At 42.8% G+C, this 144,179-nt stretch overlaps 2 long non-coding RNA genes across 2 annotated transcripts; both read left to right on the top strand.

Moving 5' to 3' along the window:
- The first annotated feature begins 50,745 nt into the window (after nucleotides 1-50,745).
- LOC134158280 (uncharacterized) lies at nucleotides 50,746-68,838 on the top strand. Its single transcript, XR_009962695.1, has 2 exons — nucleotides 50,746-50,799; nucleotides 68,331-68,838. It is a non-coding gene; the product is annotated as an uncharacterized LOC134158280 (long non-coding RNA).
- A 16,762-nt stretch (nucleotides 68,839-85,600) lies between these two features.
- Nucleotides 85,601-87,886, top strand: LOC134158271 (uncharacterized). The gene is made up of 2 exons (XR_009962691.1): nucleotides 85,601-85,896; nucleotides 86,521-87,886. It is a non-coding gene; the product is annotated as an uncharacterized LOC134158271 (long non-coding RNA).
- The last annotated feature ends 56,293 nt before the right edge of the window (nucleotides 87,887-144,179 follow it).

Genomic DNA, 144,179 nt, shown 5'->3' with positions numbered 1-144,179 from the left:
AATTCAGACTGAGCCAGCCTGTCTGATTGTGCCTGAAGCGGATTAGGCAGCACTTAGATAAGGTGATCCCACCTACAGAGCCAGGAAGGTGGTAACCCTCTAGCAGGCAGGAGCTGACAAGTAAGCGGGAGGTGGACACATCTTCCAGCAGAGCAGCTGTTTGCATCCCAGCCAGGTTGTTTAGTCCTAACTTGTAACTGCCTTCCAGGAGTCAACTGAACAGGAGTGGAGGCTGCTGAGCCTTGGAAGAGGCACATTTTAGGATCAGTTTGTTATATTTAGTAATTTTTGGAGGGATGCTTGGTCCCGATAGGGGGATTTAGTAAAGATGGTAGCTTTACCTTACCACCACGTCACCATAAATGCTCCTAGCAACAGGGAATAGCAGGCATCCTTTTAGACCGATGGATTTGTTTTGTTTTATTCTGAAGGCACAGTGAAAAATAAGTTTGGCTAAAGGACAGTGGTGTCACAGGAGCACAGCAGAATGAACTGGCCATGGAAAGGAGGTCTTGTAAAGCACAGAAGTGAGGCCCATGAACAGCCTTCCAGAACTGGAGCCTCCCGTGCCCTGGGTGCAAAGAGGGTACCTGGTTTGAAGCCAGCACTCTGTGGCTTTGCAGGACACATCGCTGCGGTCCTCCTAGGGACCAAAAGGCTTAAGCCTTCCCTTCTTCAGCGAGTAGGACTGAGCTTAGTGGATGAGGGAAAGACTGTGGATGTTGTCTACATAGACTTTAGTAAAGGGTTTGACACCGTTTCCCACAGCATTCTCCTGGAGAAACTGTCTGCTCCCAGCTTGGATGGTTTACTGTTCACTGGGTAAAACACTGGCTGGGTGGCTGAGCCCAAAGAGTGGTGGTGAATGGAGTTTGGTCCAGTTGGTGGGTGGTCACAAGTGGCATTCGCCAGCACTCAGTACGAGGGCCAGTTCTGTTTAATATCCATCAATGATGTGGATGAGAGGATTGAGTGCACCCTCAGTAGATTTGTGGATGACACCAAGTTGGCTGGGGGTGTTGATGTGCTGGAGGATAGCCAGGCTCTGCAGAGGGAACTGGACAGGTTGATTGATGGGCTATGGACAATGGTATGAGGTTGAACGAGGCAAAGTGCCGGGTCCTGCACTTGGGCCACAACAGCCCCATGCAATGCTCTAGGCTTGGGGCAGAGTGGCTGGAAAGCTGCTCATGGAAAAGGACCTGGGGGTGCTGAGTGACAGAGCTGAACATGAGCCAGCTTGTGCCCAGGCAGCCAACAAGGCCAACGACGTCCTGGCCTGTATCAGCAATAGTGTGGCAGCAGGGCCAGGACAACGATCATCCGCCTGTACTGGGCACTGGTGAGGCTGCGCCTCAAATTCTGTGTTCAGTTCTGGGCCCCTTGCTACCACAGAGACATTGAGGTGCTGGAGCGGGGCCAGAAAAGGGCAACAAAGCTGGTGAAGGGTCTGGAGCACAAATGTGATGGGGAACAGCTGAGGGACCTGGGGGTGTTTAGTCTTGAGAAGAGAAGGCTCAGGGGGGACATTATCACTCTCACGGCTGCCTGACAGGAGGATGGAGTGAGGTGGGGTCACTCTCTTCTCCTAAGTAACAGGTGACAGGACAAGAGGTAATGTCCTCAACCTGCACCAGGGGACGTTTAGACTGGATATTAGGCAAACTTTCTTCACAGGGTTGTCAGGCACTGGAACAGGCTGCCCAGGGCAGTGGTGGAGTCACCATCCCTGGAGGTATTTAAAGGCTTGTAGATGTGGTGCTTAGGGACATGGTTTATGGGCGGGCTTGGCAGTGGTAGATGAATGGTTGCACTTGGATTATCTTAAAAGTCTTTTCAAACCCAAACGCTTCTATGCAGTCTCGGCTCTGCGCAGGGGCCGCCAGGCAAGCGGCAGCAGCCCCGCGGGCAGAGGGCGGGCCCCGAAACCCGTCTCCCCTTCGGCCTTGTGAGGCCGCGGCCGCGCGGCCCCTGATCCGCTCCGCGATATGGCGGCAGGTTTCCGCGCCAGGCCGGCGGCGGCCCGCAGGTCTCGGGCGGCCCCGGTGAGCCCCCGCCCAGCCGGAGCGGAGCCGGCCCCGCGGGGCCCGCGGCCACCGCCCCCCTGCCTGAGGGGACGGCGACATCTTGTGGCGAAGCGCGCCGGGCCGAGCAGTGCCAACATCGATGGGGCCTATGGCACCCGGCCCTGCCTCTGCCAGAGGGGCTTTGGGGGCTCCCTGCTCTGCTCGGCTGGAAGAGGTAATTTGTGGTGGAAAGGATTCCCGCAGCCGGGTCATCCTCACCTGGAGGGCGGCTGCGCTTCGGCTGAGGCCCTTTGCTCCGGCCTGCCGGAGAGGCCTCGTCAGCTGCCGTGTGGCAGTGTGGCTGCAGCGTTAAACCTGCCACGTTGTTTAATGTTTCTGAAGGTGGAGGTACCTGTGAAGGGGATCAAGTGGGAGTCTGGAAGAGGTTGGCACAGCAGCATGGGTGTGCAGAACTGTACCCTCAAGAGTAAGAGCTTTGACATGCTCTCATTCCACTTCTGAGGTAGGAGACAACAAAGTGGTGGCACATTAATGCCTGACTTCCCCTAAGGGAGAGAGAAGCAATGCCTTCAAGTGACTCGATTTGGGGCAAGTTGTTCAAAGCCTTTGCCCAGCATTTCCCACACAAGGTTGTTTCACTCTAGCCTAGTGTGAAGTTGCAGTAGCTTTTCTTCATGCAGAAGCGGGTCCCTGCTGCATGTCTTTAGTTGCCTGATGAAGAATGATTTGTGGCAGAGTGTCCACCAGTAACATTGTATCCCACCAAGTTTCCACATGGATTCTGGCAAAGCCACAGTTGCAGGCCCGAGAGTCAAGATTCCTCATCAACTGCTGTTCGAGTCCTGCTAGTGATAGAGGTAAGCTTAAAGGAAGCTGGTGGTGGACTGGGGATTAAGAAACTTAGTTTGTATTCCTCTTTCCACTACTGAGTGGTATGACCTTGGATAAGTCGTATCACCTTGCAAGGCCTTGGCTTTCCCATCTGTAAATTAATAGCAGTCCCTTACAAAGTGCTTTAAGACCTTTCAAAGAGAATAACAGGATTTTGTATTACTGTTTCACAGCCTAAGAAGCCTTATTTTTTATCATTTCCAGTTGATTCTTTAAGAATTTCAATAAATTAATTAATTTGCAGAGACACTTGCTTTTCTTTTTGTCCCACAGTTGAGATAGGAACATGTATTTTCTTTCAGGGGAGAGATGGTTTGTACAGTTTTGCTATTCTATGTATTTTCAGTTTACTAAGATGGATAAATAAGCGGATGGCTCATTCTGATGTAAGATTGCGGTCAGAGTTTTATGGGCTATGCATTAATTCTGCACATAAATATTTTAATCATTTCTGCTTTTTTTTGTGTGTGTGTATATGTAGAAATAGCTGTTTTACAGTCTTTTGTATCAGAGTCCATCTCCATTCCAAATAGCATTACTTCCTGTGAAATATTATCACATGCTTTCCTCATCTGTATATTATTGTAAGTAAAACATGCCTAAGGTGAGAGATATGCCTTGCACAGGTGCTGTAAGCACCAATACTTTCCACTGAAAACAACAAGGATAAAGCTTATCAGGGACTGTAGCGATAAGACAAGGGGTAATGCATTAAAACTTAAACAAGGGATATTCAGGTTGAATATAAGGAAGAAGTTCTTTACTGTGAGGGTGGTGAGGCACTGGAACAGGTTGCCCAAAGAATTGATGAATGCCCCAGCCCTGGCCAGGCTGGATGGGGCTTTCAGCAACCTGGTCTAGTGAGATGTGTCCCTTTCCATAGCAGGGGGATAGGAACTAGATGATATCAAGGTCCTTCCCAACCCAAACCATTCTATGATGGTCCTAGGCAGCCTGCTCCAAGTGACCCTACTTGAGCAGTCGGGGTTGGACAATATGACTGTCATAGATCTCTTCCAATCTCAACTATTAGACAATTCTCTGAAAGTCAGGCCATGGGTTTGCCTCTTTTTCCCACACCAGGGCTGAGCATATTAATCTGGAAAAACAGGACCATCTTTTTGCTCCACCCAGGCACGTTATGATCAGGGGAATTTGAGAATACATGTTGACTGACAGGATGCAAGTCACCAGCTTTGCTCCTGTCTTCATCCCCGAAAAGGCACTGAGGCACAAAAGTACTTGACACAAGCACTGAGGTCATGTAGTGCATTCAGCTTGTCTAGTCCCCACGTACCAGAAGGAGGTCACTGCCACAGAACAGATTCATTTGCCTTACAAGGATCAAGGAGATGGGATGTGATAAAGCTCCCCAAATAAGGAATAGGGTAGGAATGATGGCAGGAATTTTCTCCTTGTTCTGTCATCTGTGGAACATAACTTACTGGCACATCTTCTGCACTAGCAATGGGACTCACTGAGTCCCTGCTTATCATGCTCTCCTTTCATATGCCTCTGTCTCACACTTCCATGACTCTGTCTCCCCATTCGGTCCTGTTTTGTGGAGAGAGTGCCAATTCTCTTAGCTTAAACTGCCCTCACTCCAGGTTGAAACATGGGTCCAGTTGAGTCTCTGATCTTTAAGGAGACCTGCTCCTTGCAGAATTAGTCTGCCAAACTCACTGCTGCTGGATTACACTGAGACCAAAACTGAGCAACAGACAGACAGAAGGAATTCTCTTTGCCTAATTAAGGTAACCAGTTTCATAATTGTTTATGCTAAGCGTGTTTTTTGAAGAAGGTACAAAACCTGATGGAATCAAGGTGAAGTACACGGATGGGGAACAGATGATTGTTGATCTCTAACATCCTTGTCTTTCTCTAAGGTGACTACTTCTGCCTGCTTCCCAAGCTGGAATTGGATAAGATTCACTAAGAATGTTTTTAGGTGGGACTGGGGGTTGTTCAAGTGTCTGCATAAAGCGAGCTGGTAATGTCAGTCAGTCAACCAGTTCAATCTCTCAATAGACATTGCTAATCATTAGCACTGTCAATAGAGTAATTAAAAAACTAATGGGCTTGGGAATGGGCTTTTATATAGCTTTCTCTAGCAGCATAGTACGGCTTCTGGTCAGATAGGGGTTGAATGGAGACTCTGGTCACTGGCATTGGAGCAGTTTGCTATGCTATTTGAAATTTTGCGTAGCGAGGCAGTAATGACAGATGACTACTGTGAATGACCCCTCAAACAAACAGCCAGCAGTTGTGTGGTTTGCACAGTAGTAAAACATGCTGTAGAAGCACTATTGGCATCATTAATACATTTGATAGGGACTAATACCGGGGAAGACTTTCCCTTCTTCTTGTGAGGGGTTTTGCTGTTATCCTCCAAGACATTATCCAATCTGTTGGTCTTTTAGTCCCTTCAGTATCCTATGTTATTGGCGATTTCCAGGGACCTCACAGTATCAGAAAGATGCTGTGTTCTCCCCTGTATAGAGACTGGAATGATTTTCCTTAATTGTTCCCAGTCAGTCCGTCTCATTCTTCTTGGGGGTTCTGGATCTATTCCCTTGACAGCTTCTTGCCAGACTGCTGTTTCTGAGAATGCTCCGCCTTCCTTGGGCTGTAGTCTTTTATTCCAACCACTGCTAATCAGTACATACATAGCTGCAGAACATGAAGTAGCTGCTCAACACATTAACTCCTTGCTGGCTGGGTAAGTATTGGGCTGGAACTCAGCATTCTGCTCCTCAAAGAATATGAAACTATGGAGTGTCCTATTTTCTTCTGGGTGGTCTCTCTGGAAAGGAAGCACTTTGCTAAAGACTAAAGTAAAACCTGATTTTAAGGAATTGCCTGAGGAATATGAACTCTCATAGGAGAGAATACAACAAAATTTCTGTCTCTAGTCTCAGCTAGTGAGTTATTTTTGGGAAGAATTAGATGAACTACGTGAATAATCATGTATAGCATAATAGAGCAAAACCAGCAATCTGGCACATGGGCATCCTTCATTCTGCTTTGTGTCTTTTTCTTCTTTGTGCTTAACAGGAAAAGTGAGCAAATTTAACCAGAGTGGCAGAGGTTAGCTTCATCAACTAGCGTATTTTGATGGAAAAGGTTTTAAGAAATGTGATTCCCTTATTTCCCATGCTGTGTGCTCTCCTCTGTATTCCACTGGAACTATCCCATCCCAAACCCTAGAGCATCACCACAGTGGAAGATCTTCAGCTGTTTCACACTAGCATAGCTGCACCAAGGTTGGTTCATAGCCATGGTGCTTGGTAATCTTAATCTGACTTGGTTTATGCATTTAATTATTATGAAGATTTTTGGAAGCCATCCTTAGGGTATTTCAGTGTGATTATGATATTCTCCCCAGTGCAATTGTATATCCTCATGTTCATTTCTTTTCCTTTTGTGAGGATCTAAAGGTTCCACTGCCAAGAAGAAGAGGCCTATTTTCCCTATTCTTTGATCTCTAATAAATTGGAGCCAGTAAATTATATCTGGTAGCAATTCTTGTGCGTATCGTATCTCTCAGGAAACCACACCGAGACTTCTATAACAGTTTAAAGAGAAAAGTAAGCTGAAATTAGCCTTTCATTGTCTGTATTTGATCAGGGAATATATGGTTGAAAATTCATTTACATTTTAGTAAAAACAAATCAGTGGCTTCTTAGATCCCCCCCCCCCCCAAAAAAAAAAGATAATACATAGAATAATAAGAGGAAAACATATGAGCTGGTTTTGTTATTCTGTGTGTATGTTTATAGATAGAACCAATGAGACGATACTGATCCGGATTGGTGCGTGACTCTGTTAAGGCAGAAACAGAGTCCTTCTTTCCATAAAGGGAAAAACAAAGATATTCCACAAAACCTGATACTGTGGGGAGAAGTAATTTTCAGGGTGCAGAGACTTTGGGGTGGTAACGGCTGGTGTTTAGGCAGGGTGGAAAACTTGCAGAGATACTGCAGAGAGTCACATGTAAGTGCATTCTTGTATCTTTGGCCAGTTGTCTACAACTGACTTTGTAGCAATGTGTATATAGGGGAAAAAAGATTGGACCCTGGAGAAGATGCTCTGTTTGTGTAGATGTCTTTATAGGCATGCACACACACACACAATATTTACACTTATTTACATACATATGGACTGAGCACATACATGTTTATGAAAGGAAGTCTGTCTTCTCAAATTGCCAAAAAAGAAATGTGGCACTGTAACTGTACGCTCAAAAAACACTCAAACAACTTTCATGGAGGTTGTGTCTTGGGCCAGGATTGGTAAAGGATGATTAAAAGATCAGGGAGAGTTGGATTTTAGAAGTGCCTGTGTGTGGAATCCCCATATTTTATTTGCCTACATGTCTTGGTCATATAAAAGAAGGTGCTGGCTACCTACATCTTTCGGGCTGTAGGCAATAATTGCATTTTCCCCTCTGTCCCAGAAAATCTGCCACTGAATCTAGGTGCAAAGAGCAGTAGAGGAGGCCTTGCACTGCCCAGTACCTTTCTGGGATATTTTGTTCTTTGTGCATAACAGGAAAAGTTGAGCAAATCTCACAGGAGTGGCAGAGGCCTGCTGGCCATGACTGCCTGTTGTAGTTGGTCTGGCTAACTCCCTGTGTGAATTCAGGAAAGGGAACCACTGTGTTGGCCCTAGGGCTGAAGGGTGGCACCAAAATAATACCGCAAGAGCTACAACCTCTATGATCCTTATCACCCTACTCAAGGAACTTGCTGTTTCTGCTTAAGTGAGACTTGTAACATTAAGAGAAATAATCCTGTATATCTTGGCAACAGCTTGGACTTCCCCTGAGGTCTTGGTTATACAAGACCCTGTTGCTTCATGCACGGCATTGTCGGTGCTTGTGGAGGAGCGTTAGGACTTGAGTAGTCTCTAGGTTGCGGTCACTAGATGGCAACATGATCACACACAGAAGCAGGTTTCCTGTTCCCTTCCTTGGAAGACAAGCAGTCTGTGGAAGGGCCGAGAGGACCGGAAGATTACATTCAGCTTCCTTGAAGCCTCGAAGCTTTCTAAGATGGCAGTCAGTAAATGCAGCCTTATAGGAAATGTGCTGTGTCGGACACCCCATCCGCAAGTTATTTCGTACTGCCAAATTCTCACCGTGTTCAAAGGGTCCCATCATCTGCCTTGTAGTGAAGAGAAACTCAAGTCAAATAATATTTTTCATGGTGGTTCAGCACAATATTGTTAAAACATTGTTAAACTCTTTGTTTAAATTTATGCATGTCTGTGTGCACACCAGTGTGCCTCTACAGTGTGTTTTGTGCCCAGCTATTGAGAAGAGCAGTCCCTCTGGGCACCAAGACAAATTGAGTTCAAATCTTCCTGTAGGCTACTGATACTGCATTGATGAGTTCTGGCTTAGCTCAGTGGGAAGATGGGCGGCAACTCTGGCACATCTCCTTTTCACTTGCAGGTCAGCATTTCTCCCAGAGTCTGGGCATCCTGTTTGCTGGAAGAGCTGTACAGCCTCAGAATCTGCTAAGTGGGCATTTTGGGTTAGCAATGGCCATTGCTGATGGTGGAAATATGTAATTTGCAGGCTGGCACAAAACTGCCATCACAGTTGTGCAAAGGTTTTCTTAACAGCTAACAATTTTCATCTGCATTATCTTGTTCCCTTCCTTCCCCAAGCCATGGGGTCAGAATATTTAACAACTGCAGTGTTCAGTGATAATGAAATTAATACATCAAGGCTCCTGAGATAACTCATGTCTTTATACAAGATTAGCATTATTCATTTGGCTGAAGGCATTGGTGCCTCTCTTTTAAGATGTGTCAAAATATTCATCAATTTTTTGGAGTACGACATATCTCCTAAACACTCTTAGACATGTCTTCACTTTCCAAAAAACTCATCAAGGGAATGAACATTCATTAGCTATGTGTTTACAGTAAGTGGATCACAAAATATTGGCAGGGTCTGGACATTTGTGTGCCAGCTGACTTGGGAACCTTTGGTGGCTGAGCCTTTTAGAGTGATTGAGATTGATGGGAAATGATTTCAGGGGCAGGACTCCTGTTTAAGTCTGTTATCTGCTGTAGGAGCAATATCTTCCAAAGTTGAATTAGTCACCAAATACAGAGAACTTCTCTGTGCTAATACCCTGCCATCCCCCTGCAGTGTTTTGTAAAGAAAAATGTCATCCATATTGTGCAATGGCACACAGTGCTTTCTCTCTGCAAAGCTGTTTGCCTGGACTTTTCTGCAACTTCAGTGCAGACAAAAGACATACTTTGTTGCTTGGCCTTTAGTGGGTAGTGTAGGTACAAAATAGTTCTCTCCAACTTAAGCAGGTATATTATTCCAGGTATGTGAGAAATCTTATACTTAACAAGCCAACCTTTCTCTTTCACAGCTGCACATTAGCTTCTCATTCAGCAAACCACTTCTGTCTGTATCTGATTAAAAGCATCTGCATACATTCTCTTGAAATCATGTCCTTAAAGGCCTGTGGAATTGCATCAGTTTGGTTGGAAGTAATTTTATATTGCAGATCATTTGTTTCATAGTTTACTGTGATGAGGTCACAAGAACCTACTTAGGAGCTGAGGCGATCTGATGGAGGCAATACATTTGTTTTAGTATGCTCCACCAATGGGCCACAACTGGGAAAGGTCAGGAAAAAAAAACAGACGCCTGGATGTGATTCTGCTGCCTGAGCTAGTGGCAGGGAGTAAATTTCTATTATCACTAGTCACACCATTGGAACTACTGATGTGCACGAACACTTCCTTGTGTACTGGGTTCAACCAAAGGCATCATCTTCATGTGCAGTCTGACAGAAAGACCCTTTGCAGGGGATAGATCCCCAGCCATGTAACTTGCTTACCTTCTGGTGACAGATTCATCAACAGCTGACACTTCTTCCACAGTGACTGAGAAACCTAAGGGAGTTTAAGGAAACATAAGGGCATGCGGAAATATAAGGTCTATCTTCCTCCTCCTAGGATGATATCTTACTTCAGGTTGCAGCAATGGAGAATTCATTCAGAGAGTGTATCTTCCCTTGCTCTGCTGAGCAGTGTCTTGTGATTCACCCTGAAAATTGTTTCCTATGGCAGCCATTCTATGGGAGCAAGAGCTACCACCTGTAATCCAGCTGCTGCAGCTAGTCAATGTGCTGTTGTTGCCCGTTCAAGTTATTTGATCGTTTTTTCTGATATCTTCACTCTGAATCACCTTATTCTTGACTCCAGATAACAGTAATAGGAATTAGTAATGGAGAAATGAGCTCTTTACTCCTCATACTTCCCTGTGCCTTCCAGGCACAATACTAACTTGGTAAATCAGTTGGAACCTTGTGCAGGAGGGCAGAGTTAAAACCTGAGCCAGAAGTCTCTATTTTTATTTTACCTTATTTATTTAACATTGCATTATAGCCCCTGAGGGGTATGTGCCTGATAGAAAGTGTAAATGCATGGATCCAAATTCTCTCCTTGGAGGACTCTGTTCTGCACGAGGTGTTAAACAGCTGCGTGACCACAATAGCTGCCTGGAGTAATCCCAATGCAATAAATGGAATTACCTGGTTGGTGTAAATAAGAGCAGATTCTAGCCCCAAGGCTACTTGTAGTTATTTTGATTTCTCATTGCTGGCTAACAGATGAATCCTCTGGTTTCCCAATAAAATGGCAGTGTTCTTATGATCCTGGTATTTTCCTACCTTCATTATTTGAAGTTGCTATTAAAATTCAGTGGTCATCCAGACAATAGCAAGCTATTGGGGAAGCCTTTTTGCCCCATTTTTGTGGTTGTCAGCGCTGTCCAAGGTATAGATGGGAAAAAGTCTGATTTCTTTCCTTTCCATGTCAAACTAAAAAAGTTTGCCTAATGCTCCATTTAATAATAAGGAAACATCATGTCTGTTTATTTATATCATGTAAAGGTTTCAGAATTCATCATGTGTGTTGGTCATATCTCCTTTAAAAGGAAACAGGAGTGCATTGTCTCCATTTGCTAATGCGTCTCTTTTTAGCTGGATTCAAAGCCTGAAAATGGTTCTCAGCTGTAAAGATGTGTCGCTGTGACACGAACTCAATCTTTCTGGGTGTTGCATTTGTTAGAGGAATTGCTCAGTAGACTGCGAGAATGACTGCAGGAGCTTTGCCAAAGTAACTTAGGGGGAAATTGTGAGTATTTTCTGTATTTAATCAGAAGAACACAAGCGATCACACAAAACCATTGTATTTTGTCATTCTCTTGTGCCGTCAGGTACATAGTGTTAGGCAGGAATACATGTATTTTAAAGCTGAATGTTCCAGAAGTTTTTTACCAGGAATAGTTTGGATTTTGCTCATGATTTTGGTGAAAGGAAAGCATAAAAACATCCTGGCCCCAATGGGCTTATTTCAGAGATGTGAACAGGAAGAAATCTGGGCCCTAGGTTTCAGCTGACTGTTCTTAACCTGTGCCTCAGTGTTTGCATGCTTATGTGTCTGTCCATTAAACTAGCAGGGATGCTGCAAGGTAAGCTAAATTCAAAATGCTGAGGGGTTTTGTATTTTTCTGATAAGTTTACATTTCATAGATAATAAGCTTTCCTCAGGCTTTCATTTTTGGCTGTGCAGGTGCTTCATCCAAAAGAAAGCCCTGCTAGTACTGTGTGGAAATCAGCTTCAGAGCTCTTTGGTGCTGGACACTTCAGACAGGCTTTTTGTGTGTGAGGAGCTGATCTGCTTAGAGGCTACACAGCTTACTCCTGACTTAGTGTGCTAAGGTAAGAAAGGGACAGGTTTGGTACTGACAGTCAGCAGGGATGGTGCTCAAGCTGCTTGCCTTTCCCCACTGGGGACAAGACAATTTCTCTGTCCTGCAGAGGCAATGTGAAGTTGTTCAGTATTTGTAAAGCAGTGTGAGGGGGCACATTCCCACCATCACTATGCAGAGGAGCATTAAAAGGTGTTGGAGTGGAGTGAGAGAGCTGTGCCTTCGTGGGAAGGATGGTTCTGGAGATGGGGCCCTGTGTCTGAGGTGCAGCAGGATCCTGAGGTTACCAGGCAGCAGAAACTGCTCTCTGAAGGGTGGGTGATCTGTTCTTAGCTCCATTGGCAGTGTTGGGAGCTGAGGAGGATGTTCTTGGGGATGGGCTGGGGGGTGTGAGGAGGAAGCAGTGGGTGTTATCCCTGCAGGTGCTCCAAGTAAAACCGTGGAGCTCCTTGGGCAGAGGAAACTATTTGCAAGATGTTGTCAGGGTACTTTGGGTTATACCACGGCTATGAATATGGGGCTACCTGAGCTTGCTCTGCATAGAGACATAGGGTGTGTTGGCTTAGATGCAGGAGAGAGTATAGCTGTATGTCTTTCAAGAGTAGCTTGATGCCAGAAGTGATGGCACTGCTGTTAAGCAGCCCGTGAGCAGGTAGCTGATAGATGTGGTGCCTCTAGAAGTGTGAGCACAGGTAGAGACAGCCCCTGTGTCAGTGGGGCTGAATGCTCTGATTCAGCACTGACCACACTGGACCTGATCTGTGTCTCTATATGTTGCTTTACTTGAGCTATTGAAGCCCCACCTGCACAGTGCATTGTCACTGATTCCAATAGCTGGCTTGAGACTAGTGTCCTTGTGGGGGTTAGGAGGCCTGCTGGATCTGAGCTGAATCTGTGTGGTCAGTTTTTCTGCTATGTGCTCCCTGATGTACCCCTTATTTCTCATGTTATCTGGACTTTGCCGTTGCTGGCTGTTAGGAGAGATAACCTTGTCCTTTATTACTCTAGCTATGTAAATTAGACTGTATATTGCAATATGTAGCTGTAAAGATATATAATTACACAACCTCTCTTCCTACTTTTAAATGGAAACCCTCTACCATTAAGATGCTTAGAAAACCCGTAACTTTTCATGGCAGATCTTTTCCTAAAGAAACCTCAGTTATTTGTAAGACGCCTGTTCTTTTATAGTTGTCAAGAGCTAGGGCAATATTAAATAAATACAAACAAATGTATACTCTATGTAATACTTGGGTGTCTGCTTGTATACTTAAGTAACGTTATGAAATATACATGTGGAAAGGCAAATTGACTTTGACATGTTAAACATGTTGGATAAAAGCTTATCGGGGGCTGTAAAGAGTTCTGGTAATAGCAGTGGGTAGTATTATGAATAATCAGTCTTGTTTCCAGATAGCAGCTTCATTGTTAGGCAGAATAAATGATTTTGCTCTGAAATTTAATACTGTTGCTGCACTTTCTTCATATATCTCTCTCTGTATCTATATATATCTCACATTGATTGAAAGCTCTGATGAATTTTACTTGATTCCCCCACATGGTAAAAATTTACAATGGTATGAAAGTTATGAGAGAACACTTTTACTTAAAGGAAAGGTCTGAATGATAAATGAATGAATTGACAGGCAGATGAAAATAAGTCTTCTGGTCATCTGAAAAATGATATGCTATAAATGCAACCGTAGTGGCTTTTAGCAAATGCCAAACTAATGTAGAAAAATGCCTTTGGGCTAATTTCTTGCAGCTCTACAAATACAGGATGCAGGCTCCAGCATTCTGCTTCCTCTTAACTGAAGGGTAGAGCATATTCCATCCAGAAAGAGGATATCAGCTTGCATTCCTTCTATTAGTTTCCAATGCAAGTTTAGGCTCTTGTCCTGCAGTCTCCTAGGAGCTTCCATGCTCTTGTGAACACATGCAAAATCCTACATGCCTGTAGGCGACTAAACCACAGGAGTGCTTCTGTGTCATCAACTTCTTCCACTGCCTGTTGGTGGCAGTCACATCCTGGTCCCAGGCTCTGATTGCTTGAGCAAGGAAGGAATTTCCTGGATAAGATGTCATGGCAAAGCTAGGAAAAGTAGTTTATTTTGCTTCTGTCACAAGTCCCAGCCTGTAACAGGAGTTGGGATGACTAAAGTCCATAGTCTGTAGACCTGGAAATGGCAAAGATGAAACAGCCTCAGGGAGGAAGGTTGGCAGGTATTAGGGAGACAGGAAGGGGATTTATACTGGTGCCATTCCTGCTGCTAGGATTTTTTAAGAAGACGTGGTAGTTTTATAGAAACCTTCTACCTCTGCCTTTCTTCCTGGAGACAGTATTCCACTCTTACTGCTCTGTATGATACTGTGATACTGTCTCTACTATTGCTCTGTGCATATTTTGGATCATCCATGGAGGTTTTTGTTAACTCTTTGGACAGAAGCTGTCAAGAATATTGTCCCTGTTCCAGCTGAGAGGAAGAAGACAGAAATTTCTTTCTTCCCTTCCATTGTAACACTTCCTTTCTTTCCACCAAATTTCAAACATTTCTAGGTATGTTTTTCTAGCTCCTCTCATGTCTGTTTTCTACCATCTACAAACTCTGGCTTGTTTTTAATTCTATTTTCCTTATCGTTTGAGGACAAGACTGGACACAGTCAAAATTCCCCGGGGCATCCCCTGAGATCCATCCTTCCCGCTCTCTGCTTGTAATCCTTTGTTTATGGTATTTCAGCCAATTCTCGATTAAGGATCATGTGACAGTGTTTATATTCAAACTGAATGCAATTAATAAGTGTCAAGACATCATGAAATGCTGTGTGAGTTGTATGCTAAAAGACAAATGTTCTATATCTAGGCCTTTCCCTTCAGGCACTAATTAGATAATACATGTTTGAAAGGGCTGAGTCTGTCAGTCAAGCCAGAGATCTGAAAATCCATGTTGAAATTCATATGGCAACACTCATCAAAACACTTAAACATGTGCTTAAGTCCTTTCTGTGTTCAGTCAAGTACATAAGCATGTGCTTAAGATTTGGGTCTCCAGGCAGACCCATTGAAATTAATGAGAGAAATGTTTTTCATCTCTATGCACCAGATCTCCATCTTGCTACCAGGAAAACTCAAGCCTTCATTTACCATGAGCAGAGTCATTCTGAATCTGACACTTCAAGAGATATTTAGTGCACTTATTTAAAGCACTGGAGTTATTTAAAATAACATTTAGGAATGTGCTTTCTTTTCTGTCTTTTAGAAGTAGTTAAGCTCTTTCAGTGTGAGTAATAGGATGCATCTACAAACACTTATCAGTGGCTCTGTTTCAATCCATGAATATCTGTGGGAGTCTTTTCTACTGGCCCCAAGTAGTTCACAGTGGGGTCAGCGTGTTGTCTACTCAATTTTAGTATGTGGCCTTTTGGATCCCAGGAGCTGGAAAACGGGAAGCCCTGTGCAATACCATGTCCTTTGTCACTTACACTTCTGACGTTACAAATTTACAGAGGACTCCTCAGTTCCCAGAAGTGCTTGGGCACTTACCTGGGAGTATTAAGGGACTTTGGATATTGCCTGTATTGCAAGGAAGGCTTGCCTTGAAGCACTCAAGACCAAACTGATCTCCTCCAGAGGTAGTTTTAGGCCTTGCAGAGCACCTGGCCAAGACCTCTGTGCTTGCTTAGATAGTGTGCCTCTGACAGCTGTGTAGTGGTGGGCAGTTCAGTGGCAGTGTCCAGAACATCCTGCACTTTTGCAGAGACTGCCCTTTCATTGTTCACAGAAGAACAAGCACTTCCTGGCTGTAACAGCTACAAGCTGACTGAAATGCTTTTTTTGGCCTGAAACTTCTTTGCCTCCCCAAAACTGCAGCCTAGAAACAGCCAACATTTTTTTCTGGGAGAAAAGAATAAGAAGTACAGTAGATTAAAATAGGTAGAAGTATATTTATCTGGTTTAGAGGGAAGAAATGGAAAATGGACCTTGACTGGGAGCTCAGGTTTCTGGTGAAGTCAACTAATCACAACTCTTGGAATGACAGAGCTACAAGTCCTGAGCAGTTCTGGGAGTTGGTATTAGGAATGCCAATTTGAACGTGGTGGCCCACATGTGAAACACCTGTAACTCTTTAAGCTAAGCTACTATTATAGGACAGCCACTCGGAAATCTTAACTCCTATTCTGCCAAGACTCACTTGCATGCTTCTCCAAACAGCAGAATTAATCCATTTAAAGGCAATAGGCACTATTTGGCCTGCCAACACAGCCTTGGCTACTCTTAGTTTGAAACTATAAGAACTTGGTTCTGCTTTCTGGTAGTTAAGTATTTCTGCCAAAGGGTAGAAGGTACCAGAAACGTGTAATGGATAGAAATGAAAGCAAGTTCCAGATCCTCTTGCTAGTCCTTCCCAGGGACTGTCTGTGTTGCCCTCAGGATGCTGGCATTATGGTGCTGGAAGAATGCATGGTCTAAAGCCTGAGGGAGTGCAGGTTTGCATCCTGCAGAAGCCCTTTACTAAAGCTCTGAGAGGAAAATGCATTCATGTAGTACAGTGAATGCTGTGCTGTGACCAGACAGGAGTGAAAGTGCTCCACCAGAGTTCAAGAACCCATCACTAGAGACCAAAATGTGATTGTGAAACAAGAAGACAAAATCCACAGCCAGCGTTTCAGAATGAGATGACAGGGCTCAGTTAGATTGAGGTGACCTCTATCTCAAATTAAGGGTAAACCAACTGTGATTGGTGGTGTAAAATCTAGTGGGTGAGTCCACATCTTGGTTCCTCACCCTGCTGCTGGACTTGATATGAGGGACTGGGGTTTGACCCAAGGCCTGTGTTAGCCAAGGTAAATCCTTCTAAGAGCTCTGAGCAAGCCCTCAGGTGCATATTTGGCTTTATAGTGTCTGCTGGTGCCGCAGCATGCTCAGCAGAAATGTTATGTTCAGTCGAGTGATGTTAGCAACAAGGCTGGAAGGCAAGCTACCAAAAACCTTACGGCTGGGAAATAGGCAGTCAATTGGCAAAGGGTTATGAATACATGCAATTTTCAGCACTGGTTGAATCTGCAGTGCTTGGAGGCAGGCCTGGCTCATGTGACGGTGAGTAACCCAGTACGATTTTCCTGGCAAGTGGCAACTTGGTGCCAGCATTGTGCATTATCCAGGGCAGAGCAAGGTCAAGTGTTCAGGTAACACAGGCGTTCTGAAATCATCCATGGACTGTGAGTAGTTTTGTGACATCTCAGCTTCTTCCCCTGCCCCCTTATTTTTTCTCTTGTTTTCATACTTCACACAAGATTGGCCAGGTTGAACAGGGCTTTGAGCTACCTGCTGTAAGGGAAGGTGTCTCTGCCTGTGGCAGGGGGTTGGAACTTGATGATGTTTAATGATCTTCAAAGTACCTTCCAACCCAAACCATTCTGTGATTTTATGAATATCTCCCAGCTTCCAGGCCTAGCTCTTGGAAAATTCCTTGTCTCACAAATGGACTCGTCAATGGACTGACAAAATGGTTCAGCAAGTTGTGTAATCATAAGGACCTAATGTATTTCACGGCCTTTCATTCTTGATCGTTTGTAGCCATTCTAACAAAAGTTACTGTAATTAGCAAGCATCACATGGGTGGCTTTCTTTGGTGGAGCAATGAACATCAAATGCAACCAGTACAACCTCCACCAAGGACAGGACTCATGCAAGGAAACCCAGCCACGTGGCATCATTCCTGAAGCAACCATGTTACAACAAGTTGTGTCTTACTTAATCTATCCCATTGGGCCAACTCTTTTGTTCCAAGGAGATGGCATGTTCTTGCCTTCAGTTGTTGACCTGGCTGACTTCTATCAAACAGTTTATCTCCAGCCTCTATAATGAACACTGGTCAACTCACTTGAAATCAATTTAATGGCAAGATAAATGAAAAATAGCTATGCTAATAAACCCATAGGGGTTTATGGGCCTTACGTTTTCCTTACTACAAAGTCTCCTGAGCCCTCCCATGTCTTAACATGTGTTTGGGTTAATTCCATCATTAAGCAAAAATCAGGATTTGGGCAGAGTGAAAGAATGTAGAATCAACTGTGGGAATATGGGATGAAATGACAGCCAGAGAGATGCTTTCGCTGCTTGAATAATGTGGTGTTCAGCCTTTATAGAGTTTATCAAACCCAAAAGCAGTTACTGAGTTCTGAGAAGGAAATGTTTTGGTTGAATTGTAATGGGAAACGGAGCTGGGGCAGGTGAAGAGGGGTAACATCTTGATTTGAATAAATTCTTGTAATTCAAAATTTGCAGAAGCTCTCTATTCCATAGGGAAGAGGGGAAAGTGTGAAACCTTCCTCTCTTCCTTAGATGAGTTAAAGACTTACTGTGCTTACCCTTCCTGTTTCTCTTCATCTTCTTCCCCTTCCTCCCTCCCTTTCCTTCTGTGCTATTGCATGAGTCAGAGTGGGTGTATCACATGTAATTAGTCTAGATTGCTGTTCATGTTGGAACAGCTACCTTGCAGAACTATCTTTCATCAAGAAGAATCTGCCAAGTGAATGACCTGCAGCAGATAGCTAGGTGACCTATTCCGCTTGAGAGACTACTGTGCAGTTTGATGCTTGTTGGATTAGGAAGTGTGACCACAGTAATTAGCAGGAAGTTTCTGGGTCTGGATACAGCACGTTAAATGCAGGCTGGCCCTTAGAAAAGTCTGACCTTGGTAAATGAGAGTGGGCAGGCTGGGTTGGAGTGCAAAGAAGAGAGGGGCAGGAGGGGATGGGAGAGAGATGGGTTTGATGTTGCAGAGCTTGTCACAGGCTAAGGCTGGGCATGCTTTTCTCAGAGGCTGCAGAAAGAATTGCTTGCAGCTCTGTGAGAGAAGGGTATGAGTTAAACCAGATTGACTTTCCTCCTCCAGTGCACACGTGCTCCTTAAATACCAAGGGAGTACAAAGGGAGCAAGTCTTTAAAACAAGATTTGTTCTATGGACTGCAAAGATGTGCCATTACTAGCAGTCGTACAATTTATGGGCGGCAAATGTGCATGTGGGGCTTTTATGAAGTGCAAGTAAAGCAAAAAGATAGAGGGAAGGAAAAGGCATGCTTTCCAAATGCCCATCTTTTCTATCAACAAACGTTGCCTTAGAGGCAAAAGCTTGGGTGTTTCTTTTCCCCTCGGTGTTCTGTGTGCTTGTATTAGTCACACCCATTTTTTTTGGCATAATTCATGCACTATTTGAAACTTGGCAAGAGTAGGGATGTTATGGCAAACAGTCAGTCTTGCTTCAGGAGTTTCTATGAATATGAATGCCTGAAGTTCACATAAGCTTACTCTGTTGCTATAGCAACAGATTTGTTGTGAAATCCTTGTATTTTAAAGGCTAGATTCTGTAAATTAACTTCATCTTCAGTAGGATGTGTGATGCTAGTGATTTCTACATGCATTGTTTTCGGTGAAGTTGCAAGTGTTAGGGGAACGCATAAATTCAAGGTTTTGAGTAGATTAGATTTAATCACAAACAATTCCGGCACTTAAGATCAAAGTAAACTAGTTTTGAGTCCCATCCGGAGAGGGGCTGAGTGCCCTCAGCTCTTGCAGGGTTCAGAAAGAATTAAAGGTGATGAATAACACAGCTCAAGATGCTGCAGGATGGTGCTGTACACACAAATAGCGCAGACCTGCGGAGCATCCAGCACCTGCAGGGATGTGTTCAGTTATAAAACCACAGGATAGGAAGTGTCTCATAGAACCAGACTATTCAAACTCTGCTAGACTTATTCATTTCTTTTTTAAAGGGAAATATTCAAAGATGGTTTTGTTTTCCTGCTTGCTCAGGGATGTTGGAGCTCAGCTGACAAGGAGCCCTCTCCAGGCAAACCGCTGCACTGAAGCGCATATGTTCTGCGTGGAAACAGGGGTCATTGCAGGTTCAGGGTCTTACTGCCTCTTCGTGAAGGGCCATCAAATACACATAATAAACTAACTTGGGAGTGGAGAGGAAGTAGGAGCTATTTTTTTTCTTCCTGCTGTTTTCTTTCAGTTGGACTAATAGTGGTGTAATGTAACTGTAATGCATTAATACCCCCCCCCCCCCCCCCCCAATGCAAATGGGCTTTCCAGATAGATGGGGTCCTTTTTAAAGAGATAGCAGAATCTGAGTTCCAGTATGTCTGTAAGTCCCCGGGCCTCCCAGCGTCTGCAATTGTTGAAGTAAATAGAACCCATGCAGTGTGTAAAGCTAAACCTGTGTTTGAGCCTTTGCAGGATCCAGGTCCAAAACCAGCTCACACCAAGCACCTAAAAAGGGAAATGAATGCCAAATTGATAGCTTTTCTTACTCTTTGACTTGGGTGCCTCTGGTATTTCAAGGGCTTAGAGGTTTATGGGATGCTGGGTCATTCCCATTCTGCTAACAGGAGCATACAAGAGGAGGGGGCAAGTCCCTGCAGGCCAAATGACCTTTCAGCAATAGCTTAAGGGGATAGTTCTCTTTATGGAAGTGGGCTGATTTGCAAAACTGTACTTTTATACAAAGCTGGTTTTGGTTAGACCAGTACATAAAAGTACCCGAAACACAAAACTTTGATTTTGTGGTTGCAGTCTTTAAATATTTTAAAATGTCTGAAATCCTTTTAAGGTTTGTTTTGCCTTTAATTAAAAACTGTTCCCCCAGTTCCTGTCAGGTTTCACTTTCTATGCTGATTTTGCAGTCAGGGATAAAGTAAAGCTGTGAGATTCTGGGGTGGGAAAAAGAGGATGTGGGGGCAAGAGGGTAGGCAAGAGTCTCTGAAAACTTTTTGGTTTTAAATATATCTTTGCTGGAGGTTTTGCACTAACCATGTACAATAAGCAGTGGGCAGTTTTGCCAAAGCAATGATCTGATTTGCCTTTCGGAGTACAAACCAAACCCTTTGGCATATTCAGCAATAGCCCAAATTGCCAATGACCTTTTTTTCATTGCTATAGTCTAAAACAGGATGGTGGGTTGGAATAATTTGTCTTTTGTAAGACTTGCTGCTTTTTCTGTAGTAAAAGGTGGATATGAGCTGTACTTTAAGGGCAATCAGAAGCTTTCTAACTGCAAGATGGGCATCTAGTAATGAGAGAAATACATGAATGAAGCAAAGTGTGTGCATTTCCTGATTTGTACAAAGAAAGACTCTTGAACAGTTTCACAGGGCACTTTTGGAGCTAGAAAGGGAAATTACAGATGAATCAGAGTCACTGCTGATGGGTTTGCTTGCCATCTCTGAGATCAATGAATATGTATGTCTCTACTGCAGAGCTACAGTGCAGTGCAGAGCTCTAAACTGGGATTAGGTACGCACAGCTTGCTGGAGCTACCCTGGACTCTCCTCCTTTCATTCTGTCCACCTGTCCTCAGGTTCTGACCTGGCAAGATCCACCTGGCCACTGACTGTGAGGATAGTTCTACTGTAGTATGTCCATACTGCTTTGTTGCATCTTTCCCATGGAAAGATGTTTCCCTCCTTTTCCATTCACGTGCAATGAATCTGTTCAGGAGACTGATCTGTCTGAAACTTATTCATTTCTTTTTTTCTCTGGTGTTGGTTATTTTCAGCTGTGCTGGCTCCTAAACTGGTCCACATGTATGACCACCAATAACAGTGCAAGAAAAGAGGCTGGATTATGTGACTTCTGTTACAGGGATGAAGATGGGATCAAAACAGCTTGATGGAGCTACTGTGGAACCTTACCCTCAGGCTTGGATGCTTAAAAAGGGAAAAACTTAGAAAAAGAAGGACAGGTTTGCAAACAGAGTTGAACTCTGTGTGTAAAGGCAAGAAGAATTTAAGTCTTAGGGTAGGGAGACAACCCAGGCGTTGCTGGGGGCCTGGCTTAAGATAGGTATGTTATGTTTTAGAAGCGGGAAGGGGGAGTGGGGTTTAGAAGTGCAAACTTGTTTTAGGCCAGCTCTGGCTGAAATACTGAGCTGACTTCTCCTTAAGGTTGGATTAACTTGAGGAGGGACCTGAGAGTATGCCTTGACACCCAACCTGCTAAGTCACAATTCCCAGCCAGAAATATTCCCCAGAGAGCCAGAGAGATGGATAAAATGAGAGGATTTCAGCATTGTTCTTTTTTAAGTGGTGTCCAGTTGCTGTGTTCCTGGTGCACAAACAAAACTGGAGGTCAGGATGAGTCCAATATAGAAGGTCTTACACAAGTCTGTCTTTAGCCTGCCTGGTGTGTGGCTACCTGCCTCTGGGTGCAGGTAGAGGGCAGATACTAAAACTTGGAGAGGCATCCCAAGGCATCCTTTGCAGTGCTGACTGCTTGTGTGCGTTGGCTGAGAGCTGTACCTCACTGTGCTTCCAGAGCAGGAGCGTTTGCTGCTTTTAGCCAGTACCAGAGATTAGTAGTTCAGCCCTTTGCTGGGACAGACTGTTCCACATTATGTTGTGTCCATTAGGTTTCCGCACAGACAGAGAAACTGTTGGCTTTCCAAGGCACGGATCTTGGCCTTCCCTTGAAATGACTTGATAGGCAGCCTGACCACATTCACTCAAAGATGGGGGGTGGATTATGAGACTTCTGGCTCCCTTAAAGGAAACAAACACAATGAGGCTTCAGTAGAATGACAAATTACTATCAGGATCAGGAGGCAGGCAATGCTCTGCATATTATAATGTGGTGTAAGTAGCTCTAGTGGCTCCTATCTCTGGCTTATTTTGACATTTTCTGGCAAAGCAACACTGCAATCCCCCCCCCCCTTCTTCCCATTCCCCATTATTTGTTTTGTATGTTTAATTGGCAAATTGAGCAAGTGTGGAAGCTTGGAAGGTTGTTTTGCCCGAAGCTTGGCTTTCTAACAAACAGCTGGCCCTGGCTCCAGAGTTTGTTCTGGACACTTGAAGGAAATGCATACTTTGCAAGTGGTCCGTTGCATGTCACTATGATGCTCTGCAGAAGTTCAGCTATAATGAGGTTTGTCTGGTTGCAAACAAGATGAACAGAAAACAGTTTGGAATTGTCTTTTTTTTCTTCCTTTCCAGTTGGGGATGCTGAGCTCATCTCTTATTCTAACTTCATTTCTTAAGCACACAGTTATCTTGTCCTCACTCACTCCTTTGGATGACCAAGGAAATAGTATCACTTTCAGTGCTTTGCTGTGTTTAGATTATTGGTTTCTTTCTTTTTTTCCTTTGAGACAGGGAAAAATCCATGGAAAAATACTGCTGGCCCACCTGTTTTAGGATATGCTCTGTCTGTAAAGAGTAGTATTAGACAGGACTTGCTGTCACTGGACTTCTACTGTTATCCCTCACTATACTTAATTATCCTCTGGGAGAGAGGTGGAAAGGTCTCACTAAGGTTATGCAAAAATAGAAGTAGGTGAGCAGTACGATGTACTGGATCCCCCTGTGCTGCTGTCCTACTCACTGAGCAGGATGAAGCAGCAGTACAAGGAGTACCTGCAAAGAAGTGATCAAAAGCAAATGGACTGCGAACACAATGCCCATAATTAGTGAGAAAAGGTTTTCTTTTTTACATGACTGTTATTGCTAATCAAAGTTCTTTTTCTCCCCTTCTTGAATTGTAAGTTTTAAGGGGGAGTAGAAACAGCTGAAAAGTACTAATCAATGAGCAAAGGGAGAGAGAGGTTGTCTCCTCTAGGTGGTACAGGCTTGTTTTGTTTCTGGGTTCAGACTTCCTGATTCAAATTCTGGGCTGATACTGCCAGGGTGGAAGAGGCACACTGGCAAAACCAGCGCCAGCAGCCAAAGCAGCACAGGGCAGTTATCTGCGCTTGGCCTCTAAACACTGCAGGGAGGAGGCTGCAGGACTTGTGGAGTGTGACCTGTGGAGATTCCCGGTAGAGCCACTGCTGTGCTCAGTTAAGAAAGGTGCTATCCCAGATGTCCCTTTCTAAGGTAGGTAGTTATGCTGGCTGAAGGTGTCTCTCCTCTTTGCTTCTCACTAATTTAATACCTGTGGGCCTAATGACAGGGGTCTAATTCCTTTTCTTCCCTTCACATCCGCTGTCTGAACTGTATGTGTGGTCACTGCCTCAACTGATAGAAGTCCAAACAAACCCACTTAATTTAACTAGTCTTCACTAGTTAAAGTGATTGCTAACAAGCCTTGCCCTTTGAACTTGGGTCATTTTTACTAGGACTCGCTGCTGGTTTATTTAGTTAGCCCCATTTGTTTAGACCAACACTTAACTGTTGTATGACCTGCCCACTCTTAACGTTTTCTAGCAGAGGTGGAAGGCTGGGCAGTGACTGAGGTACGTCCTCTGTGGCCAGAATCATGGAATCAGCTAGGTTGGAAAAGACCTTTATCATCATGAAGTCCAACTGTTCCTCCAGGACTGCTAAGTCCACCGCTAAACCGTGTCACTAAAGGCCTCATCTACACTGGTTTTTGGGCACCTCCAGGGATGGTGAATCCACCACTTCCTTGGGCAGCCTGTTCCAATGCCTGATCACCCTCTTTGTGAAGAAAGTTTTCCTAATATCCAGTCTAAACCTCCCCTTGTGTGTCTTGAGGCTGTTACCTCTTGTCCTATCACTTGTTACTTGGGAGAAGAGACCAACCCTACCTCACTCCATCCTCCTTTCAGGTATTTGTAGAGAGTGATAAGGTCCCCCCGAGCCTTCTCTTCTCCAGATTAAACACCCCAAGTTCTGTCGTCCATTCCCCATCACACGTGTGCTCCATGACCCCTCACCAGCTTCGTTGCCCTTCTCTGGACCTGCTCCAGCAACTCAGTATCTCTTGTAATGAGGGGCCCAGAGCTAAAGAATATGTGAAAGTAGTAGAAGTTATACCATTGCTCTTCTGTAAAACTGTCAGCATGAAGGGTGTGTATGGATTTACTTTTGTTAGTTTACGAAATAAATACCATGTCTAAAATAATTAAATCAGGACAAAGACTGTCAGACAGTTTTGGCAATAATATTTTCAAACATGCTGTCTGACCTGTGGTGAATATGCATGCACAATCACTTAGTCCCCAGGCATGGAATGCACTTCGAATGTAGCTGATTTCTGTTGTTGAAAGTTAAGCTAATTCAGATGAGTCAAAGTCCTCCCTTAAATTCGGTGTCCATGCATGGGCAATTACCGCAGCTCAGCTGTCTTGAATGTGTGTCTGATGCCTGAGACTCTCTCTTCATGTAAAAATTGGGAAAAATATGTGGCAGGCAAGCCGTCTTTTTGCTGTGCTTAATAACAGGGCTCAGTCCTAATGGATACTGGTTGGTATTACTGGTGTGGAGACAGTACACTACATTGCTTTGAAGTTCCATTTACTGTCCTCCTGAGAGGATGGGGAACTGTGGCCATGAACAGCAACTGCTCCATGGTGCATTTTGCAGAGCAGGGCTATGTTTCTTCTTGTCCTTGTTGAACACTTCACTGAGGTGTGGGGAGACCACCATGCCTCAGCCTATCCTATAGTGCAGAACCCTGTTTCTAAGCTGGAAGGACTGCTGGAAGACTTTCTGTCAAGGGATTTCAATTTTCCCATTTGCCCAAGAGCAGGATCCCTCCGAGTTCTTCACTGGTGAAATCTAAGCCACAATTTGAGCAGGGAAATGCATCATTTGGAAACCTGATGCTGGAGAAATCCATCTTGACCAACAGACCTGGTATGGAGTGGCCTGTGTTGTCATGCTCTGCACACAACTTCTCAAAAGAGCACTTAAAATTCTTTACAACTTCAAGAGCACTTTGCAAGCATCAACCATCAATGCTGGTAGTGCCTCCCCTCTTGTGAGATACTAAAATAGGTGGTGTTATTCTCGACTTGAAACTAAGCAGATGACTGTATAATGTAGTTAAGTGGGTTAACCCCAGGCTGCCCAGTGCAGATAAAGACCTCGACTCCTGCCTCTGTATTTGACCACACCCTTAAACCTGGTATTTAGCCTGCAGCTTGGAGCATGTAAGTACTGCAGGTGAGGGACCATGGCTGGAGGGAAAACAAAGCTTTCCCAGGGGCCATTTTTCAATACAAAAAGAGTAAGAGTTCCATTCAATACCACTGTGTCCTGGCTAGGTCACAGAATGCAAGAGTCTCCAGCCAAGCCTTGTGGATGACTGCTTTGAAGAAGTAAAAGCTTACTGTATCCTCCTATGCAGTAAGCCTCCAGATGGACTTTAATTTAAAGGGCAAATGCTATTCCATATCAGCCCAGAAATTTGGGGCTCAGTGAGGATTCAGTTCTTTTCTCATAGAAGCCAGATGAAGTGAAATCTCTGGCTTCGGGCTGGCTCAAGGCCCATGTCTTCTGCAGCTGAATCACACAGCTTCAATCACTAGCAAGCCTCTTTTTGACCAGAGTGTTTTGGAGACACCATCTCTTTCTGGAATCAGTGGAAAAAATATAAGAGTAACCAAAACAACTTCCGCTCCTGGTTCTGGTTGCATTTTTTCCCCCCAGAGAATGGAGGAATCTGGGCACATCAGCTATCTTGGCATGGAAGCAGCTGGCAACATTTCAGATCCATGGACATTTTTCCAGTTTTCGAAGAAGCTGTGTGTGGGTTGGAAAGAGAGCTGACTGCCTCCTACTAATAGATGAGCTTTGGAAATTCTCCCCTTGTTTTTAGATATTTTCAAATATTTGGAGAACAGTATTAAAATAAATGGCAAAATGATGATTACACTTTTCAGTATTTCCATGCTTGCACAATAAGGACAGCACATGAAGAAGGAGCTGAAAGCTACATTATCGTTGTAGAAGCAGCAAAAGTGTCAACATTGATTTAAGAACAAAGTCACACAGACGAGTTTATTTGTTCCTGATCCTCCTCTGTGATACTTCAGCCTGTTTACACAGTGTTACCCGGACTGACATTTCCTATGTGTGTCCAAATTAGTTTAATTTAAAATTGCAATGTGTATTGAAGACAGAGGATTACAGCTCATGTGCAGTAATCTCCCAGAAATTCACCATTGCTACTGATTAGCTTTTATTAATACCACTAACAACTGAATTCAAACAGAATGTTATTTCAGATCACATTAAACTGATGATGAGTGCAACGTTTCTATTGTTTGGAGCTGACACAGATCCACTGGAAAAATGATTCCCTGTGAGGTACAGATGGATTTTTCAGCAGATCAGAACACAAAATGCATTTGTTTTAGGCTCAATATTCTAGACCAAGAAAATGCCCTGAACTGTGTCACATTGTCTTTTAAAAAGGTATGTTTCCAAAATCAGGGGCGAAAAGTATTCTGGATAATAAATAAATCCTTTCAGCTTCAAAGAGTCCACTGTGGTAAGGATGAATGAAAACATAGAGTTTAGGAATAGGAGGAAAGTGGTTTAAGTAACAAGACTGAATAGCAAAGCCCATCAAAGCCATTAAGGCATAAACCAACAGATTTTAAAAAGTGAGAGTTGAAGATTATTTAGCATGGTGTGGAGGCTTTGCAGAACCCATTTCAAATGAGGCTGGAACAAAAGAATGAGCAATTGCAGCTTTAGGGGAGATTTATTTCAGTGGAAGGGAAAACACTTGCTCTCTGATACCAATTAACCAACAAGAGGACGGCGTCACAAGCCCCTGATATTAAAAATGTAAATCCCAAGCCCAAGGGTGCCTGAAATGCAGGTCATACAATTTGAGGAGAGAATGCATAAAGAGATAACGAGACTTGTATTCAGACCACATCGGCTGCCTGATTATCTCCTTGCCTTCTGCCTATTCTGCTAGCTTACAATAGGAGTGTCAGGAGAGAGGAGCAAGAGGCTCCACGGGTGAACAGGATCACTTTGGGAAGTGGGCTGAAGTTGATCAACTGTTTGCCACAAAGGTTAGGAAAACAGAAGATTAAAACCTGACATGGTATTAAGAGGCAAACAGGTGAGGGAGAAGCAACATAAAGGAATCGTGGCACAGTTTTTGTACCCTACGACCCTAGGGCTTTGTGTGGGGCTTTAAATCAGGATTCCCAACAGAGGGCATGACAGGAGTCTTTTGGAGCCACTTGGAGAGTTAGGATGCATTTGCTTACTCTCGCAAGGGGTCATGACCTCAGCTGAGACCACGACATCCAGAAGGAGGGTTTCAGGGTGTCACAAGCAGCATGGGAATCCCATTGCAGATGTGTGGTTTGCAACTCAAAAGACAGCAGGAGCCAGATGGAGCACAAGGATTCTGGCTGGGCAACTTTGGACCAGCTGCTCGCCATGTTCAAGGGGGTTGTGGATTTGAGTGGGACAGCTAAAGCTAAGCATCTTTATTAGTACTGATGCAATTAGAGCCCACGTTGTCCCCCTGAGGATCTGCCTGAACTGAAAAGCTGGATCTGGAATCTCTCAGGCCTTGGGCTTGAGTCCAATTGAGGCAACGTGGGCTATTTTGATAATACCAGCTCATTTCCATCCTGTCAGGGCAAGAGGTGACCGGTGATGGGTAGATGAGCTGAGGTTCTAGCACTAAGAGAATCACATCCTTATTCACCACAGGTTACCTGGGTTTAGTGTTAAAGGCTTTCAGTGTAGTTTCCCTGTAACTGCTGTGGTTGATAGTAATAATCTGAGGGTAGGAAAGAAGGGACAATATTGTAAACTCCAGAATATAGCCTCAAACACAAGACTCAAAGAACCTTGGATCACAGAAATGCTGTTTTTAATGACTGTAGGTGTTTCTTCATTCTATTAAGTATACATGTTGCCACAAGACAGAGCTGCCTTTGATTTATGGTAAAGAGATTGTGATTGGAATTAAATGAAAATTCAGAGGAAAATGAATCTAAATAAGAATAATTGAAAAGATTCATGGTTCATTTGTGCTTATATTCATCATGCCTATTGTCTGAAGAAATACACTTATTTAAAGCCAAATGACAGATTATAATTTGCTAACTTTACATTTGTGACATCACTGTATTGTCTGTTCCATAACCAGAAATGTTAAGCCTAAGCAATAATTTTTGAAAAATACTATTATAGAGTTATAAATGTCATTAAACAATAGACTGAGGTAGTGCCTTGGAACTTCAATCTCTGGATTTAAAACATTTCATGGAATGAAAGTATTCTATTTAAAACCAAAGCCTTGGCACTGTCTTTTCCATTGCTGTTACGCAGTAAGTCGTTGTTTAATTTACATCTATTTTCCACTTGTTTTAGACTCTCATCTATAACTTTTATTTCTTCTTTAAATTCTGAAAGTCTTCTTCTCCAGTTCTAGTAGAACATAACTCAAAGGTCCACAGCTCTTTGCTGGAAAATGTTAGAAGTGGATTTACAGTGCTGCTGGGCAATCTGAGGGTTGTAAGAGCAGAAGCTATAGTGGAAGAGGAAGCAGATACTTTGGTTCAGAAAGCGTGGCTGATATGACTGTGTTGGGTTATAATAATTGCATTTCCCTTTCAAAAAAACCCTGAATGTTTTGCAGAGCCCATGGCAATTTAATTTCTAGGAGCATCATTTTTTTCTGCACTTGGACTTTGAGCAGGTTCTACTCTGTATGGTACCATGTAAAAGCTAAACAGAAGTGGGATCTTCACTGTTTGAATCGTCCCTCTCCCCCATCTGAAGTCATGCTGTACATCAGCAGTGTGCCTCAAGGACACTTTGACCGTGTTGAGAGCTGAAGCAGGGAGTTCAGTTAGCAGCTGAAGGAGGTTTGTTAGAGGAAAATCCCATCCTTCAGTCCTGTTTCCTACGTCCTCCCTAGCCTGATGGTGAGAGGACAAAGCTTTGAGTGGCAGATGAAATGTTAAATGATCTCCGTTTAAAGCCTGTAGTTTTGTCTTTTCTGAAAGTGTGTCTCCTTTGAAACGTACGAGCTACTGAAGGCTTAGGTTATTCGCCATAGGGCCACTAGAGGGAGCAAGTGGCCAAGGTAATGCTTTCCTTAAGTACCGTGAAACGCTTCCGAGTTGAACAGAATACAACCACCTCCGCGGACCAATCTAGCAAATGCCTTTAGATGCCCTGTCCATTTTTACCTCTTTTCTCTTTCTTAATACAGAGGAGTGGCTTCGAGGCTTCATCCCCTAAAATTAAATCTTCCTGTTTTCACTGGCTAAAGCTGAGCAATTGATACCAGCACATACTTTTCCCTCTGATGGAGCAGTAAATGTCAGAATGCTCTTAGTGCAGCCATTGTTCCTGTGGGCAGAGCTCACATCAGATCTTAGCAGCCTTGCTGGAGATATGGGAGGATTTTGTTAGTGGTCTGAAGTATTTCCCGAGATGTGGTAGAAGTAATGTCCACATTTCTGCCAGTGTTGTGGCAACACACAGAGGTTTTTAAAGATTTCTGTAGTAGTTGCACTTGCTCATGTTATTACATACGTGCTAAGCTTCTGTTGCTCATACTGAATACTGGGCAAGGGTTAAAGAGGACTCCTTTCAGTGGGGCTGACGTGCTTCGGAGGTGGTTGTTCTTGTTCTTACTGATAGGTCCCTAATAGAGAAGCTGAAGAAATGGGATGAGAAGTTTAAGGAAAACCCTCACTCACTGGAATCTTAACCTACACTTTAACATCCATCTGGGACCTCTTCTTATCACAGAAACTGCATTTTACCAGTTATTTACCCTAGCAAATAACCAGGCAGGGCATTAAGAATGGCTGTAGTGCCACACAGGAGTGGGCTGTGAAACAAAGGAACTTGCCAGGGCCTGAGATCCTGTCTCAAAATTGTAATTGCTTAGGGAAAGTGATTCTCTACTTCATAAAATGTTATGTACTGCAAAGTGAGTGACTCATCAATATGGGGATATTACCACTAACTCATAATGCAGCTCTCCCCTCTAAGGGCAGAAAAGCTGGGGCCTGATTCTTTTCCCATCAGAAATTATGGGAGTTTTGTAGATGATTTCAATGGAGACTGGATCAGACCTTGGTTATTTTTATGGGGTAAATGTCCTATGCATTCAGGGCTTATGCCATTACAAAGACTTATGTTTGTAATAAGAGACATATTGCTTTGGATATAAATACAGCCATGAGTATCAAATACAAAACAATATTTAAGCACATTGAGCCAAATTTGTCCCTGTTGTAATTCCAAAAACTAACAGAATGACACTAGGGACAGCATGGAGGTAGCATAGCAATTCAAGTAGTTGATAATAGAATAAGCTTTTAATTGTCCTAATCTAACCCTTTGTCCCTCACTCCCTAATTTACTGATAGCAAACATGAGTATTCAGAAAACCAGCCACCCCAGTGGCTGTAAAGGGAATACACTAGTATGACTATGGCTAATACAATGTGACATGACAGAAGATTCCTTATGGGTTCTCATGCATGGGGAACCCAAAAATCAGTTGTTATTAAATATGTGCATATCTTATAGAAGATTTTCTTGTCATGTGTTTTGCAGTGTCTCACTTTATGACTTCCATTCCTACAGTCTCTGAGCAGCCCTGTTTTGTCCTCACAAATACCCCTTGAAGTCCTGTGGTTCTTATTGTGCAAGTGAGGAATTTAAGCACAAAGAAAGAAACATATGGACAAGATTCACAGGGGACCTCACTGTTAAGAGATCTAAGTCGAGGAGGGAAAGTGCCAAAGCTTACATGAGCTGCTGAACAGAAAGTCTCTCAGAGTAGTGACAGGACAAGGGGGAATGGCTTTAAGCTGACAGAAGGGAGATTGGGATGAGATCTTAGGCAGAAGCTCTTCCCTGAGGTGTGGTGAGGCGCTGGCACAGGGTGCCCAGAGAAGCTGTGGCTGCCCCATCCCTGGCAGTGTTCAACACCAGGTTCATGGGGCTTGGAGCAACCTGCTCTAGTGGAAGCTGTCCCTGCCCGTGGCAAGGGGTTGGAACTGGATGAGCTTTAAGGTCCCTTCTAACCCAAACCAGGCTGTGATTCTATGATTAGAGCTTACGTGCAGGAAAAGCAAGGTGTGGAGATGTAGTAGAATCCAGACCAGCTGAATATGGTCTGTGTGAGTCCAGCAGAGAGCTGAGGGAACAGAGAGACTAATCCTACCTGATGTTCTGCAGACACCAGGGCACAGCTCTCCCCAGTCCAATGGTGAAATGGTCTCAAATCTTTTGTCCTTAACCCTGGGCAACCCATAGATTTGACAATACAGGTGCGTCTACCTTAATCCTGAACAGACCTCAGCATTGTCTGGGTGGAGGAATGATATTTAAAGCCAAGTGCCTTTGTTTTCTGCTGATCTATAAAGACAGTGTGTGCCAGGAATTTGAAGCTATATATACACAAATGGTAAATCCTTGCATGGGTCATGAAAGTTAAGGTGCTGAGGGCAGTTGTGAAAGTTTAAAAAAGCCAGTCTATCTTATTTTGAGGGCTCAGTGGGGTTTGGGAATTACATCAGTTTTGCTAAGCTGCTGTCTGCTCTCCCTGGAGGAGAATGTTATGTCTCCATCCAGATACTTGCATATCCCTATTTTTATGCCATCTATGCCACAGTTACAAAGTTTTAGTCAAGCATGATGAGACATGACAGGGCACACTTTATTGAATAATAATGCTTGCCTAAGTGCATTTTCCATCTGCATTTAAATGCAGTGCATTTGAAGTAAAGCAGTAACTCCAAACCGTGTTTTTGGGTGTCTGTAGCAGTGAGTACCTCATTACTCTTTGCATGTTATGCAAATTAAGGAACAAGAAAGAAAAGTATTAATATTAAAGAAAATACCTACCTGCTGCAGAAATCAGTCCTCAGCAGAAACTGTGATAACTTTATATTTGGAGGGAATTCTTTTTCTTAGCATTTTCCTCCTTTCTGTATTTTTTAAAGCATTTATATTACTTAAAATGGATCTTTATACACCAGAGCTCTTTAGGAACCTGGAGGAGACGAAAGCCTGTAGCAGCCCTTCCTATGCTGACAGTTTAAACCTAAGAAGCTCTGACATTACTGGGAATCCTTTTGAAGTGGCTGCAGCTTGAGGAAAATCCAGCTGTTCCAGAAAAGGAGACTTTTCAATTAAACAACATCTTCCTTTCGATCAAAGATAGATTTTTAAAGACTTTTAAATTGGCTTTACACTGTTCGTATTAAGCAAGGACTGGATTTCACCTCTTGCCTTTTCAGGGCTGGAGAGCTGAGCCCCACTTGGGCTTTATGCCAGATGGTTAGCAGACTGGAACCAGAGGGATGGGTTATTTCTTTTAATGGAGGAAAAGGAATTGGCAGTGGGAGTGAGCTTATTAAATTGTCTCGCTCTGCTTTTATGAATGCATTTGCAGAGTCGGCAGGTAGACTCACAACTAACATTTTCACCAGCAAAACAGCCTGGTCCTAACGTGGGCTCTCTCACGGTGTTTCCAAGCTCCTGACTGAGCTTAATGCTCCTTTCTTCCTGCCAGGTACAGAGGCCCTTTTATTTTCTGACCCCAAATTTGGTTTCTGTCTTCCAACTTACTTTCAGCTCTGTGTGTGTTTTACTGTGTTGCAAAACCATTAAGGTTTCTACTGTAGACAGCTGAGCCAACTCCTCTCTTACGCACCCACAGTCTATTAAGGAACCATTTCAAAAAGGTAGCACACCTCTGAGCCACCTTTTTCTTGGTATTTTTGTACCTACCTTGAAGGTATCTACATATTTTTTAATTTGCTGTTGTCCCTCTCTGGAGTAGCTTGAGGGTATTTGCCTTCGGATGTGCTAGGTAATGTTGTAGCTGTTAGTTGTTAAATTGGATGTAGTGAGATTCAATACCAACTGAGTGAATAGTAGTAGTGACTAAATGATTCATTGAGCTTGAGTACTGACATAGGCTACCCAAAAGGTCATTTGTTTGAAGCCTTCTAACAGCAACACATAACAGAATTTTCTGTCAATATCAGATTCTTTTTCTCCTCTGCTTGGTGCCGGGTTTCTCTGTGGCTTCTAGAGGGGAGCCCATCCCACAAGTGCTCTACAGCTAAAGAATTGCTCTTGGACTGAGTAAGGAAGGCTCTTTCCTGCCATTTAACAGAACAACAGGGTCCTGCCTCCCTTCTGCTTTGCAGACCTCCTGAACTCAACAAAGGAGAATCTATGACTTTAGAATCAAGTATAGCTTCTTCCTAATTAGACAGTGTCATAAGCCATTGGGCCCATTTTATAGTCAGTCTGGGCTCCTGGCCCTTTTAATTTGCAATAAAGTTTACTGAACAGTTTGCTTAGGTACCGAGTTTCATCTTTTAAACTGAAACTTCAGCCTTATTAGTCTTTTACTTAGGTCTTGGCAAGAAAATTTGTTAGAAGACTGGGCATCCCAGAGAAGTTATGTGCCATGCACTTCGAATTTTTAGGTAGCTCTGATCTACTAAATACATAGTTTCCCAATTGCCCTTTGTGTTTTACCTTCCCTCCTGTTGAATGACCATTTTCCTAGCCCTTGGTTATGAGGATCTTGCCTCTCAAAGCTTTGGTTCCCACACGGGAGCAGACACAGAAGAAAAAGATCTTAGGGAAATTCTGGAAAGTTACCTGTCTGGAACTGGGCCAAGATCTTTTTGATTTGAAAATGACACTTTTCCTCCTGTTAGAGGGAGATCAGGATCTCAGTTTGACACCAGATCTCAGTTTGCACTGATGGAAGGATGTGGTAGCACTGCTGTATGCCGAGGGTATATAAGCAATGGAACAGGACAGTCCTCAGAGCTCCTGCAAGAAATCAGAATATGATGAACTAAGAACATTAATCCCAGTTTTGCCTCACCTAGAGACCTTGGAGGGATTGTTTGTCAATGCACAGTTGCTGATGATATTTACTGCATCTGACTGAACTTCAGTGAGCAGAGAACTTCCCCTACCCCCACGCACTTTTCCCCATCCTCTGTCTTGATGATCCCATGGGTTTGAAGCTCATCTGTGGAAGTAATATTTTTCTAGTGGGATGCTTGTCACATCCTGTCAGCTACAAATTGCTCTACTGAAGGTGCAGAAATAGCAACCCTTACCTGTTATATGTGGCTTGGGCTTTTTCTTCTGTGAATCTCAGGACAGTCATTTGCAGCAATTCCCTCAGCAGCTCCCAGTGTGATTTAACATGTTGGGTGGTTTTTAGGTCTTTTGTCTGCACCATCAGCTGGCATCAGCTGATTTGGAAGGTGTGTTACTGCCCTGTGCATTGGTAGTAATGGAATGTGTAAGGTAGAACATGTCAAAGTGAAGTGAGGAGGAAGACATAGAAACCTCAATACCATGGTAGGAGGGTTAATATTTTAAACAGGTTTCCATTAATTTTTTCTGCCTATTCTGTGTCCCAAATGTATCTGGTCTTTGGAAAAAAGAGCACAAAGAACTGTGATATCTACTAATTTGTTTTTCCTTGGGTTGACTTTCAGCAGAGACATAACCTGGTGCAGCACATGCATGAAAGCCAGTTTGGTCCACTCACGTGGAAAAGTGAGTGGCACAAGGCCTCTGTGAGCACTGAGGGATACAGAAGAAATGTGTTTGCTTATGGCCAATATACACAAATCCAAAGTCTTCACTGGGGATTTGCAGCACTCCATGAAGTGTCTGACACACCAAATGCATGTGCTAGAAATCCCCAGACTTTTGTTCTTGCACACAATCCTGGCAGCATAGCTGGTAATGCAGCTGGTATTCATCTTACACGTGTAGAAGTGTGAGGAGGTAAGAGAGAAGACTCCACTGAGGGCAAAAAGAAAAAAAAGGGCTTTGGGAAAAAAGTTACCATTATCCTTGTGTTGGATATTTAAAAGGACAGGCAAAAAATATCATCAGTTAGATTATTCATAAGGGCATATTCCTTTTTATAAGCTAGTATGATAAGTAGGAAATATATTTATATTTTAAAAAGATACAAAAAACATCCTAAAGCCTTATATTGCTTTCAGGTACTTCTATAGGTCTTCATCTGAATAAGGTCTGCTCTGGATTTGGCTTTGCTTCTTTTCAGTTCTCAGGTAACAGAGGCACATCTGACTCAGATGTTAAGGCCTGGAAACCCATTTATAGGTAAAAATACATGCTTATTGCAAAGGGACCAACTCCAGCCCTTGTAGTGGGAGTGTTGCTCACTTAATACTGCTGCTGTTGTGTCGCTCACTTAATACTGCTGCTGTTGTGTCCAAGGCTTTGCAAGCAGCTGCAAGAGCTGAAAACGATCCAGATGTTTTTTCTCAGTGTAATAACTCTGCCTGCAAAAGGGATCATATGCATTGTCCCTAATCCGTTAAAGGTAAAGCCAGATGGGTTGGTTTAAACTGATTGTTAACCAATGACCAGTTTATTGATTATTGGGTTAGCAAATGATAGTAGAAAATGAATCAAACTTCTCTGAAAGTGTGTGAGGGGCCCACTTTCAGGCAAGGTGATGTCATCCCTTGAGGACTCACAGAAAATACCTTGGGAAGGATTTTACAGTTAATGTCTTCCTGCTTTCCTGCCCAAGAGAGTTTCATGGCTGTTTGTACTCCTTAGATGCCAAAGAGCTAGTGAATGTTTGACTCTTGCCTTGACAAGGCGTCTTCAGGATTGGAATGCTGCTGAATTGAGACAGCTGGTGTGTAGGGTAGGCTGAATGTGTATGTGTGCTAAAACTGGGGTTGGGGTTTGGGGACAAGGTGAGTTTGGCAGCAGATAGGAGAAATTGCATATTATGTTAGGGAAAGAGGGGAGGAGAGTAGAGGTGGATATAGCTGTTTTGAGCTCACAGTGGAACAGAAAGGCAAAGCTCAAACACAGCCACTGGTAGTCACTGGAAGAAAAAATGAACAATGCTATCTTAAACAGATAATTCGAGCTGAGCAATTTCACTTTTTGCTCGATGCAGATCTGGGGAGAGCTTTCATGATGAGCCTTTTTGCCAGTGCCACCAGTATACAGGTGGGACTCAATTTAGGTAAGTAACAGATACTGGGTGTTGAGAACGTCCCCAGGTGGCACAGCCATCTCTGGAAGAGGGTTCTTGCTGCAAACTGGTAAAGTTTGTGCTGGGTTGTGCTGTCATGAAAAACCTGCTGATCTCTGAGCTGCCCAACCCAGCAGTCTCAAGTGAGGCACACTGGAAGAACACAGCGATGTGGACCTGACTGTAACAGGCACAGAGCCAGCTCACAGAGAGATCGAATGGCTGGCCCAAGACTGCACAGGAAATCTATGCAGTATGGAGAAATAAATGCTGATCTCCAGAACTCCAGTTCCAGCCTCTGACTGGTCCTCATCCCTCCTGGGCAGCTGCCTTCTATTGGGATTTCCTGTCCATGGCAGCGTGAGTTTAATCGATTAATGTTGGTCCTTTGATAGGTAGAACGGTCAAAAAATGAAAGGCTCCTAGAGGAACAGATGGTAAAGTTTCAGTTTACCCTTTAAACCTTCAGTTTACCCAATAGCTGTGCTGCTTTGGTGTTGAGTTTTGGAAGTACCACTAGGAGTTCTAAAGCCCAAGGTAGCAGCAGAGCCTGTTGTTCTTGTGCAACAGTTATGGTGGGGTGCTTGGGTACAGGGAAGTCTCCTTGTCTGCTAACACAAGGAGAGTGTTGTGTTTCACCTCCAGAAGGCATAAATCAACATGATAAATAAAAGATGACTTATCAGGCTTTGGAAGGGCCCATTTTCAAAAGTAAGGAGTGCAAATCAGTGCATTCATGAATCAGAGGGGTGGAATGCCTTTCCTAAGAGGACAGGCTGAGAGAGTTGGGGTTGTTCAGCCTGGAGAAGACAAGACTCCAGGGGGGCCTTATTGTGGCCTTTCTATACTTAAAGAGGGCCCATAAGAAATATGGTGACAAACTATTTAGGGCCTGTTGCGACAAACCCCCATCATCTCTGCCCTTCTCTCATTGGATCCATGAAACCATTCCAGAAAAGAGACACTGAAGTGTTCTCACAAACTCATTAAATGAGCTAGAGAGGGGTTAATGGTAGAGCTGCTGCACACAGACCTGCCACTGCTCCCGAGTGGGAAGTGTGTTCATAGAGGGTAGCCCCGGTGTAGGGAACCCAAATTCTAAAGACAGGGATAGATCCTCATTCCAGGCACCTGACTTCAGAGAATAACAGTTTTTATCAGTCCATTGGAGGAATGAGTTTCCCTCTGTTGCCTTTAGATGCTGTCTAGAGAACTTGCTCTTCCTGAGCTTGAAACTGGTCTTTCCAGAAGCTCCAGGACCCCCCCTTTTCTGGAAACTGAGTAATAGCCAAGTAGATGGGCTATGAGCTAAGCAGTGTTTTATAGGGCAAAATCAGCTTCATTACACCTCCCGCTCATGGATGCTCACTGTCAGTCAGTGCAAACTGTAGAGGAGGAATCATTTTCTTGGGAACTTGCACATAACAATGGCATCTTGAGTTCTGCTCCCATCTCCATATGAGTTTAAGTGTAGCCTGGGGTTGGTGTGTGCTCCATACGCATAAAGCAAGCTTACAGTGACGTGATGGAGTCAGGAATAATGGCAGTGAAGCTCATGGCTTGTGAAACAGTTAAAATTTTTCATCCGTACATAATGAGGGAAAAAAGGGAATCCTTGTTACCAGTCTTGGAATAGCCCAAGAGGCCACTAGAGCCCCAAGCAGCAAAGTCTGAAGTACAAGAAAGATGAAGATAAGGCCCTTGCTGTATTTCTTCGTTTGCTTTGCTTCAGCTAACCATATGGGCTGTGTGCTGGAAGATTTATTTCTTTTGGATGAAATTCACCCTGAATAAGTTGGAGGGAGGAGTGGGTTTTGAGAAAAGTAAGAGCTAAGGATGGGGAGGAGGGATTTGCTCTCTATACCCTCATCAGCTTGAGGAGCTGACCTAGGGCTCTATATTATCTGTGCAAGTGGAAGTGCCCCCAGAAGGATAGACCACAGATTTCTGGGAAGATGGTCCATTCCCCTTGATTCTTTGCTATACTCCTGTGCTTATGGAAGTGCAGAGCTATATAGGAGGGCCTCTGAGAAGCTGAAACTGTTTCGCTAACCATGAACTTGATCTACAAATCACCTGTATATCCTTAACAATGGATATAAGGTGGGTCAGGTGTCCGAAGGCTCAACTCTGAATGAATTCATTTAGATTTCATCTGTACTACTTGGGTAAATATGGAAATGCCAAGAAGGATGAAGCACAATACTCTTAAACGCACTAGTAATGGAGGAAAATAATGTGTGTATATGCAATATTTTTAGAAGGCACAACATGATGGCTTTTATCCTATCTCTTATTGTATAATGGTGTTTGTGGTTACTTACTCAGCCATCACTGCAGTTTTTGCTTTGGGAGTATTATCACCTACTAATGCAGTTTATTGCCTCATATATTTCTCTGCCAAGAGCATTATCCCTTAAGTAGAGGCTTTGTAATAATAACCTCTAATTTCCACAACTTCATTGTTAATTTCCACAATTTCTACCTCACAAGTATTAAAACTCTAAGTTCTCCATGAATCCCTAGATTGTTTCAGTTTAACGACTGTAAATCCAGTATTTTCTTCCTGAAGATTTTAGTCCTTTAAAGGGTGTGAGTCCTTGTGCCTCTGCTCGGCACCATTTGAGGTGCACTGCTGGCAACACTGGTGTCTACTGTGGTGTGTTGCTGATGATTACAGTGTATATATGTTAGCATTCTGGAACCAAATCCTTTCCACAGTACACAGTCACTGGGATCTCTGTGAGTCCAAAGCTTCCTTAAGTGTCCCACAGCAGAAGAGGAACGAGATGTCTCAGCAAGTATTTGTGTAGAGACCAGAAGGCTGAAGCAACCTGAGCAGTACTGATATATGTATGTGCTGGCAGCCGACCCTATGCAGTGGCAGATCCTCTGCCTTTTCCTAGTCCATTTTCTCAATTCCTTCCCCGATCTTTGAGTATAAAGGTAAATAGGGAGTCTTTGCCAAGCTGGTTTCTTATGTCCCAGAGGAAATACGACACTTCTTTATGTGATTTTTTCACATCTTGTCTCTATGATTGTTTTTCCCTAGAATCCATTTATTTATTACCACTTCTCATGCCAGAGCCAGAAAGGATGCCAGCCCAACACTGTCATCCGCTGTGCAGCCAGCCTTGTTCTCCTGAATCACTCATAGGAGGCTGTTCTGTCCCTCTCTCATATTGCTAAAATAGTGTCTGTCTTATTCATGAGAAACCTGGGAACCCCAGGAGGTTGCCTTACAGGGTGAGGGAAGTGAAATCCCTGCAGGATCCCCCAAACTTCCAGTGATTCTCTGCAATATTTTGACATTTCAGTTATTGAAACACAAATATTTTACTCTTTTTCACAGCAGACAGCTTGCATAAACAGGTTGGGATGCAGTCACATCGTCCGTGGTAGAAAAGCCATGTGGTATGGAGTTAAAGGGATGTATGCCTCTCTCTTTTGAGTCAGTGTCTCACACAGACTTGCTGAAGGCCTATTATTGTGAAGATTAAAAACTGGAGACTCACCTTTCCCACCTCATTGCAGGTCTTGCTTTCCAGATTGGGAAGAATGGGTGTTTGGTCTCCTGAAGAAATTCCAGCGTGGATTAGTGCATTCTGCCTGCCTAATGAAACTGCAAAACTTTATGCCAGGGGAGGAAATTTGCCAGTCCAGAGCGGAGAGACCTTGGACATGAGTGGTATCTGTCATTACTAACATTTTTACCCCCTTCTGCTTTTGCGACAGGTCCCAAGTTCCTGCTCCTGTCTTCTTTTCTCTGCATTATGTCCTTGTGAGGGGGACATTAACTGCTCACTTGCTGAAACAGAGGCTGGTCCACTGGATATTGTCTCACCTCCCAGTACCATGTAGGCAAATGGGCAGGAGCAGCTGGCACTGGCGGAACATGGGGCTACTTCTTTTTTTCTGCTTAATGATCTTATTTAGTTTTACAGATGCCATTTGGCAGCCTCATTCCATCCTGAGCTGGCCTTGTTTCAGTGAGTGGGCTTCTGACCTGCCTATAGCATGTGCAGCTTGTGAACCATTTGGAGATCCTTCTCTGTGAAAGGCACTTTGTGACACAAGCCAGGGTTTTCCAAGCTGTGGCATGTGTATCATGAGCCACTTCAAAGTAATTTGTGCAGAACAGTGGCTGCCATTACTAAATCTGTTACTTGCCACCACTGATGTTCATGACGTTCAGCAACTGCTCCCCAGAAAAGAGCTCCCTAAACAGAGCAAAAATTCAACATAGAATCACAGAATGGTTTGCGTTGGAAAGGGCCTTAAGATCATCCAGTTCCAACCCCCTGCCATTGGCAGGGACACCTCACCCTAGACCATGTCACCCAATGCTCTGTCCACCCTGGCCTTGAACACTGTCAGGGATGAAGGATTCACCACTTATTTGGGGGACCCGTTCCAGTGCCTCACCACCCTCACAGTAAAGAACTTCTTTTTTTAAGCCATATTTTGTAAGCAGTTGATGTTTTCCCTGGATTAGAGTTCAGTCAAATATAGTATGAAATGAAAACCGCAGTGTAATCATTTGTTTCTTCAGTGCATCTTTCCAGGATCAGTGTTGTTTGCAACTGCCCAAGAAATCTGATTTTTATCCCAGTTTTATATATTGGTTATAATGTCAAAGTTCTGTCTTTCTCTTAAAGTAAGCACAATCTACTGGTTCAGGGCAACTGCATGGATGGAGATGAGGTTAGTTTGGCTCCTTTTTCCCCTGTGAGATTATAATTTGTTTCTGTTAAGTCATGAGTTATTAATCTTCCTAGAAATTATTCCTTCTACTGTGCAAAAGGAAAAAAGAAAATGGAGCCCAAATATGCTGGATCATAGCAAAATTCATTGGAAATAATTTTCTTTTAAATAAGTTGCATATGTGTTTCCCTGTTTAGTATTCACAATGTACGGCAGAGACGCTTGCAGAAATGAACTCATTTTCAAAAGAGATAGATTTACACACACTACAATGAAAGCAGTCTCTGGCAGTATTGTATACCATATCAAATCAGTGACTGTTGTTACATATTTGAAGTTAATTTGACACTGAAGTAAACAAATCAAAGTGTGTTTATAGAATAATTAGACCATATTCTCAGTATTGTGGCTATGAAATTTTGTCACTGCTATTGAAGTACCCTGTGGTTTTATTTGGTTTGTTTACAGAATTCCCTAGCAACACAAAGAAAACTGTCAGAATTACATAAATATAATTGTAATGGTAAAACCTGCCTTTGCATAATAGTCACAGACTGGCTATATAAATCATAACTGGTGGTGTTGCTTGGTTTCATATTTATGATTCTGGAAGCATAAGCAGATATATTTGTGAGTTAAAAAAGAGTTTGAAACGAAGAATGGCAAAGATTTATTTTATCCAGCTGAAACTAAGAAGCAGCAATAAGCTCAAACTTCTTGTCAATATTCTGTGTATTTTTCTACAACACAGAAACACAATACTTTTATATAAAAAAACCATTAATACATGGACATATTCCCACATACATTTTCTCATCTGGTGTTTTCCAGCCACGTTATTGTGTGTTTTGGCATCTCTCAAGAACAAGTGACTGTAAAGACAAACTGACAACAATGTAAAGTTCTTTTTGCATCCAACTTGTTCCTGAAAACGTGCATATGAAGAGCCTAAACTATCCCAAAGCTGAGAATACACCTTTTTTTATTTCGTAAGTCAGGTGAAGACATTGTCATTCTTCTCTTTTAGGGTTCATATCATTTGTCACTTTTGCGTGGTGCAGCCTGGTGTCAGCCTGGGTCTGGTCTTCCTGCAGGTAGCCAGAGTCTTTCCCATTCCTTCATACAGTATCCTGCTTGTCATGGGTCTGGAATCAGGAGGTATCCCAGCATACAGCAGTGGACACAATGTCACTGTTTATAGGTCTGATTCTCGTTTGCCTGAAAGCCTTTTCCCAGTTGTAGTCAGATAAGAATCCAGGTATCCAGGTTGCTAGTTTTGTTTTAGAGTTTCTCCTATATAGATTCCTACTAATGTAGCATCTGGAGCCTAGCTTTTGCTTCCTCCCTTGCTGGGAGTTTTGAAAAGCCCATGTCATGTAGTCTTCTCCAAGAGGTGGGAAGTTCCTAGGGTTACAGAGTGATACATGAGGACAATAATTAAAAGGTTACTTAACTGTCTCTTAACCTGTACTTTTCCCTTTTGGAGAAGAGATGCTATAAAACCAGAACTGGAATCTCCTGTGTTGTTTACTTTGTTTATCAAGATTATATGAAAGAATCAATATCTAATTTTTCTATTACACTTTAGCACTGCATCTTTCTAGCCCTTCAGAATCATATCCTATTGATTCTACCTTTAATGACTTTGAAATTTTCAGTGATTTGTTTGTGGAGAATACTGTGCCTCATATAGATTTCCCTGTGTTAGTTTAAACGCTGATAGTATACTTGGTGAATTAATGAAATAAAAATAGCTTTGTCAATAAGCAAAAGTGAAGCCACTTCCAGCATTTGTTCTGTAACCACTGCTTTCTGTGACTGCTGCCTACACAAAATTAGTTGGTGGGATTAAAGAATATATTCCTCTTTTATCCCATGTTTGAGTACTTGATCACAGAGGCATAGTTTAATCCAAACATCAATAGCACCTCATCAATTCAGTCAGATGCAGCTGTCAAAGTGGACTTTTGGTTTGTTTAGAGCTTTGTGATTTATCCTTTTTTAAGGTCATAGAATATTTTCTTTGATTTTTGATGCTGAAATCTTTCTTAATCTTCTAAACTTGAGAAACATCTGTTAAGATTTAATGGGGTGACTTTTGTCTTGCAATTGGAGCTCATCTTGTAAATCTCTGTTTTTGAAAAATAGAAGAAAAGTACAAACATATATTCCTTAACAGTTATAAGCCCTGCTTGGTCAGCAAGCGATTAAACTAGTTAAAATGGAGCAGCAGGCAGTGCAGTTGTGTTTAAGCAGTGTTTCAGTGGACTGAGATTTCAAATTGTTTTGTTTCACACTGGCATTAGCCGTTTCCCTTTACCATAGCACTTAGTTGAGGATCTGAGTGGCAGATTTAGGAGAGCTTTCAAATAATGAGACAGTGTGATGTAACTGAGTGATGCAGAAGCAGAAAGAAATTTAACCTGCATTCTTAAGCTTTGGAGGCTTGGAGCACATTGGGATAATGTAGTAGTTAATATGTTTGGAGGTAAGTGGCGTCTAAAAATACATGCCCCTAAAAACATACAGACAGCTGTCACGTCTACTGCCTGAATATATTAGTCATTATCCTCATTAACAGATGCAAAATCATCTCTGTTTTCATAATGTAAGCATTTCATATCAGGTAATTTGTAGTAATTTTTAATGGGGTTGGATCCTTCAGCTCACATGTGAGTCGGTGTTTTAAAGAAGATTCAACTCAGAACTGCAGGATCGGGTCCAGGCATCTTCCCTGTGCCCTGTTTGACTGTCTTACCTATCGCAGTCTAAGATCATCTTTGCCAGGAATCTAGCATGCAGATTTTTACGCTCTTTTTCAAAGAATAACATTGCTTCATCAGCTTTTTCTGTAGCTGATAGCCATGCATGTCTGATGTGTTTGATGTGAAGTCTTGTTTTCCGTCTCCTTTACTTTCATTTCAGCGGCAGTATTACCTGGATGAAAAACACAGGACGTGGCTTTCTGGATATAAACACTCTTCTGTTTTTTCAGCTTATAAAGAAGAACATGTTGTTCTGTAACTGCAGAGACAGCACTGGCACAACTTGTAAACCTCTGCAAAGTACTGCAGAGCTGCCATTCGTAAGTACCAAGAGCTAAGTACAGCATGAAAAGCATGAGGGCCTGCCAAGTTTCTTGCCACTTCCTCCTACTTCTGACAAGGTTTTCAATTAGCAGCTTGTAGAGGCCCAGCCTGTGGTCCTATTTTCATGCAGTATGCATAACTTAATCCCCCAGAAGAGGCTGGAACTGCAGGGGAAAGGAAAATACCCATAAGTTTGTAATGTTATATGTTGGAAGAAAGCAGTTTACCAACAGTGTGGTTCTGGGAAGAGGAAGGAAAGAGGGGCACTGGGAAAAGGAGGAAATGGCTAGAGTGGGTCTTGACAGTGATAAAATCTCACTGAATCTTATTTTGTTACAAAGCATAGGAGCTCGACACTTCTTCTCCCTGGAGTCCTTGTATAGTCCTTGTTTAAGGTTAGCCTTAAACAGCTGTACCTTGAGGAAGATAGATGCATGTTCCATGTCTGCCTAAGTGCTCCACACAGCAGATACGCTAAATCAACACTGTTCTGTTACATTTGCCAGTGTTTCTCAGTGTCTCTATTTAATGCAGTCACTGCAAACAGATGAATCCTAACCTATTAGGCCAAATAATGAATTGACATTAAGTCCTTGTTGTACAGTCCTGTCTCCAGGTAGTAACCAGTGTCTCAAAACAAAACAGGTCAGGTGGAAGAAATTGCATAACATGAGTACCAAATATAGCCCTTGAAAAGTGGTGCAAAAAAAGTGGGGCTGCTGTACTGTTCTCAGGATTTTGGTTTTAGTTATCCATGATGTATCTGTGAATGGAGTAACATCACCTCAGCCACCTGATGAAAGCACAGGTAATGTTAGGGAGGTTCCCAATGAACAGCAGAAGTATTATGGCCAGGCAGGGAGGAAGAAAGCCCTCCTGAGTCTCAGCAGTCGTAGGAATATCTTAAAACAGATGTCCATCTGTGAGATCTCATAAAAACAGTGAGGAGCATGGCCATGGCATGCTGTCCTTTGGAGCTGCTTGACTAGAGTTGGTTGATTCTTCAAAGCCCAGCGTGGAACCACAAGTGGGTTCCTCTGTGTTACGCCAGGATGATCCTGGTCCTTTACTAGCCAGTGTACATAGAAGAACAAAGGCTTGTGGAAGATGCATTTACCTTTCCCTCCCTGTGTCTTTTCTTCTGCTAAGAGCTCCAGTGGGAACAGATAAGCTGATTTATGGCAAATGTATACGCAGCTGCAGTGGAAGCCTTGAAGCAAAACTGGAATAACACAGCTACAGCACTCAAAGTGCCAAGAAAGATATGAGCTGTGCGGACAAGAAGGTAGATCTGTGACATGTAGGTGCAGCTGCTGCTGTGACTATTGTCCTAATCCTCAGTGGTGGAGCAATCTAAGCTAAGCCTTCACCCATTGCACTGGCATGAGACCCACTAGACAGCTTCACTCATGCTGAATCATCTGCAGCATTACCTAGTGGCAGGTATTCCTGCCCATGGCAGGGGGTTTGGACTAGATCATCTCTAAAGGTCCTTTCCAACCCAAACCATTCAATTCTGTATAGTCTGTTAAAAAAATGCAGCCCTGAGGGGAACAAGTAGGATTCCCACTGACTGATTTTAAGGAGCCAACCACAACTGGTTTCCTTGCACCTTGTGTAAGTGTCAGAGGGGGAGAATGGATCCTCCACAGGACAATTCAGAGCATCTCCCCTCAAATGCTGCCTGAAGCTGGGCTCTGGAGGAGAATACACAGATAGGTCAGTGAGGTGCTGAGCGTGGGATGTGGAAATGGCTCTGCATACTGGGCTCTCTCTGTGTACAGGGATATGTGCCCACTGCACAGAGGGAGAGTTTTGGGGAGGTGCTGCTACAGCGAACAGTACGGCCTGGTGATAAGTTTGTCAGCGCTTTCCCTGTAGTCCTCTAGGAAAAGGACGAGATGTTGTGAATTTCATACATAAAAGGAAAAGTATCACATTTTCCCCAAATTCTTCAGGAAATTACTCTCATATACAACCCCAGAATTTGGCTGCCTTACAGAGACAGAGTGTCATTTGCATGCCATTACCAGGCTGTAAAAGCCTCGTGGTGACTGCCTACTATACATTTGCAATCTTTAGGGATTCTATGAGGGTCACCCCTGAGGTCAGGTTTGTTTAGTCTGTTCCATAACGGTGTAAAGTGGACTTGAATGTGTACTCTGCTCAAATAATACACAATCTGATTGATACTTAAACATCAGTAAGTGTTGTATATATGTTGCAGTTTCTAATGTTCCAGGCAGAGGAGAACCATGTATTTGCTAACAAATTGTTTCTACAAACAACCTGATGTGGCTTTGAAAAGTGAGTCAAAATAGGGAATGAAACATACTCTCAAAATAAGGATAAGAAAATCTTCATTTTTTCTTTCCTTGGGAAAACCTCTCTTTTTTTCTTTTTTCTGGAAATCCCCTCCCTGTATTTGGAATTCTTCACCATGTTTACTTTCAGTTCACCCACCATCCATTCACTGATTGCCCTGCAGTTCAAAAGTCAGGTTCCTTACAGTGCATTGTTCAAAGATGGCTTAATTAAAAATAGATCACATCTTCTGTGTTGTGCTTAATAAGCATTGTGCTGACTGGCTTCATAGAGGCCTGGATGATATTTCAGCCTTTTACAGATCTTTCAAAAGTAATAATAAAAAGAAAGGGAGGGGAAAAGACCCAATGTGAAGTCCTTTTCATCCTTAATATGTCATCATTTAGAAGGCAAGAATTAGTACTCAACACAGGCTTAGGAGAATATAGAGAGAGTAGGGAAAAGCTGATATATGAGTGACTTTGCTCTATGTCTTCATATTTAGAGTACTGTAAAAGTATAATCTGTTGTGAGGGCTAACCTCACCATATTTTTCTACTGCTTGTCTTCCAACAAAGCTTCCATGATGAAAATATAAATAGTGACATAAAATTATACAGCTCAGCACAAAACTGGTTGAGGCAAAATGTTATTGCCATTTTTATGGCTACACCATAAAGTTACAACCAACTAGTTGTTAAGCTTTCTCCTTTTTTAATTGTGTCATTCACACGGGCTCAGAGAGGTATTCCCTCTCTTTCATCCTTTGCTCCTTTCTGGATCAATAACATGTCTGTGATGCAATTTCCATTTGATTCTTTCTTGCACTGTTTCGCTTTACTTAGCAAAGAAATTGTTACTAGAGAACAAATACAAGAGCATGACTCTCCAGAAATAAACTGTAGTTCTGGGTTAAACCTGGCTGCTGCTGAGGTGGGCATACAATGGAAAAGAGAAGAATAGTTTTCCTTTATTCCAGCAGCTCACAGGGACTCCACACTTCTCTGCTTGATCACTATTATACAGAAGCTGGCAGATACCTGAGAACGGGGATTGCCAGCTCAGCAGCAGGGTCAACATCCACCAACACTCTCGGCTTTAGTTTAAGCAGTAGTAGTAGTAGTTCAAAATGAACTGTCATAGTTTAGCAGAGCTGCCTGCTGTGCTTTTGGAAGTGCTAGTCACAGATGCACCTAAAGAAGCAATGCTTCCTCTACCATGAGCAGTAGGACTAACAGTGCTTGATAGGAGCCAGCTGAGTACCTCCGTTTATCCTATGAAAAGGAGCCCAATCAGCTCCCAGCTGGCCAGAATCCACCCTGCAGGGGACAAAAACCCTCCAAAGGAGCAGCCACCTTATATCCAAAAGGTTTTAGGTGCTGTCTTCTTGTTGAGGTTTTTGCCTCTGACCTGGGCTCATTTTGGTGTTGACAGATTGAATCAACACTTGCTGAGATTGGTCCTTTGCAGTGAGACTGTGCTCAGTAATGAAACTGCTTTGTGGAAAGGTAGCTCGGGTCTCTCTAGGCTGTGTGTTGTCCCGCACTGTAGATGCTTCCCCTGGGAGAGGCTCTGATGGATCAGAAGGTGAACTTAATTATGGTCTAGGTATGCTCTGAGAAAATCTAAGGTACCTTAATAGCTTTTGTGCCCCTTTGTTGTCTTCCCCACCACCTAAAAAATTTATCATCTGACCAGGCAGAGTCTCTTTCCATCAGCCCTGGCTAGCTTTAGCTCTGGTTAGCAAAACCTCTGCTTGGGCCTCTTGGAGCCTTATTTGCCTTTCTCTTTGTTTCTGGACACAGTCCTTTATAGCCTTTATTCTTCCTAGGATCTGATTCAAGAGAAGAAGGTTGGATTTGACTCTGTGCTGGCAAATTCTGATGTTTCAGTAACTTTCAAAGCATTCTTGCAGAGAGAGATGACATAGGGAGTCCCCTTGCCAAAATGTAATCATGCAGAAAATGCAAAATGGAGATCACCATATAGATTATTTTATAATGTGGTCACATGAGAGTAGATGGCATAGAAGCCAGAAACTGAGCAGTCACTGCAACAGACTCTAGATTGTTGCAATTTGATTCACGTAAGGGAATTGTGTTAGCTTTTTGGCTGTGGTCTTGATGTTCTATTTGGAAATGTATGATGTCGTTGTACCAAGCAAATCACAGCAAAAGGCCGCTTGTATTTATGTTGGCTAAAGGTTTAACCAAGTGTACATGGCAGCCTTAATTTATTGCTACTTTAACTTTGTTTAGTCACTGAAGGGCTTTATTTATGCTGGTAAATTCAAATAGTGGCTAACAGTGACCACACAGCTAAAGGAATGGCAAGAGTCATTATCACTAAATCACTTTGTTGCTGAGTTCCCTTAATTAAGTGGGGGGGGGGGGGGGGGGGGGGGGGGGGAGGAGGGGGAGAAGAAGGGAAATTGAATCCCTGGGTATTCAATAGAGAATAGGGTGGTAAAAGAGAGTGATCAGTTGCTTTCCTTAGCAAACTGGATTTCTGTAACCTACTATGGCAAGGAAAGAAGGAAAATAAAACTCGAGCGTCGTCTAAACTGCTGAATTAATTGAAGACACATTAAAAAGTTTTATAGAGGCTCTATAAAGTAAAATAAATAGCAAGAAAGTTATATTCTTTATGCAAACATTTTTCATTACGGTACGTGTCGGTCCCTCAGTGAGAGCTCATTAACTTTTTAAAAATTACCTTTAATGGGCTACTCATTATCATCACCATCAAATGCTTCACTTGTCCGACATTCTAGCGTTTAGAGCAGATTAAAGCCAAAATTACCCTCTAGATACAGGGCATATTCAACTGCAGAGGGAGCAAAAAAAAATCCTTCCGTAAAGTCATGGCTTATAAACAGTGAAAATTAGGAATGTTGAAAGCAGCCTTTTTTTAAAGCTCAGAATGTGTCTCAGTGTGGTAGCTGTGGCTTTGAGTAATAAAAAAATGAAAAGGTTTCTCATTTTAAAGTCTCTCATTGAAGAGATACTTGGTTAAAACATAACTGTGAAACAGGCACCTTGCAACCTGGTCTCCAGAGCTTTGGCATATCCTTGTTTGGCTATTTAGCTAAGAGGCTTGAACAAGTCACTTCCGTTGCCTCAACTAAAACTTGTGGGTACTGAGATGTCCTTTGTCAAGGACTGCAAACCTTTGTTTGGAAGCTGCTTTAGGAGATAACGCTTTCATTGTTGCTCATCCTGCAAGGGCTCTGCGGGATCTAAAAAGCAGGAGCAGAAACAGCACCAGATCCAAAACGTTTAGCTTGTTTAAATTGGCTGAAGCTTTTCAGTTTCAGTGGAAGTTTACTCATTTGCACCAGCAGGGAGATTGGCATCCACTCTGTTTCTTTTCTAAGGGCGGTGTTTGGGGAGAGTGGAAATTCAGAAATGTTGATTAGGAATTGCAGACATCCTGGCATGTTTTGATTTAATGGGGCTGCGGTGCTCAAATGTGCTGCTGTGATGAGTAGCAAGGTTCTTCAAGGTTGCTTTAGCAAGGCACCCCCAAAAGCATTTCCTCGATGATGACTTTACTTACTCCTCTGAGGAGGAAAACAATATATAAACAGGGCTCAGTCCTCAGCTGGCTGAACTCTACTAACTCTGAGGGAGCTGGCTGATTCACGTCAGCCATGGGTTTGGAGCGCGCTTTGCCTTTCCTTTCCCTGGGTTATCTGAACAAAACCTCAGTGTGCCTGCGTCACCAATACTCAAAGGTACTCCTGGACTGTGGTAACAAGGAGGCTGAGAAAATGACACCAGCATTATGCAGATGAGACAAGATTCTTTGGTTTAAGCATGCTGTGGTGCCTTGCTATGTTATTCCCAGTTGTGGGGAGGCTGAGGGCTTCCTCTGTCGGTAAAAAGATCCTGGAACTGTTAAGACCCTCCACCTCTGCACCTTTTAATCTATTTCATCCAAGAACCTTAGTTTATTTTTCAAAGCTATTGAACTGCAAATTATGGTGCTGCAATACACAAATTCATCCTGGTGGTGGGGTTTGGTCAGAGTCCTTTGTTTAAAATGAAGGTGTTCTGAAATCATTTTGTCTACTCACAATGCTCTTTTTATCCCTTCAGCTGAGAAGATTCTCCAGGTATTGCTCTTCTGGCACTACAGTGCCTGTCTGATGCAGGAAGTATCTGAAGATGGGTGAAAAGTTCCAGACAAAACAAAAGAAACTTCAGAACGTATCAAATGATGGAGCTGGAGTGTTCCTCAGAGATCCTGAGATGGTCCTGGTAAGGTTCATAAACTGAGACTATTTAAAGCTTGCCATAAAGGATGTGATATCTATGCCCTTGTTATTTCTTATACCTTTAAGGCTGTAAGTTCCAGCATTGCATATACATTGGTAGGTCGGTCCTCATGGCAACCAGATTCAGACACTCCTAAAAATCAAATGAGAGCTCTTCAATCAGGTGTACTGATGTGGTGGTGCTTTCATCTCGAGAGAGAGTTGGCTTGCAGGAAAGCTGAAGGACAACTTAGACCTACCCTGTGTGTAGCTCTGTGGTGGCTACCAAAGCTACCTTTCTTTAAATTAAAAAAAGCTAAAACCCAACATCCCTGTTTACTTGGTATGCAAGCCTGCCAAATGAATATCCTGCCATGAGCAACACAATGGCTCTTTGTGGTCCTGGTGGAAAACCTGGGAATCCAAGCTTGAGTTAAAAAAAAAAATCAGATGCTGAAGCTTAGGCAGGTCAGAGATCCTCCTTTTTAATATTCTAAGCCTGACTTTTAGGCCTGAGATACATATTTTGGTTTCTCCTGCCTAACTTTGTCAAGAGTAGTACTCCTGTATCTCAGGATAAACACACCGATGGTTTTGAAATGTGTAAGCTGAGATTTATCTTGCTTAGTGTGGACATTTCCAGTATCTACAGCTGTGCTTGTCACCTGTAGCTCTGCATATTCACTGTGAAGAAATAGATGCCATTCCAAAGTGGTGTAAATGACCTATTTTGAGGGTCTGCTTGAACTGAATCTAGGTCATTATTCCAGTGACTCTACTGAGCAGATTTCGTAACAGGCCTAGCTCCATTGGAAACAGACTTTCATTGAGAAGGAATACACTGAAAGGAATGCAGTGAAAGGAATACACTGCTTGCAGTTGCAGCCAGTGGTGGCTTGAAGTTCTTTAGCCCTCCATTCCCATCTGTACTCTTTCTTTCTTCCCACTTCCTAGTAATACACCACTCCTCAGGTCTCCCCATCTATAACATCCAATCCATCCCTGGTACTCACAGACAAATGCGTGAGTTGTGGTGTGAAATGGGGAACACAAGATCAAACTCTCTACTGCCTGAGTGCTTTCTCAACCCACCTGTGCCTCCAGAGATAACTTCAGAGTCCCTTAAGGAGAGGGGAAAGACATGATCAACCCAATGTTAGCAAAAGCAATTGTTAACCACGAACCATGAAAATTCTAGTAATTGAAATCTGCAGGAATAACCCAGGAAAAAGTTTGCACTGGGTTACTTTAGAGTGTTTTAGGATATGATTCCCATGAACAAAGGACTTGCCTCTTCAATGTGCTAGTTAGAGGTGGATAGGAAATGTTTCAGAGTTAGGCAAGTCCCTCGTGAAAGCTGACAGAGGAAGAGGAGTGCAGAGGCAGACAGGTTAACAAACAGATTTGGCTAAGACCAAATAGCCTTGCACCTATTCATATTGCAGCACTTGTCTCAAGTGCAGAAAACTCAAGCGTCTCTGATTTCAACACCTCCCTCTGCCTTAAACTAAAAATTCACTTCTGAGAGTAAAAATGTTCCTGGCTAAGACTCTATTGAAAGAGGCACACTTTGAAAAATGTGGATGTCAGTAAGTAAAATCAAGCTTCCTCATAAAACAGCAAAAGAAACCTTCAAATCATCTGTTGTAGACAATTCAGCACCTGCTGTGTGCTGTCAAGTCCCCATGGCATCAGCAGCCACAGATGACTTGTGACATCAAGCCCTGAAACTGAACAATGAGATACAACTGTGCTTAGTACTTGGTAATACCATCGAATCAGATGCTGGTGGCTCAGGTGTTCTAGGCTTCAGGGTGCTTTACGGCTTGAGAGGAAACTCTCACGGCCAAAAGATACACAGCAATTAAAATATAAAAGAAGCAAAATCACTTGATTATTATATGATGCCATGGAATTTGATAGGGAATACAAATAGACCCAGAACACTTGCGCCTTTCTGTGCCTGCCTTGTGACTGATTGTATTTTCACTGGACAGTCACAAACCAGAAAATAAATTACACAAGGTGGTTGGAAGTGCTGGGGATTTGTCCATTGATAACGTTCTTCTCTTACGAGGTCTGTGGGAGGCAAAATGAAATTTCCACGTACATAGGTTTTTTTGAAGCTGAAATTGAATTTTATGTTTCAAGTGAAACATATTTTGGTATCTTTGAACCAATCAGGATTCTGTTCCTAGTCACTCTGGTTTTATACTGTGTCTGCCTGAGCAGCTGTAGTGCTTGGGTACAGCTAAAACTGTGCACACTCAGAGGCTGGGCTTCATGATGAGTTGGTATCTCCTGCTGAACTGGCACAGTACTTCATGGGAACAGTGAAACTGTGGCTTATGGTAAACAGCAAGGAAGGCAGTCCTCCATAACTGATGGCTGAAATCTCAGCCAGGAATGGTACTCAGAATAGCTACATGGATTAAAAGCTCACTCTGTAGTACTGTCATGGTATCAGTGATCCTGAAAACACCTCAGTACAAGGACATGTTTCTCCTAGAGCATCACTGCTCATGTGGACAGACCACAGCCAGTGTCCAAATGCTGGCAGAGGAGAACAACAGCTTTGCCAGCCTTTCTCAGCAGGATTTTTGGAGGCTGCATCATTCCTCCTGGGCAAGGTTTGAACTCCTGGGTTGAGCTGCTTTTAAAGGTGATTCAGGTAGATCTACCTGGGCTGCAATAACTATAGTGTAGAAATACACCAGAAAGAGCTGAAGTTACCTTATTGATAACAGAGGTTTGGCTCACAAAGGTCTGATCGTAGCCTACAACTTCTCTCATCTCTCATTTGCATCCTCTGTGCCTCTTGTGCCAATGCTGGCAGGAGGTGTCACATGTGGGGTACCCCAATGTTGGTATGCAAGGAAAACAGCGCTGCAGAGACATCTACAATTTATTGTTGCCCTCTATTATTCTATCTGCATGTGCCAGTAACATCCAGAGCAGCAAACAGAGCTTTGAAGCATTCTACAGCCATCATCTCCTTTCAGCCCACTACTTAATCTGGTGATATACAGGCCAGCTGGACGATTTCTGAAAAGGAGATAAACGTATAATTTTTATCATGCTGGTACATTCTCTTGCTGCTGCATCTTTGCTGCACTTGGAAATGAAGACAGTGTAATTACCTAACAATTATCTTGTCAGCTTGTAGCAGAATGCAAAATTCGGATTGGGGTAGGGAATGAGAGTGCATTTAAACAGTGGGCTCCTGTGATGTGGTGTTCATTTATTTTCCATGCTAATTTTGGGGCTGGTAATGAAGTAGATGTGTGTGGTGAAGCTAAATGGCCCAGAGTGGCTGTCCAGAATACAGGAGACCAGTTGGCCGTGTACTTTGGCATGCTGCAGGGGTGGGGACAGAGATTCCCTGCACTGCGTTGCTGCATTTCCTTGGTGCCCAGGAATGAGGTTGCCGCTCAAGTGTTTCATGGAGTTTGATTGCCATGGGAAGTGGGGTGGGAGCATGCTTTTGCCTGGTGGATGAAGAGGCAGTCTCTTTTCCGTGTGACCTCTGATGCAGCATGCCTCTAAGTACGTGTTCAGACTGTCCAGCCATGTTCTCTGTCAGTCCCGGTTATGTTTTAACATGACCAGGAGGCAGCAATACATGAAGACTTCTTCATATTCTCCATCCCTTCCTTTTTTGTTCTTTTACTTGCCTGTGTAAATGCCTTTTGGGGGCTCCCTTAAACACAGGGATGCCAACTGAGATAAATGATGATTATCTGCCATTGTGAACAGCCATGTTAAACTGATATGTATATATTTGGAGAGTGCTCACAAGGTTTAAATCTCATCTATGTGAGGCATCGTTCCTCTCTGATTCACAATATGCTTTTGGGCAAACCTTCGGCTGGCATTTTTGTCTCAAACAGATGTCCTTCCCTTGTCTGTCATTAAATACTCAGACCTCTCCTGGTAGAAGGGGCTCTGGCAGTGTGGCAGTTCCAAGCTCACACTGAAGCAGAATTTACAACCAGTATTGCCATGAATTCCAGCTGTTCTGCACTGGTGAGGCACAGCCATGGAGTAGGTTTGTTTTTCACTGCTCAGTTTACAGCTTTTTCACTCCTGACTTGCATAGCTTGAGAGACATCTTAGCAAGTCTACCAGTCAGCACAGAGAGGAACATGAGAAGTGGCTTTCAGCTGAGAGACTCTGATGGGCCCTGGTCTGGTGTCAATACACTTGAAGAGTTTTCAAAACAAATGCTGTTTCTGTCAGTGCAATTCTGTTAACACTTTGGCATTTCAAGGTCTAAGCCTCCTGCCTTTAGTAGGTAGTGTGGGATTTTAGTGATTAGAAAGCATCATATTATGGGTTGCTAAGTGGTTTGCATTTCAAAGTCAGCTGCAAGTTAAGATGTATCTTGGCAGAAACATGCAGTAAATGGGCCAGGCTTCCAAATAGAGACCAGGCTGCCTTTTGCAAAGGAGTTCTCATTCTGGGATAGGCAGTCGCATTGCACTGCTGTGTGCCTTGCATGGCTGGAATGGTATGAGTAGTCCAGGACTGAGTGAGATGTGCTTGACAATCTAAGTTCTTTGGGGATGGTCTTTTTCATGCAGTGCAGTGAATGTTGCACTGAACCAATTTTTTTGCACTGTTTAGGCATAAAACTTTCTTCAGCACTGTGCATGTTCTTGAGGCCTTGACCTTTTATATTGCTGTGAGTCCTGTAAGCATTTGCAAGGCTTTCTGAATAATTGCTAAGAATAGAGATAGTGAAGGATGTTAAGTGCAACTTTCACAAACTAAAAGTGCTTAGTTTTGCCTTGAGAACAGGAATGCTAAGTTGTCCTTCATCCAGTCCAGGCCATGGCAGAAAGGCATGTTCAAAGGAAAGAAGGGCAGAAAAGACAATGTTCAAAAGGAGTGGAAGTAACGCAACAAAAAGCAGAGAGCAGCAGCAAACTTGTGCATACAATCCTACTCTCCTGCACTGCCCATTGCTCCACCAAAGGAGCTGGGAAAGACTGTGTAGCCAGTGGTGAAAGCAAAGGCAGCTTCAGCTGGGAAGGGAGGAGGAAAGGTGTTTACTTAGGGTGTTTAATTGCTTGCTTTCTTCTTTCTCATTACCCAAATCAGTGATTAGAAGTTTGTGTCAATTTGCAATAACTTAAGTAAAAAAGATCCCCCAGTAGAGGCTGTCTTGCTAGCAACAGTGAGTGTGCCCAGTACAGGAGCTGGTGGAGAATGCAGGCCTGGTGTGGTCTGGGGTTGGAATAATTTAAGTGACTCCTGTAACACCTTGGATGGAGAGGAGGTGTGAACAATGTGTAAGCAAGTGGGAAAGAGTTTGAAGCTGCCTGAACAGGATCTCAAGGGTTGGGAGAATGAATACGAAGAGGTCAGCTGTATCACAGTCTGACTATCGGTTCACAAACTTCAACCCTCATCCCTGTGGACTAGACTGTATGGGTTAATATTATAACAATCTGAATGTGTGCTAATTACAGACGTCACTCCTTGATCCTGCAGCAAATGTAACCAAGTCACAGCACATTGAATATGTGTGCATTACAAATGCCACCCCTTGCGCCTGTGGACTGCATTATTGGAGTTAATGTAATCTGAGCACTTCTGACAAATTTCATACCTTGTTCCTGCAGAGCATAAAGCTAAAAATACAACAGAATTTTTCATTTATTTAACTGTACTCTAGCACACAAAGAAGATGATGAAGATAGTACAAGCAAAGATTAACACCACTGTGGAGGTACCAATAGGTTCATGAGTGGGAGAGCTGTAGGCAGTTCTGTCAGCTGCCTACTACACTGCAGCCATGGATGCTGAAGCCTGCCACGTGTGTCCAGTGCAGCACTTGTGAGATCATTGGGTGCTCATGCATGTGCTAATTGAGTGTTCATGCATGAGTACATTGGGTAAACTCAAGTGAACTGTGCAATCATGCACAAAGCAGTCAGGTTCTGATGCATGAATTCAGTGATCACATGTGGCCTGATTGTGCAGTCATGCATGAGCTAATGAGGCGTCTTGAACCCCTTGGATGCCCATGTGTGAGCTGATTAGGTGCTCAAGCATGAATTAATTGTGCCTTCATGCAGGGGCTAATTGGAAAATCAAGTGTAAGGTGGCAGGACACTCACGCATGCACTAGCTGGGCTCTCATGCACAAATTACTCAGGCTGTGTGGTGTAAATTAATTTGGCACTTGGATGTGAATTAATTGCGAGTCCGCAGTTGAATTCATTGGGCACTCAGGGATGAATTGACTGGACCCTCATGCATGAACTGATAGGCCACTCAGGTGTGATTTATTGTATGTCTATGCATAAACTAATTGGGCATTCATGCACACAGTTACTGGGTGCTCATGCACAAACTTAACTGAACATTCAAGCGTGAACTAGTTGGGCATCCCTGTCTGACTTTATTGGACACTAATGCATGAATGCAGTAAGCCCTCCAATTTATGCCCTGAGGGGCATAATAATATGTATTCATTCAGATGGTCAGAATATTAACCCCTGCAGTCTGATCCATGAGGATGAGGGTTGATGTTTGTGAGCACTACATGCAGTCAGATTGTGATAACACTGACCCCAGTAATTTAGTCCACAAGGTCAATGGGTGGAGCTTGTACGAGATGAAAGTTCAGGCTGAGATGATGATGATAACCCCTGTAATGTGGCTCCCTGATGGCGGGGATAGAAATTTAGTAAGTGCATGTGCACTGTCTTATAATGTTAACCCCATGCGGTCTGGACAACAGATGGAGTTTGTGTTGGATAACATGTTCTTAGGGACATGGTTTAGTGGTGGATTTGGTAGTGTTAGGTTAATGGTTGGAGTTGATGATTTTAAGGGTCTTTTCCAACTGAAATGATTTTATGATTCTATGATGTTAGCTCTGATGTGCAAGGAACAGATTTTTAGAGAGCATGTGTACATACTGCTGTGGTGTTAATCCCTACTGTGTGTTCTGCAGGGATAAAACACGGAATTCCTAATTGCTGTATATTAGGATTGTGCAGATGTTGAAAATAGAGTTTGTAGTGTATGTATGTTGAGACAGCCCTTAAGTATGTGTTTTGCAAGAGGTGAAGGGTAGAAGGCATTGAGATTCAGTTGCAGGGTTTACTACATTTGTGCATGGGCACATAATTAGCTCATGCATGAGTGCCAGTTTAGTCCATGCATGGGATGGGTGCCCAATTAGCTCATGCATGATTGCCCTGTTAGTTCATGCCTGATCACCCAATTGCTTCATGCATGGATGCCAAATTAGTGCACGCTTTATTGCTCAAATAGTTCATGCATGAGTACCCAATTAGTTCATGCTTTGGGGCCCAATCGATTCACACTTGAGAGTCCAATTAGTTCTGGATGAGCACCCAATTTACTCATGCATGAATGCTCAATTAGTACATGCATGAGCTTCATCCCCAAGTGCACCATGAGTTCACACCAGTGCCACACTGGACACACATGAGGTTGGGCATCCAGGGCTGCAGTGTTATCAGTGTTCCACATGGTGGCCATGAACTGCTCTGTGCAGGTGGCAGCTGGCTCTGAACTTGATATGGTGTCCCAAAATGCCAGGCTCTCAGAGGACCCTGCAGGGGCCCAGCACAGACAGTGTGGGGAGATGGTGGAGGAGGCATATGGACAGGAAAGTGTCAGAGAAGACATGCATGGAAGAGGATGCTCCATGCCCAAGGGATGCTTGCCTGCATCACTGCAGCCTATGGACCACCCCTTAATTGCTTAATTGCTTATGTATTCTTTCTTGATACCTGAATGGGTGATTAGACATTTGTGTTAATTGGCAATAACTAAAGTAAAAGTTCCCCTAGTGAAGGCTGTTCTGCGCACTACAGTAATTAGTGGAGGATGCAGGCAGCACCTAGGGCTAGTATGGCCTGGGACTGCAATAATTTGAGGCTCAGGAAGGAGTGTTGATTTTGATACTTGGAATTTGGGGTGTTGTGGTGTGTCTGTCATATCTGGAGGGGTTATGTGCAAACAGTGTGTAAGTAGGTGGGAAATGGAGAGATCAAGGCTACCGGAGCAATGCCCTGAAGGGGATGGGAAAGTGGCTGGGAGGAGATGGCATGGGTTCTGCTTCAAGCCTCTGCCACACTGGCCTGCAGCCAGGCCTGTCTCCACACAACGGATCCAAGAGCACCTTCCATGGAGGGTCAGCATGGCTGGAAAGGACCCCGAGTGCTGCATGCTGCTGTGCTGTGAGGTGTAGAGGGCTGATGGTGTCTCCAGAGAGCCCAGCAGTACTTGGCAGAGCTGGGGTATTGAGCGAGGGTCTGTTTTAGAGCAAAGCCACCTAAAGGAAATATTAACAACTGCTCAGCACAAGAGGGAGGTTCTCGGTCAGGACAAGCAGCTTGTAGTGCTGTGCTGGTCAAAATGTGATACAGTGCTTATCCCTACTGGTCCCTGGGGGTGACAGTGGAGTTTGTAATTGGCGTAAATGAAGGTTGTTAAAAGTAGAGTTTATAATGGATTGATGTTGAAATAGTTCCTGTGTGTTTTTCACGTGTATTAGGCATAGATTGCAGGGTTTACCGTGTTAACACATGAGCACCCAACTTGTTCATGCATGAGTGCCTGATGAGTTCATGCTTGAGAAGCTGATCAGTTCACGCTTGGGCACAAAATTAGCTCATGCTTGCACGCCCAGTTGATTTGTGCATGGGTGCCCGATCGATTCATGCATGAGAACCCAATTACTTCACGCTTGCATGCACAATTAATCTCCGCTTGAGTGCCTAATTGAGTTCTGCATGAGTGCTCCATTAATTTGATAAGGGCTCAGGAAAGTGCCATTGCTATGAACCCCAAAACTGGAGCCAGATCCAAATTAAAGCCACACCCCCTAAAGGCCCTCTGGACAAATGAATCTAGGCTGAAAAGCAGTCCTTTGGTTCAGATGGAAAAGAAATGAAAGCCAGCTCTCATTCTCCACCTGGGTATAATTAGTACAACTTTAACTTGGATCCTTTTTTAGGACCCAGAAAGCAGCTGTGTGGGATGTTGGCTTTCTCCACTCCGAGTTCTAGCTAATCCAGCCTTTCTGTTTCCATATGGGGGTTTTGTTTTGTTTTATGCGCTAATCATTAAAATGTAATTTCCCATCATGTAGCTTCCTTGGCCAGCATGAAATGCCTATGGAAACAAAGGTATTGTAAATGAAAAAGCAAGTTAAACCAGCAGGAAAAGTCAAGAATACAGGGCAGTTCCCAGCCTGCTTCAGTAGAAAGCAGCAGCGCTGTGTTCTCACCTCCAGTGGATGCTGTAAAAGATTGTGCATGCGCAGTGCCTGGGCATGGTCTTCAGAAAACAAAACTATTTTTGTTAGTGAAGGTCTGGAAGAGGAGAGTATAAAATCTTGTGTACTATTACTTAGGCTGTGTTTTCCTTTTGCTTCTTGTCTTCGTCATTTTCATGAAGATGGCAGCTCCATTATCTAATCTCCATTTCTTGGAGGAGTTTACCAGTCTCCCAGCATTGGCTCCTCCCTGCTGGCCAATGTAGTTCCTCAGCTAATGTCAGAGCAGTGGAATTGCCTTTGGAGGTCACATACCTTGGCCATCAGATGTTTCCTTTAAGACTCAGGAGCACTCAAAGGTGTTTTAGACCTGTTTTTAGACTCAACCTGTTGATGCTTCTAGACTGACTTTTTTACTCCACAGTGTCCTTTTGGAAGCTTTAACTGACCTATGGAGGTTGCTTCCAGTAGGAACATGAAATAGCAAGTGTTTCACCAGCTCACACCACCTTTACAATCTGTCCTTCTTTAGAAAGGGCTGAAACCTTGTTGTGTCATATATGGCCACACTGTAGCTTGTCACTCCAAAAGCTGCTGTCTGGGAGGGAAACCACGCAGCTATTTTTGTATATATGGAAAAGGAACAGGAGGCCATAAGCTTGTCTGTCTGCTACATTTTTACTTGCTCTCAGCTATGTAATACCTGATGCATGCAGGGTGGTTTTGTTACTGGGTTTGAACCATTCTTACTTAAAGTGGAAACGCTTCTCTGTTTTGTCTCTGGTACCTGCTTTTGTACAACAAAATCCCTTACGGTGGCTCACTTGTCACTGCTTTCAGTGTTTGGATGGTATCAGGTTTTTGAGGGCTTTTGCAACCATGGAGAAACTGTGATTTATTTTTTTCAATGGTACCTTGAGGCGGGGGGAAGAGCAAAAATGTTGGACATGCTTGGGCGTCTCCCGATGGGATTTAATATTCTGGTTTCCCATCTCAAAATAAAAGAATGACAAGTTAGAGCTGTTTGGGCTTGAAGATGCGGGAGTAAATCTCACTTGGGAGCTAAGTCCTGCTCTTCCTATTTGCTTTGAATAGGACTTTACTCTCTGGGTGGTGTCCCTGATTTAGAACATCCTTAGCAGGTGCAACCTGAATGGAATGAGGCAGCATAACAACAGCTATATAGGAGTAGAGAGGAGGTGGTGTTTTAAAAGGTAGGCATGAAATGGGTTACTGCACACAGGACAAAGTAGAGGAGTGTTTTGGAAAGCGTTTCTGATATCACTTCTATTGCATCTTAAGCTGGCAGCAAAGGGATATATTGTGCACTCATGTGCCTTCCCAAGTGGAAGGTCCTCACTTAAGTTGTGTTAGGTCTCTTTTGAAACATTTACAACAACATGGCCTAATTGTACCTCTGGTGTTGCAAGCTTAAGGACAGTGTTGGTTTTCATGGTCTGCAGCATTGTGTATGCTAGCAGCTCCTCTTCAGGGATGTGAGGACTCTGAGCGCTGTTCCATGCTGCATCTGGAAGCTGACCAAGAAGCTGCATCGACATCACCTTCCCATCAGACTGCTGGAGTTGCACTGCCCTCCTGGGCACTGAGTTAGTGCCAGTGTAACTACATGGAAGGAAAAGAGACTAAGGATGAAGGACGCAAAAAGCCTTCTTTTCATCTTGGGCTGATATGCCTTTGCTGCTTAGTATTAATGTGGCAATGTAGCAACTGAATGGCAAAAGGCTGTGCTGCTCACACACTGAACTGTGAGGGCTTAGGAGAGAGTGTGAATTGCTGCAGCTTTGGTGTGATGTCTGGATATTCCTTTTCCATGAAGGATGAAAGAACAAAGTGATATTCAATTTGGGTCCATAGTTCTTTGCCGTCCTCCTTGTCCCTGAAGATAAGTAAGGATGGAGGATGTGTAGGTCTTAGAAGTCCTCCCTCTCCACCTTTTGCTCTAGCTCCTCTCCCTGCAGGGGTTTAGAATGTAGGTGAGCTGGCTTCTGAACACTAAAGAAAATGAAATATTTGCTACCTGTGGTCACAGAGAGGAGACTGAATTTCAGAGGGTTGAGAGCTTTCCTCAGCTCATAGGTGGCCTTTGAGTCTTGCTGTAACAGGCACTGTTTCTGTCTTCAGCAGTTCTTTTCTTCTACCTCAGTCTTGCTAGAGCTTACAGTGGGTCATAATGCAGTGGACAGCCTGGTTTGTCAAACTCTCTTCTTTATCTCACACTCTTTCCTGTGAGTAGCAGTGAGAGACAACTGATGCGGAGTCTGAGGAATCAGAGCAGTCAGGTCCAGAGCACAGCCCTCTTCTTGGGCATCTAGCTGTCTGGGTTAGAGAGTTTGGCTGGCAGAGTCAAGGTCAGCTCCCTCACTGATAAGAGCTTTTGTGAAGAAAGCTGGAAGTGATGGCCAGCCTCTCCTTTCCTTTGGGAACTGCTTTTAAGCTGGAGCTCTGCTGCTGGCCCCCACCCATGCTCCATCATAGCCTTGCAGCAGCTGTATCTATGACTGCCATAACTCTGACCCTGACCTGGACCTGCTGACCAGGCTTCCTGGCTAGACATCAGACCTGCCCCATCGCTGCAGACTCACTGCATCACTACTGGGCTATGTCTGATGACTCTCACCCTGACCCTGACCTGGACCTGTTGATCTCCATTCCAACTCTGTGTTGGTGAGGTCAGTGCTTGCGTCTGCTTTATTATCCTGCTCTGTTCCCAGCTTCCTGTCCCTTGCAGAGCAGCCAGTCCTCACTTCTCCTTGACAGTTAGCAAAGGTGGGGTCAGTGGTAAACTTCAGCTTAAAAGCAATTCCCAAGGGAAATAATAGGGAGGTCCTTGCTTCTGACTTTCTTCACAACAGCTCTTATCAGTGGCAAAGCTGTCCTTGAACTCAGCCAGCTGAACTCTTCAGCTTGGCCAACTACATCCTAGAAAGGGGATGTACTCTGGGCTCTGAGTGTCATCCTGGCTGAGAACCAGTGCTTCCTCTGTCTTCTCCTAGCACATTCTGGCTCAATGGCTCTGATTCACTTGCAAGTCTGCATGCTCAATAATCCTACTCCTGCTCCCTTGGTCTTTCACAGCTGCATGTCACTTGCTCCTTGTCCAGCATTGTACACAGCTCTTCCTGTTACTAGGATTTTTGTGGTCCCAGAGCACCTCTTGCTCTTGTTCCAGGCCTTATTGAAAAGTTTTAACAACCAACATAACACACTTTTAACATTAATAACCAAGTGTCGTCATGTGCTGCCAGAGCAATCCCACTGAATTCCAACCCCTCAAGCCTGTAAAATGCCCCCCAGCCTGTACCTTACTTGTGTGGGGAAATTTGGTGAGTGGAAGGTGCTGTGTCCTGAATCTCTCTGAGGCATGAAGCATCATCTCTTGCAGGAGGCTTGTGGCCGAAATGGTGATGTTCTGCTTCACTGCTAAAGGCAGTGTTTGACTGGTCACTGGTTTTGGGGAGGGTGGAGGGAAGAGACAGATAGCTGCCAGCTTTTTAATGTAATCTATGACTGGACCAGGTGCAGTGATGTGTTTGGTGATGGGTAAGGAGATCATCTGAGCCTGGTTTTTGTTTGATGTTGCAAACCTGACGCTGTTCTTGAGACCTCCACTCAGCCCAGCAAAACAGTAACTGTCCTTATTTTTTAGTAGATACCCCATCAAATGCTGGTTATGCATGTTGGTAGACCTCCTTGGTTTCACTAGTATCTCATTTCTGCTTTCTTGCTTTGTTGATGTTATTACCTGACAGACAACTTGAACTTTTGATCTTTGTGGGGAAGAGTGTAAGTCCAAATAGGGGTGGGGAGTAGGTCCAAGTAGTACATGTGAAGAAAGTAGATTTATTCTCACTTTTGTTGATGGGACATCTACAGCACATATGAAAAGGATGCTTTCATTTCTCTTCTTCCTCCCATTCTACTACATCTCCCTAATGCTGCTCCTACTTGAGGCGATGTACCCAAGTGCCTCATTTTTCTTCATTGTAACAGTTGTTATATCATATCTTAATGTACCTGTTGATGCTCTGCAAAACAAGGAGATGACGTTTTAATTCTGAGGCTCTGCTATTTGCATTTTTAGGCATTCAGGACTGGGAGGTAATGGAATTTATAAGCCCTGTAGCTTAGACACAATTTGAGATAAATCTCAAACTGCAAAAGGATTGTTGGATTAGTATCAACACTTTTTGGGGGAGGAAAAGGGACTAATTTAGAAGTGGGTCAGCCCACTGAAAAGCTTCATGATGAAATATGGAGTATTTGGAAGTGAAGGGGCGAGGACAGGGACATGGTGGTAAGGATGAACATGGGGAGTGAGCCTGTCAGGTAGGCATGGTTAAGCTAGCTTTAAATGAACTAGTGACAGCAGGGTAAATTAGACTGCACTATGCTCCACACAGCCTCATCTGCAGCAGCCCCTGAGCAGGTGAGTTTTACAGCAAACTCAGATACCTCTGCACTACAGACATACCCTGAGGTAAAGAGAATATAAATAGGGTTGGAAGATGAGGGATGGAGCGAGCAGCCAATCTGCAGAGGGCAGAGGAGCCAGGATCAAAACTGCTGCTGGTTCTTTGAAAGTCATGAAAAGCCAGAGCCTTAGTTTGCTCACACAGGCACAGCTCCTCTGGGCTTCGGGGAGGAAGTGTCGGAGAGGCTCTCAAAGCATGTGTGTGCAGAGCCAGCCTTGTTGTGCTAAACCCCATGTTCTGATTAACTGTGCACGTGGCAGGAATTTTGCATCACCACTAAAGCAATAAAAAGTCCTGATAGGTTTCCATGACATTAATTTTAGTTCATTTGAGATAATCCATGTAGGGCTTAAATAATACATGAGATTTATGCCATCAAAGATATGCACCGTATCTCGGGCTCAGAGCAGAGAAATCTGCCTTGTTGACACCAACCAGCCAAACCAGGAGACAGGACAGAACTAGTTTTTCATGGGAGTACTGCTGCCTGTTTCTTCTCCTGGCTTTCATCTCTTTCTCCCTCTCTTCCCCCCCTCCCCTTTTCTGTTGTTGATTGGTGTCACCTCACATGCTTAGGATGTCTGCCTGTCTGCTCGGAGTGTGAACACATTCCTCAGAATGCTGATTTGCTCGTTTCACACCAGTGTCAAAATGACTTATTAAATTCGGCACCTCCTGATACTCGGTGCCTGATGTGTTGCTATCCAAACATTAAATGACAATAAGCATATGCAGCCACTGGGCCTAGCAAACTCATTTAGTTTGATAAAAATGTCATGGCAATATGCTTTAAATCAGTGTCCTTTTCATCATTAATTGGTAGCTGTAGACCTCTTCCCTGTGCTTAGTGCAAGTTTGAGGATGCTGCCCCTTCCAGCCTGATTAAGCATGTTCCTAACTGTAGAAATCCTTTCCAGTGGCAGTGTTATTTCACCAAGATGTGGATTTTGCTCTTAATTAGCCAGCATGCCACCAGGGATACTTCAGTCATGGGTGTGAAAAAGCCTCCAGCAGAAGATCATTGTCTCGGATTAAAAAAAAATGATCTATCAGTGGCTTGGGAATAATTGGCATCTTTGGTGATGGTAAGTTGGCTCTAGCATTGACAATATGTTCTGGTGTAATAGCAGTACCTGCTTGTCTGCTTTCCAGTTGGCTCACTTGGGATTCCACAAGAGCAGTTCTGTGTGTACCAGCATACAAAGTACAATGCAGGGGGTGGGGAACCCTTCCCCACCTTTTCTGCTGTCACTGGGGAGCTGCGTAGCTTTCACGAGGCATTGTAAACACAGGTTTTGCATTCTCTTCAGCAGAAAAGCACCTTCTTGGGCCATATTTACTCATCAATGGAAAGCTTACAAAAAGAAATCCTCACACATTTAAAATCAATAGCAGAAATCTGTGGCAAGTGGGATCCTGCTCCCAGTTTAAGTAGCTGGGAAGAATCCAGATGTCATATATGTTAATATATGTTACAGCTTCCGTTTTGTAGACACTGAACTCAAACCTGAATGTGTCTGTTCATTTCTTGTTACTAGTCATGTACTTAATTTGGACTTTTGCTTTACTTTTGTCTTTCTGTTGTCAGAAAGGTTTGACCTACTAAATCCCTTTTGTTATTTTGCATGCCTTAAGCGCCTAAAGCTGGCCTAATTTTCAGTGCATGGAGGGGACTCGTGCCCAAAGGTCTTGAATATAAATTCATTGACTCCTCCTGTTCCTAGGGTATATAAACTTATTATTTGCTGGGATACTTGTACTGTGAGAGAACAGGATTTCAGGCATCTCTGTGAAGATACTTGTTTCCCACTTCTGGAATGACTTTAAAATACCAGAAGCAGTATCTGCAAGAATGATTCAGCCTAGTGGAATTAAAAACCCTGCCTTGTATAGAAATAAGAATTCTGTTAATAAAATGTCTTTGTGTGATATAACCAAGTTTTAAAAAGGGGGCAGTAATGTGCATGTGGGGAAACTCATCCTGCCTGAGGTGCAAAAGTATGGGAGTCTGTAGGTCATGTTGTGCTGCTACCTGAGACTACTGTAGTATTTATGGACTCAACCTAAATTCCTTGAAGAAATCAAACCGAAACAATCTCATTTACTAAAAGTGTGCTTGATATAAAGCTCAGTAAAATCAATGGCAAGTCTTGGGATGTGATTCTGATTGTCAAGAACTTGCAATTACTTAGCGTATCTTCTAAAGAGAGAGAGATAGGTACTATTTCAGCAGTTAAAGATGTTCTTTTCCAAATGGAATGAACTCTAACACGTCCTTCACACTGTGAGCTTGTCAAGTTGTAGCTGAAAGATATGTGATCAGGCATTCTGAGGTGCCTGTCTTGTAACAGCAGAGCAGAGGCTGTTGTACTGGTGTCAAATGAAACGAAGAGATGGCTGGACTTTGCAGGGGCTATCTTCTCCAGATAAAAGGCCAGTGACCTTTTCACATCAAGCCCAGAGAGAAGGGTCTGGTTAAGGGTGGTATGCAAAAGTGTTGGCAAGAGGGACTGATTCATTAAGGCAGAACTCCTTCCTCTTACCTTAGGGAAGTAATTTAAGATGCGTCTATCACATTGCTGTATCCTCACAGGGACGGTGGATTATTCTTTAAAAGCAGAAACAAAAGGAAAAGCATTCTGAAATATTGAAGTAATACCTTTAATTTAGGGAAAATTGGAGTATTTTTCCTTTGAGCTTCTGAATCTTTTTCAAAGTGTTTTAATTTAACAATTAGCTTCCCATGAGAAGGAGGTAATCAGAAAATCAAATAGAATAGTTCTGGTGCACTATAAAATCTTGTACTGAGCAGAAATGCTGGAGACTTTTTTTTGTTTTCCTTTGGTTAGCTGAATTCAAAGATTTAAAAAGGTGTATATGATCTTAAGGTCCTTTCCAACCCTAACTATTCTGTGATTCTATTGTCACTTCTCTCCCCATCCTCAATTCAGTCACAAGAGAAAAGACCTTGTTTACATCATTGCTAGTAGGAACCCAGATTTTATAAACTACTTTTTCCTCTGGTACTCCATTAGGCAGTGCTGGCTGTAGGCCATTCTTATAGACCCTTCCTAATGTGTTAGAAGAGCTTGCAATACTTGCTTGCAAGGAGAGTGCTTCTTGTCAACCCTTTGAAACATCTTTCCTTCAACTGCCTTTCTACAGGTAGTTTGTCCACACTACCACATATTTATCAATAAGTCTTTCCACTTGTGTGTGCCAAATTGGGTTTGTTGTGTGAGTAAAACATTGGGTGTTATAGCGCAAAATCCCTTTGTTCAATTTTTTTACCAGTCAGTGTCAGCCTCTCTTACCTCACTAGACATGGATGGTGTGTGGGCAGGAGAATTCGCTAGGAGATTGCATCTCTTGTACCTGATGTAGTAGTATTATTTATATCTGAAGTGGCAGAAAAGAACCACTGAGCACCAGTTCCGCTCATGCTCTAGAAACGGGATTACTATCAAGACCAGCTTGGGAAGGTAATACTACCTTAACACTCCAGCAAATGTTAGGGAAGAAAGGGAAAGGAGAAAGGAAGAGGCTTCAGGCAACTGTTGACATTTATCTTGTGATGTGAACGGTGTGTATTTTCCAGCCTCATGAAATATCTTGTAAAAGGGAAGAACAAGAATGACAAAGGTCAGGAAGACAATAATAAAATAGGACTTTGCAGACAAAGCATTAGTGTTTCTGATGACAAGGGAGAAGATTTTTGGTGCTATTTGTGTGTGTCATTCAAGTAGCATATTAACACAAGCAGTGCTTTATTTTCAGTACTTTACAGGCCAGCCAGGGGAGTAACTGAATATACTCACTTGGAGAAATAATAGAAGGCTCAGAGAAGACATCAAAGTCTGGGAGGAGATTGGGCTGTGGGTGCTTTTGGAAAGGCTACAGGACTAAGAGCACTTGAGTTAAATCAGTGCTGACTGTTGACTAAAAGACCCTGCCTTGTTTATAGGGAAAACTTAAGATCATCTTGTGTTTGTTTCTTCTCTGGTGTGCAGTGGCGAGACAAAGTGTTGAAAGTCCTTTGTGATGATATAGAAATACACAAGAGCTGATCACTTTAAAGTTCCCCTGCTACTGCCATAGTTTTTGATTTAATTCTTCTCATTCATCAAAGTGTTTGGATGTGATATTTGAGTTGATGTAGGCGAGTAGGAAAGCGGAGTGAAAATACTGATATCAAAGACGACACTGAAAAGATGTGGAAATTGGGCCGAGTCAGGTTTCCATAGTTAGAATAAGAATCCCTCAAATAAACAAGCAGAAAATTGTTCTCATCTCCGGTGCCTGTGAGTCTGTTAAAGTAAAGTAGAACTGACAGAGCTACTCAGAGTCTCTATGTTTGAGTTAACAGTGGTGCCATTCAGACAACAAACAAACTCTTCTGCTTACACACACACAAATATTTTTGGGAAGAATTCCTTACTTTTGCAGGACCATTATTAGAAAAATACCCCTAAATAACAGTTTATTAAAGATGTTGAAAATAACATAACTATATCCATTTGCACTGAATATTTCTTTAGATCACAACACTTCTGAATGGAATGAGATCTCAGGAAAGCTCCAAAGACAGGCGTGGTGAGAGTCGGTGGATACCAGTAAGAACAATTTGCTGGTTTGTTTGTGATGAGTGGTAAAGAGTTAAGTGAAACCTGAAAACTGTTAGTTTGTGGCACTGCTGCTGTGCACTGTATTCTGGTTAAAATCTGTTGTCACAGCTTTATCATCCATGTAATCAGCTGTGATATTGGCTCTGTGTAGCCCCTCCTGCCTGCTTTCTCCCAGTTTACGCTGGGAGGAAGTAGAGTAGTAGAGAAAGAAAAGGAACAGAAGCATTCACTTGGTCTGAAGTGCTGTTAAAAGGACATCTATGGGCCTCTTACTTCATACGGTTTCATTCTGTAAATGCCACTTGAACTAAAATATTCCCTTTCATCTTTCTGACAGAAATATGACACAGTAATTCTTTGTGAAAATGTAGATGATACGCTGCAGTAGTTACAGTGAGTTAGGATTAAGTGGCAAATGCCTACTCTTAAAGACTTAATTAAAGACACAATAGCTCTGGGAGGTCATTATTGTAATTATAGTGCTGCCTATATTGTTGTAGCCAAGTACATGGTTGTAGTGCCATGTTATCCCTACATAGCATCCCGGTTTGATGAGGCAGCTGCTGCATACATCCCATATACTATCTTTTACACTAGCCTTTTGCTAGTCTGTTTAAGCTTTAAAATGAGATTCAGGGCTCAGTTTATCTTCACCAGTTTATATGGGTACAGTTCTATTAACTTAAGTGCTACATGTTGTTACCCCCATGTGCTGGTCTAAAGTTAAACCTTCTGGCTTTGGTTAAAATCTGCAGAAATTAAGGGTTGAAACATGACATTTGTCTTAATGCTCTGTGTGTACATGAAGAGATTGAGAAGAAATAATAGTTCTCGTCCTGGCAATCAACAGGCAATTTGAAGAACAGATCCCCAACTGAGGAAATCAGAGGTTTTGTGTAAAATTCAGTCTTGAAATTAAAGAATATTAATGTCTCACAACAATAGTTTTTAGCAGTGTATTTGAGGGATGTTCAACATACTCATCTTTCCTAGAGGCAGGATTTTTCCCTACAGTAGCTTTCCAGTGTTTTGTCCAGTCTTCATGCAGTATGACTGTTGCTGCTTACTGTGAGAGGGAACTGATTTCATGCCTGGAAGTATTTTAATCTGAGTATTTGGGAAGGGAATTACAGTACTACTAAACAAAGGAAGGTTAAAGATATGTGGGTACCAGTCTGAGTATAGTTGGGGCAAGATAGATATCAGAGAGCTCTATCTGCCAAGAGTGGACTGCTGAAATGATAGCTTTTGATGTTTGTGGGATGAAATCCAAGTGAGCTTGGACCATGGTGGAAAGGAATTGGAATTCTTTCATTAAGCTGTCCTCTCTAAGGGGACTGAAGAAAAGATGAGAGCAGGTATCCAGCCTTTCAGTATCTTCAATAAATGCTGGTATTTAAAGTAGGTTTTTCATTTTTTAATCTTTGAGTATTCAACCAGGGCCTGCAAAATGGTACATGCTCAACAACAGAGGTGGAGGTACCCAAGAAGACACTGGTGGCTTTGCTTTGGGAGGTGGGAGGCTTAAGTTCAGATCACCTCACGTAAAGGAAGTGATTTGAACGCTTCCAGCATGTGGCAGTTTCTGATCTTTGAGGTTACTGTTTGGGAATTGGTCACAAATCTTTCTTTCCTTGGTTTATATTGCAAAAACCAAAAGCTTTCTTTACATCTTAAGCTGAGGGTAGAGTTTGCCTCGTTTTTAGCTATCTTAAAAGTGTGTTTTGTTGTTGAGATTAAATCAGACATGGATTTGTTTTTATCCATTTAAGACCTGTGCAAGCTGTAGTCTTATTATTTTACCTTCAGTATGGATGTGGCTTTCGTTTTTGTTAATTCTCCCTGGGGGCATCCAGAGTCCCAGAATCATTAATGCTGTGTTGCAGCACACTGAGTTTAACCTTCATGTGCTCCATTGACACAGACCTCTTTGACCAATTCAGAGAAGAGTGGTGAATGCTCTAGCCTGCTTGATGCTTGTGAACAGTGTTCTCCTCAGCTGCCCGTGATTGTGTACCTCCTCTTGCCTGGTGACTGTAATAACAAGTTATCTGTCTCTGGGATTTCTAGCCTTTAAAGAAGAGTGGTTTGTTAGGAGTTTCCCAGTTGTTGCTTGTTGAAGGAGTGCTATTTTCTGTCTTCTGTGAAGAGAGCTTCCTTAGTTCTGTGCTCCTTTTAATTAATAACTATCTTCATAATATAGTACCCACAAATTATTGTAATAATGCTGGATCTGAGCTGTGTAGTGTGAGGGTTATCAGCTTTGTGCTCTCTGGGATATTGTCTGCTACAAAATATTGGCTTGGCTTATGTGCATGCAATAACATTGCCTTTCAGACTCTGTGCTATCTATTGCTTTTGCTCAGATGGTCTTATTAGTCTTTCTTGGGTTTCTTCTCTCCACAGTGCATGTAATTTTTACATTATGTTTCCTCCAAAGTCTTCAGCCTTTGTCAAGGAGTAACAAGGTTTCTGACAAAGATCCACAGTGAGGAAGACATGAAATAAACATTTGTGTTTTCAAGAGATTTCAAATGCACTGGACTGTGTTCCTATACTGGAAATAACTCTTTCTGTAATATGGGTTTTCTTTCTGTGTTTCTTTATTTCAAGGGTAAAACTGTTCCTCAGTAAAAGCGGGGAGGTACTAAATTCTTGTGAAAGACAGGTTTGTTAGGGCTTGAAATAATAGCATCCATCGAATGAGGGGTGCTGATAGAATTATATGTTCATCTAATCAGCCCAGCTGAATCTGGTGCTGAGCTCTGTACAGCTGAATTCATGAGTAATTTCTAGTTGTGGTGTCCATTCAGGGCATATCCATTTTAATGAGACTGCCCTGTAATGAATTAAAGTTACACAGCAGGGCTGGTAGGAAAGCTGTCACTGCATGCTATGGTGGAAGGTTGGCAGATAAGATTTGGATGTTGTTTTCTCTTGTTTTTTTCCTTCCTCCCTCCTTATTTGTTTTTCCTCCTGTGTTGTGTGACAAAAAAGGAACTCAGTCAGAGTTTAACTGAAAACTGATGAGGTCTTTCTCATACCTTTAGTTTATTATTACCCCTGACATTAGACTGTTAATATTATTGGGCTATACTAAAATTATGTGCTTAAAAGTACAATTTTTTCACTCAGAGAACAGGAAAAGCAAAGGGGAGCAGCTATTGCATCCATTCCTAAATTTCTACTTTTATGTAGAGTGATTGTTTCTAAAGAAATGTTCATGTTACGTGGACTTGGAGATCACAATATCTCTTGCCAGTGCTGTCAGGATCTCTAAGGCTGATCTGGATGCAAGCTGGCCACGAGATCAATGTGAGAGCAGGTGACCACTGGCAGTGGTATTTAATTTCAGCCTGGGAAATACTGCTTTCTCTGATGATGCTTGGAGCTTGGAAACTTGGGAATAAGACCTGATCCGTTCTGCAAGTTATTTTACTTTGTCCCCCCCCTCTTTTCTCTTTTTTCTCTTTTCTCTTTTCTCTTTTCTCTTTTCTCTCTTTTCTCTTTTCTCTTTTCTTTCTCTTTTCTCTTTCCTTTCCTTTTCAGAAACTCTTCCAAGGCTTCTCAATTTCTAAAAATTGGGTAGTATGGGAGTCCTTTACTTTTCCTATTAGTTGTTGGAGGCCAAAGAGATGGAGAGGAATAGAGGGGGGGAATAGCAACACAGGCTAGAAGATTAAAATAATAGCTTTTTTAATAAGGGAAATGCTGTCCCAAATCCCTATTAAACATGTGTTTTTCATGGATAGGTATTTCTTTAAGAAAGCAAGAGATTATTCATTGAAAAAAAGATTAAGTTGGGAGAGCACTGAACAGCTCTAATTGAGTGCTCCACTTGATCGCTGCCATATGTTTGGGAGAATGAAGTACGCTCTCCTCGTTGGCCAGGACAGCCTCTCTGATGCTAGCCAAAATCTAATGGGACTACTGTTGTCTCTTGTTATTTTCATAACCAGAGAATGAGAAGAGACCAAAAGAGCACACTGCAGTTGGAAATAACTGTGTTTACTAGATATATACAAACATACAAACCCTAGTGACATAGATATGGCTATCGTGATTGGCTTCTGGCAGTTTTTCAGGTGTAGGGGAGCACTGGTAGGTGATCTAAAAGCTGTGGCCAAGGATACTCCAGTTCTGTTCTTTATAGTGACTCCAGTTGTTCGTATTTATAGGTATTTCTGATTTCTGCCAGGAGTCGTTCTGCTGAACACAGTGCTTTGCACTCTTACAGAACTCAAAGCACTCTCTGTTCTTATGCAAGCTCTGTATAAAAGTCAGGACAGACCTTATCACTTTCTATGCTCTGTGATGCTTTGTACATCACATTGAGTTGTTCCACTTGGCAGCAAAGGCAGGTTCATTAGGAAGCATGAATGAATATTTAGCTGGTGGTATGCCCATGCTAGAAATGTATTAGTATTCAGATATTGCCAAGAAATGCAGCCTTTGCAGACTGTCCAGGTCTAAATTCTGTTTGAATTCAGAGTTTGCCATATTCTGGGTTGCATAACACACAAACCACGGGTTGCATAACACACAAACCACAGGTTGCATTAAGGAAACCTATTTGGGTCTTTGATATTTGTAAGGCAGAAAATGGGTCTGTGTGTTAGCTTTGGAAATACTGTTTTTCTCTTTGCAGAAATACGCACATTTTACAGAATCCTCTCCAAGTAAACCGGCTGGAAATTTGCGGTGGCTTGAACACATCCAGGATACATCTTTGTTTGAGGCCATAGGGAGACTGATTAAAAGAATTTTTGTTGCTAAAAATATGGCCATTGCTGCCTGAATTTAGTGAACAAAGCTAAGTGAGAAGTCAGCTGTTGCTTCAACCTCATATGTGGATCAGATGCTAGAGGGGAACAAAGGACATTCCCACAGAAGAGAGCTCCAGGGAGATCTCAAGGAAGTATTGCCAAATACCAGGCTCCTTTGCGGAAAGCTTCCCTCTGCCTCCTGAATCCAGAGTATAAAAGTTGGATAGAGAAGCACTTGTCTCATTTTATGAGAAGCCTCCCAAGTTTCTTGTAGCGTATTTACCCAAGTCAATGGCCTTTGAATTCAAAGTGCCATTGTGTGTTTGTATTCATGCTGTATACTGTGGCTCCCCAGCTGCATGTAAAATCTTCCAGAGAGAGTGAGAATCTGAATTGCTGGAGAAATTAATTTCAGGGGAAGTTAGTCCTCTCCTTCAAATCCCTCACCAGTGTCTGCTCCCCCCTAATACAAATCAGCTGCCCAAATTGCTCAAATCTAAGGACAATTTTGAAGATAAAAACTTATGAAAACCAATTAATAAATAGTATGATGTTAATAACGCAAATCACTATTGTTAATGCCATTAGTGCACATCAGAGTGTTGTCAAATTCTAGATATGCAAAATGAGCAGCTTTCTATGCAAACAGTGAAAGGCAATTCGATCTGGACTATATGTCACCAAAGCCAGAGATGCAGAATAGGTATCATTAGGTAGATCTTCACTTGCTTGGGTGACTTTTCTCTTGTCTTCGTCATCTGAGAACTCAATAAGCATGTTTATCTCGCCAAACCATTCCTCCATGGCCCAGATGGGGCTGTGTCAGCTGCCTCATTCTCTCATTCAGACTCTCCTCCTATACTATTGTCACTGCCTTTTCTGTGGCAAGTGTTACAGATCCTCTCTGCTCTGGCTACACGAGGAGTTGTGTCTGTAGAAGCACTAGCAAGTTCAGTTTATCCCTTTCTGCTTCCTGTTCCACAGTGGTTTGGGACTTGATGCAAATAGTTCTGCTTTTAACTTGTGCATTCCTTCTCCTCAGATCAGCTCCTTATCTAATTGTTTCTTCAGTGCCTGTCATGCCATTTTCAGCCAGGCTAGCCTTCGGGCTCCTCAGTTTCCAGTGTAATGTCTAGCTCAGCACTTATGACTATACCAGGCAGCACGTTAAGGTTAAAGAAGGGGGTGTTCCATCAGTTCAAATTCTTTGCATGTTTGGATTGTTTTTTCCTTTTATTATTTTTTTGACTTTTTTCACTCTCAATTATTCCTATGCAAACACACACATACATTTGCTTCACATTCAGTGTGGTGGTATTTTAAACTTCTTCATTTAAACTGCTATTTCCAGGTAGCAAACTGTCATCCAGCACTCACCTAGGGACACCAGCTACCTTGATCTCTCCTGCGCTCTTTCTGTATCTCATTGTAGATCCAGGCTTTCTCTGGTAAAGGGTGAAAGCACTCTAGTATTGGGGAATGTTTTGCTGCGGAGAGCACTTGTGGGCTCATATGTTATGTGGCTATGAAGGACTCTATGACCCAGTTATATTGGTTTTAGTACTAACTTCCTATGAAAACAGAATCGTCGGATAAAAGCTGCTTTGTGCCTGATATATCTTCTGCCCTCCCTTGTTATTTGCAGTCAGAATAAGTACAAAGACTACTGGGCAGTCAATTTTCACAGAGGATGCCATATAAAATAAACTTGTATTATGTGGTAAAATGAAAGATAACCCTGAGATTGTGCTGATCCCACCATTCTGCCCAAATGCTCATTATCCAACTTTTCCAGCTCTGCCAAAATCACCCTGTGCATGAAGAGTAATTTCTAAGAACTCAGGATATCCCAATTTACCCGTCAGTGCTAAATGAGGGGGTTTAATGAATTCCAACAGAAAAATTCCTAGGGTGGTTGTATTAACAGCAAGTTGCATTAAAAGGACTATTTTCCTCTAGAGGGATTTCAGTAAAGAGACAATGTTTATTTTTTCAGTGGAAAATTGATTGTAACTAAGAGGATACTTGGCTTGAAAGTGGGGAATTATCATATCATATGATTAAATGAAAGCTTACCTTGTTATAAGGTAACTAGACATATCCCAATAGAATTGAGACAATGTTTGATTAAGCCAGATTTTCCTACTTTATATTCAAGGAACAAATTAAAGAATAATTGAGATCCTTTTCAGATCTTTTATAAGCTGAATATATAAAGCTGCAGCTCCAGGTGGCAAAGCAATTAGCTGATGAATAAAATCAACCACACTGTCATTTGTCAGATGTTTAAATTCTGTAAGCCAGATAAATTAATGTGTTCCTTAAGCCAAATAAACGGTCATGCTCTTCATGTTACCACTAAATTCCCCTGGGAATGGGCCTGGGAACATGTTGATAGAAAACCTAGGAACTGTCTCATCAGAAGGGTCATAATTAAGTTGCCTGGTTTTGCATGTGTAAAATAAATGTTCCCTTTCATTGAAAAGGTGGCTGTGATGATCACAGAATCACAGAATGGTTTGAGTTGGAAGGGACCTTAAAGCTCATCCAGTTCCAACCCTCTGCGATGGGCAGGGACACCTTCCACTAGACCAGGTTGCTCCAAGCCCCATCCACTCTGTCCTTGAACACTTCCAGGGATGATGTGCTGCGTTTCATCAAATAGGAGGATAAGAATTTGAATCCAAAGTGGTTTTCTCTTGCTGCAGGTGGGGTTTTGGCCTCTGAGCTTCTGGTTAAGGGCTGTGAATGTCACAGTTTCATTTGCTTGTGCTCAGTTTGGATTTGTAAGGAATATTAAACATATTAACCTGGAAGGACATAATCATCTATCAGCAGCTGAACTAGAACTGTGTTTTATAACTTCAGCCTCTTTGTGGTTGAGTTTAGAAAGTGGGGTTATACTGAAAAACGGATTTCTCTATACTGATGAGTCTATCTGAAATGGTAATGTGGCTGCTCTGACTGTTTGATAGTCAAAGTCCAGCCAACAGAGGCATGGCCTAAGCCTAATTTAAAGTTCATGCTTTTAAAGAGCTGACTGGTAGAAATTGTATCTTTGTGTACACGTCTACTGTCATAAGTGATTTTCATAGAATTAAAGAATCACAGAATAATTTGGGTTGGAAGAGACCTCCAAAGCTCATCCAGTCCAACCCCTCTGCAATGAGCAGGGGCATCTTCATCTAGATCAGGTTGCTCAGAACCACATCCAACCTGGCCTTCAATGTCTCCAGGGATGGTGCATCCGTCACCTCTCTGGGCAGCCTGTGCCAGTGTTTCACCACCCTCACTGTAAAGAATTTCTTCCTCACATCCAGCCTAAATCTCCCCTTTTTTAAAACCATCCCCCCTCATCATATTGCAACGTGTTCTGCTAAAATGTCCCCATCTTTCTTACAGGACCCTTTTAAGAACTGAAAAGCTGCAGTAAGGTCTTCCTGGAGTCTTCAAAATATATGTTTTTGCAAGTGTTTAGCTCTTTACAGCTTTGGTAACAGGAAGGAGATGGACTTTACTATTCATGATGAGCCCACAGACAGAGAAGATGTTAACTCTGGGTAATTTTGATGTTTCTTTGCTAAGGGAAGAAGGATATGATCAAACAGCAGCATTTTCTTATAACTCCATGGCCTAATATTTGCCTGGGTCTTTGGGATGGAGTTTGCCAGCTGGACCCTTGTGTATTAGTCCTCTTCAAAGATATTTTTACCCTTTTCTTTTTCCTTTGCTGATGTGTTAATCTCATTTTGGGTGCTTAATGTACCTTGGGGTGAGCTCTTCAGGTGATGAGTAACACAAGTACTATTAAATGTGTGGTAGTTAGCTAAAATCAGTCTTGCACTGCAGACTTACCTCTAGTGAAATATTACTCTTCGTAGTGATAACTCAGTATCTATCCGTAACTTAGGGTCGGAACATTTGATATGTGGCTTGAGACATGAGCTGGTGTTCTAGGGTGTATGTTTGCTTTAGCCTAGTGTTTTGCAAACTTGTAGCTGGTTTGTAACTTAGAGTGAATACTGCTGTTCCTTAAAACTCTTGCTTGTTCTCTTTAAACAAAATAACTGTAAAAGAAAGAATGCTCTGAAATGGGTTATGTATTCTGTTCTAGATGCTTGATTTTTGCTCAAGCAGTGATTATTACAACTGAATATGTTCCTCCTTTTCATGGATGATTACCTGAGTTAGTTTTTCAATGCTTCTGATTTTCAGACATTTAAAACCAAGAAATAGTGAAATAATGGAAGAATTATCCTCTGCCCAGGATTTAGGAAAATCTGGAAGTGCACCTATGACTACTGTGTGTAAAATTGCATGACGAAGCAGCTGTCGTAAATCACTTGAGGCAGAATGGGCCCTGCAGTTCTATGTACGGATAGCAACTGACTTTGATTTGATCTTTCAGATCTGTTTGATGGACTTCAGCTCTTTAGTGCTGAGCAGAGATCATTAATCCACATTGGAAATCGTATTTTTTAACTTAGATTTAAACATCTAGTACTCCAGGCAACTAAAAGTAGCTGTAGGAGGTATTTATTTTGAGAAGAGTGAGATGTTGGCAATCAGTGTAGAACAGCAAGTGCTGACAGACTTTATTTATGGGTGCATTTCACAGAAATTTGGTAGAAGTTTCAGTGAGCTTGTCAGTTCAGCATCTGCTTTGTGCAGCTCAGATTGACACTCAGCTCCCAGAACTTGCAGTGGAAACCTTTATGTCCTGTGATAGGGAGAAAAGGGAGATTAAAACCTCTTGGGTTGCTCTGCAAAAGGGGTGAGAAGTAGTTGTGCTCAGTGATCTTCATGCAGAAAATCTCTTGATGCAGAAATGACTTGAGTAGCCCACTTTCTGGTCTGTGGGCCTTTTATAAAGAAACGTTTGTTCTAAGGCCTTCCACTCACAATGCTTTGCACACAGTGGTTCTCTACGCAGATTTTTGCATGTAGCAGAAGTCTTGCTGTGGACTTACTTGCTAGAGACACAGTTCAATTTCTGCTTTGTTGGCAATTCTTTCTTTTATGTTGGTGTTCCTTGAAGGCTAAAAGGGAAGTAGGCTGTTAGAGCAGAATGCATTGCTTCAAATTCCTGGTCAGCTGAGAAAGCAGCAAAGGGTCTCAAATCAAGTTAGTTGGTGCTCACTCCAACCTGCTCATGTAACACCTGACAAAACTAAAGAGATTTCTTGTGCTACAGAAGCTCTGAAGAGGGGAATCTTGTAACTTCCGTATCACTGTGGCAGCAGTTTAGTCTGTCCTATACTGAACAGGAATGAGATGGGCAGGAATGAGAATGTATAATGCTGGTTATGAGGTTAGCGTCTGAAAAGGAAACTTACTATCCAGCACTTTTTAATCAATAAACACCCAATATCTAATTTCAGTCACCATGGTATTAGACTATATCATGATAAAGGCTCATGACAAGGAAACAGTTGTTTAGGTGAGAGCAGTGAAAAACTCTTTCTGGTAATGAAAGCAACTGAAAGATGTCTGAGGGATCCTTTACACTAGTAAAGTGACTTTTCTATGTGGGTCTCCTAGTTTTACATGTATCCTGAAGACAACTATGCGCCTCACAGCCCTCTTCCGTCAGACCACTTTCCTTTGATGTACAGGGGGCTACTCACATGCTTTATGTTCCGTATTTGGTGAAGTATCTGCTGCCCTCGTGTCTTTATAATTGCTGGGATAGTACAGCTGTTGTAGTTGGTATTAACAGGGATGCTAAGATGAGATCTGGGCATCATTGTGTAAAAGCCCAGATCTCAGAACCTAAAATAGGAAATGGAGGGAAGGGAAAAATGGAAGGACAGTTCAGGGGTACCTAAGAGGAAATCCAGAATGGGAGCATACAGCAGTCCTTTCTGCTCGTCCTGTCCACATTACAATTCCTCCAGCTAAAAATCCATCTGACATTCTGGCCCAAATTTTCCCATTCTTCTATTATCATAAAAATTGCCTCCCTTGTACTGGTGTGAGTGGCAGCAAATTGTATCCATAGTCTCCATGCTTAATGAACATTTTCAGCAGTGTGTACGTGGGACTGATAATCACAATAAATGAATAATGATGTTAGATTCTGATTAGCTTTTGAATGTACAGATTTTCTTATTTTCATTTTTGACATCTAGGATAAACTGAGAACATTGATTGTGAATAACAGCAGCCACAAAGCGAGGCCTTTAGCGAGTACCTTTGTTTATGTTCAGTTTAAATTGTGTCTTACTTGCATGTTGAAAAGGGAAGTTTTAGGTTGAACGCTTTGTTCTGCTTGTAAGTAGATGAGAACAACACAGAGCGTGGTCATCACATCAGCATCGATAATCACTGCAAAGCACAAATCTATGGGTTTAAAAGTGGCACAAATGTGCAAACGTTTGGCCAGGTGTAAACACTCACCTCTCACAGGACTTAATGAATTCGGGGTAAAAGCAGGACAAGAGTTTTCCTCCCGTCACAGGAGAGCAGTTATAAGAAAGAGCTTACTTTGAATTTCTTATTCATAAAAACAAGTGAGTGGAAAAGCTTTGTTTGCCCAACGTGGTCGTGTACAGTTGTGGATTTGTGGGTTTGAGGAAAGAGGAGGAAATGGGTGAGAGCCCTCCTATTAATACTTGCTCATTTTTCACATCTGCTCTTGGTTGTCTTGAGTGGTCTTGACACAAAAAATATTTTCAAGGCACGCCTGGCTTGAATCTTCTGACTTCTTACATACATGTTGGTTGAGATAACTCTTCTGCTTAACACCTAAGAACCTGTTCAAGTACTTTGAGAGTCTGGACTTCATTGCCTTCACAAAAAGAACTGAAAACAGAGAATCCAGTTTCTCCACTTGGGCTATTTAGGAGCTGTGAAACGCGTTGCTGCCACTCTATGACTTTGCAGGTCAGATATCTTACCTATGAGCTCACAGTGCTCACTTGCTGAGAGTTTGCGTATCTCTAAGGGAAAAGTAAATGTAACATTTTGTCTGGTGTGTGCTAAAATTGCCTTCCTGTATTTCTCTCTTCGTTTGCCTCTCAGTCTCTGTAATGTTCAAGTATCTAAAGGGAAGTTATAAATGTTCAACTTGCGTGCAGTTTGAGGTGTGCACAGCCAAAATCTGCTTTCTTTCCCCCAAGTGAATATCCCAAACATCGCTGAAGAGTTTTCCCACACTTTGCAAAAATGGGTCTTCTAAGCAAGATTTTGATGGTATTTTGGAGGCCAATTTAAGCCCCAAATGAAGATGCTTTCTTTCCTTCCCCTCCCTCCCTGGAAGTGTTTTGCTACTGAAAAGCAGTTTAACAGAAGCTGCAGTGCAGATGTTACCAATTCAGTATTAAAAAATGGCAAGAAAATGAGGCCCAATGTTATCATATTAATAATACATTTGCATCTGTGTGTATATCCTGCAGGACAGAGCAATGTACAGAGCAGAGGTAACAGAAATAGCATTGTCATGGGATGGGCAGTTATATAGCTCACAAGTAGCAGAGCAAAGCAGGGTCCACAGGGTAGTCTTCTGTAGTGAGATATAGTGCAGTTAAATGGTTTATATTCATCCTTGTGTTGTGTCTTATTGTATATATATATACACACATATATAATCTTTGCTTATTCCATGTTTAAAAGTGTACTTGAGTGCCACAGAAGTGACGTAGAAGACTGCAGCCATGATGGATTGCGTTATGTGCTGTTTGGGGTGCTTATGGTCAAGTGTTTAAGGATCCTGTAGCACCTGTATTTTGCATGTTGTATCCAATGGCAGAGTCCTTCCACAGTTGGTGGGTTGTGGGGTTAGGCGCAGCTCGTGTTTACCTCCACTCAGGTGTCCTGCTTCATAGTTTGCTCTGTGCCATTGTTTTCAGGAAGAATATCATGGGAAGTTCAGTCAGAAATCACCAGCCCAGTGTAGCCTGAAGGTACTTAGTTTCAGCTTAGCTTTTCAGCAGATTGTTTCTCATGGGTGAATAGTTTTAAATTATTTTTAGACATTCCCAGCAATTCCTATGTTGCCTATCCTTGTTTTTTTTTAAGAAAACATTCCACTGTTTAGATTAAATAAGTTTGAATTAACTGTCAATTTTAGTGTAGGGTACAAAGGAGTAACTTCAGAAATGCCAGTTCCCGTTGCTCTGTGTCACAGCTGTTACACGTCAGCAGTTTCTCATCAGAGAAAGGCTGATGAAGGCCTGATGTCTTCACTGTGGGTTTTGCTCTTTGAGCTGGGACAAGCTGCTCCCTTAAGGTGCTGCCCACAAAAGAGGGTGCAAGTGTGTACATAAATGTGCATAAAGCTGTTTGGAGTAGGCGGCTGAGAGATTTGTGTGTTCATCCAAGAGGTCTGACAGGCACATAGAAATGTCTTGCAGTTATACTCCAGCACTTGTGGATTTGGCTACTTGGTACTGCTGTAATAAGAGTAGCAGACTATGTCAAGGGAGATGTCTTTCTTTAGCTGCTACAACTGGCAGGTATATCTCTGCTTAAACCTCTGCTTGCCACTGCCCTTTGCAGATGTAAAAGGATACAAAAACTACTTCCCTGCATTCAGGTGGAAAGTTTGGTGACAGTGATTCCCTGTACCAGAGGGAATCCTATGTGCTTTGTGAGCAGATTGCACTTAGAAGGAAAATGACTCTTCTCCAGCTCTGTGCCAGTGCACAGCAGAAACAGTGGAGGAGAGCAGCTGTGTTATCCCAATGGGACATATTGCCTGCTGGTGGCTTCATACTTCTCCCTGCTGCTCTGGCTCCTTACTCCACCTCATACGGTGTCTTACTACTAGTGTAAGAAAACTCTTGGGTAACAAGACCAAAATTTGGCAAAGGAAGAGAGGCACTCTCCAAATGATGAGTGTGTGCGATTCCCATATAGCATCCTCCTTATCCCACTCACTAAACTGTATAACAAATAATCTGTGGTGGCAATGGGATTAACACATTTGACCCTTAATGGCTCTGAAGGAATAATTGTGATGTCTCGGGTCAATAATTATGTGAACTAAGGAGGATTTGCTTGATGCACCATAACATCTCCTTCAGAGCCATTCATCCCTTTTGAGGGCCTATGAACCATTTCAACTTCTCAGTCTGTGTTCATTATGCTCTGTCCTCTGTGTGTGTGGTTAAGACCTGGTACGTGTTAAAAGTAAACTCTCCAGTATGTTGACAGATCCTCTGATTCAGTTCTAAGATACCACATTTGTCTGATTCATAAATGTCTTTTTTAATTGAAATGAGGCCTGCAGGCAATCTGAGATGATGCAGTGACAGGCTCTGGGATAGTTACTGCTTCCACAATCCAAGAGGAATTTCTGTTCCTTTTCGCCTTCTCTGTGCTGAACTCATTTGCTCGCTTTCTATCAGCTGTCAGTCCACTGGTTTTCCATAGAAAGGGGAAGGGGGGGGAAGTTGGGCAGAGTTAACTTTTGGGTTTTGCCCGAGGTTTCTTCTTTAAAGCTTGTTTCTATATGGAATTATTTCTCTTTTAGGTTTATTTCACTCTCCTTGCCCAACTCTTCCTGTCTGCTTTGCCCCAGATAAGGGTAAATATGTCTGCATGTTCCCCAGGTAAGGGCAAATAGCTTTTGAGTTTGAAATGGAATAGGTTAAATACTCTGAGCAAAATAACAGCTATTTTCACCATCTGTTTGCAGATACACTTTAAGTATGCGAGAACAATTTAGATTATTGGGAAAAGAATCCACTGAATTAATGTAAAATTAACTGTGTGAAACTCAAATGAATTAAATGTTCTACAGTAACAGGAAATGCTGTTGGTCTCAAATCATTCAAAGAACAAATCTATCCAGTGTACAGTTATTTTTCCAGTCATTTTTCTATTGTAGTTGCCATTAGTGGTTCTTACTCCGTAATACCTGTATGTGTCACCTCGGTGTAAATGTGTGTTGTGGTTTAAATACTTTGCAAACTAAGGACCTAATTCTGGAAGTGCTTTCTGCTGGGGGGGGTGGGGGGGTGGGGTGTGTGTGTGTATTTGCTCATCGGTAGCCTTTGACTTCTCTCTCAGGAGGGAAATATTTGCTCTCATACTAAAAGTGTGTGCAGCATTTGGGATTGAATCCTTGCAGGAATTGTGCCGCTGCCTGTGATGTGTGAGAACAGCAGCCAAACAGCAAACACTGCTTGACACACGCTGCCTCTGGGTGCTGATGTGCAGTGTTTCTCTTGGAAAGTGGTGCTGCCTCACTGCAGCAGGTATAATGCAGATCTTTATCCCCTGTGTGAAGCAGACCAGCCCTCTGGTTTCAGTGTCTGAGGAGAGCATCTCAGCGCGTGTGGAATTCTTTCTTACTGCTGGTGTGAAACAGCCACATGCTAACTGCCAAGCACTGGATGGTCAAATGCCTCACTAGTTAAGGAAACTTTGTACTGGCACTGATATTACAGTGGGTTAAAAAAAGTCTCTTTGAAATTTGCCAGTGTCATTTTTGTTAAGTGTCAAGAATGTCCATAGTGCCATCCAAGAAACATATAAAGTTCCTGATTTATACAAGCAGGGGACCGGGAGTTTCTCTGTAGAACGCTGTTGATTCAGCTATTCTCCGTTTTCCACAGAAACCACACGGGAGCAGTGTGGTCTAAGCCTTTGAGAAAGCCCTGCTAGTCTTCCCTCTGATGACTAAACTTATCTGTCAGAGGATGTCTCAGTCTGAGATATAAGAACACAAAACTGATGACAAGTAAAATATTTCACAGAATATCCACCTTTCACCTTGCAAATACTCCTTTGTGAGAAATCAGATCATCAGTAAGGGCTACTCGGAGTACTTACTATATTGAATGAAATAAAGAATAAAGACTGTATTTTGTGCTGCTACATTCCATGATTGGGTAATATGAAGTAAGGAAGAAGAAGAAAAAAAAATCCTGCTATTATGACGAGTCCATTAGCTATAATCAGCTTGCAAATGGAAGACACCAATATTTCATTTCATTTCATATCTCTGACAAGATGTAGTTACCAAGAAAAGGCAAAAAAACCCCAACCCTACCTTGGGAAAATGGCCTCAGGAGCCTTGTGGGTGAAGATACTGTTGTGAATGTTTAAATGTTACAAGCTTTGTGTATACTTAAAATAATGACATTATTTCAGGTTGAGAATCTCTGTGCAGGCTTTGCATTATAATAAATACTTTTGCTTGTCAAAGGCATGCACTGGATCCTTTCTGAAGGGTCAGGTATAAGTACAATGCAGAGGAAAAGGTCTTTGTGGTATCTGGTACTCCTAGAAAAAGAGAAGCAAAGGTTGCTGTTGCAATTTGGTCCCATCATATGGGGCCATAAGATGGGAGCACTACAATGTACTATAGGCAAAGAGTCCATTGCTAAATGGAGAAGCACGGATTGTTTGCCTGGGGCTTGTTACAGTGAATGGAAGAACTCTCTTGTCCAGCCAGCCCTGGGGCAAATCCTTTTCTTTTCTGTCTCTGTAGGCGTTGGCCTAGAGGGACCCGATGCTGAAGCTGCTGGTAGCACCTACACGGGCCTTCCAGTACGAACAGGCCTACAGTGCAGAAAATAGGGGTGGTTGCTGCCATTCCCTCTCTGGCTGAGGGAAGGCATTGACTAGAGCACTGGTCAAGAAGGTGTTCTCTGGGAGAACTCGGAACCAAATGGCAGGTCTGAGGAAGTACAGGTATTTGTGGTTTAGAGCCTTAGGGAGCATTATGAAGAGAATAGTGTAGGCATCATAAGTTTGACTTCCACCTGGACAGAAATTTCAGTCTTAGAGTATGTTTCTGATTTTATATTCAAAACCTTTTGTCTTGTTACTTGCTGCTCCTCAAAGTCTGAAATAATGGCATAGAGCAAAATTTATGTTGAGCCACTCTAATCTGTGCCTCATCTGGACCACCTCATCCCCAGTGCTTGGTGGATACCAGAGCTGACATAACTGGACACTTTGCTCTTGCTGTGTTCCCTCCTCCCAGGAGCAGAGAACAAGGTCAGTGATTCTTTACTGAGATGAGGGATTTTATTTCAATGGTCCTTAGTCCCTCTTTGTTTATGTGTAGAAAGGAAGACCTCCTGTTGTTTTGATATGATTGCTAAGGTCACTTTTTAGGCTGGTTGTATTTGGCTAATGATAAAAAGGGCTGCAGAATCTGCTGTTTGATATGTTCCATGAAGCCTTAGCTCCTGGAGTCAAGTGCGATATTGTTTTGGTTTGGGTGCCCCATTTATTCAAAAAAGGGGGAAGGCATTTGGTGTCCATTGATATGGGGAGAAGTGCAGGAAACTTGAAGGAAGATGACTGTTAGTAGTAAGCATTGTAAAAAGAGGAAAGCAGATAAAGAGCTCCAAACAAATACACTGATGATTTTAAGTTAGTCTTGCAGTTCTCAGGGCAAATTGAGGGCTGGAGTGAGCAGCACTGGCTGAAAGCTCTCCTCCTTTTGTACCCTTCAAAACAAATCAGGACCTTTATTTCTTTATCTAGATGATAGTGCTGAGCTGGATACTAAAAGATGCAGGCAGCCAGGTGTTTAAGATCTTCACCTGTATAAACATCCTGACATGTAGATGTTTGCTGTAATGTTGACTTTAACAGAAACTTTTGTGCTTTCAGGCTGCTGTCAAACATAGGTAGGGTGGAACTCCAGATTTGGGGCTTTGTGTCCACACAGCCGTGACTAAGGCATCGCTCCCTCCTGGAGGCTGAGCAGTAAAAAGGTATGAAGAAAAGAGGGACTCAGACTTGTACAGGGGAGACCAGTGAAAACTCAAAAAGGAGGAAAGAGTTGAGAAAGTTCCAAAAAGGCTCTAGATGACATCTGGTGCTTTCCTGAGCTGAGACAGAAATGAAATGAATGATACCACCAAACATGTTTCATTCCACAGATGCAAAATGGTAACGTTCACTGGATACTGGGGAGTTGCTCTGACAAATGGAAGTGCAGTCTGCCACTCCTCTTAGAGCCTGACTCCCTCTCAGGATAGGGCTGCAAACCTCATCTTTTCTGACCATAAGCGCTAAATAATACTTGTCAAAGTACTAGACCCCAATTCAGCAGTTTCACTGGGGCTGGTTAAATTCTGACATTCAAAGTACATTCAGGAATTTGAAGTGGCATCTGTTCCTGTTTCCAAAACTTTGAAGAAATATCAATGTATTTCTTCAAAGCAACCAACTACAATGACTGTATTTGCAAAAGGAGCAGTGCTGGTGTATGTAAGAGTTATGTGAGCAGTTCTAATTTGGGACATTCTGAAATCAGAATCGGGATTCTAAGTCAGAAGATTCAGAACAGGAGAATCTTCCTACCAAAGAGGAAGGCTTCAGCACACCTTAGTGCTGCACCTGCTCAGAAGAGGACCTGTGCAAAAGCCTGGCTTGCATAAGGATCCTGTGATCAATGTTTGGAATACCTGCATGCAGTAATATATTCTCATTACTTAGGAGTGCTACCTGGGGTGGTTCAGCAGCAAAACCCACCAGTTTTTGTTACGTTCTAACAAAGTTTATTCTTTCACTAATTTCCCCCTCCCATTCATTTTTAAAGAAATCATTCACCTTATTAATTTGTTTCTTACTGTTCTCCAAGAGGGTCTGCAGCGAAACACCAACCCCAGCAGTGTGACGCTTACAAAAACAGGGGTGCAAAGTGCATTGCATTGACTAAATGTTGCTGCTAGACACAGTTATTTTGTGGTTCAAAAAGTCCCTGGTAGTTTGACTCTAATTACAAATGCAGTGCACTCTCAAAGCACATAACAAGAAGATCACTGGCAGACAGCAAGAGTTCCTTCAAGGAAAGGAGCCTCTGTCATTTCAAAAGCATAATATTCTCTTAAGAATGATAAGGAAAGATAGGATCCATGGGAATACACAGGAGATATGATGTTTCATTAAATGTAGATTACAGTGATCTTTGTCACTTGCATTTAAAAAGCAAAGCAGCACATAGTAATTTAATAAAGATAGTGTGAAATTCTTGGCGTGTGACCTCATCTACTCATTTTTTGGGTAAAACTCAGGTTGGGGGCATACTTGAATAGGAGCATACCATTCTTTCAGTCTAATTTCCAAGTATTGCACCAGTGTCAAATGCAAAGAAACTTGTCCAGGACTAGCAAGATCTCCATTAATTTCCTTCCATACAAAAATATCTCATTGCTTGTGTTTTTATGAAATGGAAATCATGTTAAATAATTTATTAAGAATATGGAAGATGTGCAAAACATATGACTTTATTTTAAGGGTTGAATCTTCACTTTGTTGAAATTGGCATAAATCCTCCCAAATCAATGGAGGTATCTAGATTTACACCAGCTGAAAGGATCTGTTCTCAATTTTCTTTACAGTTTTTGTGGCATTTTTCCAGTCTGAAAACAAATACTGAAAAATAATATACTGCAGTGTTATTAGACTGTGTATATCTCAGTCCACATCAAGAAAATAGCTGCATAAACACACATAATATAGGTGTGATGCTCAAATGCAAGAAGGGAGGTGTCCCTATGTACCTTATTAATCCTGACTGTGACTCTAAAGTCTTAGTATGTGGCTGAATATTGCACTTTGAGCAAACTGGACAGGCCTAACAGCATATGGCTAATGGAGCTCCCTGAGCAGGGGTTCTGGCTTTCATTCAAGTGGGATCCCTTGTGGACACTGGGAGAGTTGGAAGCAAGGGAAATCAATGCAGCTGAGTCTGCTGGCAGAGAAGGTGTTTGGAGTTGTGAAACTTCCCCAGAAGCAGAGCAAAGACATCGAGTGCTAACGAGGCATTTTGAGCTTCACAAGTTGTGGGAGAAGCAGAAGGGATCTCAAAGGCACTTGCTTTGATGAAGAGATTTGGGAAGGAAGGAGGAATGTAGGGGTATACTTTGGTGACAGGTTTGGTGTAACTGTAAGCCTGGCTAAGCAAGTAAGGAACCAGCTGAAATGAAGCATATGGAGAGATGCTTGGAAAGTCGGAGAAGACAACATATGTGAGGGAGGAAGGTTCTTGAACTACTAAGATGACTTTGACCTACACCTGAAAAGCAGTAGAGGCACAGGAATATATCTGGGTGTGAAATGTTTTGCCTGAGTCTCTAGATGAAAAAGTATGTGGCTTTTGCAGCCATTGCAAATGAGCATGTCTAAATCGCTTCGACCACACATTCCTTGGGAGGACAGCTGTTCAGGCAGCGCATCCCTGAGGTTGGGAAAGAGCATTCCTCCACTAATGGGACATCGGGGTGTCAGCATTAGTGTGGGGAGCAGTAAGTACCTGGATTTAAAGGTCCTATTTCTTTGACAGGGGGACAGATGGTTGTCCAGAGTGTTTCAGAGAGCCCATGGAAAGAACATTTGTTACAGCCAGCTCAGATGAAGGGAAGTGAAAAGCACATAAGGCTGTGTGGGATGGGACCAAAGTGCAGCAACCTCAAAAGAACTTAGTAGTGAAAGTCGTCCAGGGCTGTGTGGGAAATGATCAGTGATGGTTCAGGGAATGGACTAAGATGTGAGAAATCTGTGTTCAGTTCCTGGTTTAGTTCCTGTTCAATGAGTCACTTCATCCTGGCTGTGGTGTGCTTCTCCATCTGCAGCACAAAGGTAAATCCTCTTCTGTTCTGGTACTTAGACTGCAACCTCTAACTTTCCTTTACAATGGGTGTGAGGTCCCATGGCTCTGCAGCTGATCCCTCATTCTTACTGTCACACAAATCATTAATGTCAACTATGGAGGGTCAGTTATAATGTAAGCTACAGGAAATAAGCCTTTGGAACAGGTATTTCTGTGTTGGACCTGCCTTGCAAGTTTTCTAGTCCTGAGCTGGTTTGTGGCCCCCTTGATGCTGCTCCAATGCAGTGGAAAAGGCGAAGGGGGTTTCTTGTTTGTGGGTAACCTGCTTTTCTTGCATATGAGTCGATACTTGTCAGGAAAGGATATGACAAGGAATGGGCAGCATAATGAAGACCTTTGGAATGCTTGACTTGTGTTTGTTTCACCTCAGGAGTAGGTCTTCCTAAATATAAATTCCAGCTGAAAGCTGGTCTCCTTCCCTCTTCTCAAACGTGTCCTTTCAGATCACGCTGTTTCATGTAACAGCAGATGAGGTTTTGCTGTGTTAGATACCAGAGAAATGTATTCAAAGCACAATGGCAAAACAGACTGGAATGTCTTCTTGTAGGGAATATTCTTCTCATCACTTAATTTTAGAGGTGAAATAGGACTCGTGAGAGGATCACAAGGACCAATGGGAGATAACAGCACTGATTTAACACGCTGTAATTAAGCCTTATTTCCAAAACAAGGTTGGAAGCCTGGTTGGAAGTGAGCAATTGCGCACAGTCGTGTTGCTGGCCTTAGTGAAGTCTGCTGGGATGGGCAACAAACAGCATTTCTCAGTAGTGTGACATTTACCTATTCAGTCTCTTTCCTCTTCTTACTCCCCTATGGCTGGAGTTAATTTTAGTCTTGTATCTCATGCTGGTCTCTCTTCCCAACTGGGAGACAGTCACACAACAAATCCTTGCCTGTCCACTCCTGACTCGACCTGTGGAGCACTGGTGCTTTCAGAGCACCCAGCCACCCAGGCAAGTGGACAGTGGGCTTACTAGTGATGTGCTCCTTCATGACTGAGAGGAATCAGCTTGGAATTAGCAAGTCTTAGGTTTGTGCTAGCCTTTGGCTGATTGTGAGGTTGAGGACTTGGAAGTTTTGCAGTGTGACACTGAGGATCTCTGACCCCTCTTTCTTGGTTCTTTTTCTCCCAGAAGTGAACTGAAGCTTACACTTGTTTTTCCTTAAGGAGCTCTGAATGGCAGGGAAGATAGCTGGTGGGTGTGTTTATTGCTTTCTGTAGGTTTTTTCCTTCTGTAGCATACCACAGTGTTCCAGCAAGTATTTTCTTCTGTTAGATACCTGTATTCAGCTGCTTCAAAAGTAATCCTCTTGGTGTAGGAATTCATATCATTCCTTTGTATGAGTAAGTGAAATCTGGTAGTACAAGATTGTAGTGACTTTAGATGGATTTCTATACATAGATTTGTCTGTGTGTGTGCAAGTGCATACATGTGAAATCACACTTTTACATGGCTGAAATCTTCAGTGTTCTTAATAAATGGGGAAAAATACAGAATGCTTTATTTTCATCAGTAGCTTCATCTGAAACAGCTCATCATTCATTTTCTGATTTTAATTGTATCGAGAGAGTTACTATAACCTGTTGTTTCATTGCATTAGTCTGTTAACCTGTGGGTTGTGGAGCAGGAGCAGAAAGCCTGTTCTTCCTTCTATCCCAAATAATTGAAGTACAGTGTTCATTTTAGGTTTAGGGGTTTTCAAATCACTGGGGTATGATGTGAAGCTTTTCCCTCTTAAACTTTAGGGGATATGAAAAAATATGACTCCCAGACCTGTCAGCCTGAAATCTTTTTGGTTTGACACAGAGTGGCAAAAGAGCCTCAGAAACTCCATTTGGAGCTCAGTATTTGTGGCCACATGGCTTTGATCTGGGTAGAACAGTTGTGAGGGGCCGTGGTTTTTGCTTAGGATTTCCAGCACATTGCCATTAATCAGATGTTCTGACAGGGCTCTATGAGGAGGCTGATACATGCTCTGCTTTCTAAAATGTACATCTGGCACACTCGTGTCATGGTCCGAGATGCAGAGATGTGCACCAGTGGATTTTTCAGGTGGTTCTACGTGGAGAGCCCTTGGGCTCTCAATGACAGTGTAACCTCAAAAGCTGAACAGAGGTGTTTGTCAGCTTCTTACAAATACTGCAACACTTGCAAAAGGAACTAGGGATTCCTGATGCTTATTTTTCACTTTGGGTAAACTGGAATTTATAGACACCAACTTCCTATTGGGATTGTAAGGAGTTAGGATCTTGAAATACAGGGGAGCAGACAGGGGTTCACACTTTCACACTTCAATTCTATCTGCATTTTGAGAGTGTCTGCATATGGTAAGAGAACCTACCACCCTGAGCAGATGTAAGCAGGTGGGTCAGGGTGGAAGTGGCCAGACAGGGCCTGTTGTACATGCTGACTTTGAGGGATTTGGTTACTGGAAGGACCTCAGTGTCAAATGCCACTCAGCAAACCAGTGGAGAAGGGGTGTGAGTCAACAAAACAAATACAGCTGAGCAGAGAAGTGGAAATCTCACGTCTCTTTTGGCTTAATCAACTGCAGCTGGTCGCAACTTCCAGTTATAACTAATGTAGTCGGGTACAGCACAGCATGGACAACTTGGCAGGACTCTAGCATTTCAAATGATTTGATTACTCTCCCCCCTTCTCCATCATGCACCTCTTAAACGTTGATTTAATAACTAGAAATGCCTGCCCTGCTGGAGGCTACAAAGGCTGGCCATTGGTCTGCGGTGGTTCTGTGGTGGGTGTTTGAGGGGGGAAATACAGCCTGGGGCATCATCACGTCTGGTCATGCAAGAACATCTCATGTTTTTTGTGATATGGCTGGGAAAAGGTTGAGTGGGCTTTGTGACTGTGGTAAGCAAACAATAAAGCAGCTACTGCAAACTGTGCTGCATAATTGGAGGGAAAGAGCACTCCCCATCTCGGAAGTTGTTGGAATCAAGCATGGGGTGGTTTGCTGCAAGTTAGTGGTGGTGCTGCGGATGGAGCTTGGGGTTAAGCATCCAGTGTTAAAGGTCTGAGGAAGGAAGGTGACAAATGATCTATCCTAGCCCTGTTCCACTCCCGACAGCTGCCTGAGGATCATGTCAGCCCCCTACATCAAGGTGCAGCAGCTGGAACAGTTCCAGCCTGCCCTTTGCCTTCACAATTGTCCCTTTCCATGAAAGAGCACTTTTGACATTTTGCTGTCCCAGAGGTGTACAAAGGGGCTGTCCCCAGCACTACATTTTGTCCTGCTTGTTCAATCCTTCAAACAAGTTTCATTTCCTTGTCTTGCACTAGAATATTTGATAGCAACACAATGTTTTCTAAAAACGTTTTTCGAGGCCTCATCTTGACTAGGAGTCTTGCACCCTGACCCAAACCCAACTCCCTTCCTGGTGTCACTGTAAATCTATTTTTACTTTGTGTTCTTGGGTATCCAGCAAAGCTATAACTGAATAAGCTTTAAGCAAACTGAGGCTGTTCCTCAGCTACAACAAGGCTATATTTATACTGAGGTTTGTTTAGACCTGATGAGTTAACACCATCAGACTTGACTGCCATTCTAATCAGGATGAAGCCAGAAATGGCAATCATCATAGTGTCTGACCATCCTCCTTGAAATTTGCTAAAGCCTTGCTCTAAAGTTATAGGGAAGGGAATGTTGAGAGGCTGCCTAAGAGGATTGCCTCCTGAGCCTATTCTTTTTGCTCTTTTATTTCAAAGCCATGCCATTTGCCTTTCTTTTTTTCCAGGTCAGAGGAAGTATTTCTCTTTCACAGACACCTTAGCACAGCTTCAGCATTTAGAGGCCAGTCCTGTATCTGTTGAAGCCACTGATTCTAGGCTTGTAGAAGGGGGCCCTTCATGCCTCCCTTTGCCTTCACTGCTCTGAGCTTAACTCTTTAAACACAGTGCTCAAACTTCAGTCTGAGTTATCCAGCCACTATTTGCTCAAGGCACTTACCTCATCATCAAGAGATTTTGCACCTCTCAGTCTAGGAATTTTTATGCCTCCAGCACTTTGTTTGAAGGGAGGAAGCGCTCTTATCTCCATATTACAGAGGGATAGCCAGTGTACAGAGAGATTAAGTGACTTGGCCAAGGCTCCTCACATGCTCAGTGGTTGGAAAGAGTGGAGCCTCTATCTCACTGTAGCTGTCCCCATCCTTGTCTGCTGCTTCTCTCCGTGCCCTGTACTTGCGGAATAAATACCAGGGCAGGGATGGGACCTTTGTATCTTGATAGAAGGGAGAAGTTGTTTCAAGCTATCTGTGGAACAGGTCTTCCAATGTACCCTTGTGAAGTACCATCATTGTAGCATATTGAGTAATTTGGATAATTTGCATTGAATGCTCCTATTGAGGAAAGAAAATTAATCCGCTGTCATTGAGGATATTACAGTATTGGGCACCTGATGAGGGGAAGAAAGACTTGTGGTAAATAATGAAGCCACCTGGTAGGAGAAGTATGAAACAGAATATTCATTTTTCTTCGACGGGAATAACAGATGACAAAAGTGAGGCTTTCTTCAGATTGTTTGTTTACAGACAATTCATATCCACTGAGACTCTATGTTAAATTCACTCTCTGATGTTAATGTTTGCCGGATGCATGTGGCCACTAGAGTATGTTCTTATGATCTTACCATTTATTTACCTTGATACGAAACTCCAATTACTGTCAGAGATGCTTCTTATTAAATATGGTAAGATCTCTGGCTTCTGAGAGCGTGAATATGTATTCTTTACTCTGGGGCCACACTGAGCAGGATGCTAAGGAATGAAAATACTGGGGACTTTGGTGCAAATTAATTAAATATCTAAAGATAACAATGTAGTGAAAATAGTTGGAAGAAGTTTGTGCTTTAGAGACAGATGAAATTTAGAGGAGGAAATAATACAGTTCAGTGTTTGTCAATCTGTTCAGGAAGATTTTCCAACACTCTGGCTCTTCTTTTATGTAACAGTAAAGTCCAGTGCTTCCAAAAGCTGAGGTCATATCACTTTTATTAGAGTGTATTCTTGGTAATACAGCAGATACTCAGGGGGCTTGTTGCTGTGGTCTCTGTAGACATGCAGTGCTCTCGGAAGCTTTACACTGTAAAAGTCCCCAGCTTTCAGTTGTCATTGTGATCTGAGGGCAGACTGAGACAGATGAGGAAGAAATAAAGGAAACTGAAACAGGGAGATGAAGAAACACGGAAAGAAAGGTTTTGGTGCTAAAGTCATGTAAGCTCAGTTGTGGGGTGGACCTGAACACTCTGCATCCTTGACCTGAGCCCTCAATAGCAATTTGAGCTGTAAATCTTGCTGGCGTCCCAGAATGCCTTCCTTCAAATCCTGACTGCTCAGTAATGGCAAATTATTTCTGAGAGGACCTTGTGCTTTTGGAGCACATTCTGGACTCCAGGAATTTCATAGTGTCATGCTGTCTCAGTAGTTGGTTGGCTCAAGAGGAGTGGCTGAAGATGTGCATCTCATGATTAAGTGTTGCGATGAGCAGGAGTTGGGAACATAGAGATACCTACATCATTCCTTTTTTGCTTGACAAGAGATGGTTCTAAGTATCCCAAATCCCAAACTCACTAATAAGTAAACAAAGGATATTTAAATAAGAAGGTAAATCAGGAAAAGAGAAATATAACATTACCAATAGTATTCCATGTAAGTCTCTTTGGATTGAGTCCTCTTTATAAGATCACTAATTTTTCAAACATAAGAAATGTCAGATCTATATTGCATCTTCAGAGGTCTCTTAATTTAAGCTGTTAAAGAGGAAGCTACTAGAAACATAATGTAGGTCAGAACTGGTAAGAAAGCAGTTATACTAAAAGAGAAACTGCCACGCTGAAAGCAAGTTACTAAAGGAAAGTCTCATGAATGAGTTTTGGCACTGGATTTGGTTGAAGATTTTTTTCTTTAATGATGCTGGCATGAAAATTGGAGCATGCTTGTATTGATAGGGAAAACTGAGATGCACTGGCAATACAGAGGAGGCCTTAAATCTCCCATGGGAAAATTAAGATAACTGTGAGAAAGTAAGTGAAAGAAAATGAATTAAATTTACTAGTGAAAAATATCAAGTTACACTCATAAATATCTTATTTCCATTGTAAACTCCCAATTTAGAAGTAGATAAGTAGGAGGGAGACTGGAATGTAGTATTTCCTATGGAATGGTGAAAGATATAAATGGTGTTCTTGGATGATAGAAAGGAGATCTGCCCTCTGTAGATACTCCCATGTGCTAATTCTAACCAACCACGTTCAAGAAGGTGAATTTAGAGGAGGTTTCCTAGGATACTCAGGGTTTATCTCCTGGGGAACTATAGTTTGTTTAGCCTAGTGAAAGCAAGGCTGAAATAAAATTGTCCTAAAATCATGAGTAAAAGGTAGGAAAATGCTATGTATGAAGTGAGAGCTAAAAAAAAACACCACCATGAAAGAACCTGGAAGAACGTCAAAATATGGGCTTAAATGCCCAAAGGAAGGTGAACAGACATATAGTCTGGAAGCTAGAAGGTGGTTACTAGTCCTGAAAAAGGTTAGCCCCTGAAACAGCTTTAATAAGAGCAGGATGTACTTTCTGGGCTCTGTGCCTGCCTCAAGACCTCCAGTACCACCTTTAAGGATGAAATTCCTATGTCCATGTAGCCCACTCTTTGAAAATAGTGTAGTGTTTTTATCTTGTTTAGGTGAACAGCTAATAAATAGCTAACGCCAACTTCATCTGGTTATTGCAGGTGTCTTGAATCCTGCTTCCGGAATGATGCAATCAAAAGCGTTGACATTTATGGTCACGAGTGGTCTAGTCTTTTCTTGGGTACTGGCTGACATTTTATGGTCCTGTGGCTGAGTCAACTGCTGCTGTTATTACCACTGCTGGTTTTGAAGCTGCCTTTTTACTGTAGAGCTGTAAAAAGGCTTTGGGATGGTGCTTTCCATTCCTATCAGAAAAAGACAGCAACTCTAGAACAGTGGTAATGGGTGATTTTGTTTGTCTTCCCAACAATGCTTTTTTTTGGGGGTGGGGGTGTCCCATGTCATCTTACTCAGCATCTTTCTTAACCAGCTGGTGGCGTTTGTGACTCCAGCAACATGCTGTTCCACGTTGTCATTATACCAGAGGCAATTGACTCTGTCTCCAGCTTTCTGCTTTGCCTGGGAAAGATCACTACCTGGATGAAGGCCAGTTGGCTGTAACTAAACCCCTTCCACAAGAGATAAAAATGCCCGGGAATTTGTCCATCCACAGAGCAGAAAAGATTTGCTGGCTTTCCCACAATCAGCCAAACTGCTGTTAGTGGGTGGACAGAGAGAAACTCTTACACTTAGTGCAAGAGAGATAGTTTCCTGGATAGCGTGGTGATAAACACAGTATTGATACCTAGAGCTGGAATTTTTACAAAGCACACCATTCTGGCTTCTACCTATCCAAGCAATGGGAGAAGTTGTATAGCTTGTCAGTGAAAGCAGAGCTTGAGCAACTTCTGAGCTATTTTGCAATATTCCAGCCCAGGTTGATAGAAAACCTGAGATTTCTTTTATCCAAAAGATTTTCTTAGGTATTCACGAGTAGGGCAAGCTTTGCTCTCCACAGCAAGTAAAATACTTCTGTAAGGTGACAAGTAAGAAAAATGCCAAAGTGCTTCTAATAATAATTAAAGCAGTTGCTAAGCTTTGCTGATTTATTTTCTTAGTCTGAGCTGTATTTGTGCATTTGTTTTATTTATCACAGAATACCGTAATAACAATATCAAAAGAATTTACAGTGGGGTATGCTATGCTGCTTTCATCAAAAAAAAAAGTTACAGCAGATGCTTTGAATTTACTGCAGATGGTGGCAAATATTTGCCTTATTATAAGGTTACACTACTAGAGTGTCATGACTGTTATTTAGTAAATCAGTTCATGATTCAGGTGGTAATATCTATTAGCTGTGGCTGGCAAAGCTCTAGTGAAATAGCAAATAAGCCAAATACTCTGCCAGTTCTTGCTCTTGAAGCAAATGAGTTGTTTTTTCTTTGGAGAAATAAGACTTTTTTTGTTAACTCTCTCATATCCACCTCCCCTTCTTGATTGTGAGAATTACTTCAGCCCTGCAGCACTCCGTCCTCCACAGAAGTAACGTCTGAGCACAGGCAGGACCATTGACATGTGCTGATCATGGTCTCTCATCAGAGGGATGTAAGGTGTGCTGTTTAAGAGCCTCACTGAATCAAACGTGAATCAAATTTATATGATATGAATTCATATGAATGAATTTGTAATAGAGGAGCAGGGAAGTGGCTTTGTCCCCTGGGACTGAGTAAATGGTTGCTTTTTCTGAGATTCATGCTATAAAAGAAAGTACATGTTGGTTGCCAGGGCTCCAAGTGCACTGGTAAGCCTTAATGGCCCTAATAATCTTCACCTGAGGCCTCCACCATGCTGTCCAGGTGTGTTATTTAAGCTCAGTCCCTGGCTGAGCTCTGTTGCAGTGTTGGTCTCCAGCTCAGTAGTAGCCATGCCCCTTGCTGGCTGTGGAGACCCTTGATTGAGGTCCTCACTTGCTAGTTGGGATTGGGGTCTGTCTTGTTGCTGTGGACCTCCATGGTGATCACCGTCTCATCACCACTCTTGGGTGACCCTGGCTGCCACCCTGGGACTGCCCTTGCTCAGGTATGGTGGGGCTGAGCCTCTGCTGCCGAGGCCTCAGCCTTAGGATGTCCATCGCATCCTGGCTTGCTGTCCCTCAGGGGAAAGCTGGCTCTGATATTGGTCTAACTAGTCCTGCTTATTCAAACCATCATGTGTATCTGAGCCCTCTGTGTCCATAGAGTGAATATAAAATAGGCAGATATGAGTGGGCTAGGTCCATGTGTTTCCTTCCCTTTTTCCATCCCCACCTTCCTTCCCCTCTCCCCCCAAATGTGGGAGGAAGCCAAACGTGAAGAAAGTTGCCTTTTATTCCCTGTTATCAGCACTGCTTGTTGCACCTGGTGCTGAGCTTAACGTATGAAAGACCATTGCTGCATTCTGTCTGAAGTTACGTGAGAGCCTGTTCATGAGGTAATTCAGGGCAGATTGGGAGCAGGAAGCGCAGGCTCTCCCATCAGATATCCCGCTCCCTGGGCAGGCTCAGGAGGTTTGAACAGCTCAGATAAGTAGCTGAACTTCTTGGCGCTTTTATCCCAGCTGATTGGAATGTATTAATCTCTCCGAAGGCATAAAAGCACTACTTGAGGTCATCAGGCTTGTCCCCTGAAAGGTGTGGTGGTTTCCCCAGGGGGAAGGTGCATCCACACAACCTGAGGACAAACAAAATACTTGTGGTGGAGCTTGAACCGTTGAAAACCACAAAATCTTTTCATTTAGACATTTCAATAGGGTAAGAATTGTCCTGGTTTGCCAGGTTGATCTTATGTGTGAGATAACTGGTAAGTTTTGGTGTGCCAGAGTAGGTGTTGGAAATCAGAGGAAATACATTTGGATAAGGTAAAATACTCAGTCTTTAAATTAATAACTCCATCGTTTGAGATATTAGAGCACTTGCAGCCATTCACTGAGCTCCTTTTTGGGGCGAGGGAATGTGTAAAAGTTAATCCAATTCCACAAAAAGTAATCTTATTATGAGTTAATGCTGGCAATTTCTAGGTTAGTGGATATCCATGCGGAATTGTCCGATGTTTATGCTATCTAATGCGCGTTTATGTTATGAGGGGAGTGGGATTTTTGATTCACTCCTCTTGCATATTATTCTAACAGAACAATTGCCATTAAAAAAAAGTATACTTTAGAGGGCTTTAATTATGTTAATTATCACATATTTTGTTAATAACATTTTATTTTGAAGATGCCCATTAGAAGGTTTAGAGTGTTAATTTCCTAGAGAATCAAATGGGAATGCAGCTTGAAATTTCCTTTTAAATTAACTTTACTTACTTTTATGTCCTAATTAAATGGAGATAATAGTATTGGTGGAAATATTAGAGAGCTAGAAATTAGTGCTTAGATATTTTACTTAATACCAAGACTTTAATCTTAATGTAATGTATCTTTTGTTCTAATCAACATACAGCCCTTGCATTTAATGTACTGATGTGTTTGGATCAAAAGATTTAAATAGGAACATTGACGCAAAGTAAAATTATCTTCACAGATAACCCCCTGATACTGTTGAGCTCCTTCTGGGTAATAGGTTCCTCCCCCCTGCATCTGTAATCTCTATGGAGGAAAAAGTGTTGAGGGTCTTTTAGTATTTCGGCATTACCTCATCATGTATTAGGTAATAGGCAGTGATCCCACTTAAAAAGACTTTCTGTAGTGTTTGCAAATCAGTCTAGGATGTGTAATTCCTTTCAAGTTTGACTGCTCTAATGCCTCGTAACACAAAAGCCACATAATTTGCCTATTGCACAGGATCTTTACATTGGTGCACAGGTATGTTGTGTTGATATGGCTGTTTCTCTGCAGTAAGAGTGATGATGTTTCTGTGTATCATGGGCTTTATAGCAACAGAACTGCATTAATAGTAGGCCAAATACTGGAAAAATAAGTAAAAATACTTACTAGCTAAGCAGTTATATTCCTGCGGTGTTGGTGCGTGGATCAGACCTCAAGGAAAGTTGTAATCCTGGTGAATGGAATGGGACTTCTCCCCCAATACCGTAGAGCCAGGCTTTGCTGCATGTCCTAACACACCCTGGCCAGGAACTTTGCAGGGTTTTCCACATGGTTCAGTGCAAAATGGAGAGGCAGCAGTGGCAGACTCCTGCTTAGCACAAGGACACTCATGTTAGTGGGATGCCCAGAAGGAAAGCTCGACAGGCTTTTGTGAAGTTCATGCTTCTCCTAGCATGAATGCCAGTGGCAGTTGTTCATTGACTGCTACCTTCACGTTCACTTACAGAGGGAAAGAGGCATTCTGCAATACTTGCTCTTTGTGGAACTTTATTCTTCTAAAGTCTGTGCCTGTAAGCCTTATACAGGAGTAGAATTAATCTGAACCTCTGACAAACCTGTTCCATATTTCCTGTTCAGCACCTATTGCTTTGTTTTTGCCATTGCAGGACAAGCTGTGTACTGATAGTTGGGCTTGTGGCTTGCAGGGCTGTTGCACTACCTGATGTCTCTGACAGGCTGAAAAAGACCCAAGCAGAGCAATAGGATGGGTTGCTGACCAAAGGGGGGCACTTGTCGTAAAAGCAGTGCAAGCTATGTAAACCAAATATCCAATTTGCTCAGAAGGGGTAATTTGAGTTACTTTTAAATAGTTAGCTTTTATGGTCAATTGGGTACTGCCACATTACTAGTAATAAGCCATAAATCTATTTGGTATAATATGAGATCATTTTTTAAGACTCTCAGACTAAATTTTCAGGTAAAGAGGAGAAATTGAAATTTATAATCCATACCATTTTTTGTGTAATTGTTATTAATAAATTAGCAAGAAAGAAGCAGCAGATGGAATGAATTGTTGTAGTTCATTAATTTTATGATGGCTTTCTTTGCATGAGCCAATTATGTCTGTCATTGTATCTCTAAGCTGCAGTGGTGCCCAAAGGAAAGGGCACACAGACAGGGACAAATCATCTTGGGTATTTTCTGCTTTCTGAGGTGGACAGAGAAGAGTAAGTCTTGGTTCTCACTAACAGCTTTGGTGAAGGTATCAGGCCCCAAAAGTTGTCACAAGTACAGTTCTTAATCCTAACTCCAAAGGCTGGGGTGACGAGATGATGAGTCTTGTTGAGTGTGCTCAAAACTGGGATCTTCTGTCAAATAATCACCAACTTTTGTTATTGATGACGATGACAGTTTCTGAGTTTGACCTTGGTGTGCCTTCAGGTTCTTGGGATGTGTTCAGGAAAGCATTCCAAAGACGCCATGCTGCTAGTCGCAGGGAAAAATGCCCATGTGGTGAAGGACAATAGGAAAGAGAATTGTACTTGTGGTGCCTCTGGCTCAGCAAAGCTTCCTTTCTATATGGAACTGTGACCTCTTTAATTAGAAGATGCTCTGCCATCTTCTGAGCTGCTCTATGGTAATATGCTGATAAAGTTTCCTGTGGAATGTGAGTTGATTTGCTTTACCTTCAGACCTTGTATTCTCAACTTGGAAAGAGTGGTTGTTTTTCTGTTAGATGTGTACTTCACTTAATGACTGTAGTTTATTACCCAGTAGGTCATATCCTGTATATTTTAAGAACAAACACCTCTGAGGTTGTGACTTGGTGGAAGGAGGTGACATGTGTCATTGCTGTTGTCTTCACTACAGCCTTGTGGAAAAACTAATTACCTTTTCATCTTGGTAAATTCAGAGGTCAGTTTACCACTATTATATCACAACATGACAGGGAACATGGGTAATTAGGTAGGCTGTGTAACCTGGATATTCCATGGATCTCATTACATCTTATTTAGAAAGGCTATAATTTGATTGGTGGAAAATTAAGGCATCTCCTCATGGGTCATTTTATCTTTCTGCAATAATAATTCTTGGCTTGATTAAAAATTGATCCAGTGTCTTAAAGTGGATTTATTATTGCTGCAATCTATCACCCACAGACAGATAATCTGGTTCCCATCTTTATCTGATTTGAAAAATCTGTCACTTATTATGTGTTGTTTTTTTTCCAATCATTTAAATTAATGGTTTGCTGAGGCAAGGCGTGCTACCATAGGCTTCTTGGAGAAAGCCAATGTGCACGAGACGTTAAGCCAGTACTTTTTACTGCAAGGAATCTGATACTGTGTCAAGTATTGATTGGAGCTATGTTGTGGCATCATTTTCTCTGGAAGAAAAAAAAAATCAAGTAGAAATTTTGGATGCAGAGCAATAAGAAGGACACAGACAAGTCACTGCTGGAGAAAATGGTCCGTGTGTGCCTAGTGCCTGGATGAATTCCTGCCTTGTGTGTTGCAGCATCTGCTGAGCACTGAAATTACACAAGTTGTAAAGGCTTGTCCCAACGTCCTTTAGGGGGGTACTGAAACCATCTTAGCCATGAAGCTGTGCACCAAAAAAGCCTGGCCTGTTCAGGTCAAATAAGCAGAAAGAAGCAAAGGTTAGATGGATTAATAGCTTCCTCAAAATCTGTTCCCTCTATTGTCTGCTTGAGCTTTGGTGAATCTTCTTCAGGCTTCGGTTTTCATCTGATTTGCCCATGTAAAAGCAGAATGCGAAGTCCTGATCAGGGAAGAGGGATCTGAAAATCATTTAAAAACCATCTTAGTTAAAGAAATCTTGTAGCAAACATTGCATTAAGATTAAGAAGGGGGTTTGACGCATGTCCATCCTTAACAATATTTGTAAACAAGATACAGCTGTTGGTGGAAAACTTCTATTTATGGCATCAGCATTAAAGAATCACTCTGCTTCCTAGGCATTTTAACACACTTTCTCTCCAGTTGCCCAAACTACTTTAAAAAAATAAGGTCGTATTCCTGTCCCAAGAACACAGCAGGTTCACTTGTATCTATACCTCTGCTTAGAAGTGAACATTGGCAACTATTACATATGGTCTGATTCCTGCAGCTACCCTGGAGAAAGAGAGGATTGAAAGAAGATTGTGCAGCCAACCTGTCAAGGGGTGGGTGGATGTGTGAGCAAAGGGATGGTTATTAACAGTCCTGTTGTGTGGCTTTAGACTGAGGCAAAGGCGGGGGGGGAGTAAGGTACATGGCTTTGGTTGAAGTTTTTGAAGCAGAATAAAGCCAGAGGCAGCTGTTTCTCTCAGCAGTTTTGTAGTGCTTAAATATGGTGGCTCTTCCCAGATAAACAGGCAGAGATCAGCTCTGGAAGTTTGTATAGTTCAGTACAGAAGGTCATCCATAAATGTAGACTTAAAACCCCTGTAGAAAATAACTGATGCAATAAACCCGTGGTGTGGAGAAGGAGCTGGCTGATGTGTTCACCTTGGTGGGAATTTTGCAGCTGTCTTTTGTAAGGCTGAAATTTCTTTGTGCATGTGTGTATTCTAAAATACTTTGAGCACATTCTAAAATGTGTCCTTTCCAACCTCGCGTAGGCTGGCTCCTGCCAGCCCCATCCAATCAGTGCCTTGCTAATTCAGGATTGATGTTCCAAAATATCTTCTTTCTTCTTTTCCTTTTGTCAAAACAAAGGACTAAGTGACTGCCAATTTAATATCATCAAAACGAAAACCACTCTGTTCCTTCAAACCAGGCTGCAGGGCGCTCCCGCCTGCCTTGGAAGGAACAGGCTTCTATTATTATTATTATTATTATTATTATTATTATTATTATTATTATTATTATTATTATTTTATTATTATTATTGCTTTTAAAATGGGCTGCAAAATTTAAGTGATTCTGTTCCTGTTGAGCAAACACAGTTGGCTTGCTCACAGTTCCGTGTCCAGGCCTGTGGAAGATGCATGTAACCTGTGGTGCTGGATAGTAATCGGAACAAGAGGTGGGACTCTCAGAAGTGGGGGAAATCCCTTGGTAATTTTTTCCTGCTTATCCTGAGGATAAGGATAAGCTCAGAAATGTATTTGTTATAATTCGTATGGATGTGTTGTAGCGAGCCCCCATAGTATAGAGGCCTGTAGCCTTTGCAAGGACAGTGTGGCAGGTTGTGTTTTATTCTGGTTTGAGATGAAACCTGCAGCTGGGACCTCAGGGCAGGCCAGGAGATGCTGCTTCACCTAGAGGCATGTTGCTACAAGTGGTGCCCTGGGCCTCAGTGCAGTATCTTGCCCTTGGGGAAAGCAGCAGAAGCAGGAGCCTCAGGGTAGCAGGAGCTGCCTCCCCACAGAACCTGCTTTGCACTAATCCTGCTCCCAGCTCTGAGCTTTCTCATGAGGCGTTTGAGGACTGCCTCAAACAAATGACGAGCTGCTGACCTTTGGCTTGGGTAATGACTGATGGCAAGAGAGAGTGTTGCCTGGAGAAGAGGCTCCAGATGCATAATCCCTCATTGATTTGCTCTCCTCATGCTTCCCAAGTTACTGTTGATAGGATCTTGCTGCTGCTAATACTTTCCCCAGAGACCATGTGTTCACTGTTTATTGCTTGTCCATGTTCCCTATAATTAGACCTGGCTACAGGGCTGGAGCGCAGATAAAAGCATAAGGTGTTACTTTCTCTGTGATACATTCCTAGCAATATGTGAAAAACCATCCAGATAGGTGAAGATATGCATCATCTTAAAACAGGAGAGATCAAGCTGATGGACACAGGGTAGGTTTCCCCTATTGTGTTTCACTGAGGGTAGCAATAATTGACACTGCCTGTTTGGTCTCCTTAAAAAGCAAATTTAAATCTAAGCTAGGCTTAAATTTCATAATTAAAAAGATGTTTCTGCAAGTAAAGAATCTTTATATATATTCCTAGATTTGTATTTGGAATAAATGCCCCTAGTGCCTAAAAGACCCTGATCATATATATGGTAAGTGGAATAGTTACCCTGCTATTTTATTATGGACTTGGTGTCTCCACCCTGGAAGTAACACCATCAGAAAACAGCACCAACAGCATGGTAGGAATAAGGATAAATAAACAAAACTAGAATTTAAAAAACCCCAACAAACCAGCCCAGAAAACAATGCATGGGGCTTTAGTGACCAAAGCAGCATTACAGTCCATGATATGTGTTGCAAGATCAGACCATAGTTCTGCATCTTCTTTTGAATGATTAATGAATTTTTCCGCTGCCACTTTATTAAAGCAGAATTTTTGTACACTGCATCGTTTGGACTGAACCTGGATTTTTCTGACACCTAACATACATGCAGGCACATGTCTGGAGCTAAGAAGTCTTGTGGCAGCAACTGAGATTCCCAAGGCAGAGCTTGCCCTGCAGACAGCTCAGGGCCTTGTCCCTGTGGACCAGCAGCTGGGGTTTAGGGTGCTGCAGTGGAATTTTGGTGTTTGAAAACGTGTTTATGTGTCATAAAATCATATTTTGAGAAATACAGGTTTTTATATGAGATTGTGGATTTTTCTCTCAGCAAACGTTATGCTGGCTTTAATCTTGCACTGTATTTATGCTTGTGCTCATTCCTAGCAAATCTACAGCCCTTTGTGTCGTGGGTGTGTTTTCCAAAGTGTGCAGGCTTGCCTTTTGAGCGTGGGCACTTAGGAGAAGTCAAAGGGCTGCAGTGGGAGATTGCTGTGCCCACACTCTCCTGAACACAGCATCACTTACTTAGCTTCCTAAACTCTCCTTCAGGCTGTTAGGCAATTGCTTTAGAAGGTGTTGGTCTTCATTTTCACTTTCCTCCTCCATATCTGTGATTTCCTCAATAAAGAAATACCCAAGAGCATCCATCTCCTGTCTTGTCTAATTAGACGAGCCTTCTCAATCATTATTGGGTCATTTGTCCCATCCATTCCTTCTCACAAGCAACAAATGAGGCAAGATTCTTGCTGTATTCACCACCAGCAGTGATACGGATGAAGAAGGGAGAGGGGAAGATGGTTCACAGGGTATTGATGTGAGTGCTAGCACTGAACACTGTGCCATATCTTTAATCACACAGTTCTTTTTCTCTACCCTTCCCTTTATTTATAAATTTCCCTTCTCCTTTCCTTTATTTGTAACTCTTGTTTTCAAAGCCTGAGAAATAATTTCCACATTGTGTCATTTCATTTACTCATCCCTCACACATAAAGTATTTTCTGCACTCAGAAAGTACTCAACTCTAGTAAAATCCAGTAATCTGTTTACAGACTAATCCAAACACAGAGTGTGTCAGAGGTGTTGTTGCTAGGAACACTCTTGCCTGAGCAGAAGCAATTGCACTGGGACATCAGTAAAGGCAAGTGTATTTCCATGCAATATTGAATATTGAGAAGAGATTCCAACTGATTCAAAATGAAGTTTTGCAACTACAATATTACGTAGTGCTGGTGATCTTAACCCTTTTAATATATCCGATTAAATGTGTCTTTGGAATATGGGAGAGAAAAGAAAGGCCGGACTTTGTTAATTAGAAAATGAAGTATGGGAATTTGTAACCTGTAATTTCACATGAGCAGATAGTGCTTTTTTGGAAGAACAGCTATTACAAGACCCATGTAGCCAATCTGAAATACGAGTGTAAGGGTTCTGCTGGATCAGTAGATTATCTGAGGGGTCTGATACCCACAAGGAAATGCTCTGTGTCTCCAGCCCCCTTGGAAGCACCTCTTTGGTGTGGAGCACCACCTCATGTGTCTTGCTATGATCTTTTGAAGCCTTTGTAGGTGTTCTCTGGGATCCTTATAAACTAGTAAACAGTGATTTTGTGAAAATGCAATGCTTCCCAAGTGTTATATGGGACACAGAAGATACTCTTGTTGGAGAGACATCCAACCTGTGCATATTTTGTGGATATTTTTTCCTTTCCCAGTTGTCTCTTCAAAACTAATTTTGCTATGCAAGTACCCAGTCAAAGACCAGTGCGGTGGGTTATGATGTAGCAGGCAGCTGGGCTGTACAGGAGACATGAATGCTTGTCCTGCCATCCATAGAAGGTCGTTCTCCTTGTCTGTCGAAACCCTGCCTCTTTTATGGTATTTAGCTGTAATAACTCAATGCCATTTTGTGTGTACCTTAAAGTGTGCTGCAGCTCCGTAATAGAAGTGGAATACTGTGTGACAAAGATGTTAGAAAGGAATTCTGTTGATCATCCACTTTGACCTCCTGTTGAAAGCCTTGGATTAGCTTTTCCAGGGTCCTGTCAAACTGTGTCTTGACAGTTTCCAGCAAGGGAGATTCCACCAGTTCTCTGGGCAACCTATTTCAATGTGTAATTGTTCTTGTGGTGAAGAATGTATATATATTTTTATTCTACAGAATTTGCCCTGGAGCAGCTCAGTTCTCTGTGTAGTATGTAGTCTGTTCTTTGCCACTGTGATTGAAGGGCTGTTTCACAAACTGCTTGCATCTGTCTGAAGAAGAGTATGTATATTGTATATGAACATGTGAATGGGAAATGCATATTTTAAATGACCATTCAGGAAATCTTTGAGAATGAAAATGGACTTGACCACGATTTGGAATCATATCCAGGCCAGCAAAAATGCTCATACCTAAAGCATCCAAGTTCAGTTTCATTTACTAACCAGGGCAATGATGGGATGATAGTGCTCTGTGTGTTACAAAGCTTTAATTCACCTGTTGATACCAATAGAAATATTAACACTATTTTGTGGGTCTTCCTTAGCACAATGCAGGCTCGTTTTGTGTACACACTCTCCTATCAAAGGCGTCCTGACAGTTGTTAAATCTCAAATCTGTTCTTTATTGCTTTGAGTTAAGAGACATAGGCAAAGATGAAAAGAATAGAAAGGAAAGTTGAGCATTCAGGGAGAGAAATGAAAGCCATTCTGGGGAATGGAGGCTGCAGAATGGAATACTCACAGCAGTGGGGAAGAGATTTGTCTGAGGGGACAGGCAATAAAACCACATCAGAAAAGTGTGGGGAGTGGGGCAGAAGAAGAAATGGACAAAGGCGACCGTAAATTGATTCTTTGGCTTCCTGGAGATGTGCAATCCAAATGATTAACTGCAAAATCCGTGATTTGATAGATCTGGTGCGATAGAAGAAAGATCACGTCCTACTAATGAAGCAATGCATGGTTTGATTAATCCTTTTTTTTTTCTATGTAAGTTTTGATTTTTCCCTGAATACATCACTGCCAAACTCAGTGTTTGTAGGACGAGGTCATTTTAGGTTTGAAATCCTTGCCATTGTGTGGTGCTGGAAGGCACAGTGGCTTGCTAGGAGTAATGCTCCCTTTTGTCAGTATGTTTCCAAAGGGCTAATGCGATTGCATCAAATGTGTAAGATGCAATTTGAAATATATTGAGGAGGAGTATTTGTTTAGGATTAGGTGATATTTGATCAAAATACTGCAAGAATAGCAAGGATGAACTGTTTATGTTACGGGCCTTTATAATGAGCATATGCGCCGTCATGTTGTAGAAGTGGAGCGCACTGGGGTATTTTTAAACCTTGCAACAGCAGCTGGGATTTCTGCCTTCCCTGGGAAGTGAAGAAGAAAATGTATTTCTGTTCTCCCTGGGGAGAAACGGCTGCTGTTCACTTGGAGGAGTGCTATTACCTTCCTCCTGTTTTTCCCAAGGAAACCGAGTATTTAATAATTGTCTTCATACAAGCACTGTCTCTGGGAGGTAGGAAACAAATGGTTACTTCACATAAGCCCTCCTTCAGCATGCTGCTTAAGCCCATGACTGAATCTCTGGGTTGGGTTTCACATCAGTTCCCATTTGATGCTCATCGCCAGCACAACTGAGCACCTCCCAGCAGTGTATTAAGCAACACGTTCAGCATTTCTCTCTCGGGGAGAGGACAGATGATAATGAAGAATAGCCACAGAGTCAAGGAGCATGGTTTACTTCTGGTTTGGGTTTTCTTTTTGTTGTTTGCTTGTGGGAAACAGTCAAATTTGCTTTTGAGGGTGCTTTTTCCCTGGGGAGCACCAGGGAATGAGAGCCTTGTGTTTATAGTAGAAAGCCTTTCTTGCAGTAGAGAAGGTCTTAACTAAAGAAGTCACCTTTGATATTTTGTCCCACATAAATTCCTGTTCTATGCCTTTGATGCCCGGCACTCATGGCAGCGAGTGCCTTGGTGATAAGCACCATGACCTGTAAAACCCAGCACTCATAAGAGCAGCAAGAAGCAAGGCTGCTTAGATGGACTCCAGCATTTCTGGTTGCAGTTTGTTGCACTGAATGTCCTTTCCAGAGTATTTAATGCATCTTCTTTTTGCATTGCTATGAAATCAGTGTCTCAACTATTTATAAATTTGCCCTAATTCTTCCTCCCTCTGTCCTGCCTAAAGGCTATAAGGAAGCTTTACATTTTCTGTTTTGCAGAAGAGAATTTCATGGGGGATAAACCTAACCTGAATTGCTGGAGTCATGCAGCTGCTTGTATCCATGATGGAAATACAACTCAATTTCAGCAGCCTGATGTTTAACTTCCTGACCTTTGGCTTCAGATTCATTTGTACTCAGCTTGTCATCCAGTTGTGGTTTTCAGTTCAAACCATGATGTGAGGGGCTCCCTTCCCCCAGCCTTTAATGAAGATGTTTACCTGAGTCGCATCTGTGTGGTGTAACTTGCAGTCTTGGCTTAGTGGAGGAAGGCCCAAGGCTGGCCTGCCAGAGGTGAGATAAATTGGGATTGAAATCCCCTGGGAGAGCCTGAGGTGTGAAAGCTGTTTTGCTGTGACTAGCTCTCATCAGTAATGATAACCCCTCAATTTTGTGCCACCTAAATTCACCCAAAATTATATGCTAAATATAAATATTCATTTTATAAATATGCATGTTAATTAAATATACATTTATTTTAAATGCATGTGTTAATTATACATGTTACATCAGATCACAATTAAGTCAATAGAAATTGGAGATTTGCATATAATCATGCTTGTATACTAATCAGTTGTCAGTCTAGAAAGCCACTTTCTGCATGTAGACAGAATATAGACCTTGGTCCAGTGATCATCTCAAAGATTGAGTAGCAGCTTCAGTTCTTTTGTTTTTATGGATTTTTCTTCCTAGAAGAGAACAGAAAGAGGTATGACTTCTCCTTTTCAGTGCATAAAGGATGGCCAATAGTTCCTTCATGTTTTATTCTACTTCTTCCAGAAGCCACCTAGAATCTAGGTTTTGGCCAAATGAAGCTCCTCCTCTAATACATCAGGACTGTGGTAAACCTGCCTCAGCAATTTCTTTAGATGTGGGTTGCGAATGCTCTTTCACCAGTGCAGGTTCCTCTTCTGGTGTTCTGCTTAAATGGAACTTTGCCTCACCCCAGATCTTCCAGGAATAATATGGGTAATTCCAAATGATGTACTGGATAGTTAACAGTCATATTACCATGTCTGCCTGTTGATTCATGCAGGTTGTGAGAGTTTGAAGTGCTTATTGTGGTTTTGTTTTGGGTTCAATTTAAATGCAAGGTTGGAGCTTGCATTTACTGTGTTAAAAGCTATCTGAAATGGCCATGACTTTAGTTCTGTATCAGTGTAGATGAAACTGGTTTTGTTCCAATACAGATGTATAAGCATCGCTGAGAGAATACTTGAGGGGCTGAACTATTCAGAAAGCAGAGTTCCTTTCAGAGTCTTGTTTCTCTGAGATGTTTCTCCAATGGAAGCAGGTGACCTTCAGGGCTTGGTTTTGCACAGATGTATTCACTGGTGCCAAGACTTACTGTGGCAGTTAGCGTGTAACCAAGGCCAGCCTTGTTCAGTGCACTGAAGCATACTATAAAGTGCCATCCAAGCCAAAGGTATCAAAAACATGTGCAAGTGCTCTGGTGAAGGAGATTGCTTCCTGAACTGGGATCCAGGGATCGAAAAGGAGATGAACATGTGTCTCCTGTTGGCTTTGGCAGTCATTTGGTAATAACCCCATCCAGAGAAGGAAGTTAAAGGCTTGTTATGAGCGCTGCCAAGGAATTTGCTTCATGGAAAGGGGTGTATCCTTATGTCAGGGTTGCTTTTGTGTCAGAACAATCTCATAACTCCCTTTGGGGGGGAATATGAGAAGTGTTGGGGTTCTCGTTTCCCCAGCATTCTCCCCACATGCTCAAAACCTTGGTTTGGTATCACAGATAGGACTCTGGTCAGTGCAGCGACTCAGCACGCTTTTGCTATTTCGTATTGACTTTTCCTCTACAGCTTTGAATTCACTTTTTCTCAGAAGCATTATTATTGCAGAGCACTATTCACACTGAATAGGTTGCAGGCTAAAACCCATCAAGGTTTTATAACAAACTCTGTGAAAAGTACCTATTTCATCAGTCATTTTCATCTTTAAAGTATTTGCTTCAGGTATCAAGGACACCATTGATTGCTCACTGTATTATGTAAATCTTCATAAGAAAATAGGTCACTCTTCAAATTGGCTTCTTGTAGGGATGTAATTAAGCTGCTTTAAGACAATTATTGTATTTTAAGTATCTACTCATGTTTAAAAAACAATGTACTTTTAGGTTTTGACAGTGATATAATTTCCTATTTATTATCTTTTAATTAAAAACACTAGTAAATAGGATTAAAGCCAATTGTATGGTAATTTGACGTAACCATTGCAATTCTGAAGCAACATACTTAGTCTACAGTGAATTAGTTTAGTAATAGAGGGGGGATAGAAGGAAAAAAAACCCTGCTTGATTATTCAAATCAGGAGTTCTGGTAAACAGGAATCCTGAACCAGACACCTCTGGGTTCTGCTCATGCTTGGATGTGCATCTTTTGTCATTTTAGCGGTGGTGTGTTTGGTGTTAACTTTAAGCATCCCAGAGGATTTGCAGGTGCTGGGAGGGTTGATTGTAGTTTTGATGCCACTTCTGTGATTTTGGCTCAGTGTGTTCTAAAAGTCATTATTTTGGCTTTTTGCAAATGTAAGAAGGCAGGTAAACTGAAAAGCTCAAGGACAGGAAGGTGGAACAGATTTCAAGAAGACTTCAAAAGGTTCAGAAAGCATCTGGAACTTACACCCGCATCTCAAAAAGGGAGACAGCTTGTAGGAAGTGGCTACCTTGCTATGTGCAAACTGTTAGCAAGAATAGGAGAATCAGAAAAGCATGCTGTGTGGAGGAAACTTTGTTCAGTTTGTAGACATCGGCACTGGGGCAGTAGAAAGTGTAGGAGCAAACAGAAAATTTGCAAGAAATCAAGTCAATTTTGGCCTTTCGAGAGTCCGTCCAAGATAATGGCTTTCAGCTGTATGATGACATGAAAATGAGGTTCCCAGTCAGTCTGTTCTCTCACAAATTCCCAATACGGTGAGGTTTTTTTATGTCTCATTAAAGACCACTATGTCTCTGTTCTGAGACCAGTGGCTGTGGAAAACAGATGATTCTAGTGTTGTTTAGTCTGGAGAAGAGAAGGCCATCAATGGTGTCTTTGGTACTTGAAGTGCATTTGTTTTCCATGGGACCCTGATAGGTGAAATGTCTTCAGAAATTTCCCGGCTCCTCATGGCTGCTGTGAGGAGCCAGCAGTATCCTCTGCAGCCACTTGTGAGGACCACACTTATGGGTGTGTGGGATCCACTTGGAGTCCATTACTTTCTATAGGAACCCCTGCAGAGGGATCAAGTCACGCATATAACCGAAAGCACCACCTGGAACTGAATCTGGTATTACAACAGGGAAGTTCCCCCACATACCGTATCTGCCACCTAGCATGAGGACAGGCGTAGTGCGACCTGCTCACTGTGATGACCACCAGACAGCACCCTGAATCCTCTCCTAAGTTGCTACCTAAAGCATTTGCAAGATGAGCAGTGAAGGTAAGGGAAGCAGGAGTGTTTCAAATTACAGGTTTGTAGCTGACTGCTGCTAGTCAGTCAATTTTACCCAATTTGCACTCATGAATACAGATATTCCCCCCCCCCTTTTCTTCTTGATGCACAGGTGCACCCCTGCTGCACCAGGCATATTATTTCAGGCTGCTGTGAAGATGTGGCTGCCAGGATACGTAGTTACAGTTAAATTGTATATCTATATTATACAAAATATAAAATACTTATTCATATCTGCAAGTATTCACTTATAAATAATTATATGTGGAATTAAACATATGTATATACATTAAAAAATCAAGCTAACCAGCTGCCCACTATGTGTTTTGCCATTGCTGTCCTTTTCTTCATTCCAGACATCCTCAGCAGTCGAAGATAACACTTTTAAGTACAAACATTTGGGCAAGGAAGAATATTGTGGGTCTTACAACCTTAACAGTAATCACTCGCTAGCCCTTCCTGGAATACAAACTAAATCTGTGTATTAATCTGAAACAAGCAGCAGTAACAACTCTGGCACCATTGAAAAAATGAATGCTATATACTTTAAATGTAGCACGTGGAAACATTACTGTTGGTGCTTACCTAAACCCAGAGTGGGTGAATAATTAAAGCATGAAGATGTGAGTTAATTGGTGGCTTTTTTCCCCCATCTTGATTTTACTTAATGGATGTGGTTCATAAATTTCTATTCAGATAGGGAATGAGATGCATTTTGCTTAAACTTGTATTCTAGGCATGTCCTTGGAGGTACTAAGCACCCCGAAATGATCAGGCATCAGTGGGAGCTGGGAGAATTCAGCACCAAGCAGAAAATCAGGCCCTTTGTGTTTTGAGAATGCTAATCCATTGTTATGGTTTCCTTTTAAACCGAAAATAAACTCAATGTGTGTGCTGTTAACTTAGACAGGTGCTAGAGCCGACAGCTCGAGGTTTAAGGGCAGGGGTCAAGCAATCAAAAGTGGTCCTCTCTTGCGCAGATCATCAAACAGGGAGTGCATCAATGGGCTCAGTGGCCAAGGCTGGAAATTAATCAGCTCAGCCCTCAGTGTTTAGCCATGCTGATTATATACTGGCAAAGTGAGCATGAGATGACAGGCCAGAGGAGCTAACGTAATAGGAGTTCATTCCCAACAAAGGCAGGGAAGAAAGATCAATTTGCAATATTCTTTTCTGTGCCCATGCAACAAAGCAGAAACATGAAAGCAGAACATTAAGGGATGCTCCCTATGAACTGGACAAATCAATAAACATCAGTGGTAAAGGGGGGGAGGGAACAGGAAAGTTTCTCACTGTTGTGTACCCTGAGGCCTTTTCTGTCTTTGTGAAGTGCTGAGTAGCAGTGGCCTCTGTCATGTTTCCTTTCACCTACATGGTGTCATCTGCTTCAGTCTCAAGGTGAATGCTGGTTTGCACCATCTGAGCGAGTGTTTAAGGAAATTGTTCCATCTCTTTGGGAAGGGAAGGAAAGGACAGGCTCTACAAAAGCTGCAGTGGCAGCTCACTGTGTAGTTCCGTTTCTGCATCAGTTGGGGCTAGAAACTGGGGCTTGGCTCTTGCACTAGGTGCAAGGTTTCAATGATTTCAGAGTTTTCACTTCAGAACTCTTGAATAAGCGCCAGTGGCTTCCATAGGGAGCACCAGATACAAAACCTGATTTGGAGTATAGGAGTTAAACTTTTATTGGAATATGAATTCCCACAAGCAGTAGTCGGGATAATGTTAGATATCCAGTAAAGAAATACAGATGGATCTAGTCTGGGGAGACTGAGTTCTAGTAACATTTGGGAAAGGGAACTACAACTGAAAAGACAAATATTTAGTGCAGCCACTGCCAAATCTACCCAGTGTCAGGCCAGTTAATTTTATCATCTTAGATATTTGGCTGTGAAAGCCAGACCTGTAAATCAAAGTATTTCCAGCAGCAGTACAGCTTTGCACTGACCATTTTCACCTGTACATGAAATGTCTCTTAGATGCATATTCAGTGTGTGCTACTGGTAAGAGAATAGTTTTCTTCTGGCTTACTGGTGACTTTGGTGGAGGACTCCTCACTGCATTGGCACTTTGTTTTAAAATCCAATTCTATAGAATGCTAAAGTACACATTCAAACATATGCATATAATCTTTATGACAAAGCACATGCTTTACAAGGCACATTGCACGGATGGGGTGTGTTACCTGCTGGTGGGGAGCTGGCGATGGCTGCCCAAGCAGGGCAGCAGAGCTGGTCTGAGGATAGCACACTTGGTGGGATTCAGTCTGGGTCCCAGTGCTGGTAGTGGCAGTGGTAGCTGTAAAGTACTGTTCTGGTGAATTACAGTAAACTATGAAGCACTTTGGACTTGATATTTGTGTTTGTCAGCAATTTTATCAAGTTATTCTGTTATTTAGGAACTGTTTTCCCTAATTCCCAAATAGGATAAGTCAGCCTGACAGGTCCAAGCAGGAGGAATGCAGAGCATGCTGAAAAGAAACAAATCTCACAAGATGCTAACTTGAGCGTTGACACCTCCTGGAATCAGGCTGTTTACTTGCAGAGCTGAAACAGGTCATCACCAAGTCGTATGCGATATATGTGATGTTATGTGTCATGGCTAAAGCATGGGTGGGAAGGAGATGGTTTTTGGCTGACTACCTTCTGGCAGATTCACAGAGTGAATAAATTCAGAAAAGGTTATGAGAAACCAGTAGTTTCTTCCTTTTCATGATCAAGAAGCCCAGCAAAGGGGGTGTGGGAGGAGGGAGGAGTGGGAACAGTTGTAGAAGCTGAACTCGTGCCTTGGATTAGTGTCTGCTGAAGTACCAGAGAGTCAAGGAGAGATGCGTGGTACTTGGGAAAAGTGAATTGATGCAAGCTTTGTAGAACAGATCATCTCCATGTAAGCAGTACAGCTATGTACCAACCTCAAATCTCTGGTGCCCTGGTAAACAAAAGTTGCCTGGTTGCTGTGTTAGCAGAGTGAAACTGCTCCCTCGAGGGAGCCCTGTGCTGCCAGGGCTTCCTGGGTGTTATTGAGGAGAAACCTAGGAAATGTAGTGAAACTTGAAAACGATAAATAAGTGAGTAAATGTTGGGCAAGGGGTTACTGAGAAAGGTGCAGGGGTTGGCGCTGTGCCTTTGTCATGCTGCTTACTTGTTTAGCATCAGCAACACTTAATCACAATGCTCCAAGGCTTGTTAGTCTTTTAAAAGGCTTGAGCTAAACAAGTTACTTTTGCACTAGTCGCAGACCACACCGGGGGCTCACGTAGACTTCGTACACAGAAAGGTTCTTGTTTTGTAGCCTTTGTTTGTTCCTCTGCAATGACATAGCATGAGCCTGAGGGTTCTGAAGTAATCAGAGGACTACTGAGGACTTAAAATATTTGAAGTTTTCTAACTGCAAAATTTGGTTTGAAATTTATTATATCAGGATGTCAGAAATCACAAAAAACCCATGCATTTTCCAGGAAACAAATCTGCCTTGGCAATTAGTTCTGGACAGAGAAGTGAGGAAGGGAATTTGTCACTTATTCCACTTTAGCATTCCATTTTGTGCCAGCTCATGTGCATGTGCTGATTGGTTTTCTCTGGATAGCGCAGAGCTATAGCTTTTTAGGCAGTTGCTGAGGGAGCATGTGAAGTGTTCTAAGGTTAGATGGGACAGCTGATGTCCCGCCTGTGTGAGCAGGAAGCATGCATGAGGAGAGCATAGGTACCATAGGTTGCAGGATATTTCTGCTAAAATAATCATCAGTGGAATGGTTAAAATTGAGAGTTTACAATATATCATCATCTTCAAGGTTTTAAGTTTCTGGAATGGAAAGCTAGGGCCGTATGTGTTCTTCTCTAGGGGCCTCTCTTCACAGAGGAAATGGTAGGTAATTTCTGTATGTAAAGAAAATTCTCTCTCCCTTCACAGTGGATTCAAGCATTTTGCTATCTGTCTAACCCAGTGAAAGCTAGACAGAGTTGAAAATATCACATAAACATCTGAGCTTTAGTTTCGATAGGTTAAAAAGTTCTAAGTCATATCTGAATACAGATACGGAAAACCTGATGTCACTTGGGTGGACTTGAAAATGTTACCTTGTCTTTCCAAATAACATTGACAAGAAAATCCTGTCCAAGAGCTGGAGCATGGGGATTTTGCCTGCTATGTACATGGATGCTGCTCCTCGCTTATTTGGGTTGGTCACACCGACAAGCTGTAGAAGATCTGGTTTGAAATTGCTGCTGGGTTGGTTTTTTTTTCCTCTCCTTTTGTTCTCTAGTGTAGACTTAAAATGTTCTCTGTGTCTTGAAAATCGTATTGAACATCAGGAACTTCTTGCTGAACACACCTGTGGGGGGATTGTTGTTATTGTGGGGTTTTTGGTTGAGATTTTTGCCTCTCAGGAGTTAAAGTTGGATGTCACGTGGTCTTTGCTTTGAAGAACACTGCAAGATTGGCATATGGTCAGCAAGAAATGCTTTGTGTGTTTTTAAGTCTTCGTTCTGGGTCTTCTGAATTAAACCAATGCTAAATGCTGAAATAGCAAAGGGAAGCAAACCGGATCTAGCTGATGTTGAATGCCAGGCTCTTTGTTTTCCAGATTATCTTAATTGTTTGATCTTCCAGGTATCCTGTCTTTTGTGACTCTTAGGTTTGGGAATTGTTGCAACTGCCTTTCAGCGTTCCATCCCACTGTTAGGACTAATGTTGACACTGGTCCAGCCAGCTCTCTGTCTCTGAAATGCTCAGAACAGACGTTATCTTCACTTGAGCACTCCCCACAAGTTGTTGTAGTTTTCACAATCCCATATTTCCTTTTGTTTCAGGATGTGCTTTATAATACATCTGAGATGTGTCTGCGTTCTGTTCCTCTCTGCTATTATAACTGGTTAGCTTTTATTTTAAGGAACGTCATGGCTAATTTGTGGAATGACAGGCACAGTTTACACATGATTGTACTGGCTCTTCTGATTTCAGCAATGTGAGGACTGGACAGTTGTGTCTGATGATTTTCCTGTTTGGTTTGTGGTAAGCAAAGCTGCAACATAGAGCTCATGGAAAAAATTCAAATTCTTAGAAATTATAAGTTTAATACTCCATGTGCATTAAAACAGTTGAAAAGAGAAACAATTTTGTTGGAAAAACTTGAATGAATTTTTCTTAATTATTTCTTAAAATGAAAAGTTGAATCAAAGCATCTTACCTGACTAAAATCCAGCATTTTGTCGTCATAGAAAAAAAATTAAATGAATTATGGGCTTTTTTCCTAAAAACATAATGAAAGCCAAGAGCTTTGCACATCACTGTTTAAAAGTTAACAAAATTGGACTTTGGGATTTAGTTTTCTTGGGGCTGCTCTGTGGTGTGGCTCCTTCTGCCTTAGTTATTCTGATCTCTGCCCTTGGAAATTGCTCAGATGTAGTAGTTCCTTGTCCTGTCACTACTGCCAGACCTTATCAGTCCTGTTAGCTAGCTGCTTATCACTGAATTCAGGAGAAGTTTGCTCTGTTGCCTACTAGCTGCCAAATATTATTCACAAGTGTTTTTTCTGTTGCAGAGTGGACATGAAACACCTGCATGAAACCCCCATGGCAGGGGGGTTGGAACTAGAGGATCCTAAGGTCCTTTCCAACCCTAACTGTTCTATGATTCTATGGTTCTAATGTCAGACTGGTGACTAAACCCCTTTGGACCCGTTGCAGGAGGCAACACACAGGCTGTTCCTTCAGTCCTCAGTAAAAGTGGGTGTTTCCAAAAGCTGATGTCGATTTCTTTGTGGCCTGCATCCACACGTAGTAACCCAGCTGATGGGACTGCAAAGGGAACCTCATTTTCAGGGGTTGCTCTGGATCTCTCTGAAGCTCATCTCTTACCATGTTATGCCCTACGCTGTGTTTAAAAATTATTATGTATTAAGCAGCGAAGATCCTAGGTCGGCATGCTTTTAAAAAGTACAAGCAGACTGGTTCTTAAGTAGCATGGCAATTACCATGCCAGTTGTACACGAGGGCTCAAAATCGCAGCCTCCAAGTTTGAGGGCACCTTGTCCATTGTTAATACTCCTGATGAGGCTGCAGTGGCTATCTGCTGTGATTCACTGGTACAACCAGTGTCTGTGAACTCTCCGAGGACATTCTTGGCAGCTGCAGGACATAATTACCACATTTGAGAATATCTTTTAGGCATTTGGATGTATGGCTGGCTTTTTAGATTGCTCCCCTGCTAACTAATACGTTACTGGTTTGACACAATTGACAGCTGGCTGTGCTGGTGGCTAAAGAACTGCCTCTGGGGCTGTCTCAGAATGAGGTTAATGATGGCCTAGATGAGTTCCCTGCGTTTCCTATACATCATTTACCTGGAATTGTGCTCTCTGCTAGGCTCTTCGGTGATGACAAGGGATCTGACCAAGTGGCCATATGTACTAAATGCTGCAGCTATTCCACCGGGCCAAATTTGGGCTTATTTACTGTGGTTTGTTTTTGGTTTTTGGTTGTTTTTTTGTTTTTTTGTTTTTAAGTATCAAAAAAATCTCTGCTCTGAAATGCACTGTTTTAATAAAGGGAATGACTGTCGAACATCCATTTTGAACTGGACTCATAGTTGTTAACTGAGCATCCCTTATCTCTCTCACGTTGTTACGATCCACAAAGGAGTGTTTGTACATCGCTGTGCTGTTGATTTTCTTACTTCCTCCCTACAGGACTTCTGAAGACCATGACTAATGATGAATTGTGACGCTTCCATGTAGATCCCCCGTCTGTAAGTGCCTCACACATGGAACTTTAATAGCTATTTTTCTTGTGAAACTTCACTTGTGGTCAGCTGTGCAAGGTGAAAGCAATCATAATATTGATGTGCAGGGCTGGTCTCAAATGGAGCCGCAGGAAAATCATTGTTATATTTGGGAAGGGCAGCACTAAAGGGATTTTTTTTTTCTTCCCCTTAAAGCTTTTCCTTCTTTCTGAGATGGATGAAATAGTTAAGTCATTTAGAAAACAAATTCCCATCCTCCCTGATTTAAGATCTATTCCTGCAGTATGTATGGCGTGGGGGAGATGCTGTAGCGGTTTTATGAGGAGATAAAATATTGGCTTAATGATAATTTGGCAAAGTTTCAAGATATCTGAGGGGACTTCCTGGAAATTAAAAACAACTCAGATGTAAGAGAAAATTAAGCTGGTGACCCCGAGTACAAAAGGGGAAGAGCTCAGACATCCATTCTTCCCTGCTCCTTGCTTTAGTCTCTCTCTCTGTCTCTTTTCTTTTTTCCAATCCCATCTTGCTAATCACCTCCCCTTGGCCCCAGCTGCTCTCATTACAAGGTGGAAGACTAGTTTAAGGTAAATTTGCTATTGCTATAGCTGCACATGTATAATTTTCCAGGGATTTTATTTTTTGAGGGTGGCCAATCTTAACATGAAACTTCCCAAACATGTCTGTGATTGGGCTCATTGAGGCCAAACTCCCTTTCTGCTTGCAGTCTGAGGGCTGAGGAAGGATGCTTGGCTCTTTGGGGAAATTAAATTGTTCTCTATGCTTAAACCATTTGTACCATTTTTCTACAGGAAGATGTGTAAATATCTGGAGACATGTGCAGGATGTTCTAGAGACTATTTTAGTCTTTTGCAGCTGCCTGTATGACTACATCTGAGCAGACTTCCCCATACTACTACCTCTTAAAATCCTGGGCTGATCCTTCTGCCTTCCTCAGATGATGCCCTTGTTTTTGTGATCTGTATGGTATACAGAAATACAGCATCAGGCCCACTAGACCTCTTGTAGCTTGAGGAGTAATTCCTCCTTACCTACTGAGCTTTTGACCTGATTGCTGGGAAGAGTGGAAGGTGTCTTAATTACAGACAAGTTTCTTTGTTATTTCAGGAGGTTTTGACATTTGAACATGTGGAGCCAGACACATCAACATTTCCTTTGATCACTACATGTTAGTCCAACAGTGGCAACATATGATTCCTGCACAGCAAACATACCATGAGAACTGGTTGTGCAGAGGCTGCACATCCTGTTTTAATCCCTGCATGATTTAGCCTTTCAGAAAATTGCCACTTTTTAAACTTCCATTAACACCTCCTTTATTTTCTCTTCCCCATATTTCTGGGAAAGTCTGGTTTGGAATGGAGCATATGAAAGAAAAGACTGTGAAAGCTGGGAAAGCAAGGGAAGGGACATCAGAAAGTGGAAATCAGAGTAGCATTTGGTGGTGGTGTTGAAGCTTGTGTATGGGAAAAGCTTCCAACCTTTATAGCTATAGATCACTGTGGGTGTAATGGATGCCTGTGCCAGCTGGCAACCTGAAACAGTAGCTGCAAGGCCAGGTTGGATGGGGCTTGAACAACCTGGTCTAGTGGAAGGTGTCCCTGCCCATGGCAGGGGGTTGAAACTGGATGACCCTTAAATCCCTTCTGACACAAACCATTTTATGGTTCTATGATGTGTTTTAACTCTGAAATCCACTGTTGGACGGTCAAGTCATTTGCTGAGGTATGGAGCATGGAGAGGGCTCATGGACCATGCTGAGCTTAGAATGGTTTTAATTTTGTCTTGGGAAAGGCAACTGGTCCTAAGAAAAGCTCTGGAAATGCTGGTCCCTGCAGGTCAGAGCCATGTTGCTGTAATACATCAGCCTGGGGTCTGCTGCCATCATCTGTAAGTGCTGCAGATGTCAGCAGTTCAAGTGCTGATGGAGTCTAGCTTTTTAGAGCCATCATTCACAGCCTTGACCCTGGTCCCTGATAAAAGTCAGCATTGGCTTTCAGGTTTCTTTCATTTATTTATTTATTTTATTTGCATGCTAACCCATTAAAAGCAGAGGTCCAAGCCTTGCACTCTGACCTGTTGTTACTTGCCATTCCCATTCCTAGCCTCTTAGCTCATGTTGTGCCTGTCATCTGGCGTGCTCCAGAACCTCTTTTGGAAACTGCTGTAATTACCTCACAGAGCCCGTGGAGTTCATTTCTTGTCAAAGCTGAAGCTGTGAAATGTTTTTCTTCTTTTTAGATGCAAAGTAGAGACATCGATGTTTGAAACTGCTCTTCAGTCCTCCCCTTCTTCATTCTTTCTTTGCCTTGGACACTTCCTCTTGTGGTGTGCCTTTCAAAACAGATAATTCCATTTTCAGCTGCATGCTCAGGGTATGCCTGCTACTCTGGTTTGAAGAACCAGTCACTGGGAAGAAGCTTAGAGATGTTGCCTGTTGCTTTGACCCTATGGCAAGATGCTTCTGAGTAGGATGCTCTGCATACACCCTCTGTGTATGCTTCAAGACTCTTTGAGCTGTTTCTGGAGAGCAATGGTAGGATGTTAGTGAAAATTTTTGTTCTAAGCCAGTGAAAATGTAAAGGAAGAACCAGGAATTCTAGACTTGGGCAAGAAAGTCAAGATTTAATGGTGCATCCCTGCAGATATCCGAGTATTAGCTTTGTGCTTGCTAGCCACTGGGAGAGAGGTCAAGGACTAGATGTATCTACACTTTTCCACTCAGTTGTTGGCATCAAGAAGATCCATGCAGAGAATTTCCCCTACTAACTGACCCTTTACTGTAGTTGGTTTAGGGAGAAATCGAGGTGGTGAGTCAGGTACTGAGACAAGCCACCTAACTTGGATTTTATCATGTAGAATCATAGAATAGTTAGGGTTGTAAAGAACCTTAAGATCATCTAGTTCCAACCCCCCTGCCATGGGCAGGGTCTTACCGCAAGCCTGTCTCTAGGACTTTAACATCTCTGTAAAGGTTTGGGAGCTTTTTCTGCCTTTAAAATAAGCCTGCTCAGCCTCAAAAGAGACTTTAGTCTAGGTTCTGTCTTTGCATTGTCATGTTTGCAATTAATTAAAGAAGGGGTGAACTGAGGAAGAGGAGGAAACTCTAAAGACATGAGTGCAATTTCCAAGACTGATTGGCTGCCTGTTTGTCTGGGAACTGGCAAGGTCTATGAAATATTGGATAATCTCTAAAAATGTGTGTCAGCTACTTAACAGGATCTTGCTTGTGGGATTCAAGTAATTAGGATGTAAGTAATTAGTAATTAAGGAATTAAATAATATTGTGAGATTTCAAAAACTCTTTGGAGAGGCTGAATTAATGTTTCTCTGTGTATTTAGTTTGCTCCTGTTTTGCAGCATGTAGGTCAAATATTACATGTGCCTCTTTAGACATGAACTTGGGGTGGGGGCAAAGGGCTTGTCCTGGGTGTGCTGAGCGTATATCAGTACTGGGTGGTGAAATCTGTGTGGTCGTTTCATGTGATGTGCTTCCCCTTGCTACACGCAGTCTTTTTAAGCCTGTTCTCTCCTGTATTGGCAAGGGCAAAGCACGTGTGGATCCCTTTCCTGCCCTTCACCTTATATCGCTAAAGGACAAAAGACTCAACTTCCTCAAAGTGAGGAATCCAGTTGAGGTGTCGGGGAACCTCACATGCCTGGCAGCTTCTGAAAACTTGACTTTGTGTTTGCATTGTTCCCTCCGAGTTGTGGGTGTCCAGGGAGCTGCTGTACTCATCCTGCTATGGATGTGAGAAGGCTGACCTGGAAAGATGAACAGAACATCCTTTCATCCTTAGAGGAACATTACAGACCTGAGCATCACCTCCTGAAGCTATTTAATTAAAAGGGGAAGGCATATGACTGGATTGGGTCGTTAATTGCAGCACTGTAGAAATTCAAGGTAGCTGTCAGGGGTTTCATCAGAGAGCTGAGGACAGGGAAAAAAAAAAGCTAGAAGAAGGAGGTAGTCTTTTTCTCACTAGACTCCCTATGAATTATATTCTTGACAGGAATGTGTATTGCAGATACAGGCAGTATAGTTTTGTATCCAAAAAATGACACCAGGGACTTAAGATTTCAAAGAGTTTGGATGTTTATCTGTTGTAAATGTAATTGTATCTAGAAGTAAATAAGACTCTGCAATTTATAGGCACTTTAATCTTGCACTATTTATGGACATAGAATTGCTTAGAATAATGCTGCCTTATTTTATACTGATGGCATTGTATTTTTAACACTGTAGTAAGGGTTATTTCAGCTGTGAAGCTTTATCAGAGCCTGCATGTTTCTAGAGGGTTATAAACTGGCTCGTGATGTCTCTGAAGCAACATGAACTCCCGAGCTTGGAGGAGTGTAGTTAAAAATTTAAGATCCCATCAGTGTACCAAATATTTATGCTTATGGGTAAATATAGAGGACTCTTCCCAAAAGGGGGTGGGTGTGCTTATATGAATGTTCTGAACAGAGAGTTAAAATTAACAGCAGTTTATCTGACCATGCTGTTTGTTAGTGAGGAGAGGGAGTGTGCACACAGAACTGAACAGGAATACTTGTATGTTTAGAGAAAGTTACCACAGATAGACAAACCCCCCTTTTTCTTGCGGCCACTGGTCCATACACAGCACTGTTCTGTCTTGCAGGGCAAGGTGGATGTGGAATTGCCCATCTGGACAAATTCCTGGCAAGCTGTGGGGCTGCAGGAGAGCACCTGAAGGTGTAATATTTTAGTGGAAAGGATGGTTGCAATTTCTAGCACAGAAACAGGCCAGTAGAAGCTGTGTTAACACAAGACAGAGTGTACCTCCTTTCTAATTCTAATATGCTCGCTTTAATCAGCAGTGGCTTGACGTCTCCTGCTGAATAACACTGACAGAAGAGACTTGCAGAATCAGGGCCCAAGTTTCTTAGCTATTGTGCCCTGGGACAAAAGGGACAAGTCAGGTCGCTTTAGAGTAAACAGGGGGGTTGGCAAGGGAGGTGAAATGGCGAAAATGTTTTGGATCTTCATCAACCCACAGAAATATCTCAGCTTGTGAGTCAGCAATAGAGATGTTTGTACCTAACTTTAGCCCTCTCATCCTTCCTGATGGGCTGGCACAGCTGCATTTGGATATACTATGGAGGCTTCTCTAAAATGTGTGGTTTGTACAAGTCCCTCAGATTTTTCTACCTACTTTCTCCTATTGCTGCCTCTGATTCCCTTAAAAAATAACCTTCCCAAACCAACCATATATGTGTGTATATATATATGTGTATATATATATATATAAATATAAATATAAATACCAGCCCCCTGTCTGCAGAGGCAATGTTCACACTCTGGTTTGCTGGCGTCTAGGCAGGTCAATTTATAATTGCCTGTAAGTGTCCTGCAAACAGGAGCGTTGTTCATCTGCTGCTCAGTGTCATTTGGAGATTCTTTTGAAGAATCATAGAAAATCAAATAAATGACTTCAAATTTGATCCTTACTGGAAGAATGTCCATTGATCAGTGTAAGCGAGGAGCCAGCACATCCCTATCAGCAAGTAATAGCCTCTGGGAGGTAATTTTGAACCAAATAGGTGAACAAACCCTGTAAATGGTGATCAGTAAACAACCAAATTCCACTGTGCTTGAATGTCAACAAGGATACCATCAATTCTCCTGCTGTTCATTTCTACCATCTCTATTATTCTGCGTTGCGCTGTCCTTGCCTGAGATGGTGGTAGTTCATTGTGTCAGATATTGTTGCTTTTCAGTGAAAGTAAATAGATTTTTGATTTAGGATGATTTTTGTTTAGCGATGGAAGGGAGTGTTTTATTTTCTCCTTCCCATTAGTTACAGTTTGTTAAGATATTTGCATTTGAACAAGAACTTTCCCCTCTCTCTTCACCTCCTCCTGCCTGTTTGGGCAATGAGGTTGCATCCTTCTCATTTGAAATAGCTTTAAAATAAGAAAAAAGGCTTAAAGGCTAATAATCCCCCAAATTACAATTATCAGTATTTATCAGAGTTAAAACACAGTGTCATGCTGCATTGGATACAAAAGCATCCAGCTGAATATTCTATTAGACAGGTCCTGTGAAGTTAAAAAGAGGACCAGGCTGAGTTATCTCACCACGGGAGGAAAAAGGCATTCACAATCAGATATTTAACACTCCTTTGCAATTATGGGAATTTTTATTCTCTCCCTAGTAGGGAACGTAGCATTTTACTGCAGTGTTTCAAGTTTGCCTCCAATGGTATCTGATAGAAGTGCTTTTATCCCCTGAAGATACAGTACAAAATACAAATCATCATTGGTTTTATCTCAGCTGGAGCTGCCTATTTTCTAAATGAGTTTACTCTGTGCTACTGCCCATCAGGCACATTTTTCATCCTTCATCCCCACTCTTTTACTATAGCTGGGTTTAAGTCCTTTCTTCTGTCCTTTGTTCCTTCAGCTCAGCGAAGTAAACAGCAGGATTGATCTTACACTGCATTTTGGTATTGTTCCAACTGCTCATCAATAGACATGGGCTGGGAATGCACTGACTGGAAAAGAAGGGCAAGATTGAAATTCACTTTTTGTTCTTTGTGCCTTTTAGTGTGCAGCGGAATGTCCCTAATCTGAAAGCTGCTACACTGACTGCCTATCAACATGCAAATTAATCATCAAGTGACGAGCCCCATATTCACTCTAAGTTAAAGTCTTGAAAGGTATCTGGAAAAAAAAAAGTGGGGGAGAAGGTAAAAAGCCCTTTTAATGTTTTTACTTGTTTTCTTTTATTGTTTGTTAATGCAGTTGCTGGTAGCTGTTATGGGGAACAAACATCACTGGCTTTGCATTGTACCCATGTTCAGTGGTGAGCCTAATGCTTTGGAAGCGCCTAGGTGAGAGGGGAACCTTTTGGTATCCTTGTAAGCAAGACTTAGACTAAAGATTAACTGCAGTTAGCAGCAAAACGAAGGAGGCACTGTAGGCAACAGCAACATCATGACTGCAGATTATTTGTACCTGCTTTCCTGAGGAAAGGCATTAGAAATAAACTTACAGATGCCGAATGGGATCATTTCTCATATTTTTGAGCACACAGTGTTTCCACTTGTAACTTTTCCCTGGGGTCTTGAAGGATTATAATTGAATTTGGGCCTGTAGCAAGAATATACAGTGCTACTCTGTTTTAATATCCATTGACTTTTATATGGCAGTTTGATAAAATGTTTGAATGCAGGAAAAATGTATGTATTCTTTATGGAAGACTAAACAACTAGCAGAGGGTAACTGAGAGCTGCAGAAGAGCTGGCTTGCATGTATGGGAGCTTTTCTGGTGTGCTGATCTGGCTGTTGAAGAGCAGTATTTCAGATCAGGTTCCACTTTCCATCACTGGTGAACTCAGATGCCTGTAAATACATTGTACAAGAAATGGCACCAATCTGTGTACCTAATGAAGTACCTTAATTTGTTATCATAGTATTGACTTAATTTAGTCTTCCTGTTCTTACTAGCTCTGCAGGGCTTGTTCTTCATCATTGCCCATGTGATGAGAGACCCTACCACAGAGCTGTATGTATTCTGAAATATTTAAGACTTTATTTATTTATCTGCCTTGCCCACTGTATGATCTGAATAACTACCTGCATCTTAGAAATAGAAAGGAGGAAGAAATAAGAAAGGATTGCATCCTGGTCTCACACCAGAGACCTACCCACATCCAAAGGTGCTCATAATTTTTGTGTTAGCTTTACATTTCTTTCAGCCATCTTGTTTTGCACCCAGGGGTAAAGTATCCTTTGCTATGTAGATAGGGTTGTAATTTTCATTCTTTCTTGGAGGCAAGAATGCTTCCTCCTTGTCTACCCCTGGAGGAATCTTTCAGAAAAGGGTAAAAAAAGAGAGAGAAAAGCAGAGTGTTTTATGCTGAGCTCAACCTCGGCTGTGAAGTACATGTACAGACCAAAGCCCCCTCAGTTTGGATGCTCTGCTTTGCACTGGGTGTCTGGGGTCATGGGGAGCCCCAGTAGAGGGAGGAAGGAGCAGTGTGGTGTGAGATGGATATAGGAGCCAGGGAGAGGAATTGAGGTCCCAGCCTGGACACTGGTGTGAATGAAGTTCTGTGCCTGTCTCTGCAAATAATCTGTTAATAGCTGGGGCTCTGCCTGCAGGCTCTGAGCTCACCTTTGGCTTCCCATTGTTGCTGGGCTTGCTGTAACCTTGGTGTAATTGGGCCGGGCAGTGGTCGGTACAGGATAGATTTACACGTGGGCAGCAGGAGAAGTGATACTGCCACTATTCTCATAACTCACCTGCTCTTGGCAGGCAATTCAAAGCCAGCTGGGAGGCTGTCTGCAGATGCTGGTGCTCTGCTGCTCAGCTCACTGCAGAGGCATCCTGAGGAGAGGATATCTGAGCATACCAAGGAGAGTCTCCCTGCATCTTTTGGGCCAAAAGCATTAATGCTTTTTGAGAATAAAGAAGAAATTTCTTCTTAAGACAAGAATAAGGGCTCCTGAAGTGTTCCCCTTGGAACAAATCCTAGTGTTTTAATTCAGAAAGCAGTAGCATGTTATACTTTTGTTCATTTTAGGGCTTTTTCATTTTTGTCTGAAGTGAAGGGGAGCAGCCAACTTTCTCTGACCTACCACTGGCAACAACCAGCAAAGTTTGCACAGTGTCTGTTATAAGCGGGTAGTGACTCCATCCTCCCTGTCACAGTGCTGTCATTTGGCTGGGCTGCAGCTAAGCTGGGATCCCAGGCTTCTTGCCAGCTGTGACCAGGCACATGGTCCGTGGTCCAGTTACATGAACTCACACTGGAGCAGGTTGCCTCATTCAAGGCTGGGTTGGATGGGGCTTTGAGCAACCTGGTCTAGTAGAAGGTGTCTCTACCCGTGGCAGGGGGTTATAATTAGATGATCCTTAAGGTCGCTTCCAATCCATACCATTCTGTGATTCTAACTCTTGTCCAGACGTTGACTGTGTATGCAACATGTGGGCACAGAAGTCCCGGTACACCACGATTCACAAACAGCACACCACTGTGCTGCCCAGGGAGGCTGAAGCCAAGTAAAACTTTTCTCACCTGAAGGACGCTTTGTATGCAAGATACGAGGATTTTGACTCTCAGCATGAAAGTGCACATGGTTTGTTTGCAAACAGCCATCCCAGTTAATATCTGTACAGACACAAACACAGGCATGTGCTGATTTTCATCTTGGAGGGGTGATGGTGGTGATGCAGGGGAGGCTCTTATTGTAGCAGCACATCTGTAAACAGCTGATATGGTGGTAGGCGTGTGTAAGCAGTAGCGCAACCACAGTCCAACAACTCCTTGTTGGAGTCAAACACTGCCTATAGAATGCTTATGGTTTGAAATGAACCTTAGCCAAGGCTCTGACTGGTGCTTCCCGGTAAGGGCAGTTGTCACAGGGAAATTGTCTCCTCCTTTTGAGAGAAAGCTTATTGAACCAGGTTGTCAGGATAACAGAGTGCTGACTGCTGACATTTCCATTAAAATTAGTGAGATGTCCTTCCTTGCTTCCTGCTTCTGCTGCTGGCCTCGTATTTGTGCACTGTCTTCATCATGAGCACCATAGGGATAGGCAAACCAGTGCTGCGTATCAAGAAGGATGTCACATAAAGCCAGAAACCTTGTTAGGTCGTTGCCTCTGTGCTGCTTTGCTTTCCTTTAAGCATTTACTGGGCTAGGAGAGAGGCTGGGATTGCTAAACACATCCCCAGATAAAACAGTGCTGGAAGAAATTAGCAGTAACTTTACTGTCTAGTGCTCTGATGTTTAAATGGAACAGTGGAGCTAGATGGCTTCTAGTACCTGGCCTCAGTGCACTGCCTCTAAGCCTGCCTGGATCTACAATTTCTTAAGCGACTACAGACATTTTTCACTTACTTGTGCGTGGTCCCTGTTCTGTGACCTCTGCATTTTGTGCATGCAAGTGGCATGAAGCTTCTTGGCTTCTCTCTGAGATGCATTAACCCAGGAGAGCTCTCAATATTGATCACTGCCGTCTATCCCTGAGGTCGTGTGGATGAAAACTGGTTGAAGAGGTCGTGTGGATGAAAACTGGTTGAAGAGGGCGCTATGGGTCTGCAAGCAGGGGCAAAGCGCTGGCTCTGTGGCAGTAGGTGATACCCAGGACATCAAGCTTACCTTGTGAAAAGTCTTCTCCTCCTTAGTATGACTTCATGAGTGTGGCAATGCTACTTTTATGCAGCAAATAGTGACTACGAGTATCTCTCTTCATGTTCCCTTCTCCCTGCGGTCCATTATATGCTGAAGTAGAACCACTTACACAGATGTGTGCATGCATATGCATACATGTACATACACTTGCAGGAATGAGTGTGTTTCCAGGCCTGGATAAGAGCTGAACTCATGCATGTTTGTATACAGGTCCTGTGATTTCTCTATTACAATTCCACAGGTAGACAGGAGCTTTCTTTCCTCTTATCTACAGGTGCTGCCCATCCTTTCCCAAGGGAGTTCAGTGGTGCTGGTCAGGGTGTAGCACCTCTGGATACAGGGTCAAGAAGAGAATCTTCCCCTATTGCTGGCTGGCTCAAGCTGGTCACATGCTGATTCAATAAGCTTTGATATTCACCTTGATTAACTTCAGAGGTCAGTAACTTGGGGCTGTGAAGTTGCCTGGGGTGTCATGTGCTATTCTTCTACCTCATAGAAAACTTCATTTGACAGTTGGAGCATTTCACTGATAACAGTGCAACTGTCCCCAGTTAAACAGGGTGCTTTTACAAGAGAAGGGATTTTAAAAGCAATGTAGCAGTTTTTTCTTTGGATTTTAGGACGTGCCCACTCCTCAGGCGCGGTGTTCATGGCAGAGGTGGTATGTGAATGTCATGTTTCAGGAGGTGGGGTGCTAATGGATCCAACTGGTCTTTGAGAGATGTGTTGGAAGACTTTTCAGCAAGTGAAGATGATAACCCTGTTTAGACAGTACAGGCAGGCAAGCCTGGTGTCTGAAGTTAGGTGTAATTGGGGGTTTTCCAACAGAACAGTGTGTCAGGTCAACCAGCCTGCTGACATCAGAAACATTGCTGCAGAGATGCAGATTCTGATGACCTTCCAAAGCTACGAGGGCTGTGAGGCCTCCTCAGTTGTCCTGCCTGGTTCCCAGCTTGGTCTTGTGCCAGGGCCATTTGCAGAGCCCAGGGTGTTTGCTGAGCTGCCCTGGCAGCTTGGGCATCAGGCACGCAGTCTCTGGTTTTAACTGATGTTTTAAAAATGTGAGGGCTTTCTCTGTCTCTTTCTTTCTGTTTTTGTTTGTTTGTTTCTTAAATAAACTTTGTTCAGATCATGAGAAGCACTGGGAGGAATCTGTATCTTGTCCAGAAGTGGCAGCAAAATTGCTCCGACTGTTGGTGTGTCCCTAAGGAGTAGGAACTCATGACTTAGGAAGAAAAATGACATTGTCTCACTCTTAAACAGGCTTCGTCCTCTCACCCAAGAACTGTCCTAAGCAGTTTGTATGGCAGACAGATGGTCTGATAGTGCTTCTTAGTACTACTGTTGCTGGTCCCTGTGAAGAAGATGCCACCATTGTTCATGGGACTGTGGATGTTTTTTTCCTGACACAGTTGTTCATTGCTTGCTTGGTTTTTGTTTCAGATGAAATTAGGGACAAAGTTTTCTCTCTAGCATCCATGTAAGAAGAAGTAGACTGATATTATTCAACATGAACTCAACCAAGCTCCAGTGTCTACTGCTTCCTTATTAGAGGTGGGGTGAGGGAATCCTACAGCTCAGCGTAAGTTAAAGCTGAAGGAATCTAGACAGAGCTCCTCTGACTGGTCTCTTCTGTATTAGTATGAAAACTCTGGTTATGTTTGACTTCTGCTCATGGAAGTTACTCCTGGAGAGGGCACGGATAGGCTCAACTGTCAGATATCATCTGCTTAAAGGTCACTGTCTTTTGCAGCCTCTCGCCTTTTCTGGTCCTCTCAGGCTGCTGGTTGTATCAGAGCTTTGCAGTGTGTCTGGGATGAGATTGTCATAAGTCCCAGCCCATCTTACCCATGTAAAGGTGAGGACCAAGCACTCAGCTACAGTGGTCTGCAGTGGTGAATTTAAAAAGCAGAAAAGAAATCTTTTGGCAAAACTAATTTTCTTCAAAAAGTGTCCATTACCCTTACCTCCCCCTCCTCGTTTTTATAATGGAATGCACACAACAGTACGCATATTGACTTATGTTTTCAGTCAATATCAAGATTTATGGTCCCTTGAGTTAAATGAATCACAATATTGACCTCATTGTAAGCCAATACCTGCTTAATGTATTTTTTTTAAAGTATTTTGTATTCATTTTTAGTAATAGGGCCCATACAGTAGTCTATAATATTCATTTGTATTCCCCTTCTTGCTCTTTCCCCTTTTTTATTTCCTCGTCTGTCTTTGTTGATGGCTATCATAGCAGTAGGCACTGGATTCATTTAATGAATGAGAAATAAAGATGTCCAATAGCTGGTACATCTCCATTATAGAGACTGAATGAGTCATTTCCACAGTCAGCTCGCTTGCTGTAGCTTGGACTGGGGAAAGCAAGGTGCAGAGCTTCTAGCAGGCGCTGCAATAGAAACAATAGCCAAGTGTTGCTCATGTGTTTTCATGCCACTCTTTCTTTTTTTTTCTTTCTTTTTCTTTTCTTTCTGCATTTAAATTTTCCACAGGAGGGGAAAAACCCAGTATTTCTTTAATATTGAATTCCATTTATCTCCATAAATTGGTTATGGTATACGATCTAAAGGACTCAGCTGTTTTTAAAATAGGTTTATTCCTTTTCCTTTAAGATTATTTCAGATTATTTCCACACAGTATAGGCGAGTTATAAGAAGACTCATTTTGCAGACTTCAGTGAGAGCTGCACATTTGCAGTGCATCGTTTCAGATGTGGAATGTTGAACAAAGAAATTAAATTTATATGTATCACCTAAATTATTTCAGATTCATGGTTCAGCAAAGAGTTCAGATCCTAATCAAATATGTAGTTTGCATGGGCACTACACCTTTTCTCAATAATAATATGGCAGTTCTATTTACAATGCTTGAGTAGATTTTGTAATAATGCTTTTACTGAAATTTACCTTTTGTTTTTCCTGCTGCAGTCTTGGCCACCCATTAGATGTGTGCACCCTTCGAGCAAAGATAACAATTACAAGTAACTTTTCTGTAGAGAAAGGGTGAGAGGGAGAAAAATCAGGGCTCCTGTAAAATATTCCTACCCCTCAGACCTTTCCAGTGACTACCAAAATACCTGCTGATGTATGGGCATCTAGATCTGTGTTGAGAGGAGCACTTTGGATATTGAGGTCATGAGAAATTATCTGAAAAGCTGCCTCACTAGAATCACACCAACTATTGCTCCATCAACATTCTCTGCCTCTACTGTAGCAAGAAGGAGAAAAACACCAACAGATGATATAGGAGAAAAGGAAGGAAAGAAGTGAGAGGAATAGCACAATTGGAGCTGAGCCTGGGGGAGGAAAGGTGGAAGAGCATCTTTCTTTGAGCAGCTGCTCCTGGCTGAGGAGGGAGGAAGTCCTGAAGTGCTTTTTGCTCTGGCCCATGCATCAATCCATTAACAGACTTTAGGATATTTTATTTTCAACATAAAAAGGACATGGAACTGTTGGAACAAGTCCAGAGGAGGCCACGAGGATGATCAGGGGACTGGAGCACCTTCCATATGAAGACAGGATGAGAAAGTTGGGGCTGTTCAGCCTGGAGAAGAGAAGGCTGCGTGGAGACCTCATAGCAGCCTTCCACTATCTGAAGGGGGCCGGAGAGGATGCTGGGGAGGGACTCTTCATTAGGGACTGTAGTGATAGGACAAGGGGTAATGGGTTTAAACTTAAACAGGGGAAGTTTAGATTGGATATAAGGAAGAAGCTCTTTACTGTAAGGGTGGTGAGGCACTGGAATGGGTTGCCCAGGGAAGTTGTGAATGCTCTGTCCCTGGCAGTGTTCAAGACCAGGTTGGACAGAGTCTTGGGTGACATGGTTTAGTGTGAGGTGTCCCTGCCCATGGCAGGGGGTTTGGAGCTTGATGATCTTAAGGTCCTTTCCAGCCCTAACTATTCTGTGATTTTATGATTCTATCATATTCTATAAGGTGATTCCCTACTGATGGGTGATGTCTGTTCACAGATGTGCCAAGAGGTAGGACAAGGGCAATGGACATAAACCAAAACACAAGAGCTCCACCAGACCATGAGGAAGAACTTTACTATGAGGGTGACTGAGCATTAGAATAGGTTGCCCAGGGAGGTTGTAGAGTCTCCTTCCCTAGAGATATCCAAGAGCTGCCTGGACACAGTCCTGAACAGCGTGCTCTAGATGACCCTGCTTGAGCAGGGAGGTTGGAAACCCATCAGTCCCTTCCAGCCTCAAGCATCCTGTGAAGCAAGCCCAACTAAATCCACTCCATGGGCCCTGAAACAGACCCAGATCTTCACTCACTCTCCATATTCAGTACATGAGCCAAGGCTACCAGGATAGTGTTGGAAGCATCCTTAGGATGGGGATTATGAAAATGCATCACTGGAGCAGCCAGAGCGAGAACATGTGTGTGTGTGTGTGTGTGTGTGTGTATGCTTGAGTGAAGAGGAGATCTGAGGCTTTGAAAGAACTCCAGACAACATGAGAATTACTTTTCCTTGTTTTCCTGCACAGCCTTGTGCTGCATGGTTCTGTGCTGAGCCCTGAGGTCAAATCCTGATGTGCGGCTGTTGGTTTTTTTTAAAGACAAAAGAAAAATTCCTGCTTAAATGCCAACGCCACTTTGAAAGCAGCATTGTGCCTTATCTTGGTCCTTTCCTCGGGATTGGTTTACATTGTCCTAGTCAGTGATCTTCATCTGGTATTGCACACCTCCAAGCCTGCTTTGTGTCCCAGTGACGTTTGTTTGTTTGTTTAAAGGGCTCTAATTTTGCTTGTTGTTTGGAACATGCTCTCTGTGTGTGCCTGTAGATCTGAAAAACCCCAAAAGTTGTTTCCTAATATAGGAGTTCCCTCCTTTTCCAGTCCTTGATGGAAGGAAACTGCAAACCCAGAGGGGTAAACATTCCTCCCCAAAGCAGTTTTTGTGTTTCTATCAGGCTTTTATGCCTTTAACTTTTCCTGGTTTTCTGTGGAGTTTATTCTGTCACTGAAGGTGCTGTAACACCAGTGCTTCTGGGGAGACTTGATGCTGAAAATAGGAGGCCAGGGAGCACATGAAAAATTGCTCTTTGGAAGACTAACTTCTTCCTTGCTGAAAGTCTTGCCATCTTGCTATTTCAGTATCTCTTCCATTTGGAGAGTGCCAGATCCTTGGGCAGCTACTTTCTTTGGCACACATTCTTATCAGAACCAAGTAATCCAGAAAGCAGCCAAAGGATGATGGTTTTCCTCTACGGTTCCTTCTGCTCTTCCTGAAATACGACTTCTCCATAGCTTCCTTTCTCCTTGGTTGAATGAATGAAGACTGAGAGAGGAAATAAGTACAAATGAGACATGAAGTTCCTCTGTTTGCTTCTAGTGTTTTCTTTTTTTCGTGAAGGAAAACCCAAACTCAATGTTCCTGGAAAGAAGAAAATGGTATATAGGGCAAGTTACATAGGAAGAGAAGAAAAGTAGTTGCTTACATATGACTGTCCCACCTTACCAATTGGAAATGAGATGCCAGCCATGTCGGTTTTGTGGCTGAACCTCCTCGTTTTAGTGGTAGCAAGGAATTCTTCCTTTCCCTCACAGTTAGCTTTAAATCTGCAAGGTGAAAATACACATGGAAATTTAGTTGTTGCTGGGCGGTTTTGTTTGTGTCTGTCTTTTTTTTTCCTTTCAAATTTCCCTCTGAATCCTGAAATTCCTCAGACTGTATTTTCAGGCAGCAGCTGAGCAGGGAAGGGTTTCCTTAAAGCAAAGCAAAAAAAACAACCCCAAAACCAAAATCAAGTGAGAAGCTCAAGTACTTCAAAGTGCAGAGCCTCTTGGTATCTAGAAACCTGTCCTGTTTCTTAAACCTTCCAGTCCCATATTGGTATGGACTCAATAACTAGGTATATTTTTGTGTCACTGTAGGATGTTCACTCTGATAGAGTCTAAGTGTAGGCACTACAAAAGGAAAGGCACAAGACTTGTCAGTCTGTGCACAGTTTTGCCTGTATGGGAGTTGGCCTACATTTCTCTAGTTACACTTGTCTCTCCTGTCTCATCTCTGCTGTGTATCCTGTGCCAAGGGATGGTGCGAGTACTTAGCACTGACAGCAGTTATGATCGTACCAGAAGGAGACGGGTGAGCCATCACTGGCAGCAAGATTGATGACTCAGCTGGATGAGATCTGTGCTGTCTGAGCCCCTTTCTGGTAACGTTCCCTCTTGATTTCTCATGGGTCTTGTGTCCTTTGCAAGTTTTGCTTAAATCACTAATAACCCAGGGACTCAAATAACCTTTGTAGAGGAACTCCCTCAATTCACGTGAATGGGTACATCTGGTATTGGTGTGGGTGAGTATATATTTCTACTAAGTTTAGACATGTTTAAAGCCATAGGTGGCTTGGGCCTGGCTCATCAGGACAGTCCAGTTAAGCACTTTATTAACAGTTGCTTTATTTGCATGGCTGCATCCCACCTTGCCCAGGGAACTGAAATGTTTGGCTGCTGCAAGATCTGAGATCCTAGGTGGCAGAGAGTGAGATGTGATGATGCTAGCAGAGAGGCTGTGAAGAAGCGCACTCCGGGTGGGGCATAGAGAACTTGGATCATGTATCCTACAGCAAAGAGAGTAGAGATCTCCATTAGTTATGCATCAATTCATACAAAAATGCAGTTAAGCACCAAAAAGAGGCAAAACGCTGAGAGAAAATTGGAGAGTTTTCTGTCCAGAGGTGCATCTTTGAAAAATCCCTGGCTTGAACAGACTTTGATCTCATTGATCAGATGTTAGCATCGGGTAATTAAATGATGAAATAGAAAGGGCAAGTCCAATAAAAACTCCTTTTTTGTTAATGATGATGAACTTAACTTTCTCAGTGGCTGTTTTCAGGGAGAAGAATTACATTTGGTATTGGTCAATAGTGCATTTGCTTATTAATAGAATGAATGATTTAAAATCAAGTAAATGACCCCTCAGATGTTTCTCAGTAGGCATGGAAATGCTTATAGTTCTAATATGGTGCTTATTTTCTTTTTAAAAGTAACTTTCTCCAACTTTGTAATGTTTCCAGTCATGGTTCCTGGCAATTGTTGTTTAACTGGGAGAAAGGAGTTAAGGGGGTCACAGCCCCATTGCCCTTATTCATTGCCTACTTGATTTGGCACAGAATGTCCCTTTCTTTTTGTACCATGCCACTATCCCTGTACTGGGGAAAGAAAAACAATTTTGAATCTCAGGGTTTGTAAAGAAGAAGCAAATAGGAGGCAGAAATAAGCAAAACCGTAAGTTCTTCCAGGTGTGGGGTTCAGAAGAAGAAATATTCGTGTGACTTCTGGAGATGCTGAACTGAAGTGAGTTTAAAAGGGTAAATACCTGTCACCCATGGACTGAGATAAGCTTTAGGGAGTTAATGTTGCAGCTAATGGCAAGCTGAGAGGGGACGGGGCCCAAGGTGTTGGGCAGTGGTGTAAGAGCATACAATGGTCTTTGCAATTTTGAGACCGTTTAAATTCCTTTGTTCCTGTGTAGGTACTGCTTGAGACAGTGCTGTATCATCACTGTTTCACTGGTGGTGGGAGGCTTGCTAGAAACCCATGCTCAAAAAGCATTTAGGAGTGTCCTGTGCCAGTGGAGATAGGAGTGCAAAGCACTAGAAGTAATACAGGGAAGTTAAGTGGAAAGCTTTTTAGGTGGAGGTCATAAGAGGAAGACCTCTGACACAAGGTGGAGTGATTCTGTTAAAGGAGATAGTGCCATGAGAGCTATGTCATACCAAAAAGCATGATTCACTCCTTTGCATCCCCTGGTCATGCCCTGGTTCTCTTTGGTATCTCTGCTCTGACCCTTGGAAGCCCCAGGGTGGGCTTTCGGCTCCTGCGGAACACGACCCTTTCAGCAGGCACTGTGGAAAGAGTTAAGGATGCAAGTTCAGCCTGAAGCTCAGTTTCCTGGTGTATGCTGGTTGTTGCCAAAATCTTAATGTCGTTTTAATGCATTTTTGTGCGCGTGAATCCATTTTCCAGAGCTGCCGATTGCACACACTACCCCTTTTTATGTGACTAAAAGCCAGCTGTAGTATCCTTGAAGAATCAAATGCTCTCATAGTTCTGGAAATTGCTCTGGGTGTGCATGTGTGTTTATTTGTGCGTCAGCTCTTTTAATCTTTCGACTGAAACCCTAATATACTGGAACTGGGACGTTTTCAAAAAAGAGAACACTTCAAAACAATTCTAAATATAAATGAAATCCATTTCCAAATGGCTTGTTAAAGAGAAAAAAAAATGCAGATGGTTTATATTTATTATATCATTTTTTTGTTTTATCACCTTGCAAAATTTTACAGCATAGAATCTTATTTAATGCGGGGGCATTTTAAGCAGCAATATTAGACAGCTGGATGTGCGTCATACCAAGAGGTTTTTACAGGATATTAAAATGGGTTCTGATGTAACCTGGTGTTTTGAGAAGCACAGATTAGGCATTTTCCAGGTTTGTAATTTTTTTTTTTTTGGTTAAAAGGTGCTTTTTTATCTTCACCACCACCCCACCCCCTGCCCCCCCCCCCCCAGCCTTTTAGTGTTTGATTCCAATTGTTCTCAAGGTGTAAGGAAATTCGGGCCAGATGATTGAGCAACTGCTCTCTGAGAATACATGAATAACAGAGCATGGCCCAGATATTATCTTGGCTGAAATTAGGTATAATTAAACTCTATAGCAAATTATATACATAGTTAAAATAAATAACAAAGCACAATGTTCATATTCTGGTGATTAATTTCCACCCCCCCCATTCTGTTTGCCTTTACAGTTTTTCCATTGCAATCAACATGAGAACATGCCGGGTAGCAGCAGCTGAGTAAGTGCCAACCTGGCTTCTATTTTTTTATCCCTCAGCCTCCAACAGGCACGGGCAGGTTTAATGTTAACCTAACTTAGCTACAGCTCCTCTGCTGGTTCTCACACCCTCCAGGTCAGAGCTAAATCCCCTATTAATTAAACAGAAATTATATCCGAAATAAATCACTTGGCGCAAGAAACCCACTGTGGAATTTCTTGAAAGATGTTTGCAATAATTAAACATTCTGTGACTGGTGACATTTTAAATAACTCTTAAAATACCAGCCTGTGTTGATATTTAAAATAGACTCTTCAGTGGAAAGGCAGTGATCCCATTGAGCAAATAATATAAACCACGTCATTGTACAAAAAGGGGGAAAAAGAAAGTCATTCAACAGCAGCAAAAAACCTCTGCTCCTGGGTACTTTCATATGGTAAGACAGTGCTTTGAAAGTAGAAGTTGGGGGGTAATTCTGCAGATGCTTGTGGAGGAAGAGCTGATGAACTTGCAATAGCTGCAGACTCTGTCCTGGGCTGTTGAGAGGGTGTGAGGTGGTCTCATTGCAATGATCACAGGCGCGGGTGTAGGAACAGGAGTGGTCATGACTTTTGGCTGGTCTTTTAGGGTTTTAGTGTCTGTCATTTGCCCTCTTCTGCACTGCACCTTTCCTCCCAACCCTGCAATTTCAAGGGAATTCTGCACAGTCAAGAGGAAGCCAGAGTATTTCATCAGTGTCCCCAGGCAAGGAGCCACTTGGGCTGATGGGAGCTCGCAGCGGCATTGCCACATGCTTGCACGGGCTTGCCTCGTCCTGTGCCCGCTGGCTTTGTAACATATACAAACAATAAAGAATATGCCATCACCAAAACCCCCCTAAACTATCCCCCCAAAACCCCATGCTTCCCTTCTCCCAGAGTAATCAAAGAATGGTTCGGGTTGGAAAGGACCTTAAGGTCATCTACTTACAGCCCCACCTCACATTAAACAAGTTTGTTCAAAGCCCCATCCAACCTAGCTTTGAACACTGCCAGGGATGGAGAATCCACAGTTTCCTTGGGCAACCTGTGCCAGGGCCTCACCACCCTCACAATAAAGAACTTCTTTATACCCAAGCTAATCTCCCCTGTTTAAGCCCATTACGCCTTGTCCTGTCACTAGAGACCCTGATGAAGAGTTCCTCTCCGGCCCCCTTCAGATACTGGAAAGCTGCTATGAGGTCTCCACGCAGCCTTCTCTTCTCCAGGCTGAACAGCCCCAACTTTCTCAGCCTGTCTTCATACGGAGGTGCTGTAGCCCCCTGATCACCCTTGTGGCCTCCTCTGAACTTGTTCCAACAGTTCCATGTCCTTCTTATGTTGCAGAAACCAGAACTATATGCAGTAATAAATATTTAGTCTTGCCCACATGGCGGAGGAAAGGATGTGGGGGAATGGTGGAGTAGGAGGAAAAGAAGCAATCTTGTAAGAGATGGGTGGTCTTTTTGGCCAAGTGGGAACACCTCAGTGCCTTTGGCAGGCTGAAGAGCAGGAGAGACTTGTGCCAGCCAAGTTGGGGATCAGTGTAGGTGAACTGGTTTTTGAACTTCTTCTTGTGACCCTATTAACACTGATGGCCACAGCTGCCCTAGGAAGGCATTTCTGCTGGGAGTTTGCCCAGAGCTGAGCAGATGTAGGGACCCCTCTGACCTGTTCTTCCCCTGCCCTGGTTGTGTGGGAGCTCTTGCACTGTTGGAGTGGGCAGGAGTGTCTTGAGGTAAGGTGAGAAACCAGGTTGGGGACGATGATCATCTTTGTGCAGGAGGTACAGTTGTCTCAGTATTTTTATGCTTCCATCAAAGCTCTAATGGATGATGGAAGTGGGCTGTATCTGTACAATGACTGAAGGCTATTGCCTACTGTAGCTGTGATCCCATTTCTCCATGCTGTCTTGTGTCTGGCCCCTTTGCCAAGCAAAATGGCACTGTTGCATGGTCACTTAGCTGCCCATTGCTCCCCATCTGGGTGGACCATGTCCCTCACTGGCAATCTCTGCTTTACAAGAACCCTGTGTGCAGCCTAGCCCGCTATTGACCTGGCTACTCAAGGAAAAGTCAGGAAATCCAGTGTGTCTTGGGTTAGTCTGTTTTTTTTAAGCTGCATTTTACATTCCACCTGGATTTTATAGCAGGCAATTTCAGCGAGAGGCACAGGGAACCAGGAGACTTGGCGTGTCTTTACTTGAGGAAAAACTGTCTTTCACACTGCTTCACAAGTCTGCTGGCTCCATGTCTGGAGTTTCCTTGCTTTTTTCAGGATCTTCGCTCCTGGCCGCTCACACGGAGTGCAGCAGAGGAGGGTGCAGGGCCAAGCAACATGGGCAATGTGGTGTTCTCTTGGAATGGTGGGGTGGCAGCTCAGATGAGTGGCTCATACCTATGGGTTGGATTTATATGCGTTTGGGAAACCACAACTATTTGGCTTCTACCAGACTCTGGGCTTTGCCAGGCTAATCCCATTTTAACGCTTGAAGTCTTAGTTTCTAAGATTGGGGCAAATCCTTCTGCAGGAAGAAGAGGAGTAAGCAAGTACAGCTGTCTACAGGAACTAAGAAGATAAAATGCAATGAAGTGCTGACCTAGACTGGTCTAATGACCAAACTGTAGTCAGGGGACGTGGGCTATGAAGCTGATACTGGACTGCGGGCACACTTGGACAGGTAAAATACCTTACTTCCTCTCTATGTCAGTGAATATGTGTTCTCCTCCTGGCTTAAGGCCTGAAGGTCTGGCAGCTGATGGCTAGTGACTGAGGCTACAATGAATGTAATCCCAGAGAGCTGCATCCATTGCTCTGAGCCACCAGGACTTGATTCCTGGTCATCGGCAGTGTGCTGGAGGGAAGGGCTGGGAGGATTACCGGGCTGCAGCTCTGCCATCCAAGCTGGATCTCAGCCCCGCTGCCCTGCCTGCCCGGGGAGGTAGGCTGAGGACACAGCCTCCTGCTCTCATCAAGGTGATTTCTTGCTGGCCTTTTAATTATTGGTGTTGGCGGATGTAAATTACTGCTTGTACTGGTTTCTTAATGCTTTTTTGTTGGGGTTTAGAGCTGTAACCTGAGTGACAGTGTGGTGCTTTATTAGTTTTTATAATTAATTATTCCGTAAGGATTGATGAGGTTGCACTGCGAGCGCTATCGGCTATGTGTAGTCGTGTCCCCCACACCACCGCCGCTCCGTGGGCAGCGGGGCCGGGGCTCGAACCCGTGTCCTTTCCACCCGGCGGGCTGCGGCGGGTGGCCAGCAGAGGGCGCCGAGCCCCCAGGCACGGCGGGGCCGGGCCGGGCTGTGGCGGGTAAGGCCGGGCCGCGGGGTCCGAGCCTTCGGAGGGGGCCACAGCGGGGCGGCGGGCGGGCCCTGCCCCACCGCCGTGAGGCCCAGCCGGGGACACCATCCCTCCCCTGTCCCCTTCCTCAGCGGAGTGCCACAGAGAAGCGGAGGGGAAAACCCACATAAATTCCGTATTGTATCCAGACCGACCCGTCTTCGCCCCGCTGTGAGGACCGCTGGGCTTCGCGGCTGCAGGGCTGGCGGCGTGTAAACCCGACCCTGGCTGCCGTTAAAATACAAGAGCACGCAGTAAGCACTCAGCGATTATATATATTTGTTGGACCAGGTTTTTGGCACGTCGGGGCGCTTTAAACTTGAGCGGATTCATGTACAAATCAATTCGGAATTGGGAAACCATCACTTCCCTTATGTATACGTCTCTCCTGCGTTACCAGTTTTCCAGCTTGGAAGGCTGGCAGGCAGACGGCTTCAGAGGCAGCTGCCAATGCTGATTCATGACCCAACCCACAAAGGATATTAATATGGTACCGTAAGAACATTTTCCTCTCAAAGACAATGAATGTGTAATTTCTGTGATGCAAGTGGAGGTCAGTCTGATGCTGCTCTCTTGCCAGTAAGTTATACAATAAGTTTATAAGCATACTTGTTGGACAGAGCCAAAAAACTTAGGATCCCTTTCCAAGCCAGGTTTTTACCCCATTTGGTTTACTGCGAGCCCGTGGGTTTTGGCCAGCTACAGTCATACTATAAATTAATTTTATTCTGCAACTTTAGAAGGCACTGTAAGGTTTTAAGAATATTTTTTCCAGTTGTCACGTTTCTAAGTATGCTCTTTTTTCGCCATCTCCAGTGCCAAAAAGCACAGCTTAGGAATGTAGTAGGAACATAGGAATTGCCACAACAGTCCATCTTGTCAGTCTCCTGTCTCCATCGGCTGCTCGTGCCAGATGCAAATTCTTGAAGTAACTACGTAAAAGAAGTTCTCCTACCAAAAAAAAGAGTACTGAGGCGTGGCAGGAGGGAAGGAAAATCAGAGTGGCTGGGAAGGAGAGACTGGGCAAAAAGCCTTTTAATTTGTTGTATTTATTTATTCCAGCTACTTACAGATTTGTTTTATTAGAATTTAAGGCTGATTTTAATTTTCTTTCTCTTGCTGAGTAGGCCCTCAACTGTGCTGCATACCGGAAGCAGCAAAAACAGAGAAGGGAGCTTCTCACTTTCTGTTTCAGGAGGGGATGCAAAAGGGCATTAAAAGGTGAAAATGATTTGCCAAAGATCTTGGGAAGATTGCAGCAGATCATTTAGCAGAGGCAAACGGTGAGGATGCTGTGGAGCGCAGTGTCAGAAAGCAGTATGTGCTGAATATCCTTACAGCAAGTTCATCTAGCCTGTCTAATGGCTAGTTATTGTTTGAAATGCTTGCATGAAAGCACGGCACTGTGTGAGCGCTAGGAAATTCAGTGGTACAAGGGAGTTATTTAGCTTATGCCCTTGAGATTAATCACAGGCTGGGTAACTTAACTCCAGAGTGTGATACCTTTCTGCTGTAATGTGACTTGCTCAGGCAACAGCTGAGCTTCCAAGGGCTGGGCAGTTATCAAAAATCACGATGTCAAACGTTTGGATGTCAAACTATTTGGATGTCGAGTGGAATCCCCAGTTCATGACACGCAGCTTTGCAGGCGGCCGAGCAGCAGTACCCCCTCGCTGCACTGCTTAATCCGCTGGAAAGCTGCATTCGTTATCGCCCTTGGGAGCCCGTCTTGGTTCAGTGACAACGAGGCACAACAGGGAGAAAGCTGGAGCAGGTACAGATCTCGGGGGCACCCCTGCAAGTTGTGAACGTTGCCACTGATGTCTGCGGAATCTTTTTCCATGCTGCAAATTAGAGTGAAATATACTCCAGGTGTTCGGTGTTCAGGACTGTGATCTGGTGTTTTAGTAGGTTCATTAGCTGGCCGAAGGGGACTCACACTAGCTGCCTTTCCCAACGCTTTCATGTGCAGGAAGCTTACTGGAGAGTTAAGAGGGGCATAGTCAGTGTAAAAGCATACAGAAAATGCAGTGGATTAGAAGAGGCTTGTGTATAGAAGTTACTAACCCTATGATGGATCATATTCATAAAGAATTGTAGGGATCAACGTATTCCTCACTGAAGAATCTTTCCATCCCTCCCGATAAGTGTATTGGATGAAGGCCATCATTAATTCAAATGAATGTCTTGCATGTATGTCTGAAGCTTATCCAACACGGACCTCGTTCACTGACAATGAAAATAAATGCTTTATTCTTGTTTATTGCTGCTCTCTGTGGCATGGGCCA

Source organism: Pezoporus occidentalis, unplaced genomic scaffold, assembly GCF_034315485.1.
Source record: "Pezoporus occidentalis ecotype Australia unplaced genomic scaffold, CSIRO_AGI_Poc_V1 ctg10, whole genome shotgun sequence".
Taxonomy (NCBI): Eukaryota; Metazoa; Chordata; class Aves; order Psittaciformes; family Psittacidae; genus Pezoporus; species Pezoporus occidentalis.
The sequence above is the reverse complement of the archived record's forward strand: the minus strand, read 5'-3'. Positions and strand labels throughout refer to the sequence as shown.